At 43.2% G+C, this 144,179-nt stretch overlaps 1 protein-coding gene across 2 annotated transcripts; it reads right to left on the bottom strand.

Annotated features, from left to right (window-relative positions):
• Nucleotides 1-18,402: 18,402 nt before the first annotated feature.
• fez1 (fasciculation and elongation protein zeta 1 (zygin I)) lies at nt 18,403-88,803 on the bottom strand. 2 transcript variants are annotated; one of them, XM_069894469.1, is made up of 9 exons: nt 88,381-88,799; nt 70,156-70,255; nt 45,404-45,505; nt 43,617-43,767; nt 35,467-35,738; nt 31,627-31,707; nt 27,749-27,824; nt 24,314-24,379; nt 18,403-19,295 (listed from the first exon to the last, which is right to left on the bottom strand). In XM_069894469.1, the coding sequence occupies exons 1-9, from the start codon at nt 88,791-88,793 to the stop codon at nt 19,279-19,281; spliced, it is 1,278 nt and encodes a 425-aa protein (XP_069750570.1). In that variant the 5' UTR covers nt 88,794-88,799; the 3' UTR covers nt 18,403-19,278. The 2 variants fall into 2 exon arrangements, with proteins under 2 accessions (XP_069750570.1, XP_069750569.1); XM_069894468.1 differs by lacking the exon at nt 18,403-19,295 and adding an exon at nt 20,991-22,367 and having other exon boundaries at nt 88,381-88,803.
• Between the last annotated feature and the right edge of the window lie 55,376 nt (nt 88,804-144,179).

The following is a 144,179-nucleotide window of genomic DNA, read 5'->3' on the forward strand; positions in this document are numbered from 1 at the left end:
TGGGGTGTTCTCCCCGTTTCTGGTGTCCTGTGCAAATCCGCTGCTTCCTGGAGTCTGCAACCCCCTCACGACTGCTGCTGAGCACCGGTGCTGCCATTCTTGGTCACAGACCCCAGAATTGCAGGATTAAAATGAAAAACACCATCAGGTCCTTTAGCAGGCTGCTTAAAGCCTGTATGGAGCCACCAATATTAGGACTAGGCCGTTGAACCCTATAGAGCAGTGCTGTGTCTCCAGTCTTTCGGGTCTGCACCAGCGGCAGCACTGCTGCTACTCCAGCCCCATCATTTTGTTTTTTCTGTTCCATCGACTTATCTAACAGTCTCTTAAATGATCCTAATGTACCTGCTTCCACCACTTGTAGCACAGACCATACACCCATCAATTTCTGCACTTCCTAATTCTTCTAATGCTGTGTTAAAATTTGAAAGATACTGTGTTTGGGGGTAGACTCCAGTGATCCTCTCTGCCACTCTTACGGTCCTGTGGATTGACCTCCAATCTACTTCTCCACACACTGTCATGCAGCTGGCCAGGGTGGCCAGGTCCTGATGAATGGAGAAGATGGGGCTGTCACTGTTCATTAATAGGGACTCGTTGTTACTTCCTGAACTCAGCGATCCACCAAAATCATTCCCTTTTTATCAAATCAGAATGATTGGGTCAGGAATCAGAATGATTGGGTCAGGAATCAGAATGATTGGGTCAGGAATCAGAATGATTGGGTCAGGAATCAGAATGATTGGGTCAGGAATCAGAATGATTGGGTCAGGAATCAGAATGATTGGGTCAGGAATCAGAATGATTGGGTCAGGAATCAGAATGATTGGGTCAGGAATCAGAATGATTGGGTCAGGAATCAGAATGATTGGGTCAGGAATCAGAATGATTGGGTCAGGGATCCTCTCAGTATTTGCATCTGCCCTTCAACATTGTGTCTGTATTATTGGCAGTTTTTTTCACAATTGTATAATGCATAAATGAGGGCAAAACACAGGAATAAAGTATTTGCATGAAAAATGCATCAATGATTGAGAAAACCGGAATCGCCAGTATTCTTTCCATGCAAAATCAACTGTCTTAGATCAACCAAACACACTTACCTTGCCTACTGTCATCCAACAAATGTATTGCTTCCCTGATCTTCTGCTTTGGTTGAGAGATCATTAGTACTCGTGGTTCCCATGAACTTGTTGAATGGAGTTGATGCTTCGTCCATTTAAACATAAGCAGTCATATGACAACAAATATTTTCAAGCTAATCAGGCAGCATTTGTAGAAAGAGAAACAATTTGGGACTCTGTATTAGAACTGGAGGAAACCATACAACCATATACAGCACAGAACAGGCCAGTTTGGCCCTACTAGTCCATGCCGGAAAGGTTTTTAATGAAGGGTCATGGACTTGAGGTGCAGACTGTTTCTTTTTCCACGGATGCTGTCTAACCTGGTGAGCATTTCCAGCAATTTCAGGGTTTTTTTAAAATTTCCGATATCCAGCATTTCCAGTTTCCTGATTTTCATTTTCCCCTTGTGTGGGGTGGCACCAGACATCACCTGTTCCCAGCCAATATTGTACTAAAAGTATATGTAAATAAACTGACTTCAAAGCAAATACAGTAAAACCCCTGTAATCTCAAAGTTGAGCAATTGTGAAAAATAAACTTGAGGAAAATAAATTTTTTAAAATTAGAATAAATATGTAAAAATGAGTAAGTTTAAAATTGTATAAGTAAATGTTCTCTGAAGTAACACATAACCCTTAGATGAAGATAGGAGCAGCCAGCGGAGTGCTTTGGTCGTGCTTTGCTCACAGCAGCTGAATAAAGTTGTGTTTGAATAAAATGGCATCGCACAGGATGGAGAGCTGGTTGATGCCTCTTACCGATGGGGTGAGTCTCTGAAAGTGTCTCCTTATCCCTGCTTAGTAAGAGTATTTATCTTTATTAGTATATTAGTAAAGCTTTATCTGTAAATGTGGGTAAGGGGGTGTTAATTATGATATTATTGTTAGTCTTTTGGACAGGTCTGTGAAGGGGTAGGAACCTCCATATGGTTAAATGTTTTCAAAGAATGTGACTGAAAATAAAGTAAAATGCTTTAAGGTTTACAGTATATATTCATGGAAGTGAAGTTTGTTCAAAATAAGTACATTATAGTATTTTGTCTTTTAAACTGTTTATTCTTAATGCAGGTGTACTAGTTGCGTATTGTAAGCGTGAGTCTCAAGGAACCGGAAAACTCACTTATCCAGCATCTACCAATCCTCGTAGATGCTGGATACAAGGGTTTTACTGCACGTGTAAACCCTAAGCTATATTTTTGCAGTGTTGTTACTGATTTCAGTTATTTTCTAATAATTGACGTTATGGCTGCCTTCTAAAGAAATGTATTAATTGTTTATGTACAATATAATGAAAACCTCGTTAGAAAATAATAATTAAGCAAGTGGAATATCAATAAATCCATCTTCCTGTGTGTGCCCTTCCAGACAGTAGAAATCTTCCTCATCCTTAATTTGGTCAGGTGATCTTCTTTTAGGTTTGACCCTCTGGGCCAACTGATGGAATTGTCTTCTGAACTTTTTTGTGACCCCCATACTCCAGCTCTCTAATCGATTGATCAGTTTTGATTGAGATTTGTCGTTCTCGTTGGACAGCTGCTGAAGATATTCTGGGTTGGCAGTTAGTTTTCTGAGGGGACCTGGTTCTGAAGGAGGGTTCCACAGGGTTGACCAAAGGGACAAGTCCTGATCAACAGAGAAGATAGGGCTGTCATTGGTTGCTGAAAGGGACTCGTTGTCACTCCCTGAACTCAGCGATCCATCAAAATCATCTGCTTTTTGGCAAATCAGAATGATTGGGTCAGAGATCCCCTCAGCACTTGCAGCGGCCCTGCAAATTTGTGTCTGTATATTGCCAGTAGTTTTCACAAGTGTATAAGCTTCAGACTCATCGCCATTTAATTCCATCTCTGTTTCTTCCTGATAAATGCTCATCGCCAAGTCTTCCCTCATCTCATTTACCTTTAGACCCTCATGACTTGCTGTCAGCTTCTGGCCATGTCCTATTTGCAGCTTGTATACCTGCATCCCGTTTGAAGCCCCTGGAATTTCCTTGATATTTACCAATGCGTCATAACACTTCACAATGTTTAGAGATCCACAAGATGTTAAGTTACTAAAATCCTCTCCATTTTGAGACACCAAAATGTCTTCCTCTGGGGCACGTACAAGTCCTTGGCTTGAAGTTAGTTGTACTTGTTTATTCCCTGGTTCTACCATCTTATCTCCAAATTTTCCCAAGACTCATAGGACTCATTCCAACGCATCTCCTCTTATCCCTTTCCAGCTATTCAAACAATGCCAAAATAGATAAAACTGAACAGATCATAATTTTACCAGGATATCTGCCAGTTGATTAAAATACTTGCCCTGAATAAACGACTTTTGGTCTTTGTGATGTTGGTACCAATGTGATGGGTGACAAGTTGATGTAACAGAGTAGTTCAACATCACTCACCGCACTTAGCTGGATCAGTGTTGAATATCTACAGTACTTACCAATAATTTGCAAAGTTATCTCAGGTAAATAAAACATTCGCCTCCCTTCCTTCCAAAACTGTCTGCAATGGCTTTGTGACGGAACTCTTCACTGGCTGAAGATGTTGTGGGTTCAAGAACAGCCCAGAGACTTGAGCACGGCATCCAGACTGGCAGTTCATTGCAGAGCAGTGTTGGAGATGTCACCCCTTAGCATTAAACTGCAGGCATTTCTTTGTTCTCTGGTGGCTGTCACAGACTCCATGACCCTATTTTGATGGCAGGCAGTGGAATTCACTATGATGTTCAATATTATCAATTAGACACCGTACAATTGCCATCACACTGCAGTCCATGGAACCTTGTTTGTGAAAATTTGCTCTCGTGTTCACTGTGATAGTGGCAACAAAGTATTTAATTGGTTGCAAAGCATTAAATACATTTTAATGAGGGGGAGAAAATTAAAGACTAAGAACAGTGCAGGTATCTTTGGCTTGGCTTCGCGGACGAAGATTTATGGAGGGGGTAAATGTCCACGTCAGCTGCAGGCTCGTTTGTGGCTGACAAGTCCGATGCGGAACAGGCAGACACGGTTGCAGTGGTTGCAGGGGAAAATTGGTTGGTTGGATTTGGGTGTTGGGTTTTTCCTCCTTTGCCTTTTGTCAGTGAGGTGGGCTCTGCGGTCTTCTTCAAAGGAGGTTGCTGCCCGCCAAACAGTGAGGTGCCAAGATGCACGGTTTGAGGCGATATCAGCCCACTGGCAGTGGTCAATGTGGCAGGCACCAAGAGATTTCTTTAGGCAGTCCTTGTACCTTTTCTTTGGTGCACCTCTGTCATGGTGGCCAGTGGAGAGCTCGCCATATAACACGATCTTGGGAAGGCGATGGTCCTTCATTCTGGAGACGTGACCCACCCAGCGCAGCTGGATCTTCAGCAGCGTGGACTCGATGCTGTTGACCTCTGCCATCTCGAGTACTTCGACGTTAGGGATGAAAGCGCTCCAATGAATGTTGAGGATGGAGCGGAGACAACGCTAGTGGAAGCGTTCTAGGAGCCGTAGGTGATGCCGGTAGAGGACCCATGATTCGGAGCCGAACAGGAGTGTGGGTATGACAACGGCTCTGTATACGCTTATCTTTGTGAGGTTTTTCAGTTGGTTGATTTTCCAGACTCTTTTGTGTAGTCTTCCAAAGGCGCTATTTGCCTTGGCGAGTCTGTTGTCTATCTCGTTGTCGATCCTTGCATCTGATGAAATGGTGCAGCCGAGATAGGTAAACTGGTTGACCGTTTTGAGTTTTGTGTGCCCGCTGGAGATGTGGGGGGGGCTGGTAGTCATGGTGGGGAGCTGGCTGATGGAGAACCTCAGTTTTTTTCAGGCTGACTTCCAGGCCAAACATTTTGGCAGTTTCCGCAAAACAGGACGTCAAGCGCTGAAGAGCTGGCTCTGAATGGGCATCTAAAGCGGCATCATCTGCAAAGAGTAGTTCATGGACAAGTTTCTCTTGTGTCTTGGTGTGAGCTTGCAGGCGCCTCAGATTGAAGAGACTGCCATCCGTGCGGTACTGGATGTAAACAGCGTCTTCATTGTTGAGGTCTTTCATGGCTTGGTTCAGCGTCATGCTGAAGAAGATTGAAAAGAGGGTTGGTGCAAGAACACAGCCTTGCTTCACGCCATTGTTAATGGAGAAGGGTTCAGAGAGCTCGTTGCTGTATCTGACCCGACCTTGTTCGTTTTCGTGCAGTTGGATAATCATGTTTTATTTTTTTTTTAATTTTTTATTTTTCACACCATAAATCACAATAGCCATGATATACACTTTTTCTTTTTCACATATTTACAGTGACTTTTTCTCCCCCCCCACTCCTCCCAAGCCACCCCCTCACCCCCCCCCCCTCTCATCCATTTTAGGTATACAATCTAGGTTGCATTAATTCAGTCAGACAATGTTGTCATTCAACAAAAATACACCAGAAATTCTACTGAGTCCATTCTTTTTTTTTCTTCTCCTTCCATCAACTTAGGTAATGTTTGTTCCCGGTAGGTTTTCGCTATTGTATTTAATGTAAGGCTCCCATACTTGTTCGAATATTTCAATATTATTTCTTAAACTATATGTTATTTTTTCTAATGGAATACATTTATTCATTTCTATATACCATTGTTGTATTTTCAAATTATCTTCCAATTTCCAGGTTGACATAATACATTTTTTTGCTACGGCTAGGGCTATCTTAACAAATCTTTTTTGTGCATCTTCCAAGTCAATTCCAAATTCTTTATTTTTTATGTTACTTAGGAGAAAGATCTCTGGATTCTTTGGTATATTGTTTTCTGTTATTTTATTTAATATCTGATTGAGATCATCCCAAAATTTTTCTACTCTCTCACATGTCCAGATTGCATGAATTGTTGTTCCCCTTTCTTTTTTACATCGAAAACATCTATCAGATACTGTTGGGTCCCATTTATTTAACTTTTGCGGTGTAATGTATAGTCTGTGTAACCAATTATATTGTATCATACGCAGTCTCGTATTTATTGTATTTCTCATCGTTCCAGAACATAATTTCTCCTATATTTCCTTTTTTATCTTTATATTTAAATCTTGTTCCCATTTTTGTTTAGTTTTACCATTTGTTTCCTCATTCTCCTTTTCTTGCAGTTTAATATACATATTTGTTATAAATCTTTTGATTAACATTGTATCTGTAATCACATATTCAAGGTTACTTCCCTCTGGTAAACTCAAATTGCTTCCTAATTTATCTTTCAAGTAGGATCTCAGTTGGTAATATGCCAGCGCTGTATCTCCAGTTATATTGTACTTATCTCTCATTTGTTCAAAGGATAAGAATCTACTTCCTGAAAAACAATTTTCTATTCTTTTAATCCCTTTTTTTCCCATTTTCTAAAGGAAAGGTTGTCTATTGTAAAAGGGAGTAGCTTATTTTGCGTCAATATTAGTTTTGGTATTTGATAATTTGTTTTATTTCTTTCTACATGAATCTTCTTCCATATATTGAGGAGATGGTGTAATACTGGAGAAGTTCTATGTTGTACCAATTTTTCGTCCAATTTATATAATATGTGTTCAGGTATCTTTTCCCCTATTTTATCTAATTCTAATCTCGTCCAGTCTGGTTTTTCCCTTGTTTGATAAAACTCTGATAGGTACCTTAATTGTGCGGCTCTATAATAATTTTTGAAGTTTGGCAATTGTAAGCCTCCTTGTTTATACCATTCTGTTAATTTATCTTGTGCTATCCTCGGTTTCCCCCCTCTCCATAAAAATCTCCTTATTATTTTCTTTAACTCTTTGAAGAATTTTTCTGTCAGTTGTATTGGCAATGCCTGAAATAAGTATAGTATCCTTGGAAAAATGTTCATTTTAATACAGTTTATCCTTCCTATCAGTGTTAGTGGTAGCTCTTTCCAATGCTCTAAATCGTCCTGTAATTTTTTCATTAGTGGATTGTAATTGAGTTTATATAATTGGCCTAGATTTTTGTTTATTTGCACACCTAGGTATCTTATTGCCTGCATTTGCCATCTGAATGGGGATTCCTCCTTAAATTTTGAGAAATCCGCGTTATTCATAGGCATTGCTTCACTTTTATTTACGTTTATCTTGTATCCCGACACTTCTCCATATTCCTTCAATTTCTTATATAGTTCTTTTATTGATAGTTCTGGTTCTGTTAAGTACACTATCACATCATCCGCAAATAGACTGATTTTATATTCCCTGTCTTTTATTTTTATTCCTTTTACATTATTATCTATTCTTATCGATTCTGCTAGTGGTTCTATAGCTAGCGCAAATAATAATGGTGATAGTGGGCATCCCTGCCGCGTTGACCTGCTTAAGTTAAATTGCTTTGATACATGTCCATTTACTGTTACTTTCGCTAACGGTCCCTTATATAATGCTTTAATCCAATTAATATACTTCTCCGGTAAACTGAATTTTTGCAATACTTTGAACAAGTAATTCCATTCTACTCTGTCGAAGGCCTTCTCTGCGTCTAAAGCAACTGCTACTGCCGGTTCTTTATTTCCTTCTACTGCATGAATTAAGTTAATAAATTTACAAATATTGTCTGTTGTGCGTCTTTTTTTGATAAATCCAGTTTGGTCTAAATTTACCATTTTCGGTACCTGTTCTGCTAATCTGTTTGCTAATAGTTTAGCTATTATCTTATAATCTGTGTTTAACAGAGATATTGGTCTATATGACGCTGGTGAGAGTGGATCTTTCCCTTGTTTTAGTATCACTGTAATTATTGCTGTTTTACATGAATCTGGTAAGTTTTGTGTCTCATCAATCTGGTTGATTACATCCAGGAGGGGCAGTATTATTAGATCTTTAAATGTTTTGTAGAATTCTATTGGGAGTCCATCCTCTCCTGGTGTCTTATTATTTGGTAAATTTTTTATTATCTCTTGTATTTCTACTGTTCCAAATGGTTCTGTTAATTTATTTTGTTCCTCTATTTGTAGTTTTGGTAGTTCAATTTTAGTCAAAAATTCATCTATTTTCCCTTCTTTCCCTTCGTTTTCAGTTCGGTATAATTGTTCATAGAATTCTCTGAAGTTTTCCTTAATTTCTTTTGGATTATATGTAATTTGTTTGTCTTTTTTCCTTGTTGCCAATACCATTTTCTTAGTTTGCTCTGTCTTAAGCTGCCATGCTAAGATTTTGTGTGTTTTTTCACCTAGTTCATAATATTTCTGTTTTGTCTTCATTATATTCTTCTCCACCTTATATGTTTGTAATGTTTCATATTTTATTTTTTTATCCGCCAATTCTCTTCTTTTGGTTGTATCTTCCTTTATTGCTAATTTTTTTTCTATGTTTATTATTTCCCTTTCCAACTGCTCTGTTTCCTGATTATAGTCCTTCTTCATCTTGGTTGCATAACTTATTATATGTCCTCTAATGAATGCTTTCATTGCGTCCCATAGTATAAACTTATCTTCCACTGATTCCGTATTTACTTCAAAGTACATTTTTAATTGTTTTTCAATAAATTCTCTAAAATCCTGTCTTTTAAGTAGCATGGGGTTTAATCTCCATCTATACATTCTTGGAGGGATGTCCTCTAGCTTTACTGTCAGTATTAAGGGTGAATGGTCTGATAGCATTCTCGCTTTATATTCTGTTTTTCTTACTCTATCCTGCATACTAGCTGATAACAAAAATAGGTCTATTCTTGAGTATGTTTTATGTCTAGTCGAGTAGTATGAGTATTCCTTTTCTTTTGGGTTTTGTTTCCTCCATATGTCCACAAGTTTCATTTCTTGCATTGATTTAATTATAAATTTGGTTACTTTGTTCTTCCTGTTAATTTTTTTCCCCGTTTTATCCATATTTGGATCCAAATTCAGATTGAAATCCCCTCCTATTAGTATGTTCCCTTGCGTATTAGCTACCTTCAAAAAGATGTCTTGCATAAACTTTTGATCTTCTTCGTTAGGTGAATATATATTAAGTAGATTCCAAAGCTCCGAATATATCTGACATTTTATCATAACATATCTCCCTGCTGGATCTATTATTTCCTCTTCTATTTTAAATGGCACATTTTTGCTAATTAATATAGCCACTCCTCTTGCTTTTGAATTATACGATGCTGCTGTTACATGTCCTACCCAATCTCTCTTTAATTTCTTGTGTTCAGTTGGATAATCATGTTGAGGAACTTTGGGGGGCATCCGATGCGCTCTAGTATTTGCCAAAGCCCTTTCCTGCTCACGGTGTTGAAGGCTTTGGTGAGGTCAACAAAGGTGATGTAGAGTCCTTTGTTTTGTTCTCTGCACTTTTCTTGGAGCTGTCTGAGGGCAATGACCATGTCAGTAGTTCCTCTGTTTGCGCGAAAGCCGCACTGAGATTCTGGGAGAATATTCTCGGCGACACTAGGTATTATTCTATTTAGGAGAATCCTAGCGAAGATTTTGCCTGCAATGGAGAGCAGCGTGATTCCTCTGTAGTTTGAGCAGTCTGATTTCTCGCCTTTGTTTTTGTACAGGGTGATGATGGTGGCATCACGAAGGTCCTGAGGCAGTTTTCCTTGGTCCCAACAAAGCTTGAAAAACTCATGCAGTTTGACATGCAGAGTTTTGCCGCCAGCCTTCCAGACCTCTGGGGGGATTCCATCCATACCTGCTGCTTTGCCACTTTTCAGTTGTTCGATTGCCTTATATGTCTCATCCTGGGTGAGGACCTCATCCAGCTCTAGCCTTAGGGGCTGTTGAGGGAGCTGGAGCAGTAGAACTAGATCAGGTGGTGGTTAGGTAAAGTTAGAAAAATCCATGTTAGTTTTAAGGCTATCCAGGAGGAATTTGATGTTTTATTCTTCAAGCTTGCATTGATTTTCTGCCTGTGCAAATGATGAAGAGAATTGAAAGCTGTGGACAGTGTGTCGGTGTCAGGCGAAATGGTTGATCTATATGCGTTTGGTCTCACTGATGCGGAGGTGGCCACGTGAAGTACACTGATTAAATCGAATGATATGCATATAAAGCTCTGCGTCACTTGTAAGTTCTGGTTGTGGCCCTGGATGGAAGCAAGGAGGGAATTGTAGGGACAAGTTTTTCATTTTCTATGATTACAGCAGGAAGTGCCCAAGGGCGGAGAAGGGAAGAGCAAACCAGAGAGAGTGATCCCTGTGAAAAGCTGATTGGGGTGGGGACAGGAAGATTTGGTTGATAATGGGATTGCACTGGGGTTGGCAGAAGTGTGGGAGCATAATGCGGAGGCTGGTGGGTTGGAAAGTGAACACTAGATGGATTCTATTGTGATTCTGCCTGGGGAGAGGATGGAAGACTGAGAAGTGGAGGTGATATAGCTGCAGGCTTTATCATGACAGCTGGGGGGGAGTCCATGTTTATTGCAGAATGAGGACATTTCAGATACCCTGGAGTAGAAGATCTCATTGTGGGAGGTGCAAGAATTGGAGAAAAGGATGACAACCTTACAAGACGCTGTGTGGGAAGATGTAGGTGTGGGTGTCAGTGGTTTTGTAATAGATGTCGGTAGATGGTGTCCTGAGATGGAGAGAGAGGACTCAGAAACCGACAAGGTTCATTTTTAAAGGCAGGGTGGAAGTTGGCAGTGAAGTTAACAAAATCGTTGTGCTCTGCACTAGGTTTAAGAGGGAATGCCAATTCAGTGAGCGATGTGGCAGAGGAAGAGCTGAGGAACCGTAGCTGAGCACCATTGGAAGAGGGACAGTTTCTCTTAAAGACAGGCTTAGCTGGGGCCCCTGCATGTGCTCATGGCTACACCCTGGATATAGAGAAAATGAGAGGAATCAAAGGAGAACTTGTTCAGGGTAAGGACAAGTGGATTCTCCTCTACTGCCTCCGCAGGTTAAGCAGCATCTGTAGAAAGAGAAACAGTCAGTCTTTTGGCTCTGCAACCTTTTGTCAGAACTGGGAGAGAGATGACAGCATTCAGTGGGAGAGAAAATGGGGGAGGTATCTGTAAAAGGAATAACTAATTGGGCACGGACATCTGTCAGCTTAAGTTTCTAGGTTTGTTAGATTAATTATTATTGGTAAGGTATTTGGGGCATTCACAGCAGGCAAGACCTATGTAGGTAAGGGAAAAAAAAACAGTAAACGGAAAATGTTGGAAAAACAACTGATAGCATCCACGGAAAGAGAAATAGTTAAAGTTTCGGAGTAGGGACCCATCCTCAAATTATGGGAGAGCAAAATAGGCTAGTCAAGGCATAACATAGCATCCCACCTCATCTGCCACATCTGTTCACTTTATCGGTGAAATTCTATTTGTTTCCCATAGCCATTATTAGCCACAGCAAGGAGGCCATGCCAAACATTAATTTTGCCAGAACTGAGTTCCGAGTACAGTTCTGGGTCATCACACCACAGGAAAGATTTCAGATTTATTGGAAGAGTACATACACGACATCACATACAATCCTGAGATTTTTTTTTCCTGCAGGCGAGGCAGAATCACCACTTATTGGTAGTGCAAAGAAAACTCTACTCAATGTACACATGTAAACGAATAAAGAACTGTGAAAGATAACGAATGTAAACAAACTGCAATAGAGAGAGAGAGAGAAAAAAAATCAATAAAGTGCACAAGTAAGAGTCCTTAAATTGAGTTTGTGGTTGAGGAGTCTGATGGTGGAGGGGGAGCAGCTGTTCCTGAACCTGGTGATGGTGTCAGAATAATATTATAGAATATGACATTAAAAAGCCAGGTAAAACTGATATCGGTTGGAATCAGGGGAAAATACTCCAGTAACTGGAAGCATAAGTAATGGAGAAACTCAGCAGGACACACTGCTCATAGAAAGCAGATATATAACCAATGTTTTGGGCACCCTTCATCAAGGTATGATCAAAAAGCAGACAGGTGTCTTAGTGTATTAAACTGCAACTGAGAGGCGTGACTAGGGTTGGTGCCACCCAGTTCCGTAACTCATGGTGTTACCTCCCATACCCGACCAGAAATCCTGTAGATCACTCTGTTTGTGAGATAAACATCTAGCAAAATTAAAATTACACCTTGAAATTACAATATCATACGCACAGCCGACATGTATTAACATGTACATAGCTTCATAGGGTTAAAATAAAAATTATTTTCCTATAATTACTACTTTATTCTCAAAATAGTTATTGGTTCACAAATACTAATTCAAATATTATAGCTAAAACACAGAAAATTTGACAAAAGCAGCGACTATAAAAATGCCAGTAGCAACGAAGCAGCAGTGTATGGTTGTAGCGCGGGCAGACGAAACATGATTCGAAGTGTCGCTGTAATTGGGTCATAATGACAGCTCTGACTGGAGCAGCATTAGAAGGTTCAAAAAAGGAAATGAGCATCGAGCTTTAGCCTTGTAGGTATATTGATACATGTAAGCTGGGCTTGCAATGTTTGTTGTTAAAACTAATAACAGGGATATTTTTATAAAAAGTATTACATTTCTGCCGAAACACTGCGCAAAAATTTTATAGTCATTTTGGTGTCACCTGTTGTGTTCTGCACCCACCTAGTGCTGCAATGAGAGCGTCTGCAGACTTTCGTGTTTATGGGTTCCATTGACTCTTTCCCTATGTCTCTTCTCCTCCAGCTCCCTACCCCCCTCTTCTCTCCATTCAGAGAGCTCATCCTCCCCCTATCACTTCTCTGCTTTTTTTCTTTTCTGGCCTCCCACCTGTGTTCCTCCCCCTGTCCCTCCTCTTCCCTGACCTTTTTATTTCAGGTGCCTGCCTGCTTTTTACTCCATCCTTGACAAAAGGCTCATGTCCAAAACATTGGTTATATATCCATGCTTCCTTTGAACGCTGCTGTTTTTCCAGCGCTTTTGTGTATTAAATCATAGTGTTTGCGGACTTCCTTGTTTAACTTCATATAGAAAGATGATGATTTGTTGGAAGCCAATTTTCCAATGTCCAGGACAATTCTGTTGAGTAGAATCCAAACCCAAGCAACTTATTATAGGGTTATCATTGACCTTGTATCATAAGGCCAAAGGTGGGACATCAATGTTCAATTAATTCCTTAGTATGTGAAGCAGTTGATGCCTGCTGATAGCAAGGCCAAGTTGAAAGGCCTTGCTATCAGTACTCAACTATGGTGTTCATAATGGTTTAACAATCCAGATATCTGGAAGGGATCCTTTTGGAGGAAATGTGACAGCAAATCCAGATCATATGTATAAGAATTTTCAACCTAATATTGATTCAATTATTGAGCCACAGATCTACAGATTAAAGCTAGAATTATCCTAGGAAATGTGCTAGTAGATTGGATAAATAGCAACAAGGCATATCTAAATGTTAAATTTTAATTTTAAAAAAAATTAAATTTAGATAGTCCATGCTGCCTGATTTACACCCAATTAACACACCACTGATATGTTTTGAATGGTGGGAGGAAACCGGTGTCGCTGAAGGAAACCCACAGTCTTGGGGAGAATGTACAAACTTCTTACAGACGGCGTGGGGTTTGAACAATGGTCCCGATCGCTGGCCTGCTGTAAAGGCGTTGTGCTAACCATTATGCCAACCTGTGCTGCCCCAAATGCTTTCTTGATTCATGCAAAAGATATTAACACAAAACCTGACCCCAGGTGGAAAGGAACCTGGTGCTAACCTACATTGACTCGGGGCCTGTTTTAGGGCTTGCGGCTACGTTCTTCTGAAGCTTAAAAACCAATATGAGGTGATGTAATTGTGCAGAGTTAATCAATGAATAATTGTAGAATTCCATGTATATAAAACATTGCAAACCTTTATTGTCAATCATTTTAGCATTTTCAGTTGCAATTTCATTCTTTGCAATAAATTGACGCACATTAGTTATAGAACAATATTTTAAAGAGACAGACTTTTTTTCTTGTTGAACTGCAAAGATGGGTTTAAAACTGTCTAAGTGTTAAGGTTTTTCTAAGTTTTAGTTTTGGTATTCTGGATAACACCAATCAGCAGTGCTCAAATCCATCAGCTCTCACCATGGTAGCCCCAGGTATTTTTCATTCATTTCTGATGCTGGTACCTTTCATTCCCCACAAAATGAAGATACCTACTGTTCTTATCCAAAGGAAGGGTAAGAAACATGGTAGAAAAAATGCAACTTTAAAATAAACAGACACATAATTTATCTACAATGCCATGACAAAATATTGGAAAGAACACTTCCAATAATTTAACAGGTCTACTTGTCCACGTCTCAGTACATTGAGCCTGCTACTCTGGGCATTGAATACTGTTGGTCATTGGCCAGACCTGGATTGGAAAGGTGAAGGATAGATAAGAGATGACCAGCTCATACTGACTAATCTTATAGTAGTTGCGAGGGAAGGGGGATGTGGCAGAAGTGTCTTGGTAACCAAATGGCTAACAAAAGAGAGACAGACAGAGGGAGAGAGAGAAAGGGGGGGGGGGGGGGAGAAGCAAGAGAGAGCACAGAGGGAGAGAGACAGAAAAAAGAGGGAGAGAAGAGTCAGATAGGGGAGAGAGAGAGAGAGAGGGGGACAGGGACAGGGAGAGACGAGAGAGAGAGACAGAGAGGGAGAGGAGAGTCCAAATGGATAAGCAAACCAAAGGACAAAAATATTGAACAGGTATTGTTCCTTTAAACTACAGTAGTTGCATCGTGTTGCAGGAAGACAAAGGTGTACATTTATTCCATTCTCTCACTATGTTTATTAAAAGAACATTGATCAATATTAGTGTTTGTTCATTATCAAAGAAATAGAAGCATTTAATAGCCAATTTAGATTATGTTTTCTGGCTACTTATTCACACAAGGTTGAATTGTGGCCCTGCTTCACTAATAACAACCAACTATCTATGAGGAATAAAATTATAAAATGACAGTAGTGACATAACGAGGTGGCCAGAATCTGTGAAGATGAGTTATAAGGTACAGACTCTTGATCTGGTCAGAGGATACTACCAGGGAGAGCTGACATTCAAAGTGTTGACTTCATTTGTCTTCTTCGAACTCACTGCATTTCCGTTGATTTCTTGCATGGATTACATATTGATCATTTCTGCAGTTTAATTTGCAGTAATTGGATCCCATCGTTGCAGATCAGATCATTTTTAGCACTGTTCCTTGTTCTTTCCATTCTACAAACAGACATCCTTTTCAAATGATGAGTCTTTTAAAATTAGATAAGTGGTAAGTAAGATGCTGTTTATGGGCTTGAGGTTTGGCACAAGATTTTATAACTATTAATTTCTGTCTCTGTATGAATTTTATTTCATCCCATTTTTCAATGTTGGAGAAGTGCTTTTTTTAAACTTTTGTACCCTGGCCAGACTTGGGTCTGGGACAACTTGAGTTACAAGTGTAATAAAGCTCTTTTACACTTCCAAAACAACAATTGCATTGGGAAACATTGTGACACACCTGCAACTCTTCACCAAAAATGTATCCTTCAGCAAACCTGTCCTCTCTTCCTAACATTTCAAATTCCTGAAACGCAATCTTGCAATTTCTGCCAGAGGTGCTGAATCAGGGCAAAATTTTGCCCACTACGTTTGCTGGTTCATACAATGTCATTTTATGTATGTGCCACCTCACTGACAAAAGGCAAAGGAGGAAAAACCCAACACCCAACCCCAACCAACCAATTTTCCCTTGCAACCGCTGCAATCGTGTCTGCCTGTCCCGCATCGGACTGGTCAGCCACAAACGAGCCTGCAGCTGACGTGGACTTTTTACCCCCTCCATAAATCTTCGTCCGCGAAGCCAAGCCAAAGTATATGTACCCAATGCTTGTAGTTGTCAAAACAGGGAGATGCTGTATAATTCCACGTTAGACACCTATTCCACTCAGGCAGTTCAAGAAACTCTCTGAAGCAGGTTGCGGACAGAGAATCAAAATGATCCCCTTATTGTTAACAAGATCTGAATTCTTAGCTGCCACTATCAACCACACTGTTTAAAGTTTCCCTTGCGGCAATGTTTGTCCAAGCCTTTAGAATGTTTATCTCTGCTTAAGGACAGGAATGAGCACGGAAAATGATGATTTTTCCCTGTCACAGAGGTACTCTTCTCAATCACAGTTCAGGTATAGCAACTGAGATCTTGGTTGAGTGGTTCGCACAATCGCGGCATGAAACAGAGCATCCTACGTTCATGTGAACATTGTAGTTGAATAATTTTAAATGACTAATTTGTTTCTTAATTTAATCTCTCTATCTTTGTTTATAACCTCAAACCCTTATCTTAACAAAACCAAAAATCGATGCTAGTTTATAAATCTAACCTCACTACCTCGGGCAGAGTGAACTCTAGATTTCCATATGTCTCGACATGTCTTCCACAAGACACCTTAAGTCTTTTAAGGTTATTTAGGTAATTTGAAGAAATATCACACTAAAGTAGGGATTGAACAGGAATGAATGATGCAGGTTGCAAGGCTGGACCTTTCAAAGGCTCGTATGCTGTAAATTTACTGTCTGAGCTCTGCCTCCTCTTTAATGTCAGCAACATTCATTTTGGAAATAAATACATAAATGATTAGGGCACCTTTGAGCAACGTGTAAGTTCAGGGTACAAAGCTCTCTTCAGAAGCACATAACATTAGCGTAGCGGTTAGTGCAACGCTATTACAGCGCCAGCGATCCAGGTTCGAACCCACCGCTGTAAGCAATTTGTACGCTCTCCCCGTGGATGTGTGGGTTTCCTCCGGGTGCTCCGGTTTCCTCCCACCATTCAAAACCATACGGGGTTAGTAGGTTAATTGGTCACATTGGTGTGTTTGGACGGCGTGAGCTCATGGGCTGGAAGGCCCTTTTACTGTGCTGCATCTCTAAATTAAATATGAAAAAAGATGATATTTACATAATGTGCTGAACAATCTACCTCCACCATTCAGGTATAGATGAGAAATAAGACATGTCAAAAAGGAATTTTGCTTTCTTAGGCAAGAAGGTGACTAATAGGAGTTAAATTTTAAGGATGTTTCCCAGGGTAGGGGAGTCTAGGACAAGAGGGCACAACTTCAGGATAAAAGGGGGTCAATTTAAAACCGAGATACAGAAACATTTCTTTAGTCAGAGGGCTGTCAGTCTGTGGAACTTGATGCCACAGGTGGCTGTGGAAGCAAGCTTGCTGGGTGTTACTAAGGCAGAGATTGACAGGTATTTGATTAGTCAGAGCATCAAGGGTTACGGGGAAAAAGCAGAGAGTGGGGCTGAGTGGGAGGATGGATCAGCTCATGATTAGAATGGTGGAGCAGACTCAATGGGCCAACTTCCACTCCTATATCGTGTGATCTTGTGACAATACTGAGGAGCCAGGAATGGCAGTCAGAAAGTAGCACCTCCTTCTGATGGAATTCGTTTGAATGGAAATTAATTTGGGTTCACTGATAACCCTCTTCCCACTCTCCCACTTGCCCCAGTCCCAGAATCTTGTGCCGTGTGATTCGTCCCAAGTGTACGTCATCAGTATTGCGGTGTCATCTCATCCTTGTGCAAAATAATATCTAGCGAGATAGGAATTAGGTTGCTATAAATCTGACTCCTTTCCATTCCTCCTCCCTGGCAGCCAATGGTCCTGCAGTTTTGATGCGGGGACAACACTGACTTGGGTATGTGCAGGGGTTCTTGTTAGAATTAGACACCCATGGTCAAAGTATTCTGCCTGTGCCTTGCTCTCCAGTGAAATCAAAGCAGTGCATTAAGATCACTTGAAATGAGATAGGCTGTGATGTAGTAGTGAAATTAAGGGGGGGGGGGGTGAGTTGCCTCAGGAATTCTCCCATAGTAAGGCCACTTCCTCTAGAGTTTCCTCTGGGTGCGAATCTTGGATAGGCTCATGTTGTTGAACTTGAATTAAGGGGCTTAAACCAGTCAAGGGACTGAAGGAGTTCAGCTGATCCTCCTTTGCTTAGTGCTGATCCTATTTCAAATCAAATTGATTAACTGAGGGTGACGAGAAAAGCGGAGAACTTCCAGCTTAAGGAAAGCAACTTACAAAGTGCCTGATTAGAGAAAGGCCACTTCATAGAGGGAGGCTATCACAGAGGAGGCATCCTCATGGCACCAAGAGAGAGAAGACAGGCGAGAAAGTGCTCTTTAAAAATATGGCATCTTACAGGAAGGAGAAAATACCTAATGGCTGTTAAAGAATAGACAAGCTTAGAAACCATATTTTTCCTTGGCTTAACCAGCAAGGAATGGCCATTGACTGCAGTGTAACAGGGACGTTGTTGAGGACAATATTGACAAAGGAGGCACCTGGACTGTATTCTGTGTTGCAGTTGGATCTCTTGTAATTGGTGTGGCTCACTGGGGATGATTCCATTCACTCCCTTGGTTAAGGACTGCATAAATACTGAATGATGTACACTTGTCATTGTGAGTTAGCCGCACCTGCCATTTTAATTAGTCAGCCAGCCATCGGCGATCACGTTCCTGAAATTGTGAGCAACTTCATTGATCATTGTTAGATAGCAATGCATGATCGATCAGGTACAAATGTCGTCAACAACAGCCGTGTATCAATAAAGACTACATTTCAAATAAATCTTTTCCCTCTATCTTCACAAACATGCCTTTGCCCTTTAAAGAGGGGAAATGACAGTTACCAGAAGTTAACAAATATTATTTGGCTTGTCGATCCTTATTGGGATGTTGCTCTCTGGTAAAGACCAAATTTCAAATTAATTAATTGAGGAATTTATTTACTACTTTAGGACTGCAAAACATTGTAAAAAGCTAGAAATGGTGGCCCAGTGCTTTTTGCACAGCTACTAATGATCATTTCTCCTTCCAGTCTGCCTATTCCACCGAGGAAGTGGTGGGCCCTCAGCATGGATGGAATGGCAGCAATTCTGACTGGAAATCTACCGAACCAAGAACAAACTAAGGACCTCAGCATTTAAATAAAAACAGGCCAGGGTTTCCATTACTCCAGCCACAGAGCATATCAATGATGAAGCCATGACAGGTTAAGTGCAGCTAAATTGTCCTGGTTAGTTTCCATTTCCTTTGTGGATGATATTGGCTTACTGATGCCAACTCCAATGTCAGTTGACTCTTAGAAATAAATTATTTACAAAATCTTCCCCAAAGCTTTCTTTTCATTGGCCACGCCCACTCTTCTGGTTGATGGAGACAATTTCATGTGGTTAGCAATATCTGGACATTATTTTGGCCTTGAGATGCAGTCTGCAAAGCGGGAACCTCGCAGCCCAGCCAATCCTGTCTTCCATGGGAACAATGTATTGCTTTATGTTGGGCACAAAACTGGAAAGGAAAAGACACATCAAGACATAGTAGAGCTGTGAAAGGCAGGCATCACATGAACTATGAATGAGAATATTGCACGCGGACCTGAGAATAGCCTTTAAATCTCTATATATCTTCTGAGCCCAGAAGAATATGACTTTTTTTTTTAAACATTAACGTTAACTTCCAGTTTCAGCTGTTGTATTTATTATTCTGCCTTGGGGTGGTGGGGTGGAAGGGGGCGGGGGGGGATGTGACGTGCCTGTAATTTGCTTGTCAATCCTGGCAGAATTACTACAATGCTATATGTAACTATGGACCTTCATTCACAGCCTATCCTCTTCTAGAGCCTTAACTGGAATGAGACTCAATATTGTAATCAGTTTTGGCTTGTTGTTAACATTCATATCGCTGATTCAGACTGCTGTGGGTTCAAGGCCTACTTCAGGAACTTTTCCAAATCTTGTCCATATGTCAAAATATGAACATAGAAATTCGTCCATTTTTGGTGTGCTGAATGGGGGCCGTGTGAAGCTGTTAAATTTAATTTTTAAAAAAATTTAGACATGTAGCATGGTAACTGGCCATTTCGGCCCACAAGTCTGTGCCACCCAATTTACACCCAATTAATCTACACCGTTTTGAACAGAGGAAACGGGAGCCCCCAGGGAAATCCCACACAGACATAGGTAGAACGTACAAACTCCTTACAGACAGCGCGGGATTCGAACCCTGGTCCTGATCGCTGCCGCTGTAAAGACTTTGTGCTAACCGCTATGCCAACTGTGCTGCCTCAGTAAGAGATGGGTCCAATCACAGTACAGTGTTCAAATAGGCTGCCACACTGAATTGCAGTCTCATCACACCCCACTTTGCTATTCCACCTTTATCTTCCCCAATTTCCCCCTTTACCAGTGTGGCTGTCACCGAAGCTCGTTTCACACTGGCACCTTATCCAAGTAATTAACGGCCAGAGTGAACGCTTGTAAATCAGTATGCAGGCATCAAATCCACCCAGGGATATTAGCGATTTGGTGACCAAATGAAACTGAATTCCTCTCTGATTTGAGGATCTTTGCTTGATTAGGCCCCACGTCATAATTAGGTATTTGCCCCAGTGATCTTCAGAGCCACAGTGGCTGTGAACTTCATGTAAAGGACAGCACTTGTAAATCAACGGATGGAACAGTGCTTATGGAAGTGGTGTCCCTTTGGGGACCTGCTAAACCACTTTCTGTGTGAATTGTTCCTTCTTTAATTGCAGTTAAAGACTGAGGTTGTACACCGCCATCTTCCATCCAATTTCCCCCACTAAAACTCTCTGCTGTACACACAGGCCATGTCATAATGCGTGAAATATGAAAGGTGAAATCTACAGTAGAATGAATCAAAATGGGGAATATTCTTTCAACTTTGACTTAATTATTCCTTATTTTAAATTTTAGACATAGGTAACGGGCTCTTTTGGCCCACGAGCCCATTGCTCTCAATTAGACCAATTAACCTACACTCCGGTACATTTTTGAACAGTGGGAGGAAGCTGGTGCCCCCAGGGAAAACCCACAGAGAGAACATGCAAGCTCCTTACAGACAGCGCAGAATTCTAATCCCAGTCCCGATCGCTTGTGCTGTAAGAGCATTGCGCTAACCGCTATGCTAACCTGTGGGCATAAACACTTCAAAACCTGCACAAAAACACATTTACCCATTAAAAATGTGGAAACAATTTACTTCTGATCTATTTTTACAAGAGATACCTAAAAATATGAAGAATGCTTAATGAGGACCAGGTAAAAAATAGTACTGCATTTAAATTTGAGTTATTTGAGGGGGATGGAATTGTACTTTGCTACAGAAGATCATCTTTGTTCCCTTGCTGTTTGTAAGATTCTGCATTGCACAATGGTTTCTAAATGCAGAGGGCCAGGCAATATTCTGGTAAGTGACTCATCAATGCCCTTTGCAAGTTGTATGGTAAAGTAGAACAGATTCAGAGCTGCAAATAGGCCTGATGTCAAAACCTTGTCGAATTCCTATCTGCATTTATTTTTTTTATATGGCTGACCTCCCTGCCATGAAGCTGGACAAAATAAAAGTGCATTTGGATCCTCTCTCCACATAGGACTGTACTCAAAGTTAATGTGCAGGTACAATACTTATTGCAAAAAGATTTTATTTCAGGAGTTAAAACCTTGTTCTGAATTTATAAATGTCCCTGGTGACACCATTAGAATATATGATACAGGTCTGGTCACCCAACCCAGCAAAGGATAGACAAGGCATGTGATCAGGCTCGCCAGGATGATTTCTGCTTGGGTAAGGGGATACAGGTTATGTGGTGTGGGTTGGCTCATGAAGAAACATAATTAAATTAGGGTATACCCTCAAGAGTTTAGAAGAACGAGTCTTGATCTCACTGAAACATAAAAAAATCAAATCTCCCGATAGGGGTAGATGCAACGTTGATGTTCAGAACAATGAGTCAAATTTTAAAAAAATAAAGGGCTATCCATTCAAGACTGTGCTAGGAATATGTTTGTTCACCCAGGGCACAGTGAATCTTTGGAGTTCTCTACCCAAGTAGATGTGGAGGTTCAAGTCAGGCGGATAGGTTTTTTGGATAAGGGAATTGAGGGATATGGGTTAGTGTAGGAAAGTAGAACTGAGGTTAAATGTCAGTCTTATTGAATGGTAGAACAAGGCTAAGGGGCTGAATGGCCTTGCCCTGTTTCTACTGATGGTCAGAACTTCCCTCTAGAGCAAGGGTAGCCAACCTTTTAATTTCTAATTTAGACATACAGCAGAGTAACAGGCCATTTTGGCCCACTAGTAGGCATGTAGGTTTATAATGGAGGATTTAAACCATGCTTTTACTTATGCAAGGCTGAGTATCAGTAACCTGCTTTGAAAATAATGTATGCATAATCTAAATTCCACCATGGGGCCCAGGGATCCAGTTGAATCAGAAGACGTAATCTAATTTACACCATGAGGCCCAGAGATGCATATGAATCAGTAGACATAATCCAATTTCCACCATGAGGCCCAGAGATGCAGTTGTCTTTTGTTGGTCGCAGACTGTCAGGAGACCTTGAAGATAAGTAAATCATTTATTCAAAGAGATAAGCTATGAGTAAACAATTTTTGAGTAATATAAGCCATAGTCCCACTGCTGAAATTTGAGACTCTCTGAGGGGTAGAAACGTCTCTCTGCAAGAAGAACAACTTCTAGAGTCCAACCAACGTCCCGGTCGGGGGAGGTGGAGAAGCTGCTACCAGCATCCCGACAACCTACTACAAGTGTGCGGTCGTTGCCTTGCTTTGGCAGTTGGGACCAGTCCAGGTGTTGATAAGATTAATTGGGAAGGGCTTGCATATTGTAGTTTGAAATCAGCTTTAGATTTAGTAATAAAGATTTGTATAAACTGAAGTGCTCTCGGTGTGTGTGTCTGTTTTCTTTTGGTAGCTCGAATGGCCTTGCCCTGTTTCTATTGATGGTCAGAGCTTCCCTCTAGAGCAGGGGTGGCCAACCTTTTAATTTTTAATTTCTAATTTAGACATACAGCATGGTAACAGGCCATTTCAGCCCACTAGTAGGTAATGGGGTTGTAGGTTAACTGGGTGGCACGGACTTGTGGGCTGAAATGGCCTGTTACCATGCTGTACAGTGAAACCCTGTTATAACACGATCGTTGTGTCAATAAGATCTCATCACAACAAAAGTGGGATCGTGTTAAATCGGGGGTTTTACTGTATTTCCCTTTTGAATTTGCATACTTACATCATTTCCATTTCTCCTTTATTTGGAACATTCCAGTTATTCTGTGTGCATTTTAAATCAATCCAGGAGCCCAACATCTCCACTCCTGCCGAGAGCCCGATGTCTCCAATCCTGCCGGGAGCCCAACACCCCCGCTGCTGCCTGGGAGTCCAATGTTCTCACTTCTCCCTAGGAGTCCAATGGCCCCACTCCTGCCGGGAGCCCAATGCCCGAGTCCAATGACTCATTGCATTATATGCAAATTTGCATTAAATTGGGGCTTCTCAGTAGGTCTAAATTAAAAATTAAAAGGTTGGCCACCCCTGCTCTAGAGCAATTATATCTGGCCAAACATTCCATGCTCTTGAATGGTTAGTCAATAAATTGTGAAAAATCAATTCTTAACTACCATCCATCACATTCAAGAGAGGTTTCTTCACCTCTCCCCATCTTATAATGTCAAATGGTCAAAAGATGTCATAGCAAAAAGAGGGAAACAAGATTCGAAGTGTATCGCTGACTGAGCTGCATTGTGTTTTGATCACTCAGTTTGTGTTGTTGTCCTGGTAACCCTATGCGTTGTGCAACAAATTGATCAGGTATTAATCAACGCTAATGATCTTTCAAGACATCAAGCAGTCACCATCCCCAAAGGATCAGCACGACAGCTGGACACTTTCCCAGGATGAGAAAGATCAAATCATCCCAGGTTTTCTTCGTTCACTCTGTCAGACCTTTGCTCGGCATGTCACCCATGGAAAGGGAAAGCTGTCAGTGCTAGCACAAGAGCATCTGAAACAGGAGAAGGCATCTCTTTGGCCCTTTGAGTCTGCACTGCTGTTCCACATGAACCTGACCACCCATTTACCTCACAACCATCCCATTATCCATAAACTCCCTACATATCTAAGAATGAAAAGCAGCAGTCCACTGTCCATTTAGTAGGCAGATTTCTGCCCACGTCCATGTGCACACACAGACATACACACATGCAGACACACACTTATACTGTATATACATATAAAATGGATATATTTTATTCACAAAAAGCACATTTAGCATGGCGATTATGCCAGTGATGTGTTTGGACCTGGTGCTGTCTTTAAGGAGTTTGCACCTTCTCCCTGTGACCACGGGGGTATATTCTGGATGCTCCATTTTCTTCCACCCTCTAAAAACATGTGGAGTTTGTAAGTTAATTGATGTATTTGGGCTCGTGAGCTGGAAGGGCCTGTTACTGCGCTGTATCTCTAATTTAAAAATTAAAAACAATTACCTTTTAAAATGTAGTCAGTCAGTAATACTGGAACCTTCTCGCTGTCCTCCTTCATAGCCAGAAGAACTGTGAAAAAACACAGATTGATTAGTAAATTCAAACACTGTACCTTCTGAAACAGTGTTTGCCATTTTTTTTTCCCTGCAGCCTAGTTGTTTGATGTTCCATTTTTAAATTTGCTGATCTCCCCTCCTGACAGTACAAGTCCTGGGCTGCCCTTTCAATGGGCATCTGAGTGACCTATTCTCTGTTGGAGGGTTACAGGTGGTATTCCTCAAGGGATCAGTGTTGGGGCCGCTTCATTTTACTTTGTATATAAATGATTTGGATTATGGAATTGATGGTTTTGTAGCTAAATTTGCAGGTGATATGAAATTAGGGTGGTAGGGTGGGTAGTGATGAGGATACCGAAAGGCTGTAGAGAGACTTGGATAGATTGGGAGAATGGGCAAAGAGGTGTCAGATGAATTACAATGGTGGAAAGTGTACAGACGTCCTCTTTGGTAGAAGAAACACGCAGGCAGACTATTATTTAGATGGAGAGAAAACTCAAAATGAGTCGGTGGTGAAGAAGGCAAATGCAATATTGGCATTTATTTATAGAAGAATTTTAAATTTAAAATAAATTTAAAAATTTAGATATATAGCATGCTAACAGGTCATTTCAGTCCACACCGCCCAATTTACACTCTATTAACCTACATCTTTTTTGTGTGTTTTGAGTTTTGTGTGCCCGTATATTTTTGAACAGTGGAAGGAAACTGGAGACCCCGGGAAAAACCCACATACACACGGGGAAAACAGACAAACTCATACAGACAGCATGGGATTCGAACCCACATCCCAGTCACTAGCATTGTAAAGGGGTTGCACTAACTGCTTCGCCAACTGCGAATAGCTTACAAGAGCAGGGATGTAATGTTTAGACCCAAAAAGCACTGGTGAGACCTCATTTGGAGTACTGTGTATAGTTTTGGGCACTGTTTTGAGAAAAGATGTGCTGTTGCTGGAGAGGATTCAGAGAAGATTTACTAGAATGATACCAGAAAGGGTTCAGAAGGAAATGAACCAAATGCAGGTAAATGGCACAAGCCGCGGAATCCTACATGATCATTATGGATCTTGAGCTAAAAGCCCTGCTCTGTCCTGTACAACAATGACTCCATGTGCAGAAGTAGAGGGACCTGCATATACACTTGAAAGTGGAAGGGCATGTTTATTAAAGCAATGTATATGAGATCCTGGTATTCCTATGAGCACCAAGTTACATTGAAACTGCTCAAAGCTCTGACTAGGCCACAGCATATGAGGAATGTTTGTCGGCTCTTGGATTGTACTTGTTGAAGTACATAAGGATGAGGGGAGACCTCATAGAGGCATTTTGAATACTGAAAGGGGCGGACAGAGAAGACCTGCATATACAGTTGAAAGTAGAAGGGCATATTTATCAAAGCAATGTATATGAGATCTTGGTATTCCTAACTAGAATCACAAGAGCACCAAGTTGCATTGAAACTGCCCAAAGCTCTGAGTAGGCCACAGCTGCATACTGAATTATGTAAAGGTGCTTGAAGGTACAGAAAAATATCTTGAGGCAATATGGTTTGACTGTAGAAGCTGAGGTTTTTCTATTTGGAACAAAGACAATTAAGAAATTCATGGAGGTGTACATGATGATGACTGGTTTAAGGAATAGAAAGGAAACTCTTCACACTTAAAGATAGCTTAAAGAGGAGGAGGAGACACAGATTTAAAACGCTGGCCAAAAATAAAATGGGGGCGCTCCAGTAATCAGGACCTGGAATTCGAATCCCATGCTGTCTGTAAGGAGTTTGTACGTTCTCCACATGTCTGTGTGGGTTTTCCCTGGGGGATCTGGTTTCCTCCCTCTGTTCAAAATATACTGGGGGTGTAAATTTCATTGTTGGAAATTGGGCGGCACGGGCTCATGGCCAGAAATGGTCTGTTACCGTGCTGATGTCTAAATTTAAAAAAAATTTTTTTTGACTGCCTTTAAGTACTGTATAGCGTAAGCAGAATCAAGGAAATCAGATATGTTCTTGAGAGAGAATAATCTGCATAGCCATGAGAAAACAGGAGGGGAACAGGACTGCTGTATTAATATCCAGAATAAAATGGCCTTTCATGTTAAAACGATTCTATAATGACTGAAACCGATGAGTTAATTAATAATACTTTCTGTTTGTAGGCATTTGATAGGTGCTGAAACTCTTGCACTTTAAATAGATTTGGTGGTTGCTGGGGAGCTAATTGAATGATTGTGTGCCATCTGAAAAATTACAGTACGGAACTGGAAGATGACATTCACAGAATGAGACGTGACTGTGCCAATTCTTTAGTCTTTCTTTGGCTTGGCTTCGCAGACGAAGATTAATGGAGGGGTATGTCCATATCTGCTGCAGGCTCGTTGGTGACTGACAAGTCCGATGCGGGACAGGCAGGCATGGTTGCAGTGGTTGCAAGGGAAAATTGGTTGGTTGGGGTTGGGTGTTGAGTTTTTCCTCCTTTGTCTTTTGTCAGTGAGATGGGCTCTGCGGTCTTCTTCAAAGGAGGTTGCTGCCCGCCGAACTGTGAGGTGCCAAGATGCACGGTTGGAGGCGATATCAGCCCACTGGCGGTGGTCATTGTGGCTGGCACCAAGAGATTTCTTTAAGCAGTCCTTGTACCTCTTCTTTGGTGCACCTCTGTCTCGGTGGCCAGTGGAGAGCTCGCCATAGAACACGATCTTGGGAATGCGATGGTCACAACTAATAGCTCACAGAGGTATTTATCATAGAAATTTATGCTATTGAAGATGGACATTCAGGGCATCATATCCACGGGTGAAGAAAATAGACTTTAGGGATGAGACATCGCCCTGCAGGTTTGATTCTAACAGCCCAGTAACATTTCCCCTCCTCCATGATTCTATTTTGAATATAACTACGGAATGTACCTGTTCAACTTTGAACAGTGGACTCCAAATCACCACAAATCACCTCTGGATGTGCCAGTTACCTTGAATCCACATCATTCATTTACTGATCTCTCCACCATTGCAAGTAATGCATTACTGTTTTATTATTATTCAAATGATTTGTTATTTAGAACAAGCCCATAATATTGCTTCTTCTGAATCTTTGCCACATGAAGGTGAACCATTTCTCCAGGTAACTAAATGCTCTCAACCCTGCCACTTTTCCAATGAGTTTCTCCTGCATCTTCTCCAATAGCCAGAAACCACGAGGCAAACAGGAAGGGACATTAAACGTCAGTGGTGCCCACGTTTGTATGTGAATTTTTTAAATGATCGAAAGATGGAAAATTTTACTTTTACTTTGTACATTTACCCTTTCAAGACCTTTAGATACAACATCCACCAACCCCCCGCCCCCTCAAAGAAAAAAAGTATCAGGCTATTTTTGAGTCACTCACTTGTGGTTAGTATTTGAAGATCTTCAACAGTTGGGGGAGAGCTCTTTTTTTCATAAGGAATCACAGTAGTTAGGTACTAGATACAGGAAATTTGCATAATTAGTTCAGTAAAATTAATTTCATTGCTTTTCCTTCATCTGATCACTAGTTTCAGATGTTTTAAGCTTAAATTCCTGACTACGGGATCACCCAAACTGGGGTTAGACTTCCAGTGCAACTTAAAGATCATCACCATGGTGTATGATGGGCCCCACCCTCCCCTCATGGTTTGTAACGAGCAATTTTTAAACCACCGTCCCCCCACCCCATTGCCGAGCAGCAGCCCCAAACTCGATCACCACATCTAACATGTGGCCTCTCCATGCTCTGGATCTCTCCCCCACCCCTCTTCACCAATCACCCCTGACTGTAAGCCTGTCACCACGAAAAGTCGGTGGTATAGCGCCGGGAACAGGACATTTATTAAATCAGAGGTGAGATGCGTCCTCGCTGAGGAGCCCCTGGAGAGCCCAGGTAGTGGTGGTGAAGAGTGGGGAGAAACACCAGATGGTCATCGATTACTCCTATAACTCAATAGGTTCACCCAGCTGGATACATACTCCCTGCCCTGCATAGCCACCATGCTGAACCAGATTTCATAATACAGGGTGTTCTCCACCATAGACCTTATGTCTTCAAACCACCAGCTAGCTCCCCATTCGCCCCGAAGACCGCCAGTATAGCACCTTCGAGGCGGATGGCCGGCTTTACCATTTCTTGAGGGTCCCTTTTGGGATCATGAATGGGATGTCCATCTTTCGAAGGGAGATGGATTGGATGCTGGACGAACACGTGCTGTGGGCCACTTTCCCTTACCTCGACAATGTCACAATCTGCAGCCATATCAGCAGGGCCATGATAGGAACCTCCAGAAATTCCTCCACACGGTGAAATTCCTCAACTTGACATATAACACAGTGAAATGTGTCTTCAGCACATGTCACCTGGATATACTAGGCTGCATTGTGGAAAATGGAGTCATCAGCTCCAACCCCGATCGCATGCAGCCCTTGTTAGAACTTCCACTCCCCCACTGCTTCAAGGCCCTGAAAAGGTGCCTGGGGTTCTGCTCTTATTACGCTTAGTGGGTGCCCAGTTATGCGGAAAAGGCCTGAACCCCCCCATCAGGGCCACCAACTTCCCCCTGTGAGCAGAAGCCCGCAAGGTATTTGACTGTATTAAACCTGACATTGCAAAAGCCATGATGCACGCAGTGAATGAATCCATCCTGTTCCGGGTGGAGAGCGATATGATGGACTTTGCACTGGCCACCAGACTTAACCAGGCGGGCAAGCCCGTGGCGTTTTTCTCATGCACCTTGCAGGGCCCCAAGATCTGGCACTCCTCCATTGAGAAAGAGGCCCAGGTGCGGCACTGGAGACATTATCTCACCAGTAAGCATTTTATGGTGCTGACTGACCAACGGGCAATCGCTTTCATGTTTAACAATCAGCAGCGGGGTAAAATCAAAAATGATAAAATTCTGAGGTGGAAAAAGAGCTCTCTACCTACAATAATAACATACTGTACTGGCCTGGAAAGCTCAACGAGCCCTCGGATGCCCTGTCTCGGGCGAGTTGCGCCAGTGCACAGACGGACCGATTACAGGAAGTGCATGACAGCCTCTGCCACCCAGGGATCACCAGTTTTTTTCATTTTATCTCCCCTACTCCATCGAGGACATAAGGTCGCTGACCAAAAATTGCAGGGTCTGCATGGAAAGCAAACCGCATTTTTACCAGCCTTACCAGTCATACCTGATCAAGGCCACTCGCCCCTTGAACGTCTGAGTAAGGACTTCAAAGGACCCCTACCCTCCACGAACCGCAACATCATTGATGAGTACACGTGGTTTCTCCTTTGCCATACCCTGCCTGGACATGTCTGCAGCTACTGTCACAAAGGCTCTGAACAATATGTTCACAATTTTTGAATACCTCTGCCACGTCCACAGTAATAGGGGTTCATCCTTCATTAGTGACAAGCTGCGTCAATATTTGCTGTCAAAGGGCGTCGCCTCTAGCTGGACCACCAGCTATAACCCCAAAAGGAATGGCCAGGTGGAGTGGGAGAACAGCATGGTCTGGAAGGCAGTACTACTGGCCTTGGACTTCAAGGTCCAGCTAGAGGGACTGGATAGTGTGGAGCACCTCTGGGAGGACCTCTTGCCAGTGGAAGACAGGGAAGCCCTTGGACTTCAAGAGGTCCTCCCAGAGGTGCTCCACACTATCCAGTCCCTCCTGTGTACGGCCACCAATGAGACACCTCAACAGAAACTGTTTACATTCCTCAGGAGATAGGCGTTGGGAACCACCTTGCCTACCTGGCTGACGTTGCCCAGGCCAGTCCTATTCTGCAAGTACATGAGGACCCATAAGTCTGATCCTCTGATCGAGAGGGTGCAGCTGTTCCGCACGAACCCACAGTTTGCCTATGTGGCATTCCTGGACAGACGCGAGGACAGAGTATCCATCTGGGACCTGCCGCACATGGGAGCATCTAGAACCCCCCCCCCAACCAGCTGACAGGTATGCCCCCCCCCCCCCACCCCAGCTCTCCAGGGCCTCACTTCCCAATCCCCACCATCTCTGCCAACCTGACAGTCGACACACACAGCCCCCCCCCCCCCACCCAGCCTAGCCAAATACTCCCACCTAACTAACTCAGCTAGAACTGATGGAAACCATCGAGAACCCCGGATGGGGTCGCACCGGTCACAATACCAATGGAGACCGCTGGACAGACTGAACTTATGAGGTCGCCTGACCACGCCACACACCCCCCCCACCCTGGGACTTTTCTTTTAAAAGAGGGGGTGAATGTGTTGAAACCACTATTGTACTTATTTGTAAATGTAAATGTCACGACCTTTCCTGGTTGACTCTGCTCCTGCTGGCTGGTTCATGACTCCTCCCCTTTCCGCCCCCCATAAAGGCTGTCATGCCATAAGCCTGCCCCCAGTTCAAGTCCAGATCAGTGTGAGCCAACGACACAAGGGATGTTGTCCATCTTTTGCTAATCAAAGCCTTCAATCCTGATTACTTCAGTCTTTGTCCAATTGATTGTGCATCAATTATATTCTTTGGAAATGACCAGTATATTGTAACACAGCTGACTGAAGGGACTCTTGTTTGCTTCTCTTTCTCTTGCACTGTAAGGGACACCAGACAATACTAATGGCGACTCTTTCTCCACCTTACGGCAGGCAAACTTAATGTATTATTATGTGACAATAAAACGAATCTTGGAACCTATTTCAACAATGTTGCAACCAGTTAGAACCATTAAGCCAGTGTGAAAGGTATTGTTTACTGCTGTCATTTCAGTTAATCCAGGTCATTTTCCTTTCTCATCAGTGTTGCCTTAGTATCGGGATGATAACACTTGTGGGACAACTCCTCGATATTGCATCATGTGCCTTGCCACCTTCAAACAGCCAGAGAAACACACAATATACTGGAGAAACTCAGTGGATCAGGCAGCATCAATGGAAGGCAGTAGATTTTGGCAGGAAAGATCAGGAAGCATTCCTTATGATATCCCAAAACTTCAACTATCTATCGCCTTCTAAGGATGCCATCTGCCCCGCTGAGCTCCCCCAGTACTTTGTATTTCTCCAGCATTCTATTCAAACAGCCATTTCCCCATCCCCATTAACAACTAATCACCAAAAGATCTTAAGAAAAAGGAAAATGATAGTGCACTTCTTGTACGATTTTTCTTCTGAATTGTTGAGGAAATTGATCTTTCATTCTTGAGGCTTCAGAACAGCTTTACAGGGTTCATAGGTTCTTTGTGTACTTCAACTAATACACCAGGAAGTAAAGGCAGCTAGCTACCTGCTTATCGTTGCCTGAGCTTCCAAAGGTCTGTCGAATGCCACTTTGGATGACACTGGAGATCCCTTCCATGCTGAAGCGCTGAGAGAGGAATGGAAGTAAAGAGGAGAAGTTAAAGGTGCAGCAAGGTGGCAAACAGAAATATCAATGGGAATGTAAAATACCTTGGGAACTATAGAGCCATAGAACACTACAGCACAGAAACAGGACCTTCGGCCCTTCTAGTCCATGCCGAACTATTATTCTACCTGGTCCCACTAACCTGCACCGTCCATATCCCTCCATACCTCTCCAATCCATGTACCTGTCCAAATTCTTCTTAAATGTTAAAAGTAAGCTCGCATTCACTGCTTCAGCTGGAAGCTCATTCCACAGTCCCACCACTCTCTGTGAAGACGTTCCCCCTAATGTTCCCTCTAAACCTTTCCCCTTTCACTCTTAATCCACGTCCTCTAGTTTGTATCTCACCTCCCCTCAGTGGAAAAAACCTATCTACATTTACTCTGTCTATCCCCCTCATAATTATAAATATCAAATCTCCACTTATTCTTCTACGGTCCAGGGAATAAAGTTCTAACCTATTTAAACTTTCCCTGATGCTCAGTTCCTGAAGTCCAGGCAACATTCTAATAAATCTTCTCTGTGCTCTTTCAATCTTTTTGATATCCTTCCTGTAGTTAGGTGACCAAAACTGCATACAATACTCCAAAGTTTCCCCCACCAATGTCTTATACAACTTTATCATAACTTCCCAACTCCAGTATTCAATATTTTGATTTTTGAAGGCCAATATGCCAGAAGATTTTTTTTTACAACCCTATCTACCACTTTCAGGGAACTATGTTTCTGTATTCCCAAATCCCTCTGTTCTACCACACTCCTCAGTGCTCTGCCATTTACCATGCATGTCCTTTCTTGGTTTGTCCTTCCAAAATGCAACACCTCATACTTGTCTGCATTAAATTCCACCTGCTATTTTTAGCCCATTTTCCCCTCTGCAAGCTTTGAAAGCCTTCTTCGCTGTCCACAACACCTCCAATCTTAGAGTCATCTGCAAACTTGCTGATCCAATTTACCACATTTTCATCCAGATCATTGATATAGACGACAAACATCAATGGTCCCAGCACCGCTCTCTCAGGCACACCACCAGTCACAGGCCCCTTTGAAACTGAGCCACACAAGGGGATTTAAATTGGAAGCTCAAAAGATTGTTCAAGGCGCTTGGTTTTAAGAGCATAAAAGAAAAAGGCATAGCATGGAGCTTGAAGGGAGTTCTTCCAAAATTGTTGGCCTTGTTGACCAAAGTCACACCATGAATGGTGGATCAGTAAAAGTGAGGATGAGTAATTTAGGACATGAACCCATGTCTGATTTCCCACATTGTACTTTAATGCTATTAATTTGTATGACTAGTAATTTTTTTTTAGAAAACTTACTGTGATTACCTGTTATCTAGTCACAGCATGGAGTTAGTTATATGATGTCACAGCTACCTCAATAACATGAAATGCTCAAGTTTAAAAAAAAATTCTAATTGAACCAGGAACTCAGAATTTGAATATTGGCTTCTAAAGATTGTTGCTTTGTTATGCTTAATGATGGGCAATCAAAAGTTTGTTGTATATTAATTAGGGAACAGTTTATAAACAGGCTGAAAATATTTTAGAGGTGAAGGAAAAGTTTGATCCCTTAAGTAAATTATTGGTCTCTGTGGTGTAGATCTATTGAGGTCAATAAATACATAGTGATAGAATATGATGATAAGATGCGTGATGGCAGTGAATGCAATACAGTCTAATGTCGCAGGCTGCTTTCTCCAACCACTGCCGTTTCATCAGTAAATGATTTAATTATGCAATCTGTTCTTTCTTGTAAACAAGTTTGTTGGTTCCCGTGAAGAAATTGATAAACATAAGGCTTAGTGCATTCCCAATTCAGTGCCAAGACTCGTAATTCTTCTCATTGTTCACTGTCAGATCAAGACTGCTGATCTTCACATCTAGAAAACATCTCAAAGTAATGTACAGTAAAACCCCTGGTATGCAGAATACAAGCAAATAGAAAAAAAAAATCAAGGAAAATAAATTTTAAAAATTAAAATAATAGGTAAAAAAATAATAAGTTTAAAATTGTAAATGTTCTCTGAAGTAACACATTTGGTGAAGATGGGAGTAAATACTCTGCCAGTGGAGTATTGGTTGTGCTTTGCTTCTTGTAGTTGTTTGAATAAAGTTTGTGTTTGAATAAAATGGCATCATCCAGGATGAAGAGATGGTTGGTGCCACTTGTCATTGGGGCCTTATCTGTAAACTTGCGGGGAAGGGGGCATAATTATCTATAATTATAATTCATCTTTATTAAAGTATATTTGGGCGGCATGGTTGGCATAGCGGTTAGTCCCATGAATTTACGATTGGAACCGGGGTTCGAATCCCACGCTGTCTTGTAAAGAGTTCTCCCTGTGTCTGTGTGAGTTTTCCCTGGGGGTTCCGGCTTCCTCCCATCTTTCAAAATGTTCTGGGAGTGTAGGTTAATGGGGTGTAAATTGGGCGTCAAGGGCTCATGGGCTGAAATGGCCAGTTACCATGCTGTATGTCTACGTGTAAAAATTTTAATCATTTATCTTTCAGGCGGCTCCATGGAGTGGGGGGTGGGGGGTGGGGGTGGGGAGGGGAACCTGCAGATGCAGAGACAGTTCAACGTTTTCAAAGAATGTGACTCAAAATAAAGTAAAATCATTTAAGATTTATACATTCAGGCAAGTGAAGTTTGTTCAGTGTAAGTATAACCATACAGCAATTACAATATGGAAACAGGCCATCTAGTCCCCACCAATTTAAGTGAACTCCACTAGTCCCACCTACCTGCTCCCTGTCCATAACAGTCCAATCCCTTCACATCCATGTACTCATCCAACCTTCTTTGAATGACAAAACTAACCTTGCTGCAACCACCTCTTCCAGAAGGTCATTCCACTTAGCCACCACTCTTTGAGTGAAGAAGCTTCTTCTCACGTTACTTCTAAACTTTTGCCCCCTAACCCTCGTTCCATCTCACCTATCCTCAAGGGGAAGAGCCTATTTACATCTACTCTGTCTATCCCCCTCATCATCTTAAGTACCTCTATCAAATCTCCCCTCAACCTTCTACGCTCCAATGAATAAAGACTCAGTCTACTCAATCTTTCTTTGTATTCTAAATACTGCAATCCAGGCAACATTTTAGTAAATCTTCTCTGAACCCTCTCTACATTATTGGTATCCTTCCTATAATTTGGGGACCAGAACTGCACACAGTATTCCAAATTTAACCTCACCAATGCCTTGAACAGTCTCAACATCACCTCCCAGCTCTTATATTCTATGCTTTAATTTATAAAGGCCTAGTATTTTTGTCTTTTAAACTGTTTAATCTTAATGCAGGCATATTAGTTAAGCATTGTAAGAGTGAGTTTCAAGCAACTGGAAAATACTCTTATCTGGCACATACCAATCCCCACAGGTGCTGGATACAAGGGGTTTTACTGTATTACTTTTGGGGGTTTCATAAAACAGAACATCTGAGAGATAAGGTGCAATGGTGATGTATTTCAAATGTTTTTTCCTTCCTTAAGCTGACCTTCAAGAACTCTCAGGGAGAAAGAGGCAAATTTTCTCTTGTGGGACATTGATAATGGTATGGAAGCAGCTGGGGCCAGAGAATGATGGCCTCACTCTCTTCTATGGTATCCCACAGCAGCAGAGCAAGCAAGGACATCAATGACCTGCCTCAACAATACTGAGAGGGCAATGAAGAGCATCATCGTTCCCATAATCATATAACGACCCAAGGCCCCACCTTCACAGGCATGCGGTTTGCTTTGTCCTGCCGGATGTTTGGCGGAGTCCCGCCCTTTTCCTTCTTTTTCTTCTTCATTGATTCCCGGTGTTCCTTCTGTTTGTTCTGCACCTCGATGAGAATGGAGATGAAGCTGTTTTTCACTTCTTTCTCAAACTCTAGCTCATCACGCAATGCCAGTTGCTGGATCAGCTCCTCCGAATAATCTTTGGTGGCTGATTCGATCTGAACCAGCAGTTCACCCACTTCTCCGTCCGTCATCAGCTTCATATCTGCACATGGAGAACACAATAAAAACGTGTTCGGTCAACACCACCTAACAACTCCTCCTTTTCGGTTTTTTTTTCCCTGTTAATTTATAATCATTTCTGATTATATGTGTTTTAAATTTACAGATACAGCACGGTAACAGGCCCATGCGCCTGCACTGCCCAAATCCACCCATGTGACCAATTAACCTATGCCTTTAGAATAAGGGGCAAAACCCACGCAGATGCGGGGAGAATGTACAAACAGCACCCAATTCAAACACGGGTCACTGGTGCTGTAATAGCGTTGTGCGAATCACTACACTCACCGGACCAAGCAACTCCCCCATCCCTATTTTAATATTATTAATGTCTATTTTTTAAATCTGGAGGATGAATCAACTTTCCTCAGTACCCTGTTCCACTTGCTCTGGTTTCAATGCATCCTCTCCCCACCCCACAGCCCTCCCCCACCGCCAACCCCTCCACTACATCTCTTTCCTTTCATTTCACAAATGACATATGTGACATCAATCAACTGAGCCCCATGAAATTTAACTCCACCACCTTGTCCTCCTTTCACTAACCAGTTCTTTTCATTGACCTACCCTGTAATTTTCAAAGGGACATACACTCCTATGGCCAACCAAGCCCTCACTAACCATCAAGCACCCATTTAAACGAATCTTCCACACTCATCCCATTTTATTCTTCTTGCCTTCTATCCAATTCCTTCCAAATTCTACCACTTACCTACATACTGAGGATAATTAACTGTGGCCAGTTAACCTATCAACATGCATGTCCTTGGAATGTTGAGGCGGCACGGTCGGTGTAGCGGTTAGCACAATGCTATTGCAGCACCAGCGATTGGGTTCGAATCCCGAACTGTCCGTAAGGAGTTTGTACGTTCTCCCCATGTCTGCGTGGGGTTTCCTCAGGGACTCCGGTTTCCTCCCACCGTTCGAAATGTACAGGGGGTTGTAGGTTAATTGGGCAACACAGACTCGTGGGCCGAAATGGCCCGTAACTGTGCTCTATGTCTAATTTTTTTTTAAAACTGCAGCTCCTGGAAGATACCCACATGGTTGCAGGGAGGACATTAAAAATGCAAAAGAACACATTTTTTCCAGGTCTTTGCCAGCGAGGTGAAAGTTGATAGTTAATTGCCAATAGCGTGCAGTTGAAAGGTGATGTCAACCATCTCTTGCATACATTCAAATTCTGCAGTAACCAGGAAATACTGGAGTACGTACACCATTATATGACTGCATTTATTTCCATCTGCCTTGGAGCTAAGAACTCTTAATGTTTTTCAATCTGCAAAATTTCCTCTGTAAGGAATTTGTACATTCTATCTGTATCTGCATGGCTTTCTTCTGGGTGCACCAGTTTCCTCCCACCCTTCAAAATATCAGGGGTTGAGGGGAGGGGGGTGGTTGTAGGCTAATTGGGGTATTTGGTGGCATGAGCTCATGGGCCAGAAGGGTCTGTTATCATGCCGTATGTCTATGTTAAAATAAATGGTTTCTACATTTGTTTAACTTTAATAATAGTCATTTCCAGAGACACATTTTAGCGTAGCAACATGATAATTGAAAAGCAAAGCAAAAACTGCAGAGCCCAGCAACTCTGAAATAAAATCAGAAATGCTTATCAGATCAGGCACCATCTGTGGAGAAGAGAAACAGTATTAATGCTTCACATTGGTAAACAGCACCCTTGTGAAATGTTAATTCTGTTTTTCTCTCTCCTCATGTCATCTGACCTTGAGGTAGGGAGTAAGAACAGAGAGGAAAACGGCAGGGAACCTCTGCAAAACTAGTCAGAGCAACTTTTAATTGGCTTTGGCCTCAAGAGATGAGCTGAAGTGAGCATGTGTCTTGTTACCAATGTAGAAACCATCCTGTAAACTCCAGGGAAACTATACTTAAAAGTTAAAAGTGGAACTTTGCTTGGCTTACGCTACGTGTGTTATATTATTAAGAAGCATGACTCATAAGCCCTTTTTAATATGCAGCACCTGGGTCGCCCTTCTGGGATTTGGATGCCATTATTGGGGTAAAAGTGCTGGAAGCAACTCTTAAATTCAACATCACGTTCCGCCAGATGTTTGGATGCTGGCTGCCCGGTTACGCACAAACGCAAGCGCTGACGTCACCGGAATAAGCAGGTCAGCCATTTTCCTGTTCAAATCGCCTGTGGATGGGACCTAGGGCAAGTTTAACTGGGTTCCCTGATTACCTCTGAGGTATGTCAGGGGACCCGGTTGGGTTCGATGTGGTTGATCAGGTCAGACCATTTCTAACTGCCGCGTAACTGGGGCGCTAACCGGGCATATTGCCTGGTTAACCCCATTTTACACTGCAGCTTGAAACGGCCTATAGTCTTCTACTGGGAAAGCAAAGCATGTCAGTATATGTAGAACGCAGCTGGAAACTCCTTCACAAAATATGATAGAGATAAAGGGATAACAGAATGTAGAACACTAATGAAAAACAAGAGCAGATAGCATTTGTCCTGTCGATGCCAGGACACATTGGTAAACAGCACCCTTGTGAAATGTTAATTCTGTTTTTCTCTCTCCTCATGTCATCTGACCTTGAGGTAGGGAGTAAGAACAGAGAGGAAAACGGCAGGGAACCTCTGCAAAACTAGTCAGAGCAACTTTTAATTGGCTTTGGCCTCAAAGAGATGTGCTGAAGTGAGCATGTGTCTTGTTACCAATGTAGAAACCATCCTGTAAACTCCAGGGAAACTATACTTAAAAGTTAAAAGTGGAACTTTGCTTGGATTCTAGTGAATTCTTCCATCCATAGACCTACTGAATATTTGCAGCATTCTCTGCTTTTATAATGGAACAGATGGTATATGGGTTCATACGCATAGATGTGGGAAAGTCTCCTAAAACTGGAAAGAGGTGTAAATGAAAGAGGTGTGAAAGCAGAAGGGATGACATTTTCCCAAGAACAATAAATTCCTCACAATCGGTACTTGAGTTCATTCGCTGACTTGAAAACACTGTTCTAGTCAAACCAGATGATGTTCTTATGACTTTGACAGCATTCAGGCATCTCCTATATCCTCTCCTGCCTCTCTCTGGTGATTTCCAGATCATGGGGCAGAGCGTATGGTCAGGAAATTAAAAGGGTGCTTTGACTGAGCTGTTCAAAACCACCCAGCCAAGCCATACTCTCATTATAATTAGAGAGGAGCACTTGTCACATTTAAGAAGTAACTGAATAACCTACTGGGTGATGGTCCAAGAACCTGGAAGTTGGCTTCACCTAGAGTCTACTTTAACCAATGTGGACACAATGTGGAAACAATCTGCTTCTGATCTTTTTAATTATAGGACACAGTACAATAACAGGCACTTCTGGCCCATAAGCCAGCATTGCCCAAATACACCTATGCGACCAATTAACCCCCGTATCAGAGGCTGTGATAGCTCAGTGGTTAGAGCACTGGGGTCGCGAGTTGGTTCCTCACTAGGGTCTCATTTCTGTGAGCCCAAATACACCTATGCGACCAATTAACCCCCGTATCAGAGGCTGTGATAGCTCAGTGGTTAGAGCACTGGGGTCGCGAGTTGGTTCCTCACTAGGGACTCATTTCTGTGAGCCCAAATACACCTATGCAACCAATTAACCCCCGTATCAGAGGCTGTGATAGCTCAGTGGTTAGAGCACTGGTCTTGTCGCAAGTTGGTTCCTCACTAGGGACTCATTTCTGTGAGCCCAAATACACCTATGCGACCAATAAACCCCCATATCAGAGGCTGTGATAGCTCAGTGGTTAGAGCACTGGTCTTGTCAACCAGGGGTCGCAAGTTGGTTCCACACTAGGGACTCATTTCTGTGAGGGGCGCTGGACAAAGTGGCAACTCTCAGACTTCCTTACAGTAGACAAAGATAAAAAATTTCATGTACATTACATCCTAAATGCAATATTACTTGACAATATTGGACCCTTTATCTTTGGAATGTGGGAAGAAACCGGAGCACTCAGACAAAACTCACTCAGACAGGGAGAGAGGAGCCCTTGTCCTGTCAGACATCAATAATGAGAAGAACATCATAGAAAATCGAGGAACTCTTGTAACAACATCCTGGGACTAACAAGTGGCGTCCAACAGTGCATTAGATGCAACTTCCACCAGTGGAACGTTTCTTTTTTTTTAACTCCGATGGACTTCATTTTACAAACCTTTTTACATATCCCATGCATATGGGGGTTGCTGGAAAGTGCAGTGGGGTGGATCTAAAATCAGGGGTATAGGTTCAAGGTGAGAGGGATAAAGGGGATCTGTGATGCAATTTTTTTTCTTCACAAGAGGGTGTAGGCAATGAGCAGCCAGAATGCGTGGTATAGGCAGGTAAAATTACAATGTTTAAAAGATATTTGGACAGGTGCATGGATAGAAAAGGTTTGGAGGTATTGGGAGCAAATGTAGGTAAATAGAACTAGGTCAGGAAGACACTTTGGCAGCATGGAAGAGTTTGTACTTGTATTGTTGGTTCTGCTTTTATAATCCAGAACTACTCATGATTTAGCTTAATCTATTGTCTATAGTTTACCTCTTTTACTGTTGTTTCAAAATATTATTATGATTCTAATCAATCTTTCAACATTTTTGTTGAAAAAATAACAATAAATCTTTGTTTTTCTATTGATTCTGGGTGGAAGGCATCGCAATGTTGGTGTTTATTGCAAGTCTTGTTCCAGCTCTATAATGATTTGGTGAGACCACGCCTGGAGTGTTGGCTGCCTCATTTAATTAAGTATATATCTGTTAGAAGCAATATAGAGAAGATTCATGATTCCTAAGTTGAATGAGTTGATGAGGGAAGATTGAGTAGACAAGGTCCCAACTCTGTAGAATTTAGATGTGATTTCATCAATATGTAAAAGATCCTGAGGGTGGGGGAGAGGGGAAGCCTGACAGAATAGATGTGAGAAGATTTCTCCAGTGGTAATTTATAAAGCAGGAGGCCCTAATCTCAAGTTACATGTTTACAACTGAGGTGCAGAAGATTTTTTTTCACTGGAGCTGGCAGGTGATAGGTGAATACGGGCGAAAGGTGAAGGTGGATGGGGGAGGGGGGAATGGAAAAAAAAGCAGTAAGCTAGGAGGAAGCGGGCCGACGAAAGTGCATTCTGATGGAGAGGGCAGTAGATCATGGAATTAAGGGAAGGAGGGAGGGGCCTAGAAAAAGGTGTGTGTAACAGGCTAATGGAGTGGGCAGGGGAGGGGAAAGACAAAGAAAAGAACAAGAGAAAGGGGGCAGAGGGATCAGGGAAAGCAAGGGTGGGGGTAGAAAACAAGGGGGGGGGGTGGTTACTAGAAATTAGCGACATGAATGTTGATGCTGTATGGTTGGATATAGCATATCTATCCTCTTTGGCTTGGCTTCGCGGACGAAGATTTATGGAGGGGGTAAAAAGTCCACGTCAGCTGCAGGCTCGTTTGTGGCTGACCAGTCCGATGCGGGACAGGCAGACACGATTGCAGCGGTTGCAAGGGAAAATTGGTTGGTTGGGGTTGGGTGTTGGGTTTTTCCTCCTTTGCCTTTTGTCAGTGAGGTGTGCTCTGCGGTCTTCTTCAAAGGAGGCTGCTGCCCGCCAAACTGTGAGGCGCCAAGATGCACGGTTTGAGGCGTTATCAGCCCACTGGCGGTGGTCAATGTGGCAGGCACCAAGAGATTTCTTTAGGCAGTCCTTGTACCTTTTCTTTGGTGCACCTCTGTCACGGTGGCCAGTGGAGAGCTCGCCATATAATACGATCTTGGGAAGGCGATGGTCCTCCATTCTGGAGACGTGACCCATCCAGCGCATATCTATATATGCTATCTATATAGCATATATAGATAGCATATATATATGGATGATGGGTTAAGTGGAGACCTTATAGCAGCTTATTAGTGGGGAGCTTGTGCCCGGATTGGGGCCGCCGCCTCCTTCTTTCTGCCCGGACCGGGGCCTCCGCCTGCTTTGCTCTGCCGAGGCCAGGGCCACCGCCTCCCCCTCGCTTCTGCCCGGACTGGGGCCTCCGCCTGCCTCACTCTACCGAGGCCGGGGCCACCTCCTCCCCCTCGCTTTTGCCCGGATTGGGACCGCCGCCGCCTTCCCAGTGCCCAGACTGGGGCCGCCGCCTTCCCTGTGCCCAGACTGGGGCCGCCGCCTCCTTCTTTCTGCCCGGACCGGGGCCTCTGCCTGCTTTGCTCTGCCGAGGCCGGGGCCACCGCCTCCCCCTCGCTTCTGCCCGGACTGGGGCCTCCGCCTGCCTCACTCTACCGAGGCCGGTGCCACCTGCTCCCCCTCGCTTTTGCTCAGATTGGGGCCGCCGCCGCCTACCTTCTGCTCGGACTGGGGCTGGGGCCGCCGCCGCCTACCCTCTGCCCGGACCGGGGCCGCACAATGAGGCAACATAGCTACTAGACAAATCACTACTAGACAAATAATGATATATATAGTGTTATAAATTATGCACGGCCTCTGCGCGCCGATCCTCCTAGGCCTTGACTTTCAGTCAGTTTAGGAGCGTGATTATGGCGTTCGGAGGCCCCAATCACCATTGACGGGTTGGATTGCGACCAGGTATGGTCCGACCTAGGAGGGAAGGCAGGCCCCTCCAGCCCGGGTAAGAAACCTGCATAGGAGAAGGCCACTCCGATATAAAACTTACGACCCAAGGACCTCGCTCCCAGCTTGCTTGGCCACGGCACACGAACCATGGGTGTAAAGGGTGGGGCCAGTACTGTGCACACTGCACTCCACCTAAAAGCTCCTTTGCGCAGGCCCGAGGACATGTCCACGTCCTCCCCCTCAAAGGATGCTCACAAACTCAAGCTAGCATGCTGGAACATCAGAACCATGCTAGACAAGGCTGACAGACGCCGACCTGAATGTTGGTCTGCCCTCATCGCACATGAACTCCTCAGACTTGACATCGACATAGCCGCTCTCAGTGAAGTCCACCTTGCAGATATAGGCAGCCTCCAAGAACACGGCGTGGGCTGCACACTCTACTGGTCTGGCAAGCCTATGGATGAACAACGCCTATCTGGTGTAGGCTTCATGGTCAAGAACTCCATTGCCTCCAAACTCGTAAACCTCCCGACAGGCCACTCGGACCGGATCATGTCCATGCGACTCCCCCTTCAAAACATGTGTCGCATCACCCTCATCAGTGTCTATGCTCCAACCCTCCAGGCGGAACCAGCAGAAAAGGACAAGTTCTACACTGATCTGCGCAACCTCATTCAACGCACCCCTACAGCCGACAAGGTTGTCATCCTTGGCGACTTCAACGCTCGCGTCGGCAAAGACTCAGAAACCTGGCCAGGAATCCTGGGCAAGCATGGTGTCGGCAAGTGCGACGACAACGGGCGCCTCCTGTTGGAGCTCTGCGCAGAACAGTGGCTTGTCATTACAAACACCCTTTTTCAGCAGAGGGACAGCCTGAAGACCACCTGGATGGTTGGAGATGATTGAGACAGAATATTGAGACACTGTTCTTCTAATTTGCATATGGCCCCAAATTGGATGCAATTTACTTTTAGGTGTAATTTAAAAGGAACCTGGAATTGTGAGTTATGAACATCTGGGCTACTCTTAATCCATCAAACTGGACAATTTTCAAACAACCGCAGTGCCAGCGATTGGGACCAGGGTTCAAATCCCGCGCTGTCTGCAAGGAGTTTGTACATTTTCCATGGGGGCTCCAGTTTCCTCCCATCATCCAAAATGTACCAAGTATGGGTTAATTGGGTGTAAAGTGGGTGGCAATGACTCGTGGGCCAAAATGGCCTGTTACAGTGCTCTATGTCTAAATTTTTTTTAAAACTGATGCAAGCAAACTTCCAGATCCCATGTGACATCAACTTCACGATACCTTACCTTCTGCCAGAATGTTATTGTTACTGCTGCTGGACGGTTTCAATACTTGTATCTCCAGTGAGAGAACAGAGAGCTTGTCAGACTGTGCTGGAGTCTCCTCAACCTCTGGGTCAGGAGAATTCTGCATCATTTCTTCAATCTCCTCAATTACCTGTTGGAAGATCAGAAGATGCTAAGTCCACGCGCTCTGTTACCTTTGATTCTTTTCAATGGTCATCCCCAACCCCATCTCCAAAGAACTCTGTGATCTTATGCAGGGTTAATGAATAGATGTATTGAGAAGAAGTCTGCAGACACCCGTGATTGAAGGGAAAGCACAATGCTGGAGAAACTCAGCAGGTCAAAATAGTGTACTTTATATAGTACATAACCAACGTTTTGGGTAAGGGTATGAGCAAAATATCAGCAGATGCCTGAACAAAATGATGGGGGGGAGGTGTGGGGGGTGCTGTGCTGCAGTCCCCCAGGCAGGAGGAAATAGGTGGATAAGGAAGGGAGAGTGCAAACAAACAGGAGGGGGGTGGGGGGGCGGGTGGCTCTGTGACTGAAGAGGGAAGGGGATAGACCACTGGAGGAAAGACCCCCAATAGGTTTTGAACGATGGTAGGAAACCAGAGCCCCTGGAGGATGCCCACGCAGACAAGAGGTGAAGGTTCAAACTCCTTACAAACAGCTCAGGATTCGAAGCCCAGCCCTGATTGCTGGTGCTGTAATGGCGTTGCACTAAACGCTTTGCCAACGGTGCTGTCCTTCATCTCATTAGGGCTCTGTGAACCACAGTTTCCCTCTTAGCCCACTAAATACCAGTTCCCATTCGTTCATGCCAGCTTGCATAAAAATGGTTTCTACTTCTTAGTTTATAGTTTCAAGTTCTTCCATTGCGTCGCCAGCCCCAGAGGCTCCAACAGCTTAGTGGTTAGAGGACTGGTCTTGTAAACCAAGGGTCACAAGTTTGTTCCTAGCTAGGGCCTCATTTTTGTGAGGGGCATTGGACAAAGTAGTGACTCTCTGTCTTCCTTATGGTAGACAAGTTAAATGCAGTTTTATGTGACAATAATGGAACCTTTATCTTTACCAAAACCAGCATCTCAGAAAAACCAACAATATGAACAATGGTCTCTCAGCAGAATCGAATTAGATATCTCTGTCCCGTGCCCAGCTTTTAGATGTTTTGCGAGGCTTTGGCTAAATTATAAATTATTTATTCACTGCTATCAAGCTCAGCATTTTAATCCACCCCTAATTTGTTGAACTTAGAGGCTTGTGAGGCCATATCAGCTAATGTTACATAGGTTATGTAGTCAGGGCAAGGAAGAGCAGCCAATTCTCTTCTCTTCTGAATATTGAGCAACCACTTTGGCCTTTACAATAATTCACAAGTTTTCTCATCACCCGGACTTCTCCTGCAATTATAAATTATTTAATTAGTTGAGTTTAGATGTTCACATGGTGTGGTGAGATTCAAAATACCTCGGGATAATTTGTCCAGGCCCTTGTATTATGAGCTGAGTTGCATATGTCACCAACAATGCCACCGACTCAGATAGATGGCAGAATGAAACATCAACTTATGGTGATTTACTCTCTATTTTCAGCACGGAGGGGCACATTGCAATGAGTGATGTAGTTACTTGGCAACATTAAGTCAGGATATCTGGTGGCACTATTGAACTTGAAATTGGTTTTGATGAGAATGGTCTCTCATGAAAGTGATGCTAACTCTCGGTTTCTCTTTCATTTTATTTCCGCAGATGTGCATGCATTTTTAACTGACTTTGAAGATCTACCTGCTCAGCTGTGAAGAGAGGCTCCTCGCTTGTGGAAGACACGATGATGTCCAACTTCTCAATTAATTCCCCGTCCTCGGTGATGCCATCTTTGTCACTTGCCTGAATGAGGCACCAGAGAAGGAAGGTAAAAGTAGAACCATTTACTTTATTCATTCAACCTAAATTTTCTTCATCCCATGTGCTAAAAGATCAAACCAGCAACCACAAAGAAGGCAAATCACACAGGGGTAAAGATGAACAATTACTTTATTAACAAAAATTCACCTTCAAACTTTAATTCAAAAATTCCCCCCTTTTTTTAACAATGCTCATTAGTTACTATGTAAATCTCTATAACAGTGTAAAACTAATCAATTCCCCAGCCTAAATATAACATATGTAATTAAAGTCTGTTATATTTCCAACCAGCCCACAGAAAAACTTAGACACAAAACAAACACAAAATACACAAGACTCACAAAACTTCGATCTCAACCAAAGCAAAGATCATAAACAAAATTCAGTTTGTTTGGTAAACTGAAGCCAAAAGAGAGAGAGAGAGAGAAAGAGAGACAGAAGCCAAAAGAGAGAGAGAGAGAGAGAGAGAGAGAGAGAGAGCACAAAATTTGAAGTCGTCTTCTTGTGTTGCTTGCAGAGAGAGGAACCACTGGCTTGGTCCGGATCCTTCTGGCTGCCTTCGGAATGTTCATCCCTTTTTGAAATCCCAACATTCTAAACTGTCCTCCAGACCATGACTCATGCTCTGGGCCTTCTTCCACTCCACAGCACCCCCAGTGGTGGTTTATCGTCCAAGTCCAGAAATTTTTAGATCATTTTCTGCACATGCTCAGTCCATCTCCCACTCTCTCAGCAGTCCACCTTCACCTCGACACTCTAAGGCAAACTGTCACTTTTTAACATAAAACCACACAACACGTAGGACAATACACAACACAGAACTCTGTAACACATGAATCATATATTCTTTGATCTTGCTACTCAATCATTTGTAGCTCTATATACGTAATCAACTGTCAGTCTCTCTTCCAGATATTAATAACACATTGCAGTATAAAATGTCTTTGTAACAAAATGAATAATAATAGAAGCGGCAATGGAAAACCCGAGCCAGCATCCTGGAATTTTTGGCATTCTCTGTGACTTTCCAGCCTTTGACATAGCTCACTATATCATTTAACCCCTCATCTCTCCACTTCAGCTCAGTGGAATGTCCAATCCTTATGCAAAAATTTGTAGCTTCAGAGCTTCACCAACAAATGTCTTCTCCTTCCATCACCTCCCCCTCCAAATCAATATGGACTTGCAGTTATAAACCTGTCAGTGCCATCACCTCCTGAATGAGAAGATAGAATCATGGAATCATTCCCCCACTCTTGGTGTTGCAATGTTTATATTGTCATTAGAATTGTACACGATAACATCACTAAATCACACAAAAGCATGCATTGGTACGTGTCATGGTGCTCGTCTGGTTTGCCTCAAACTTTCTCCACTCAAGCTGCCAGTTAATGATTTTTCAGTACCAGCTTTCCAAAGGCAAAGCATTAATCAATTAAAGTCATATGGCTCTTTCAGATGGCCAGAATATCCCAATTTAAAGTCACATATTCTACCCTGATGCGGCTCTCGCGGTGCCCACCTGAAAGAGCAAGAGGTGCCTTCGAGGCACACTTTCTAACCCTCCTCTGGGAGGGATAATTGCCGGAGCACTGAAGTCCCCCTAGGCACATGAATGCAGCCACCTGAAAGCGGCTGCTAAGGGGCGGGCTGATGACGTCGCAGTGATGCTTGGCGCGAATTTGGAAACACAGTGAGAAAGGGCGAAACCATCATCAGTATTTCTCTTGCCTGCTCCGGGTCTGCCATAATCCTGTATTCTCACTGCTTCTCCTTCATCGTGCTTCAAATGACATCATGTCAGTGGGCAGGAGTACAGCTACAGTGGACAGGAGCCAGAGAGAATGAAAATTGATAGGGAGGAAGGAAAGAGAGCTGAGGATGTAACTCCTGGGGAGAGGTTTTTGCCTAGTAAAGAGGTAAATCTAGTGCCTCCTTTTAATGAGAGAGATATAGATACCTATTTTCAGTTTTTTGAAAAGGTTGCTGAGAGCTCAAAATAGCCAAAAGAAAAATGGACTTTGATGCTTTAAAGTGTATTAAAAGGAAAAGCACAAATTGCATACTCTAGCTTGACTGCACAAGTGGCTAATTATGATTATAGTTAAAGAAGCTGTTTTGAAAGCTTATGAGTTGGTTCCTGAAGTTTGATAAAAACATGGAATCAATCTTATATGGATTTTGCTTTGAAAAAATCTGTATGGTTTGACCGTTGGTGCACTTCCAAAGGAATAAATAATGATTTTAAAAGATTGAGAGAATTGATTTTGATTAAGAAATTAAAAGGTGTGTTCCGAAGGAGATTAAATTATACCTGGATGAGAAAGATTTGGCTATGTGGCAGGATGCAGCTAGATTCACAGATCAGTTTGCTTTAATTCATAAAAATACATCTCAAAATGGGAGACATTTTCAAAAAGTTAATGTGGAACAGAGTAATAAACCTGTTCAGGGGATTAATGTGGAGCAGGATAGTAAGCCTGAAATTAAGTCTGGAGAGAAGGTTATAAAGGACAGAACTTCTGGATTTATATGTCATTTTTGTAAAAGACCTGGTCATGTTATTGCAAATTGTCTAGTATTGAAAAACAAAATAGAAAAGGTTTTACCAGAAGCATGTATTCAAACAGTTGAATTTAGGCAGAGCAAAGATAAATTTGATTAGGGTATCATTTTTTTTTTAAAGGTGATTTGTTAATGAGGAAATGGAGTCCTCTTGATATTCCTGCTCACACCTGTCTGCATTAAATTCCATCTGCCATTTTTCAGCCAATTTTTCATGTTTGTACTGACATTAAATTTGAAATCTATTGACTGGTATTCTTATTAGTATCCAAACAACACTTGTACATGTTATGTGGTTGAACAATAAATCTTCCAGTGAATCCTGTGAGTTTAAAGGGAGAAGGAAAGAGGCACGGGCATTGGATCCCAGCTCCAGTTGCAAACCTGCCTATATTCCTGATTGCTTATGTTCTGGACCCCAACCCTGACACGGACCCACAGTCTGGACCATGATGCCCAGCTCACACTCCAAACTCATGAATGAGCACAGGTGCAAAACCTTTGAACCATTGTATGCTGGATTATTGGAATTTTACTTCATTTTGATGGCTGCATATTACTCCCAGTGTGACCAGTGGATAGGAGAGTATGGTGTGTGAGTGAGAATAGATTAGCATAAAAATGGGTGGTCAGTGCATACTGAGGGGGCTGAAGAGCCTCCTCTTTGTCTCAGTAGCCGCTTTCAGGTGCATTCTCTGCCAAGAATGCACCTGCAGATGCGGATGCAGAGCTTTGGAATTGTCATTCAGGTGGCAGCCCTGAAAGCACTGCACTGTCCGCCTGAAAGGTTAAACAGGTCAGAATTTATTCCCTGGAGCATAGAAAAGAATGAGGGAAGATTTGATAGAGGCATTTAAAATTATGATGGGGAGATAGACAGAGTAAATGTAGATAGACTTTTTTCCATTGAGGATAGGTGAGATACAAACCAGAGTACATAGATTAAGAGTGAAAGAGAGAAAAGTTTAGGGGGAACATGAGGGGGGGGAAACTTCACACTGAGAGTATGGAACAAGTTGCCAGCTGAAGTAATGAATGCAGGCTCAATTTTAACATTTTAGAGGAATTTGGACAGGTACATGGATGGGAGAGGTATGAAGGGCTATGCACTGGGTTCGGCACAGACTAGAAGGGCCGAAGTGGTCTGTTGCTGTGCTGTAATATTCTATGACTAAATGAACAACCCTGTGGCAGAAAGGAACTGACCTAAGGTGTGATGTATGCTTTAAAAACAGAGATGCTGGAAGAATTCATTGGGTCTCACAACATCCATGGGAAGGGCTTGAGTCCTTCTTCAAGGTATGTGTAGAGGAAGGAGAGATGAGCGTCTTTATTCAAAGGCTGGGGAAAGGGTGGAAGAATGGAAGGGGGAGGAGTGCAGACTGCAGACATGGGGTGTTGACTGGATGTGATGTGAGGGCAGGTGTGGGGACAGGTGGGACTTGATTTTCGCTCTATGAGGTGGGGGGGGGGGAAATTAAGAGAAAAGGGAAGAGAGAGAGCTAGAGGAGAGGAGACATGGGGCAGGATGGAGGGAAGAGGGTCTGATGGAGGCCAGAGAGGTCAATGTTGATACCATCTAGTTGGAGGCTGCCCAGATGGAATACAATGAACCTATGATCAGATCAGCCATGATCTCATTGAATGGCGAAGCAGGCTTGATGGGCCCTATTTCTCATGTTCTTATTATATAGCCAGGATAATGTGAACTATTTTGCAACCACGTAAGAATATAACCTTTTCACTGTAGTAACTATAGTGCACCACTATTTGGCGTATGTATATGTGAGTGTGTGAACAGTTTCCTTAGATGGTGGAAAACATCAGTGGTTATTTGAATCTTGCATCTCTAAGCTATTTAAGAAGCCTCCCAAGTAACACAGAGACATAACATGGTGGCAGCGGTATAAGAGAACAAGAATAAAGCTATACAATTGATTGTAAATCACTGAAATACAAAGGGGAAGAAGAGAAAAAACATTATTGGAAATAAATGGACCGGGAGGCTGAAGATATTGTTGAATCATTTAAAAAGTTTCAGAAGTGCAATTTAGCATTTAAAAGCTATTTTAAAAATGCAACAGCAGAGGAGAAGGTCAGTTATATACTTCTCTGGACAGGGGAGTGAGGTCTTGACTTATTTAATAGCTGAGAGTTTACAGAGGTGGAGAAAAATGATCCCGAGCAGATATTTGCAAAGTTTGCTTCTCACCTTGAACCCAAGTCTAATCATAGAATTAAACACTATGAATTTCAAGGTTTTATGAAGGAGGCTGATGAAACTGTTGATAACTTCCTCACTAGACTAAAAATTGTTGCTGCAAAATGCAGATTTAAGGATATAGAGGAAAGATTAGTTGAGTGCCCATCCCGAAGTGCAGAAGTCTCTTATAGGGAAGGATAGCTTGATGCTGGCTCAGCCAGAGCCTTCAATCAGAAAAGTGCAAACCCCTCCCCCCCCCTGCCCAAGACCTGCAGGAAGTGCGGCAGACATCATCCCTTAGATGACCAAAACAAACGCCCTGAATACAGTTCTGAATGTAGAGCCTGTGGTAAAGCAAACCACTGGGTGAAGATGTGCAAGTTTGGTATGAAGAAAACAGAAATACCAGTGAAGAAAAAGGACAAGAAGAGGATCCACCACATAAAAGGGAACAACAATGAGGATTCCAATACTTCCCTCCTTCCACTCAGACTCTATTGCTAGATGTTCCCAGAGCATAATGAAAGGGTATCCAAAACATGGGGCATTGGAAACTGCAAATGTCACATTAATGGCCTATGCTGACCCATGATCAAGCAGCTAAGGAGAGCTAAGATCAATGGCTGTCATAAGGGAAAGAACATCCACTGTACGTTCTACTTGGTAGACACAGACAGACCAGAAATTCTAGGTCTGGATAGCTGCTGGGAGTTGCAATTGATCTTTGTCAATTATGAGATCCAGATGAAAAAGATTATCCAAAAGGATCAACAGAGACACACAGAAAAAGTGGAAATTATTTCCACAGAAGTACCTGCCAGATCATGGCATACAGTGGGAGCAGACTTGTTCACGAAGAATCGCGAGTGGTATTTAATAATAGCCTGTTACTACTCTATGTTTCCATTTATCAAAAGGGTTAAAGACCTGAGAGCATCAACTATCACCTCAGAAATGAGAGCGCTCCTTGCTGAACAAAGAATACCCGAGCAAGTAATATGTGACAATGGAACACAGATCACGTCACAAGAATTCAGAAAGCTGAACTGCAGAGTATGGGTTTGTTATCACTACCTCATCCCCATACTACCCCAAAGATCAGGGGTTCATTGAAAGAAAAGTGCAAACTGTGAAATCCACATTAGTTAAAGTGTCGCAAAACAAAAGAAGACCCATCCCTCGCTCTTCTATCACTACGAGCAACACCTTTAAGGGCTGACATGAAGTCCCTGGCAGAACTTCTAAATGGAAGGAGATTTAAAACAACTCTGCTAAGCAAAATAAACCCTCCAGAAGACCAGGAGAAAACCAGAAGAAGACTGGCTGACACGCAAGAAGAAGGATGCCAGCATTACAACAAACATGCACAAACATTGCCAGAACTCTTCAGAGGGCACCATGTGCATATTCAAGAGCCGATGTTGAAAACATGGACCCCAGCAAAGGTCATCAAAGAAGCTGAGACACCAAGATCATACATTGTTGAGACAGACTCTGGCAATCAGCTGAGGAGGAACAGAATTCACATCCGGCCGACACAAGATATGATGAAGCAGAAAGCTTTAATACCAGCAAGACTTGCAACACCAATCTAACCACTAATACCAAAACATCAACACAGCAGTTGTCAGGTGAAGCACAATGAGTTCCATCACTTACAGGTGTACCAGCAACACAGAGCCCAACGGTTGCAGACAATTCCACAAGATGGCAAAGCAACATACTGTCGCCAGTGTGATATCGATAAGAACTATTTAAATAAATTAGTGTTTAAGTTCAATTATTTATGATGCACTGGAAAGAAAGCAATAAAGAACACTAAATTTTTCTTTATCTTTAGAAGGAGGGATGTTATAGTCAGGATAATGTGAACTATTTTGTAACCATGAAAGAATATACCCTTCTCACTGTAGTAACTGTAGTGCACCACAATGGGGTGCATATGTGTGTGTGTGTGAACAGTTTCCTGAGATGGTGGAAGACATCAGTAAGTAAAGTCTCTTCTGTTATTTGAACCCTACATCTCTAAGTGATTTAAGAAGCCTCCCAAGTGACTCCAGAGACATAACAGTTCTTGCCTTCTTAACGCTGAGATTTTTTTACCTAAGGGTGGTGCAGAAAAAACTGTATACAACGTACACATGTAAACAAATAATGAAATGTAAACAAACTGTGCAATACAGAGAGAGAAAAAATTAATAAAGTGCAAAAGCAAGAGTCCTTGAGTTTGTTGTTGAGGACTCTGATGATAGAGGGGTAGCAGCTATTCCTGAATAAAATAATGCATAAGATCTGTCAGTCTGGAATCACAACATCTTAAGGACATTGGATGAACGAAAATTTGTTGTCATGTAAAAATCAACATGTGGGAGGAAATCAAGAAGAACTGGAGGAAACTCACAAGGCCACAGGTAGTGTGTGCACACTTCACATAGGCTACAACAGTCAAAATTGAACTGGGTCACTGGAACGAACCTGCAGCGCCACTGTGATCTCACAACCAATGGATCTGTTCCAGTTATGCCTGGTTGTGAACGGTGATTGGAGATACAGAAGGAGGAGATTCCAAGAATATTTCATCTTCAGCGATGGGGAGGCTGAGCTCAGTTGTGCTGAAGGTGGGGCTGAAACATTCACATCTATGTCCAGTCTGAGTGAGAAGGGATCAAGAGGAAGCATTTGAATGGTGGAGCAGGGTCGATGGGCCAAATTCTGCTCTCCTGGTCTAAGTGCCTTTTGGCCACCTCCTGACATTTCGACCATTCAGGAGTTCAGCCAATCTGATTCAGTCCACATGATATCAAATAGTTGGATACTCCAAAACATTGGGGCTAGACAACATCCTGGCTGTAGTACTGCAGACATGTGTCCTGAAATGGGCCTGTCTCCAGCCTGGCATTCCAGATAACCTGCTGTGCACTTATTTAGAAACCCCAATGGTTTGGCACCTGGCTCATCATATAATGTGCGCCGCACTTCCCTTGGCAGTCGTCAGTTCTCCCAGCCCCTTCCCACTGATGGGGCTGTAGTTCGCATGCTCCCTTGTGACTCACCAGGGCGCCGATCTTCTGCTTCTAGTTCTTCCCTTCAATTTTGCCCTTTCAGTCATTCTAACAATTTTTCCCAAGATTCAGCTTTGATTGTGGCAAATAAACACAGGAGACCAGTGAATTCCAGATTCATTGGAGTCCCATTTGTCTGTTCTCTTTGTCCTTTTTGATGGTGGAGTTCATACATTCCTTAGATGCTGCCAGAGTAACCAGGCAAGCAATTTCAACTTATTGAGTCGTTAGTGCCCACAATTACCCTTTTACGTTCATTTTCAATGTTAATGAAATATCTCGATCCCTCAACTGAATTGTCTCTTACAATTATTTCTTTCTTTCTTTTCTTTGGCTTGGCTTCGCGGACGAAGATTTATGGAGGGGGTAAATGTCCACGTCAGCTGCAGGCTCGTTTGTGGCTGACAAGTCCGATGCGGGACAGGCAGACACGGTTGCAGCGGAAAATTGGTTGGTTGGGGTTATTTAACTTTATATCAAAAGCCCATCCAATGAGCAGAATATTGATTACTACCAAGACATTATAGAACCTGCCAATAAATATTTCAATCCCAATTATTGGAGCAGCCAATATAAGGTAAATAAGTAGAATTACTTAAATATTTATTTTGATATTAAAATAAATGTGCATTCATTTTTGTGTCAAAATCTTCACTTTGACTGCTGCCAGTAAGACAAATTTATTTTCAACTCTTATTTATTTATTTACAGCAGTGATATTCAACTCTTTGGGAGTGAAACCAGACTGACAAGCTGAAACATATAGAACATAGAGCATTATACCATACTACAGGCCCTTCAGTCCTCTGTGTTGTGCTGACCCATATATCCCCAAAAAAGTACTAAACCCTCCCTATCCCATAACCCTCTATTTTCCCTTCATCCATACACCTGTCTAGAGTCTCTTAAATGCCCCTAATGTTTCAGCCTCCACCACCACCCCAGGCATTCTTTGTGTAAGAAACTTACTCCTGATATCTCCCCTAAACCTACCTCCCCTAACTTTGTACAGATGTCACCTGGTGTTTGCCATTCCTGCGCTGGGAATCAGACCCTGGCCGTCCACTCCATCGATGCCTCCCGTAATCTTGTAGACCAGTGGTTCTCAACCTTTTTCTTTCCATTCACATACTAATTTAAGTAATCCCTATGTCATTGGTGCTCTGTGATTAGTAAGGGATTGCTTAAGGTGATGTGTGAGTAGGAAGGGAAGTTGAGAATCACTGCTCTAGACCCAATTGTTACTGAAATATTTTGCTTGAGAAAAATTGTCATTAGCCCATTTCCTGTGGAGTTATGAAACCGTGCACATAAGTTAATAAGGTTCGATTAGAACAATGGTTTTCAAACTTTTTCTTTCCACCACATACCACCTTAAGCAATCCTTTACTAATCACAGACCACCAATGGCATAGGGAATACTTAAAGTGGTATGTGAGTGGAAAGAAAAAGGTTGAGAACCACTGTTGTAGACCTCTACACGCCAAAGAGAAAAGTCCCAGTTCTAAACTACCCTCATAAGACTCGTTTCCCAATCTTGATAAATCTCCTCTGCACCCTCTCCATGGCTTCCAAGTCTTTCCAATAATGAACACAATATTCCATGCGTGGTCTCACCAGAGATTTGTAGAGTTGCAACCTGACCTCTAAACTCCTGAACTCAGTCCCCCTATTAATGAAGCCCTGGGTCCTGAGCTTCTTGAGAACTTCTCTATCCTCAAAGAACCCCCCCCCCCCCCCCACCACCACCACCACCACCACCCAGGCCATGCCCTCTTCACTCTACTACCATCGGGAAAAAGGTACAATAGCCTAAAATCGAGCACTCAGAGGTATCAGATTCCTGAATGATCAATGAATCAGAGACACTATTATTTTTTTTATAATAATGTTGTAAGATGGTTATAATATGTATGTTTGCTCTATGATGCTGCCGCATAACAGCGAATTTCATGACTTGTTCTTGACAATAAATCCTGATTCTGAATTCCTTGTTGCTCTCAATTCAACAGCTTCTTGCCAGTTACACTACAGGTCTAGATGTTCATTGAGACCAAATGTTTTGAACAACAGATTTAAGGGATGTGGCCATTGTTGGGAGCTAATCCTCATTTGGCTTTGGTGGTGAGTTATCTGCTTGATCTTTCCCTCTGACTGGCCTCAGCCAACCTTCTGCTTCTGTCCATCGGGCTTCACTTCTTCCTGATTCACCAATCCCACATGCTCCTGTCCTGGTCCTTCCACTCTGTCCTCATTGCACTGACCTCTCTCTCTCTCTTCACTTCCAAGCTCGATGACGGGAGATGGTCTGAAACAACGACAATTCTATTTTTTCCCACTGATGTTGCTCAAGCTGCTGAGTTCTTCCTGCAGATTGCGTTTATCTCAGAAAATAAACAGCTCACATCAGCAAAATAGCAAGTCCAAGAATACAGAGCCAAATGGAACTATCTCAAACTTACACCAAACAAAATATTACCTGGTCATCCATCATAAGTAACAATTAACATTCAGCTACAAAAGTGCTAGGTAAATGACCATTGCTGACAACAGACCGTCTAACCACCTAGTGCTGATCTACAATGGCATTACCATCACTGGGTTGTCCAATATTCACAACTTCAGCTAGAAATATAACTGGGCCATCCACATTAGCATGTTGGCGATAAGATTCAAAGCAAGGAATCTTGCATTGAATGTCTCAGCTCTTGGTAGCCTTTCCATGAATTACAATCCCTAGTATTACATACATTTGTCTCCTCCACTATCACCCACTACCATCTGCAGCATGTATTGTAGACTGCACCAACAGGACCTCCTCTCCGTTGACCCTGTCCTCCCCTCCATTCATAACTCCTACCATCTCAGGAAAACTGCCAACGTGCTAATCAATCCATCTCAGTCCACTCATACCCTCTTCTTCCACCCCCCCTCCCCCTGCTAACTTTTGTTGGGCAGAAGATACATGAGCTTGAAAACACGAACATCCAGATTCAAGGATGGTTTCTTTCCAGTTCTTATCAGCCCCTCATTGGTAAAAGATGATCCCCTTGCACCCTGCAATTCATTTTGTAGCCCTCTTTGACTTACTGCAACTCTAAACCCTACCATTTGTTTTATTATTGCATGACAAGTTGAACTCGTTCATGGGTTGACTTGCTTGAATAGCATGTAAAGCAAAGTTTTCCACTATATCTTGGTATACGTGACAATAAATTCAATTCAGTTAAAATTGATATCATCATTTTCACATAGCTGCTTGTTGAACCTCCGCACAATCTGGCTGTACTGTAAAATTACTTCATCGGCTATGCAGCAAATAACAGGGTTGTGGACTATGCATTGGAAGTGCAAATCTTCCTTTAACTCTTGACCACTGCTGTAGGTCACTCCCACTCACCCAATTCATTGAGATGTTTTCACAATGAGCATGGCGTATACTGTATTTTTCAATTTCAATCTTGCACATATTGGCTTGAGCACAATTAAAATTAAAAAGGTCGCTTATTCACCATTGAAAGAAGTGGAAACATGCACCTTTTATTTCAGTCAGTGGGCATAATGGAATTCAAGTTCTCAAGTTCAAGATTTTTTTTAGATGTACAGCATGGTAACAGGCCCTTCTAGCCCATGCCACCCAAATACCCTAAGTAATCTCCAGGCCCTGTACATTTTGAAAGGTAGGAGGAAACCCATGCAGACACTGGGAGAGCGTATAAACTCCTTACAGACAGATTTGAACCCAGGTCACTGGTGCTGTAATAGCATTGCACTATCCGCTAAGCTAACCATACCGCCCATCATACTGTACATATACAACCAGTTTACACATATACACACATAATTAATAATTACATAAATATGCAAAAGATATTGTGATGTTTCTTTTACTGTAATAAAGAAATTTGGGTTATTTTAAAACAACCATACTTTATTAACTAAATAACTGACTCAGGACCTTGAATTGCCAAGCTACCACAGCTCAGGTTCTGACTCCCCTAGTGGTCAGGATTAGCACTTGCATTCTATCAGTACACCCCCTTTCCTGGAGATGTTTAATCTAACAACCTGACCCACTAATACAGTATTCATTTCAATTTAAACTTCAACACAAACATAAACACAACATCAACAGCACATACTTTTTAAGTGTGCAGTTCTTTTTCTTTTAGAGATTCAGTCTGTCAGGTGCTTTGACAACTCACGTGGATCTTCTTCACACAGGGCCTTGTGTCGGCCCTGCTGGTCCACTACTGTCTGGCACTGGTAGTGTTTCCTCTGTTGCTGTGCAGGCTGGATCTTCTGCATTTGTCTGTTCCTGTAGTGTCTCTTGCATTTTCAGAAGGCTTCTTCTCAGTATTTGACCTTCCTCTGTTCTGAGAATGTAGGATCTTTGATTTACTTCCTCTAGAACAGTAGACTTTTTGTCCCCAGTGTTGGAATCTCAGAGTCTTACAGAGTCACGTTGTGTCAGTGGCCCCAAGCTTCTTGCTGACTTGTCATAGTTTGCTTTTTGTCTTTATTGCAGAAGCTTTGTTTCCATTCAGCATCTTTCACCTCTGTTCTTGTTTGGATCTGCAGAGTAGGGAAGTGTGGTGTATAGTCTACGTCCCATCAGAAGCTCAGCGGGTGACATGCCATGTGCAAGTAGCAAAGCTCTGTAACTCAATAGAGCTAAGTACGAATCTGAGCCACTGTCTAGTGCTTTCTTGAGCAGCTGTTTAACTATGTGAACTCTTTCTTTGCTTTATCGTTTGACTGTGGATGCATGTGACTCAAAGTCACATGTCGAAAATCATACTCTTCTGCAAAGTTCTGTAATTCTCCATTGTCACTGCAGACAATTTGAGGAATGCCTTGTCTTGCAAAGATTGATGTCATATATTTGATCACACAAGCAGCATCATCTCCAGGTAGTTCAATAAATAATCAATAACCAGCAAGTAATTCTTTCCATCCATGTAGAAATGATTAGACCTAACTTTCTGCCATGGTTCTGCTGGAATATCAGTTATTATCATGGGATCCTTTGGCTGCTTTGCACGATGTTTCAAACAGGTCTCACAGCTGGAAACCATCTTGTCAATACCAGCATTTATCCCTGCCAATAAACAGTAGTTCTGGCCTTCCTCTTGCATTTTTCCATTCCACGTATCCCTTATGCACCCTTTTCAGCATCTCTTGTCACAGTGATTGAGGAATGATAAGTCTGTTTTGTCTGATGCTGTAGTATGGCTAATATTCAGCTCAAGACCATCCTTCATTCAGATTCTTGATGACCTTCTGCAGAACTGTGTACTTTTCTGTTTCAGCTGTGATCTGCTTGGATTTCATGTCAGATACAGGAAGTGATTCAGTGATCAGATTCACTTGGAGATTCACAGTTGTCTCTGTGGAACTCTCATTGCGTGCTTCACTCTGCATTGTTGCCCTGGATAATGCATCAACTAACATAATAATTTTCCCTGGTGTGTCCACCAATTCAAAGTCATAACGTTGTAGCCTCATCGTCAGTGACATTTCACTGAGATTTTTCTTGATTATGGTTATTAATGGCTTGTGCTCTGTCTCTGCTACAAATATTGGTCGACCACACACATAACAGTGAAATTTCTCAAGTCCATAGACCAGACCCAGACACTCTTTCTTGATCTGTGCTTATCGACATTCAGATGTTTTCATCTTCCTTGATGCTTATGCAACTGGCCTCCAATCTTCTCCCACAGCCTGAAGTAGTTTGGCACCTATTCCATCTTTTGAAGCATCCGTAGATATTTTCGTCCTTGTGGATATGTCAAAGAATAGGGACGATGGAAGACCTTTCAGAGCCAGTACTTTTGGTTAGAATGGTCTTCCATCGTCCCCATTCTTCCTCGTGGTTGTCTGTCCACTTGAATTCACGTTTGTCTTGTAACAACTTCCTCACGTACATAGTTTTGGACAACAAGTTTGGTTTGAATTTACCAATGAAATTGATCATTCCCAGCACTCTCAATATGCCTTTTTTGTCAGTAGCTTTGGGCATCTCTAGTGTTGCTTTCACCTTGCTCTTGTCTGTCTCCACACCTGCCTCTGACTGTTTATCTCCTAGAAAGGTGATTTCCTTCACAGCAAACTGACATTTTTCTGTTTAACTTTATTCCATGTTTCACGATGTGTTGTAGCAGTTGGATGAGCCTCTCATTGTGTTGCTCCTGTGTAGATCCCATAGGATCATGTCATCCATGTACCCCATTTATGTCTTTTATAATGTGCTCCATTGTCCCGTGGAACACGTCTGGAGCTGAGGAAATTCCAAAAGGCATCCTCAGACAGGAGCATCGGCCAAACGGTGTACAAAATGTTCAGTATTTTGTGCTATCTTCATGCAGTTTTATTTGCCAGAAGTCCTGGGATGCATCCAATTTGGTTAAAAAAAACTTTGCACCTGCCATTTCACTTGTAATTTCATCCCCGGTTAAAATCTGATATTGTTCTCTTTTTATATTGGCATTCAAGTCTGTTGACCCCTGGTGCAGTCACTCAGTTGAGTAACTGCATGAGCTTTTCTTTTAAAAAGAACCTGCCTCAGGGCATGCACGACTGGCTGTGCATCCACTTTTAATTGTACCTTATAGGTGAATGATAGAACTCCAAACCCCTCGAAGATGTCTGGAAATTGATCCAGTATTTCTTCTACGCGGTTCTGTGCAATGTCACTGTTAATGTGGTACGTCGTCTTGACTAGGCTTAAGTTTTCACATGCTTTGTCACCAACAATGATTCATGTCTATTTGGGATGACTGTTAACCTCAGGGGATGTTTACATGTTTCATGTTGATGATCTGTCCAATGTAGGCTTTGAGCTGTTCAGGATTTGCATGGATGTATGGTTTTATCTTTATTGCTCTGATGTTGTGCTTACAAATCAAATTGACCTTTGCCCCTATGTCCAGCTTGAAAGGAATATTTGTAATGACAGAGTCAACTTATCCTGCTCAATTCTGTTCATGCTTGGTTATTCATGTTTATGTCTGTTAAATTATAGTCTCTCTACACTACCATGCCATTGAAAAATGTATCACTGAAGCCAGTTTCTTCTGTAGTGTGTATCATAAAATAAATTCTGGTCCAACCCATGCACCACCCCCAACTCCGTTACATTCTTCCTCTCCCACTACTGCTGCTCAACCTGCTCAGTTTCTTTAGCAGATTGTGTTGTTCTTTCAGATTCCAGCACCTGCAGTCTCCTGCGTTTTTCTACCAACAGTGGAACCTGCGTTCAGTGATGGATGTGTGCTGGAGCCTTGTGCTCTGGAACCATTGCAGTGTGAAGGAATGAGATAAGTGACGACAATGCTGTGAAGTGCAAGGAGCCGTGGACTCAGTCATGCAAGTCTAGATTCTACACAGCCACAGATAGTTAGCGACAAAGGTGTTAGAAGTCAACAGTCTCTAAAAATCAAGCAGTACTGCATGTGATTGCTACATTTAGTTAAAAAACCCAGTTACTGAGGTTGAGACATGGCTAAAAGGAAAATCAACACAAACAGAACAGACAAAGAGATTGGCCCTGTTCCAAGTTCATTTTTAGCACATCCTTCACAATTGTATGCAAGATTTGCAGTGTTCGGACTTGCCTTAAAGCTGGGATCTCAAAGTCCAGTTCCTTGGTTACTCTTGTCCAGAATGTATGGGAATCTCTGTGTCTTCCTAGAGTCCACTCTCGAAGAAATTCGTGATGGAGGCACTCTGGAAAGCCTTGTGCTAACTTAATGCTAATTGGCATGGCTCTCGTACCATGTGCAGGGGCTGCACCGCTGTCCTTAAGTGAAGTTGGCAGCATCTGCCTATAGCCCTGTGTTCTGCTTTTCCTCATGGACAATGGATCCTTTCAAATGCCATTCCACTGCCATTATTTGGGAACTGATGATCTGATCTCATTTGCAATAGATCAAACGAAAGCTAAAAATAAATTGGCCTGCCTGTGAAATATTTAACATTCTCTGGATCTGCCATAGTACATACAGTTTGGGATTTTATAGCACAGGAACAGATTATTTTACCCAGTAAGTTTGTACTAGTGTTAATGTCCCAATCAAATCTTTTCTCAGTTTACTTCATCTCATCCTCACGTAACTCCCAATTTTTTTTCCAATCATTCAATCTATTCTGGGGAAAAATGGTGGAGCTTTTGATTATTAAACGTTGGGATCGGCTGTTGGTGATAAAAGGAAATGGCACTTTAAAAGTCCAAAAATACGGATCCAGAAATTTGGATCAACTGAGAATCCAGGCTTCTTGAAAACTCTCAGCTTTCGTGCCCATGCATGATGTGCGTGCATGATGTGTGTGCATGCAACTCGTGCATGCAATACGCACAAGCATGCATCACAGATGTACTGCCCAAGAATCCAGAAAATCCAAAAATCTTGACCGACACGTTTCCTGAGCAAACCGGATTTTAGGACTTCTACTGCATTAACGATATAATTTCCCTTGTCTCTCAAGGTCAACTGGTAACTCTTTAAGACCCAATGCTTGAGAGCCTATCTCTGCATAGTATTGAATGAGTGTTACATTGCCAGAGCTGCCAACAGTTAAATCAGATCATAAAATAAGGCAACATTAAAGAATATTGAAAGATCATCAAAGTAACATTTATTTTCAATTCCTAAACTCTGCAAATTTCTCAATTTTCAGAATGCACCCAATTCCTTTTTCAAAACTATTGCTGAAACGGTTTCCATCACCTTATCAAAGATTGCATGAAAAATCTCATCTTTATAAAGGCTCTAAACTCTGATATAATTCAAGTGAATCTTTTCTGCATCCCCTCCAAGATATTTTTGAAAGGCATTACCCAGATTGGTAGACAATAGTGCAGTGGGAGTGGGGCCCCATATTTTATAGAGAATTACATAAATTCCATGCTTCTATTTATAATAACAAGTATCACATATGTTTCCTTGGAGACACATTTGAAAGGGCTCCAGCCCAAAACGTCGACCATCCTTATTCTCCCACAGATGCTGCTTGACCTGCAAAGTTCCTCCAGCAGGTTCTTAGCATGGCAGCTTAAGACAGAGCAAACTAAGAAAATGGTATTGGCAACAAGGAAAAAAGACAAACAAATTACATATAATCCAAAAGAAATTAAGGAAAACTTCAGAGAATTCTATGAACAATTATACCGAACCGAAAACGAAGGGAAAGAAGGGAAAATAGATGAATTTTTGACTAAAATTGAACTACCAAAACTACAAATAGAGGAACAAAATAAATTAACAGAACCATTTGGAACAGTAGAAATACAAGAGATAATAAAAAATTTACCAAATAATAAGACACCAGGAGAGGATGGACTCCCAATAGAATTCTACAAAACATTTAAAGACCTAATAATACCGCCCCTCCTGGATGTAATCAACCAGATTGATGAGACACAAAACTTACCAGATTCATGTAAAACAGCAATAATTACAATGATACTAAAACAAGGGAAAGATCCACTCTCACCAGCGTCATATAGACCAATATCTCTGCTAAACACAGATTATAAGATAATAGCTAAACTATTAGCAAACAGATTAGCAGAACAGGTACCGAAAATGGTAAATTTAGACCAAACTGGATTTATCAAAAAAAGACGCACAACAGACAATATTTGTAAATTTATTAACTTAATTCATGCAGTAGAAGGAAATAAAGCACCGGCAGTAGCAGTTGCTTTAGACGCAGAGAAGGCCTTCGACAGAGTAGAATGGAATTACTTGTTCAAAGTATTGCAAAAATTCAGTTTACCGGAGAAGTTTATTAATTGGATTAAAGCATTATATGAGGGACCGTTAGCGAAAGTGACAGTAAATGGACATGTATCAAAGCAATTTAACTTAAGCAGGTCAACGCGGCAGGGATGCCCACTATCACCATTATTGTTTGCGCTAGCTATAGAACCACCAGCAGAATCGATAAGAGATAATAATATAAAAGGAATAAAAATAAAAGACAGGGAATATAAAATCAGTCTGTTTGCGGATGATGTGATAGTGTACTTAACAGAACCAGAACTATCAATAAAAGAACTATATAAGAAATTGAAGGAATATGGAGAAGCGTCGGGATACAAGATAAACGTAAATAAAAGTGAAGCAATGCCTATGAATAACGCGGATTTCTCAAAATTTAAGGAGGAATCCCCATTCAGATGGCAAACGCAGGCAATAAGATACCTAGGTGTGCAAATAAACAAAAATCTAGGCCAATTATATAAACTCAATTACAATCCACTAATGAAAAAATTACAGGACGATTTAGAGCATTGGAAAGAGCTACCACTAACACTGATAGGAAGGATAAACTGTATTAAAATGAACATTTTTCCAAGGATACTATACTTATTTCAGGCATTGCCAATACAACTGACAGAAAAATTCTTCAAAGAGTTAAAGAAAATAATAAGGAGATTTTTATGGAGAGGGGGGAAACCGAGGATAGCACTAGATAAATTAACAGAATGGTATAAACAAGGAGGCTTACAATTGCCAAACTTCAAAAATTATTATAGAGCCGCACAATTAAGGTACCTATCAGATTTTTATCAAACAAGGGAAAAACCAGACTGGACGAGACTAGAATTAGATAAAATAGGGGAAAAGATACCTGAACACATATTATATAAATGGGACGAAAAATTGGTACAACATAGAACTTCTCCAGTATTACACCATCTCCTCAATATATGGAAGAAGATTCATGTAGAAAGAAATAAAATAAATTACCAAATACCAAAACTAATATTGACGCAAAATAAGCTACTCCCTTTTACAATAGACAACCTTGCCTTTAAAAAATGGGAAAAAAAAGGGATTAAAAGAATAGAAAATTGTTTTTCAGGAAGTAGATTCTTATCCTTTGAACAAATGAGAGATAAGTACAATATAACTGGAGATACAGCGCTGGCATATTACCAACTGAGATCCTACTTGAAAGATAAATTAGGAAGCAACTTGAGTTTACCAGAGGGAAGTAACCTTGAATATGTGATTACAGATACAATGTTAATCAAAAGATTTTTAAAAAATATGTATATTAAACTGCAAGAAAAGGAGAATGAGGAAACAAATGGTAAAACTAAACAAAAATGGGAACAAGATTTAAATATAAAGATAAAAAAGGAAACATGGGAGAAGTTATGCTCTGGAACGATGAGAAATACAATAAATACGAGGCTGCGTATGATACAATATAATTGGTTACACAGACTATACATTACACCGCAAAAGTTAAATAAATGGGACCCAACAGTATCTGATAGATGTTTTCGATGTAAAAAAGAAAGGGGAACAACAATTCATGCAATCTGGACATGTGAGAGAGTAGAAAAATTTTGGGATGATCTCAATCAGATATTAAATAAAATAACAGAAAACAATATACCAAAGAATCCAGAGATCTTTCTCCTAAGTAACATAAAAAATAAAGAATTTGGAATTGACTTGGAAGATGCACAAAAAAGATTTGTCAAGATAGCCCTAGCCGTAGCAAAAAAATGTATTATGTCAACCTGGAAATTGGAAGATAATTTGAAAATACAACAATGGTATATAGAAATGAATAAATGTATTCCATTAGAAAAAATAACATATAGTTTAAGAAATAATATTGAAATATTCGAACAAGTATGGGAGCCTTACATTAAATACAATAGCGAAAACCTACCGGGAACAAACATTACCTAAGTTGATGGAAGGAGAAGAAAAGAAAAGAATGGACTCAGTAGAATTTCTGGTGTATTTTTGTTGAATGACAACATTGTCTAACTGAATTAATGCAACCTAGATTGTATACCTAAAATGGATGAGAGGGGGGGGGTGGGGGGGTGGCTTGGGAGGAGGGAGGGGGGAGGGAGAAAAAGTCACTGTAAATGTGTGGAAAAGAAAAAGTGTATAGCATGGCTATTGTGATTTATGGTGTGAAAAATAAAAAATTTTTAAAAAAAAGTTCCTCCAGCAGGTTGTGTTTTGCTACTTTTGTTAACTCCTATGGGCATCTGGTTCTCTTTCCATTGGTGCTGTCTGACCTGCTGAAGTTTTCCTGCACTTTTTGATTTTAGTGCCAGATTTTCAGAATCTGCACATTTGTTTGATTTCCAAATAAGATATACCAGGTATCAAAAGCAAAACAAAGGTATGGAGTAAAAATTCATCAGTAGTCAAATGCATTTATGTTGAATACAGTTGTAGTTTGCTATTGTTATCAGCCAGCATGGTTAATGTTACAGCACAATGCTATTATAGCAATCCAGCTTTGAATCCAGTGGTCTATAAGGAGTTTGTATGTTCTCCCTGTGTCTGCATGGATTCCAACCAGGTGCTCCTGCTTCCTCCCACCCTTTAGAAACCGTACAGGATCATTGGTGTACTGGTACATGATCCTTTATCTGGACATCTAAAATCTGTGGGGAGAGAGGCAGCCGGCGCTCGTGGGAGGCAGCCAGAGCTTAGGGGAGGCGGCTGAGGGACCTGCGCTTGGGGGAGGCGGCCAAGCAGCCAAGGAACCGCAGCTTGGGGGAGACGGCCGGGTGACTAGAAGGGGGTGGGGGTGGATACGGCAGCACAATTTGTGTGGACTTCCCAAAATCTGGAAAAATCAGAAATTCGGATAGGGTTCCGGATAAAGGATCGTGTACCTGTATTTGGGTGGCACGGGCTCCTGGGCCAGAAGGGCCTGTTATTGTGTTGTATGTCTAAAATCTACATATCATTTAAATCAGCTTCCCAAATTTGACGGTACTGAAATCTCAGTGGTAAGTACAACCTGGCAGCTATTGTGTTGTACATGGAGCACAAAGCAGCAAGGTTGAGAGGTTAAGTAGGTCGAGCAAAACCTGCGTTTCAACAGGATTCTTGCAATCACTTCCAATTACTAAGAACTCCATTTCAACATCCATGCAGCAGGAGGTATTCGAATCACAATGTGCCTAGAGGGGGAGTCCATAAACTACCCAGAAATGGAATTAAATTTCAGGCAGCTGCATTTCTCTACAACGACTGGATTTATATAGTGGGAACCCATGAGGGGCTACAAATACTGGAATCTGGAACACCAAAGATTGATGAAGAGATCCTGCCCATTAACCATCCAGAATCAGAATCCATTGGTCAGGTGCATGTTACAAAATTCATTGTTTTGCAGCAGCATATATCACAGTGCAAACTATCATATAAACCACTTTTCAAAATAAAATACTGCAAGAATAGAAAAAGACTAAGTGAGGTCGTATCTGTGGTTCATTGATCATTCACGAATCTGATGGGAGTGGGGAAGAAACTGTCCTTGTGCTGCTGAGTGCCATTTTCAGGCTCTTGCACCTTTCCCCCGATGGTGGCATGTCTGGGTGGTGGGGGTCCTTGAGGATAGAGGCCGCTTTTTTTTTAAAGACGTAGATGTGTTCAATGGAGTGAAGACTGGTGCCCATAATGTTGCAGGCTGAGTTAACAACCCTTTGGAGTTTTTTGCTGTCCTTAGCGTTAGCACCTCTGTACCAGACAGTGATGCAACCAGTCAAAATACTCTCCATTGTACACCTGTCGGCGTTTTCGAGAGTCTTCAGTGACATACTGCATCGCTTCAAGCTCTTCACCAAGTATAGCAGCTGGCAAGCCTTCTTCATGATCGCATTGACATGGAGGCTCAAGGACAGATCTTTGGAGATTGACACCCAGGAATTTGAAGTTCTTCAATCTCTCCTTTACTTAGTCCTCGATGAAGACTGGTTGTGTTCTGATTTGTTCCTGACGTCCACAATTATCTCCTTGGTTTTGCTAATATTGAGTGTGTGGTGCGACCACTACTACTAACACCCCTGAACATGTGACTCCTCCCTCCCAGATGCCCCTATAAAGACTGTTATGCCCAAACCCCTCCCTCAGAGCCCACCTTGGAACCAGGCCAGCAACATGTAAGATGTGCTGACATCTAAAGGTGATTAAAGCCTATTAATCACAGATCCTTGTCTAGTGTGGTTGAGTGATAGTACAATTTAATCATTAAGTTTTGGGCCATGGACAAGATAATAGGAGTAGACAAACTTGACACCGACCCTAAGGATCTGGAAGCCTCGGTCAAGTTCGACCTGTGGGAGCACTACCTCAATGTTTATGCGGCACAACCACATCCGAAGCGAAGACGACAAACGGGATCTGCTCTTCGCTCAGGTTGGCCACCGGGTCGTTCAAACAATAAGAGACTGTCCTACTTACATCCTGCTGTGATGGACTTTTTGCGGAACAGTACCAGGACCTGTCATCTACATCCGATATCTCCTGGGCATTCATAAACAAGCACCCGGTGAGTCTGTTGACGAATACATGCGGGCGCTGTAGGAGCTGAGGTGATCCTGCGACTGCCAAGGAGTCTCAGCAACTGCCCTCCTCGAAGGCCTGATACGCAATGTACACGAGGCTGGATTCAGGTCTGATTACATCAGACAGAGACTGCTTGAAAAGGGCGATCGAGGTCGTGGAATTGGCGAAATTTTTCAAGACGGAGTAACGGAATGCCGAAGTGTTCTTCTCGGGGAATGTGGTATGTGGTCACCACGTGGGGAAGCAGGGTCCCAGGTCACCGCCGCCATTATAGAGCACGCGAAGTGCTACTTTTGTAGGCAGGGGAAATATCCCCGGAAGAGCCACCTGGCCCGAAACGTGACGTGCTCTGCCTGCGGGAAGAAGGGACACTACGCCAAAGTATGCAAGTCCTAACCTTCCGCCAGCATGCCAGCCCCACCATCTTGGGCCACACCACTTCCGGCGTCACTTCCAGTTGCTGGAAACAGCTCACGGGAAACAGCTCAACAGGGCATTCTCACCGCTCCTTGGGAAAATAAGTTTCATCTATAATTCTCTGTTGGTTTTCAAGACGATGATTGTACTTCAAGGGCCTTAAATCACGTATTACCCCAAATCTCTCCTGTGGTCACTCAAAAACATTCATTATTTAAAGTTGTCTCTCCGTAATTTAGAAATGAGGTGAGAAGGAATTAACTTCTTTTGGAATAATCTTCCTCAGAGAGTTGTGAATGCTCTATTGTTGAGTACGTTCAAGGTTGAAATCAGTAGATTTTTGGATGCTAAGAGATATGTGGGGTTATCTGGGAATGTGAACAAGGTACATACGACTGGGCAACAATTTTTCTTTCAAAAGGTTTGCATCCTGAAAAAAAATTGGGGATTATGATAGACAACTTCAAGCTGAACACACAGATTTTCTGTATCATGTAAAAGTTGGAGAAACATTAAATTAACTTTTATTGAATTTAGCATATTTTATGACATAATGATGCTGTTACATTGCATTAGTTCAACTGACCTAAAATGTTTTGCTACTGATTTTTATTTGTATTCAGCTTCTGATGCCTCTCATGTCAGTGTCCAACAATAGTCGTCGGCCCAGCATTGATGGGTTGCAGTTACCCTGATATCACTTTTTCATGGTCACAGTGTCCTGCGGAAACTTTTCACTACGTTCAGCACTGACTGCACCAAGATCAGCAAGAAGTCCAAGTGCAAATGCAGAAAATGAATTTCAATGACATTTTTGTATGCTTGAAGCATGTGTGTACGTGAGCTGCTTTTCTAGCCTCTCTGCATTTATCTATGTATCTATTCATGCCAGGCCTAAGACAACATTTGCATATACTAGTTATAACAGCATCCTTTGTGGGCAATATACCAGCAGACTTGAAATATCACAGGAAATCACAGATGTATATCAAATCTAAAAATGGTTCACGGCTGAAAAATGTTATAAAGTGATTTTTATGGTCAACGGTCATCCATGGAATACACTCCAAAATGTTCAAGAAGCAAAATCCTCATCTGAGTGACTGGCAGGGCAGCTTCAAGGTCAATACAGTCTTCCGATCTTAAGTTTTTAGAAAGAAAGATTTTGAGCTGCATACTTAGCTTTAATAAAACAATATCCATGGAATGTCAATGCTTGTGGAGCTCGCTCCCAAGTGGAGTTGATGTGCATGGGACCTATGGCCCAGGAGAGTTATTGTATATGATGCCTATACTCTAGAGTGAGTTTGGAATGTAGGGATTCTATCCGGCGAAATCAATACATGTTGGATACATAATCCAGCAATAGTTAGCTCTGTCTGTAGGGAGTTTGTACATTCTCCCTGTGTCTGCATGGGCTCTAGTTTCCTCCCACCATTCAAAACATACCTGGAGGTACAGGTTAATTGGGAGTAAATTGGGTGGCATGGGCTCATGGGCCGAAATGACTTGTTACCATGATGTATGTCTAAATTTTTTTTTTAATTTAAATAGTTATGTAGGATTTTTTTGGCCCTGGATTGGGTCAGCTCTGCCAAATCCAGAAATGTTTCTGGTAACTAGCTCAATGTCGGTCACTGGTCTCCGAGATGACAGTCAGGACTTTGGTCTTTCACGTCACATAAAATCAGGCAGTCATGAGTGTGCAGCCCTGCTACAGAAATGCCCAGCTCAGCTTTCAGGTTAACACTTGAAACAATTTCTTTCGAGCTCCAAAACAAAGGTCTAATGTTGAATGCAGGCTATTTTCCTTCAAACTTTGTTGTAGACTAAAGGGCTAGTTCAGGTGTTTTCATTCTGTATATTTTATGCACAAGGGAACTCTGATAACAGAGCACCCAGGAGGGATATGGTACATAAAATAAAACCCAAGATAACCTTCAATATAAAAATAACTCTCATACTTTTGAAACAATGTGTTGCACTGTTGGATGGTTGGTAATGTAAATGATGCCTCTCCTGAGGGTTCAAAATTACCTCCATATTGGAGAGGTTCATGTTGAGTTCCTGAAGGCGTACTGTCCTCCAATCTTCAGCTGTATTTCTTACGTAGTTGTCAGTCAGAGCATCCCAAATCCTGGAATAAGAAAGGCCATTGTTAGCAGTCAGCTGCACACAGCCCACCAGCCAATGGCCAGCCTCATGGCGAGAGAGCAAGAGCCCGTTGCCACTCCACAGAGGAGTTGCATCTGACCAACAAGCTTCTACTCTTAAAAATCAACACACTCAATGATTAACCAGTTGATTGTCAGGAACCTTAGGTAAAATAATCAGGAGAAAAGAGTGCATATAATCTCAAATCAATTTAACAAATGTTTCCCTTCTGCTCAACTGTCACTAATCAGCTGTGCTCTCCAGCTCAATATTCTACATCTTCTGGTACCATCCGTACCAGTTCCTCTCTCCCAACTCTGCCCAAAATCTCTTCTACTCCCCAAATTTCCCCACCACGAACACAGTTCTAATACTGCTCTTGCAAACTCACTTAATCAGGTAATAAATCCTACTGAGGCAGAGATCTCACTTTGTTCATAACCTGCGAGTTTCAAATTGACAGACATCCTGTGGATGGGAAGGATTATTTAGATCTCTCAGGAACACAATGCCTGATTCCCTTCTACCATCACCCTATGTTCCCACATTATCTATTGTTCAGGTTTATTGTCACAGGGATAAAAATTGCAGAGATTGAAGTTGTTTTGTGAGCAGACTAGTCAACATCTCATACATAGTACAACAAACATTTACAACAGTATTTCTCTACATAATACATTTAAGATACATTGTCTGATTATTTTAGCTGGCCTTTTGCTAGAAACTTCTTTTATATCAGAATAACAGACTGACATTCCTTGGTTTTACTTGCCACAAAACCTCAGAAAAATACTAAATTAAACATGGTCACATAATCAATAAATCATCTGCCTCAGATCCCATTTGTGACTTCAACAAAGAAATCTCTTGTTAAGAGTTTTTTTTTAAAAACAAATTCTGTTTTTTTAAAAACAAATTCCATCCAAGGGGTTAATTGCACAGATCCTAGCAATTGTTGGAATACTTTTTGAAATGGTCCCTGGGCATTTTCAACTCTGCAATAAGAAAAATCATCAGGCTGCTCTGCAGGTTTCCCTTGTCAAGACATATTCCCATTTCAGAAGGCAAGATCTCTTTGAAAACAAATCATTAAAATGTGTGAGGTTAAGCACATTGATTCTCTCATTTGGGTTCCATGCAATTCTGCAATTAACATGAAGAACAGATTACTGTCAGAGAATCCTGCAAATATGACAGTATTATTAACAATGGTTTCAAATTTTGCTCTGCATTTATCTATTTATTTAATAAGGAATTTATTTAGACATACAGCACAGAAACAGCCCATTTTGGTCCATGAATCTGTGCCGCCCAATTTACACCAACCCCCAGCCCCAATTTACATTTTGAACAGTGGCCAGGGGAAAGCCCATGGGGAGAACATATCAACTCCTTACAGAAAGCACGGGATTCGAACCCTAGTCCCGATCGCTGGTGTTGTAACAGCGTTGTGCTAACCGTACCAACCTTGTAGATTATGAACTAAATCATATGAGTGGAGCAGACTGCAATAACTAACCTGATGTCTACATTAATTAGCTTCTCGAAAGTACTTTGTCAGCAAGATCTAGTCACTTGTGCTCTTGAACACGTTCAACTGGTTTTCCAGTGCTGAGGGTGGTGACTCATTTCAAGGCAAGTTCTCAACCATCAAACCCAAGGCAACCACCAAAGTCTGACTGAGAAACACACAGAGGGGGGGCGTGGCAAGATGGTGTAAGGAACAGATGTGCCTTCCAGTCCTCTCCTGACTCTTTGTTATTGTTTTGTCTATAATTGCCCGTTGAAACTTTCTAAAAAGTTTATAAGTAGTTAGAGGTGTTACACTAGCTTCTAATGGTACAATTGCTAAAAAAAAGTAAAAGAAAACGGCAACAGATCGCTAGTTGGGCAAAGATAGAAATGGCAGTTATTTTAGAAAAATTTCCACAAGAGTTTTTGTTTCAATGGAATAAAAATTTATTACGAACTTATGATGTACCAATATTGAAACATTTATTGAATTTATGGACAAGTAAACTTAATAAATTGGGGCTTAAAAATAAATGGTCTGGGCGATTGCCATTATATAATAATCAACTTGTTCCTTTTACAGTCTCAAATATTACTTTGAAACAATGGGAAAGGAGAGGAATAAAAAAATTTATCAGATTGTTTTTTTGAAGGATTTTTTGTTCCTTTGAGGAATTACAAAGGAAATTTGGTATTAGTGGAAATTCTATATTTGTATATTATCAGTTAAGATCATTTGTAAAGCCGACATATGATTTTATTGCCTGAAACTAGTTTTGAGAAATATGTACTTTCCATACCAAAAAAGGGGTATATATCTGATTTGTATTGTATTTTACAAGAAAATGAAAACAAGACAGATTGGGATAAAGATAAGTTGAAATGGGGAAAAGATTTAGGTTCTATAATAGCTGAAGAGGCCTGGATGGAAATTTGTCAGAATAGTATTCGGAAATTGATTAATGCTAGATTAGCGATGATTAATTATAATTTTATACATCAATTATATTTAACACCAGAGAAATTAAAAAAGTTTGGTCTTAGTAAGGTAGATTGTTGTTTTCGTTGTGATCAGACGGCTAATACTTTTTTTACATACAGTTTGGTTTTGTGATCAATTGCAACAGTTTTGGAAAGGTATTCAATCAATATTTAATAGTTTATATAATCTCTATGTTGTATTAGATCCTGATATATTTTTATTAGGGAATATGCAATCATTAATTGACTTAGGCTTAAATGATTATCAGATTTCTTTTATCTATTTAGCCTTAGCGGTGGCTAAGAAATGTATAGCGCTTACTTGGAAAGATAGAAATATACTAACCTTAGATAGGTGGAATTTAGAGATGAAGTCTTGTTTAATTATGGAAAAGATATCTTTTTCAATTCAAGATAAGATGTCTTTTTATAAGCTGAAGTGGACTCCATTTGTTAAGTACATGCAATTAAGTTTGATTTAAATGTTTTATGTGTGATATTTTAGATTTGATAACTTTTTTTAATTAATATTTTTACTTGTTATTTTTTTTGTTTGTGGGTGTTTTTTTTTATAATATTACTAACTTTATTAATTCTTCACTCTTTATTTTGGAGGGGGAAGGGTGGTTTTTTTTTATATATATAGTTTTTTTTTTAAGTGGCCATATATATGGGGGGGGTTAGACTGACTTAAGTTATGTTATTAATGCTGTGTTGTAATAAGTACTTTATTTCTATTTTTCTTTAAATGTAATTTCTTTGTTTTATTCATGTGATAAAATCTTTAAATAAAGTTTCAAAAAAAAAAAGAAACACACAGAGAAAAAGGTGCAAATCCTCTGCAGCGTTCAATGTCTGTGGAGGGTAACCGATTTAACTTGTTTTACACAGAAGTGCTAGAGGAGCTCAGCAGTCATGCAACATCTAGAGATCGTATAACTAATGGTTCACGTCTGAGCCCTTCATCAAGATATCTAGTGTGTCAATAAAAGGCTTGGGGAGGAGGAAGGAAAGGTCAGGGGAAGGAGCACAGGCTTGAAGGTAAAAGGAAATAATTAGACATGGGTGGGAGAGCATGAGAGAAAAGGTGAGCATTGACCAGGGGAGGGATCTACCTTGATATTTACTTGAGCGAGATTTACTAGAGCAAGTTAGGTGGAGCCTCACCATGGATGGAGCCTCACAATGGGTGGAACCTCTTCAGTGAGGATGCATTTTCAGCAGATTTACTATCTGGGAAGTCAGCCTCTTTAAAAGGCCTGGAGCTCCCTGTGACACAGGATGGTGAATGGGGAGCAGGCAGGGTAGTAAGGGCAAAGATCAGGTGGGGAGGTAGATGGATTTTTTTTCCAAACTTTATTTATAGAATTTGAAATACATACAAAAAATAAAACTAATTGCTTACTAAATACTAAATATTAGTACCATTTCTAATCCCCCCTCCCACCCTTCACCCTACATTCCACCCCAAACTACCCCTATACAAGAGCCAAAAGCATATATCAATTAATTATCTGTTACTGTGGAGTGTGCCAACCCTTAACATCTTTAAAAAAACATTTAGGATATATCCAAACCCATACATTTCAAATATGGAGTCCACATTTTAACAAAAAAATAATTATTCCGTAAATTATATATTATCTTTTCTAATACAAGATCTCAATTCATTATGCCATCTATGTACATGCAATTCAATATTATTCTTACATGAAATTGCAATACATTTCCTAGCTACAGCCAACGCCAGACGGATAAACATAATTTGACATTTGTCCAATCTTAAACCCGTTGTTAATGTTATAGTATAACCCATTAAAAATTGTAATGGATCAAGTATTATTTCAATCTTATATAAATCTTCCAAACACTTCATAATTCTTTCCCAAAAGGGTTTAACTTTTTCACAACTCCAAACTGAATGTAAAAACGTATTTCACAACAAAAACACAAGTCTGAAGAACTAAAACCTTATCTTTTTAACCTCTAAGGAGTTAAATAGAACTGATGCAAAAAATTATGTGACTAAATTATATCTCACATTAATTAATTTAGTTACACTATCTTCACACATAGTCATCCACTCCTCCTGAGATAATAAATGTCTTTCTCCCACTTATTATTCATTTTATATAAATCTATCTTCTCGTAGCAAGGCATACATTTCAGAAATAAACCCTTTTTTCCCACCATCAACAATTAAAATCTCAAATTTAGTTTGCCTAGGCAATGTTAAGACCCGTCAAAATGTTCCATTAATAAAGCACGCAGTTGATGGATTTTTGATGGGAAAGTATGGCTGGGATGGATGGATGGCGATCCCATGGTTAAAGATCACAGGTGATTGAGAAGAGAATAGAGAGCAGTGGGGATTGGAGGGAGAGATTGAGATTTGGATATCAGAACTGAGAAGATGATGAACAGTAAGTAGACAATGTGGGGGATCAGTAGTTGCCAGTGGGGGATCAGTAGTTGCCAGTGGGGGATCAGTAGTTGCCAGTGGGAGGAGGAGGGGGGTCATCTTTGGTTTTGGATGTGTTGGGGTAAAGATGGTGGGGATGGGAGAAAGATTATTGAGCTGCGGAATACTGTCCTACCCCTCCTGATCTCCATGTAGTATTAGACTGGCTCTTCTTATTTCTTCTTAGCTTCCCGTACCTCAGAACTAGGGTACTGTGGCCTACAGAGAATAAATCATTCCCCCCCCCCTCCCTTTTCTGCTAGAATAGGAAATCGCTGATGGGTTGAGATCATGTTTCAGAATGTTTAATGATTTAGTAACCTCTTAAAACCCACTCATTTTGGAGATCAAACTTACCCCAACATTTCTAGTAAATGGCCTGCTATCAAAATAGAAAAAAAAATGTAAAAGCCTTAAACAAGTGCTGAGGTTTGGCTAGAAAATTTAAAATCTCCCAAAGCCAATTGTAAACAATACTTCTCAATCCAAGATGAAGTGGTGATAAACCTTTCCAAATCTGGACTGACCCAACTGAACCATTAATAGAAATACCAATATTTTTAAGTATGGCCCAACTCCATCCAAACCTGAATATTCAATAAAAATATACATCTAAGCCACACCAACTTTGACGCATAAATTTGTCTGATTTTTCATCAAGGAAGAGAGGAGGATTGCATTTCACATGGACTCGAATCTCTGCAGAGCATCGATTTCTATGGAGAGGAGAGATGGGCCATATCTTCACCCATCCTGCACCCTTGCACAGATGTCTATGACCTAGTGGAAACACCCAGAATGTACCAATTTGTACCTATTGCTATCAGGAATTGAAAATGCAGAAGCATTAATGGAGCCACAGAGAGGAATTCTGGATCTCGTAGTGAATGAACCTTGAGTTCAGTACATTGATGTCAGGCTGAACTGGTTTAAAACTGGTTAGTTGGCCATCACAGCTTCTGGCTGTGGCTTAGACTATCATCACTCTCTCTAGGGGGTCAGATGAATAAACAGAAGGTCTGAGAAATCAGGAGTTTGTGCAAGGAGCAGTGAAGGAACAACCAAGATACTTCCCAGCAAGGGTGGAGACAATAGAGTGAAAGAAAATGGAATTTCCCCACCAGAGAGCAACCAGAGCAGCTCGGAACACAGGAAGCTAGAAAGCTGAGAACAGGAGTCAGCCAACGGGTTTGCCATTCAACCAGCCACAAGAGGATCTGCAACTGAACTCTATTCATCTGTCATCCACCAATTTAAATTTACAAATTTTAACATGTAGACATACAACACCATAAGAGGTCCTTCTGGCCCACAAGCCTGTGCCGTCCAAATACCCCAATTAACCTACAACCCCTGTATGTTTTGAAGGGTGGAAGGAAACCCACACAGGCACGGGAAGAATGTTCCAACTCCCTACGTAGCGCTGGACTTGAACCCAGGTCGTTGGCGCCATAATGGTGTTGCACTAACTGCTACGCTAATCATGCTGCCCCCAACTACTATTTCTTTATCCAACAGAAATTGGTCTCATTCCAGTTTTCTTGCTACTTAAACCTTTCTGAATGATCTAGAAATTGGTCTGTTACAATGCAGAATATCTGGGAGGAGTTGATAAAAATGTGAAAGAATAAAGAGGATTAATTTGGATGGATGGTTGATAGATGGTGTGGGTCTGTTTCTATGGTGTATCTCTTTCTGACTTTTCATATTTTGAAAGGTTTAGGTAGGGTGGATGCGGGTAAGAGGTTTCCCTTGGTGGGTGAATCAAGGACAAAGGGCCATAGTCTGAAAGTTAGAGGTTATCCATATAAAACAGAGATTAGGAAGTACTCCTTTAGCCAGAGGGCCATGGATCTGTGGAGCTCACTGCCGCATACAGCAGTCGAAGCCAGATCACTGGGAGTGTTTAGAGAAGAAATAGACAAGTATCTCATTAGTGAAGGCATCAAGGGATATGGGGAAAAGGCCAGAAATTGGAACTAGTGTAGAGTAGCTTAGTGTAGATTTACGGAACAGAATCAATGGGCCTAGTAGCCTGCTTTTGTTCCTTTGTCTTGTGATCTTGTGACTGTCTTCTAAATGGCTCAGCTCTAATTTTGAGATTGTATTTATTCATTGATGAATTTCTCCATCAGATATTTAGTGGCACTTAGGCTCTCAAATCCTTCGAATTGGTTCACCCATGCTGTTCTGCAGGGAATAGCATGCAAGTTACTTACTTAGGAATGGCTATAATTTGGAAAAGTTATCTGGAGGCCATAGGAACAGTGAGTCAGCAAATACTGAAGGATTTGAAATGCTGCTTTTGAAGGTTAGCCCTTTCTGCATTCATTTGCTGACCATCTATCTGCAGATCTAATGGAGATAGTAACGCTTTTAATCTATCCATTAAAATAATGGCCAATAGATTTTCACGCATTAGCATTTTGTCACTAATCTTTGCATAGTTCAATCTCAAGGCTTGATGTCCATTAGATCCATTAAAGCACTATATTATTCTTTTGTTCACAACAAAGTGCCTTATTAACTGGGATTATTACATTTACAGGAAAATTATAAATACAGAAGTGAATGAGAGTTCCTTTTCCTTGAATTGGGTACAATACATAGAGAATCCAGATGGGTTCCATTACAGATATGAGATCCAACAAATTTGATACTGAGTGATACTCCCATCTGCCTCAACATGCCTTGTTGTCATTGCTAATAGCCTAGAGCATCATGTCAACAGCATTTATGTTGAAGACATTAATTGCTAATTTTCCCTGAACTTCTAATGTTAATTTTGATCCACATGCTAGCAATAGAGTGAGAATGATGTTGAAACATCTGAGGAATATATTAGGACATGATCTGATTTTGTTATCGACTTCAAGCATTCATTCAGGATGGAGGATAAGTTGTGTACACTCCAGCGGTGAGGAGCAGAAGATGCAGGTGCGTTATTTTATTGTAGGTGGCTGTCGCACATCAGGTAGCACAGGTGTGTGTAATGTATATTTAAAATTAGAAAAGTTCTTTGGATCACAGTCCAATCTCACTGGTTGCAGGCAATTCTTGTACTGTGCACAGAAGTTAACATTGATAAAGTTCACCAATCTTTGCTGTTTAACAGGCAAATGGTTACCACTCAGGAGTGTTCTTGCTGGTTTTCAGAGAGATTCCTTTTCAATCAGTTTTGCTGATGAAACTTGCCCCCTTCAGGGTTCTCCAGATGATCCTCTTTCTTTCAGATCACCTTTCAGTCCGCCAGTCTTCTCCTTCGACCAGGCAGCCTTCCAAAGTTTGCCAGCTTGTCCCTCTGGAACAGATTTCTGTGACTCCTCTCTCTGTTTCACACCCTCCCTCTCTGAGAGCCAAAGCTGTTCTGTCCCTTCCTGCAAAGATCACATGCTCTCCCAGGCCAGCTGTATGCTGCAACTTGGTTGTTCTTTCTGCAAAAAGCACCCTGAAAAAATTCTGTGTTTTAAAATGTGTTTGTGTGCGCAAGCTGCTCTAGCAATTCCTCCCAAACCACCTTTAAATACTCTGTCATAAAGGAGATGGCTGAAACGGAAGGGATGCTCCAGGTTCAGACTGAGAGAATTGAATGGGAACTTGTCCTATCATTTTCCACCCATTAAACTATGATTAAACATTAAGCTTTGTGAGGTTGTAGATCAAACCTGACATTTAGTGCAGAACTGCAGTATTGGAGTTGGCATTTGCCTTCTAGAAAGAGCATGAAAGATTCCAAAGCACTATTTTGAAATAAAAAGCAGAACCCTCAATTAACATCACTAAAACAGGGTCAATGGTACTTCAGAGTATGTGAAAATTGCTGTGTATGCATTGGTTACCATACGTTTACATGACCACAGCTAAAACAATGATTTGAGGCCATGAAAGGCACTTCAACAATGTGAGTTTTCTTTTGAATCCTGTGCTGTCTGCGTGGAGTTTGTATGTTCATTCTGCAACTTGAGTGTGTTTCCTCCATGTGCTTTAGTTTCCACAAGTCCAAAAGATACAGGACAGAAGTAGGCCATTCAGCCCATCAAGTCCACTCCACCATTCCATCATGAGCTGGTCCATTCTCCCACTCAGCCCCACTCCCCGGCCTTCCTCCCATAATTTGACTATTCAGATACCTATCAATCTCTGATTTAAATACAACCAATGACTCAGCCTTCACAGCCGTCCTTGATCCCCTGATGGCACGGTCCCTCTCACGGGGTTGACCGGATCCCTGATGGCACGGTCCCTCTCACGGGGTTGACCGGATCCCTGATGGCACGGTCCCTCTCACGGGGTTGACCGGATCCCTGATGGCACGGTCCCTCTCACGGGGTTGACCGGATCCCTGATGGCACGGTCCCTCTCACGGGGTTGACCGGATCCCTGATGGCACGGTCCCTCTCACGGGGTTGACCGGATCCCTGATGGCACGGTCCCTCTCACGGGGTTGACCGGATCCCTGATGGCACGGTCCCTCTCACGGGGTTGACCGGATCCCTGATGGCACGGTCCCTCTCACGGGGTTGACCGGATCCCTGATGGCACGGTCCCTCTCACGGGGTTGACCGGATCCCTGATGGCACGGTCCCTCTCACGGGGTTGACCGGATCCCTGATGGCACGGTCCCTCTCACGGGGTTGACCGGATCCCTGATGGCACGGTCCCTCTCACGGGGTTGACCGGATCCCTGATGGCACGGTCCCTCTCACGGGGTTGACCGGATCCCTGATGGCACGGTCCCTCTCACGGGGTTGACCGGATCCCTGATGGCACGGTCCCTCTCACGGGGTTGACCGGATCCCTGATGGCACGGTCCCTCTCACGGGGTTGACCGGATCCCTGATGGCACGGTCCCTCTCACGGGGTTGACCGGATCCCTGATGGCACGGTCCCTCTCACGGGGTTGACCGGATCCCTGATGGCACGGTCCCTCTCACGGGGTTGACCGGATCCCTGATGGCACGGTCCCTCTCACGGGGTTGACCGGATCCCTGATGGCACGGTCCCTCTCACGGGGTTGACCGGATCCCTGATGGCACGGTCCCTCTCACGGGGTTGACCGGATCCCTGATGGCACGGTCCCTCTCACGGGGTTGACCGGATCCCTGATGGCACGGTCCCTCTCACGGGGTTCACCGGATCCCTGATGGCACGGTCCCTCTCACGGGGTTGACCGGATCCCTGATGGCACGGTCCCTCTCACGGGGTTGACCGGATCCCTGATGGCACGGTCCCTCTTACGGGGTTGACCGGATTTCCTTCATGATATCAGAGCTCAGGCTTGAAGCAGGAAGAGGATCGAACAGGATGAGGTTAGTGACTTCTTATTGAAGAATGTATGTGTTAATTGGGCGAGAACATGAACTTGGTAAATGAGAGATAATTGGTCAGTGAGTTCGGAGCATTAGGTAAATTGTAATAACAAGTGTGGGCAGTCTTTGGATAAAGAGGTTCTCCCCTTGCAGATAATGTGCAATGAGAATCTGGGTACAGAGTAAAAGATAAGATGTTTGGGCAAAGTAGCATGGCTCATGGGGGGAGAGGGTACATGGGATTTAGGAGCATGTGAACAAGCCATGGAAACAACATTGAAAAAGATAGTGGTGCCAAGAGAAAAAACTGGAAAGATAAAAGCACAGGAAAAAAAGGATCAGCCCAATCGCAGGAAAAATCATTCTGGGATCTCAACTCCATATCTGAATTACTGACCTATACAGAGTTCTGGTTTTGCTCTACTATTACCTCCTGGTACTCATCCAGCAGAAGACAGCAGTGAACCCATTCCCTCTTCGATTTAGTGAGAGCCTTTGACTTTCAGGGACCTCTCTGTCAGGGACATATGAAAGTAGCAGATTGTACTGCACTAGGTTGCTGCAAGACCTGAATTGAATAGGTGGGAAATGAATTTCCTCCCTAACCCTCTCCTCAACTCCTCCCTTCTCTTGTACAACGCGTGCATGTGAGAGAGAGTGCGTGCATGGATATATGCATAGCTCTCTCTCCCTCCAGATGATTTCTCAAAACCAATCTGAGCCTCTAGTTCTCTCTTTCTCCTCCGATAGAGAAAGAAGTCCAATCCTATCTGATTTTTTTGTTACTATCTTAAAGGAATAATGCAAATACCAGCTGTGAAGGTGAAATTCCTAAAATTTGCTGCCGGTAGAGACATGAATGAACAATAATTAAAGACTGGCTCACATTATTTCAGGATGTTCATATTGATTCCCGAAAGCACGGTTACATTCCTTCCAGATATTATTTTGCTTCATGGGGAAATTTAACAACTCTGCCTGCCATCATGCAAAATGCAGAGATGGGAAAATTAGGAAGCCATTTCCAACTCATTCATCAGTCTTCATTCACATTACTGAATTCATTCTTACATTCCTGCTGCAGAAAACAGAAAGTAAAGGTACAGATGCAATCTGGGGACAGAGATGAAATAGCATCATAAATGACAGGGGCAAAGCTTAAGTGATCGGTCAACATAACACAAACACCAAGGGAATTATGTCCTTGAAACAATCTATATTCTCTGTTATTCCAACTATAGGTAGCCTCTGCAGTGACAGTTTCCTTTCTCTCTTTGGAGGAAGCAAACATATTTGCATTTATACAGCCCCTTTCATCATCTTAGACCACACATGTCAAACTCAGGCCTGCGGGCCAAATTTGGCCCGTGATATAATTATATTTGGCCCGCAAGATCATATCAAATATGTATTAGAGCTGGCCCACTGGCCGCCACGCCAGTATAGCGCATGCACAGCTAATACTACAAATCCCAGAATGCTTTGCAATTGCGTGGCGCCAGCCCGTCAGCCCGCTAATCGCCCCCACCTCCTCTCTTTACTTTCATTAGTATCTGCGACCTGTCGCCTAACTCACATGTAATAAACCCCTTACGAAAAATGGCCAAACCAAAGACAGAAAACAGGACCTTTCAAGACAGGTGGGAGGCAAACTCTGACCCCAGAGTTTGATGAACTTGCATCTAAGAAGAGATGCCAAGTATCTGGTTTAGACCCAGGTGCATCAGAGTAAATCACAGTGGAGCAAGCTAAGCTTGGATTAGTATTTTCTTTGGTTAACTTTGGACTCTTCATAGTTGAAAGATTGGATTTTCATTAAAGCAAGTTGTTTTTTTTTGACTTGTTGGTTTGTGAAAAAAAATACATTTAAAAGGAGCTTAAAGGCTATAGAGAATTATTATTTATTGAATATTTTATTTCTCATTTGTTAATGCTTCTTCTGGAAAGAGTTTAAAGCAAAACTATTATTAAACATTTATTTTAATAAGAAAAAGTTTAACATTACATATGTTGAAAGAAGAGAAAACATGCAGATGTTGTTGAAAATTTTCAATAAATATTTAGTTTGGCCCACGACTTAGTCCAAGTTTTTAATTTTGGCCCTCCGTGAATTTGAGTTTGACACCCCTGTTCTAGACCCTTCAAAGCATTTTAGAGCCAATGAAACACGTTTCCTCATCCTCAAATCATTCTGATCAATCTTCCCTGCACCCTCTTGAGTACCTTCATAGTTTGACACAATTTTTGAATTGTATCTAGAACAAATGATTTGAAAGATTTCACATCATCTGCTTGTTTTTATACTCTAGGCTAGTTTTAGGAAGCTCAGGGTCCAACTTTATTATCAGTGCATTTCTCACATTTTTGGAGGGCTGCAGATGTACTGCAGAACAGTTTGATGACTAATAGCCATGGAGAAAATAGTTCAAATCCATGTGTGCAGTGGAAACGGTACACAAAACCGTGTTAGAATCAATTATAGCTTCATTTTAGGATGTTTTGGAAAGTGATCTGTGAACTTATTTCCTGCATTCAAATTCAGAACAATCGATAATGCTGATGACATGAAATTTCCTGGCAGCGCAATAGTCCAAAGCTTCCTGAATTAATCAAGCATTAACATCACTTAAAATAAAATTCTATGCAATTATCTTTGTCCCATCTAGTATGAATTGGCTTGGGTCAGTTAGCAGTTTAATTTCCTTAAGTCTGAATTTCACGTCAGATTTTGCTGTTCAACGCATAGTGTGATGGGGTCAGAGAAGGTGTCCAAACAGACAGGCCAGTGGTTCAGTAAGCACCCCAAACTACTTTATAAAGAACTATTCTTATCAGGTCTCAAGGTAGAAAGTTTGTAGAATTTGGCAGCATTACGACACTCCAAAATTAACTCATGATATTAAAATGAGAACTCCCAATGCAAAAAGTAACAACACAGTTGGTTTCTTTGTTAGTCAATGTTTTCCTGTTTGCTTTCTTTAAACATGATAATGGTAGCTAAAGTGGAGTAAGTTGGTCCACATCGTTCATCATTCAGACATTCATGGGGAAATTTAAACGGGATCACGTGGATAGCTGATTCTTCACAAGATTTATGTTGAATATAGTTAGATCAATATTGACCAAATTATGTGGATCTAAAACTGGTGCTCTACTCGTTCCTATAGGTTACCTTCATCCTACATGAGGTTTAAATACCCCATCAAACAATTCAGTGTGCTTTGGAGAAATGCAGATTGACAAGTCCTGAGTACAATTTCAGGTAATTTCAATGAGTGAACCAGTGAGGGTGGACCATCAGAGATGCCAGAGGAGGATGACACGGTCAACTGTTTAAACTGAATGACTTCTTGCTCGCTTAAGTGATGGTAAAATGAGCCGTGAATAAATTTTGAAGAAGAATTGCTTGTTGACTCATCATTTCCTCTCATTCAACAGGCAGAAACCAATGATCCGGGGAATATCACAGATCTACACAGTGTCTATCCATGTGCCCCTTGCACTACCAAATGCAAATTTGAAGAACCAACTGGGCACTCTTCACGCAGACAGCATTAACATTGACCTCCATACTCCGTTAATGAGCAAATTCCACGGAATCAAAGGAAGGTCTTTATGATACAGCGGGATTTTATCCTACATGCGCCCATTAAGTTGGAGGTTCCCAGCCTACTCTCATTTTTCAAGAACAAATCCAAGTGTTATTTTTAATAGGTTTTTGCCTCTTGCACCATTCTCAGCAGCAAGTTCCAGACTGAAACGAGCTGAAAGTGCCTTTCCTCATCTCCTCGGTAATCCTTCTGCCAATTACTTTGAGTCAGTATTTCCCTGGATTTTAACACTTCCACTTAAGAAAATATCACTTATGTTTTGTAGGATCCTATAATTTTTTTTATTTATTTTTTTTAAATACACACTTTCATCAACAGCTGCTTGTCCAGCCTCATGTTTTCCAATCTTTCCTCAAAGCTCTACCTTTCAAATCCTGGCAATGTTCTACACCCACAAATTCAGAATCAGAATTTACTGTCATGAACAAGTCATCAAATTCAGTGTTTTGCAGCGGCATCTTAGTGCAAACATTCATATTATAACCATGTTATGACATTATTATATTTTTTTTTTAAAAAAAGCACACAAAAAGTAAGGCAGTGTCCTTGGTTCATCAGGAATCTGATGGCAGCAGGGAATAAGCTGCCCTTGTGCCACTGAGGGCTTGTCTTTAGGCTCCTGTACCTTTTCCCCAATGGTAGCAGAGTGAAGAAGGCATGGCCTGGGTGGCAGTGCAGGGTCTTTGAGGATAGAGGCAGTTTGTTTTATATATATCTATCTATATAAAAATAGAGAGAGAGAGAGAGAGAGAGAGAGAGAGAGAGATAAATAAATAAAGGCACCACCTCATGTAGATGTCCTCAATGGAGTGAATTCTGGTGCCTGTGATGTCGCAGGCAGAGTTAACAACCCTCTGGAGTCTATTCTTGTCCTGAGAATTTGCACCTCCATACCAGGCAGTGATGCAACCAGCCAGAATGCTCTCCATGTCGAAGTTTACTATAGTTTTCAGTGACATACAAAATCTCCTCAGACATCTCACAAAGTATGGCCACAGGAGAGCCTTCTATGTGATTGGATAAACATTGGAGGCTCCAAGACAGATTCTTGGAGATGTTGACACCCAGGAAATTGAATTTCTTGACCCTCTGCACTAGGGTCGTATTCCCCTGACTTCCTCTTGAAGTTCACAATCTCCTTGGTTTTGCTAACATTGAGTGCAAGGTCATGGTCGTTACACCATTCAATGAGCTGATCTGTCTCCCTCCTTTAGATTTCCTCATTGCCATTGGGATTCTGCTGACAATTGTGGTGTCATCGGCAAACTTGTAGATAGCTTTGGAATTGTGCCGGGCCCCACAATCGTGGGTGGATAATGAGTAGAGCAGTGCATCCTCGGGGTGTGCCTGTGTTGATAATCAGTGAGGAGGAGACATTGTTTCCAATTCGTACTGACTGTGGGCTTCCGATGATAAATTTGGTAAAGGCAAAGTTAAGAGATGGAGAGAGAGAGAGAAAAAAGCAAAAGCGATAGAAAAAGACTGTTCCTATTAGCAGAAGACTGAAGATGACAGATTTAGAAGACTAGCAAGAGAACCAGGGGTGAAGTGAGAATAAATATTTGCTTTTAACACAGCAAATAATTAGTGTGTACTGAACATGTGGTAGACGCTGAAATTATTGTGACTTTGAATGGGAACAGAGTACATGACGACAGAGAAAGAACAGAGGAATGGGAGTGAGAGTATGGCACTGATTTGATGGGCGAAATGGCTTTCATGAGTTAACAGATCTATAGCTTAATGGCTGTGAGTGATATCAAAGTTGAACCCATCTTTGTCTTGATTTGTCACAGAGTAGACATGAGGTGTCTGTGCTCACAATCATGTGTCTGCATACACATTCACAAGCACACATCCCCACAGGTTTCTGTGTTTATCAAAGGAAGCTTCACTTTAAACTGTGAGTAGCCATGACAACTTGAGTCCAGCATCAGGTAAAACCTGCCAATTCCACATGTGAATGGAACCATGTAGTTTCTGGATGAGATTCAGTAATGTGTTTGCTCAATGAACCATTAAGGCAACAATAGTTCTCACCATTCCCACTAATTGCAGACATCTGAATAGGACTATAAATGAAGGACATACTGCAGCATGCCTCCCAGTCAATGTGAATATAGGGCACAGTCAGCATTATGGATTAGCTGTGCGCTGGCTTCATGTCATATCATCGCACTTTCATTGAGGAAACCCACCCCACGACTCTGCTCTGATTTGCAGAATTTGCCCCATGACCAACATAGAAGCTAAACACAGATATCCAGAGTGTTGTCGGTCAATAATGAGGTGATGGTCCTCTGTTACAGTATTTTTTAAACACTTGCAGGACAAAATTTGGGGTTTAGGCTTTGCCATTATAACAGTCTAGTGTAGTAAAAACCCCTCCCCCATCTCCCCCCCAAAACTGGCCCCCTCTCTCCTCCCCCCCAAAACTGCCCCCCTCTCTCCTCCCCCCCAAAACTGCCCCCCTCTCTCCTCCCCCCCAAAACTGCCCCCCTCTCTCCTCCCCCCCAAAACTGCCCCCCTCTCTCCTCCCCACCAAAACTGCCCCCCTCTCTCCTCCCCCCCAAAACTGCCCCCCTCTCTCCTCCCCCCCAAAACTGCCCCCCTCTCTCCTCCCCCCCAAAACTGCCCCCTCTCTCCTCCCCCCCAAAACTGGCCCCCTCTCTCCTCCCCCCCAAAACTGGCCCCCTCTCTCCTCCCCCCAAAACTGGCCCCCTCTCTCCTCCCCCCCAAAACTGCCCCCCTCTCTCCTCCCCCCCAAAACTGCCCCCTCTCTCCTCCCCCCCAAAACTGGCCCCCTCTCTCCTCCCCCCCAAAACTGGCCCCCTCTCTCCTCCCCCCCAAAACTGGCCCCCTCTCTCCTCCCCCCCAAAACTGGCCCCCTCTCTCCTCCCCCCCAAAACTGGCCCCCTCTCTCCTCCCCCCCAAAACTGGCCCCCTCTCTCCTCCCCCCCAAAACTGGCCCCCTCTCTCCTCCCCCCCAAAACTGGCCCCCTCTCTCCTCCCCCCCAAAACTGGCCCCCTCTCTCCTCCCCCCCAAAACTGGCCCCCTCTCTCCTCCCCCCCAAAACTGGCCCCCTCTCTCCTCCCCCCCAAAACTGGCCCCCTCTCTCCTCCCCCCCAAAACTGGCCCCCTCTCTCCTCCCCCCCAAAACTGGCCCCCTCTCTCCTCCCCCCCAAAACTGGCCCCCTCTCTCCTCCCCCCCAAAACTGGCCCCCTCTCTCCTCCCCCCCAAAACTGGCCCCCTCTCTCCTCCCCCCCAAAACTGGCCCCCTCTCTCCTCCCCCCCAAAACTGGCCCCCTCTCTCCTCCCCCCCAAAACTGGCCCCCTCTCTCCTCCCCCCCAAAACTGGCCCCCTCTCTCCTCCCCCCCCAAACTGGCCCCCTCTCTCCTCCCCCCCCAAACTGGCCCCCTCTCTCCTCCCCCCCCAAACTGGCCCCCTCTCTCCTCCCCCCCCAAACTGGCCCCCTCTCTCCTCCCCCCCCAAACTGGCCCCCTCTCTCCTCCCCCCCAAAACTGGCCCCCTCTCTCCTCCCCCCCCAAACTGGCCCCCTCTCTCCTCCCCCCCCAAACTGCCCCCTCTCTCCTCCCCCCCCAAACTGCCCCCTCTCTCCTCCCCCCCCAAACTGCCCCCCTCTCTCCTCCCCCCCAAACTGCCCCCTCTCTCCTCCCCCCCAAACTGCCCCCCTCTCTCCTCCCCCCCCCAAACTGCCCCCCTCTCTCCTCCCCCCCCAAACTCTCTCTCCTCCTTCCTCCTTCCCCCCCCCCCCCACCTCCACTCACTCCGAACCCCTTTGGGCTTTCCCTGCACCGTGCATCGCAGCCCTTCTGGTTTCCAGTCCTTCCTCCCAGCTATTTCGTTTTAAAAACCTCTTCGGCATTTTGGCCACCCACAGGAAGATGGAAATCGCCCCAATACCGTGATGAAACCACCCCCCCCGGCTCAGTGCATCTGGCCCACCACCAGGACTGGGTTCACTTGTGCAATCCGGTGGCTCTCTGTCAGCCCCCGTCCCCCGCGACCCCGGGGCTTTGTGCTCCGTGTTCGGCAGGTGATGCGCGGCCACTGCGAAGACATCCTTGGCGTGGAAATGGATTGAACTCCCCCAACCCGGGGGCATCAACAAATTAAAACCAAGGCGGTGTGAAGCCTCCGCCGCGACCCGAGCCGGTTGCCGATGAATGGGAGGGAGCTCGGTCCCGGGGAGACGTGCCCAGACACTTACTCGTCATCCCGGATCAATTCTTCCTCGTCTGCCGCCGTCTGCCGTCTCACCGGGGCCAGGCTCTCCGTCTTCTCGTTGTAATTTCGGAAGCACACGTTGAGCTTCTCGTCGAAGTCGTTCACCAGGTCCTCCATGGACTGGAAGCTCATCATCTCGGTGGAGAAATTGTCCAGCTCGCTCAGCTCCTCCAGGTGCGGGAGCCCCGCCGAGCCCAGCTCGTTCAGGTTCTCTTCCAGCGGCGGCCCCGGGACCCCGGCGCGGCGCTCGGGCTTCGACTCGTCGAAATCCTGCCATTCCTCGTCCAGGGTGACGAGCGGAGCAGCCATCGCGCCGGAGAAGCGAGCGCACGGAGCCGGTGGGGGGAGTGGGGGGGACTGCGGAGAGACTGCGCATTTGTGCAAAGGTGAGCTCATCCACTCGAGCGCGGGCGATCGCGTCTCTCCGGCGGCGGGAGCGCGCAGTCGGAGGCCTTTCGGCCCCTCGACTGCATGCCAGCACCCGCTTGGAAGTCCCTGGCTCTTCGGCCCATCCAGTCTGTCCACACCGTACAACAATGGTGGGATACACTAGGACCTTTCCCCTCTGCGATCGACGACTTGAACTGGACATTGACATTAAATACAGCCCACCGAATAGGATGGTCCAAATCAAACTAGAACCTTGCTGCTGGCACCTGATAGATAGTCCTCCATCCCCGTTAAATTATTATTGCTTATTCCTTGAAGAGGGAGGCCTCTTCATCACAGGCCCTGAAACGTCAGCCAAATATTTGTGTCTCCTGGAGACACTGAAAGACCAGCTGAGATTCCCCCAACATTTCCGTGTGTGTGTGTGTTTTTTTAAACTATAATCTCATTGCCTATTTCACCCATATTCCTGGGTCAACTGGAAGCCTCTTAAACAAGAGTATTGCACCTGCAACCACCAGGACTCCTAGCAGCCTGTTCCAGGTACCCACCTCTCTCTGTTCAATATTGGCCCAGCAGTTCTTCCTGGAACTTTCTCCCCCTCACCTTAAATGCATGTCCTCCAATGTGACATTTTTACCTTGAGAGTCCACCCTACCAATGCCATTAATGCAGAACAGTTGGCATATTGGTAAGTGCAACACCTTTACAGCAGCAGGATTCAAATCCCACGCTGTCTATAAGGAGTTTGTATGCTCTCCCAGTGTCTGTGTGGGTTTTCCCTGGGAGGGGAGTCTGGTTTTTCTCCCACTGGTCAAAACATACTGGTTTATTGGGTGTAAATTGGGCAGCAGACTCATGGACCAACATGGCCTGTTACCATGCCAGGTCCTGGTAAACCTCACCTTTCCAAAGCCTTCAAACTCCTTCCAACAATGGGGTGACTAGAATTGCAGGCAGCATTACAAGAGCAGCCCGATGTGGTTTCTTCCATAATTCTCCCCTACCAACCTCATGAAAACAAAAAATATTTTATGATTTCCACCCCCTGCTCCTACCTCTGCCATCATGCTCCGCCCCCTGCACAAAACCATGTGGACTACTCTTAATCAGTCCCTGTCTATCCAAACTCTCCATTAATTTACCTACCACCTACATCAGACTCACTGGCCTACTCCAGTTTACTTGTAGAGCTTTTTTTTAAAGTGGAAAAAACATAAGCTACCCTCCAATCCTCCGGCACCTCTCCCGTGGCTAATGACATTTTAAATATTTATGTCAGATCCCCCGCAATTTCTACACTAACCTCCCTCAAGGTCCTAGGGAATATCTTGTCAGGATCCAGAGATTTATCCACCTTTAGCCTCTAAAATTGCCCCTACTACCTCCTCATTAATCTGTATATTTTCCATGACCTCACCTGACTCTATATTCCTTTCCTTCATGAATACTGAAGAAAAAAATCATTTAAAATTTCCCCCATCTCTTCTGACTCTTCACATAACCTACTCCTCTGATCCTCAAGGGCTCAAAATTATCCCTCACTATTCTTTTACTTTTAATATACCTGTCGAAACCCTTTGGATTTATTGTTCCCTTGCCTTCCATATCTCCTTTTAGCCTTTCTAATTTCCTTCTCAATATATTTTTTTTTTGCACTCTTTATATTCCTCAAGCACTTCATTATTCCTACTGTCTATACCTGTTGTAGACATCTCTTCCTGAGCCAAATTCCCAATATTCCTTGAAAATGAAGACTATATTTTCTAACCTTTCCTTTAATCCTCACAGGGACAGACCGACTCTGTTCCCCTTTGAATATCCTCCATTTATCTGTAGCATCCTTCCCAGAAAATAAATGATCCCTATCCACACCTTCCAAATCCTTTTGCATCTCTTTGAAATTAGCCTTGTTCAAATCAAGAATCTCAACCTTAGGCCCAGCCCTATCCTTCTCCATAATTAACCTAAAACTTATAGTATTGTGATCACTAGATCCAAAGTGTTTCCCAATACAAACCTGTCACCTGACCTATCTCATTCTCCAATAGAGCCCCCTCTCTAGTCAGTTGTATTGATTTCAAAAACTTTCCTGAGCACATTTGACAAACTCCAACCCATTCAGCCCTTTTGCAGGATAGGTGTCCCAGTCAATATGTGGAAAGTTAAAATCTCCTACAGTCACCACCTTATGTTTACTACACATATATGCTACCTCCTTACAAATTTTCTCCTCTAATTCCCTCTGTCCATTAAGGGGTCTATAATACACCCCCATTAGTGTTTTAATGCCTTTCCCATTCCTCACATCCAAGCAAATAGTCTCACGGTGCAAGCCCTCCAAACATTCCTGCTATACCACCACTATAATGTTTTCCCTAAGAAGCAATGTGAATCCTCTACCTTTTATCCCCTGTCCTCTCATGCCTAAAGCAACCAAATCCTGGAGCATTCGACTCCGAATCATGCACCTCCTGCAACCAAGTTTCACTGATGGCTACAATATGTGTCAATCCATGCTCTAAGCTCATCCATCCTACTTGAAATATATACACTTGAGAGAATGTGTTCCAAATTCCAGCAGATTACCATCTGCTTCATTACCCCTCTCCATTAATTTTTTAAACAATCAGATTCCTTTCTCCTGTCATATCTAGTTGTCCTTCTACCCCAATCTCCATATTCTTATTCAGATTGCCACACCCCTGCCAAATGAGTTTAAACCCTCCCCAACAGATCTAGCAAACCTGCCCACCAGGATATTGGTTCAGTTCAGGTGCAGCCCATCCTTTTTGCAGAGATCAGAACTTTCACAGAAGAGTTCCCAATGATCCACAAATCTGAACCCCTGGCCCAACTCTTCAGCCACACATTCATCCTCCACATCTTCCCATTCCTACCCTCTGTAGCACATGGCACAGGCAGCAATCCCAAGATTGCCACCCTTGAGGTTTTGCTTTATAACTTCTTCCCTAACTCCCTATATTCTTCCTTCAGGACCTCATCCCCACTTTTATCTATGTCATTTGTCCCCATGTGGACCACAACATCTGGCTGCTCACCCTCCCCTTCCAGAAGGTTGTGTACTATAGGGGTGACCAACTCCCTGACACTACTATCTGCCACTACCTCTGCCTCTGCCTCACTCAAGATCCACAGTTCATCCAACTCCTGCTCCAGTTCCCTAACTCAGGTTGTAAGAAGCTGCAACTGGATGCATCTTCTGCAGGTGTAGACATCAGGGACAAGTACACCATCCTAGATTTCCCACAACCAGAACAACCCACTGCCCTAGCTGATGCCATTATCTAACTTTAATTAAAGGAAGAAAAAAAACTACCTTACCTCTATTTCTCAGCCTTTGAGAACTGAAATCTCTTAAATCAAAGTTCCATTCCTACACCAGCTGCTCCTTTTATTGGTCCCTGCCAATTAACTCAATAACCCAATTACTCACTCCCACAAATCAAATCTTAATTGGCATAACTCTTTGCCCTCCATGCCCTTTTTAAACCATCCAAATCACTGGTACTCACCAATCATTCACCCCATCTCCAACTTGACTGCAAATGAAATGAGAAGCCCAGAGTCCCACCACGTGCCAGTTTTAAACTGTCCAAGTCACTGGTACTCACCAATCACAGAAAGAGAATATTGGGGGAAAAAAAGAAAATTCAGATGGTGCATAAAGTTATATTTTTGTATTTGTGGGAGGGGGAGAGGGAAAAAGGGAGGGGGATTTGTTTTGTTTTGTAAACATCTAATATATTTGAGGTGTATAAAAGTTTAAAGATTATATTTTTGAAAATGACAAAATAAAATATATTTTTTTAAATGGTATTAGTTTCATTTGCCATCATGATGGGCCAAAGGGACTTTTCCTGTGCTGTACATTTTTATGTTCTATGTTTTTGATATTTAAGGTGCAATGACTCTTCCACATATCAGGCAGTGCAAGGGGAGGTACTTGTACAGATCCACAGAAACTGGTCCAATCCCACAGTCAGTGTACTAACAATATTTTCTTTAAAGTTAGTCATACAGAATGGTAACAGGCCATTTCACGAGTCCATCCCGCCCAATATACACCACATTTAACCTAAACCCCCCCCCCCCCCCCCCCACCCCCGGTATGTTTCTAATGACAGGAGGAAACCAGTCCCCGGGGAAAACCCAGACAGACTCAAGGAAAACATACAAACTCCTTACAGACAGCGCGGGATTTGAACCCCAGTCCCGATCGATGGCACTGGAAAGGAGTTGCGCTAATCGCTATTCCAACCGTGGTGAATCTGAGGATAAGGATAATTAATGCTAGGGCACTGAGAACGGGAACCCGCCCAGGGCGCTGATAATCAAAATGATACCCAGTCTGTAAGAGTTATATTCTGAAGAGAGATTGCCCAAACTGATGTTTTCTAAGATTAAAGGAAAATTTGATTGAAGATATGGAGCTGCAAGTTTGGAGAAAGCAAAACAGGTTCTCTTAAATCTTGGGCTGGGAGAATGACCTAAAAATTGGAGCTAAGCAATGAGGAGATAAAGAGGGAAAAAACCCACAAAAGCTGCATTATAGAACATTAATTGTTAAGTTAATATTGACATAGAAGCATTGAATATTACAGCACAGAAAACAAGCCCTTCATCCCTTCTAGTCTATGCTGAACTATTATCCCACCTCGTCCCACTGACCTGCAGTTAGTCCATAGCCCCCCATTCCTCTCTCATCCATGTATCTGTCCAAATTTTTCTTAAATATTAAAATTGAGCTTGCATTCACCACTTCAGCTGGCAGCTTGTTCCACACTCCTCTTAATGTTCCCCCTAAATTTTTCCCCTTTCACCTTCAACCCATGTCTTCTGGTTCGTATCCCCAACCATCACTCCTCAAGGCACTCTCCCATGCAACAACAGGTGATGAAACCGTTGTCTTTCTTTAATCTTCCTACCATCTACGAAGTCATTTCATTAGAAACTAACTTCATCAATTCATAAAATAGGCATAACCAAAGCATCTTTTCTTCAAACTTAAGATTTTCCATGTTAAAGAAGACCTGAATGTTTTTTTGTTAACCAAAGGAATTCACAGTAATGGGGAAAAATGAAGGTATTGTGGCGGGACACATCCTCCTGGGGAACTGGCCCTGCTTGTATCACCACATGGCGGGGCAGCCATGGGGAAATGGCACCGTCAGAGGTTTCTCTCTGACTCCAGCATCCCTTCCAGCCCCCACCCTGCGCAGCGATTATGATGTCACAATGCACCAGGTGACTGAGCTCATGCTGCCCTTAAAGGGGGCACTGAAATTGAATAAAAATTGTCACTAACGACCCTCAATGTGGTGGCCGTGTTTCTTCCACTGCTCACACCGCCACAGTGGTGACCCTGACGAGCCCAGACATCTTTCTGGACTCAAAACACCATGGATTCAGCAGAGGTTAACGCTATCTCCATCAAGCTTATCCCCTTTTGGACCCATTGACCGAGAACGTGGTTCAGGCAGGCGGAAGCACAATTTCAACTCCACAACATCTCCTCAGATACCACGATGTTCTATCATGTCGTGATACGGCAGCGAGGGTGGACGACATCATCCACCATCCCCCAGCTACGGGCAAGTACACCGCCCTCAAAGACCTGCTGCTTGGAACTTTCGGGCTAACTCCCCAGCAACGGGCTTCCAGGCTCCTTCACCTAGATGAGCTTGGGGACCGTAATCCATCGGCGCTGATGGACGAAATGCTGGCCCTGGCGGAAGACCACAAGCCTTGTTTTCTCTTCCACCAGATATTCCTGGAATAGATGCCGGAGGACATCCAGCTGCTCCTCACAGATGAAGACTTCTGGAACCCGAGGAGAGCAGCAGCCCATGCAGATGCCCTCTGGTGCACGAAGATGCCCTCTGGTGCCCTCAACCAGATGGCACGACCAGGAGCCAGTTGACCGCAAGCCACTCCCAAGACCAAGCCAGAGGAGGGCAAGTTGACCTGGTGTTTCTACCACCAGTGCTGGGGAGCGCAAGCCTTTAAGTGCCGCCAGCCCTGCAGGTTTCAGGGAAATGACCAGGCCAGCCGCCGTTGATGGCTCCGACAGCTGGCCACACAAACAGCCTCCTTCTTGTGATGGACAGATCCACTGGCTACCAATTCCTGGTGGACACAGGCTGAGCTCAGTGTCCTTCCCCCCACAGCTCACACCTGATCTCTCGGTCCAACCATGAGGACGGCCAACGGCTCCACCATCAGGACCTACAGCGCCCGCAGGGCACAGATCCAGATCGGGAAGGAGAAGTTCCACTGGAGGTTCGTCCTAGCCGCCATGGGCACCACGCTGTTAGGGGCTGACCTCCTCAGAGCTCACAGCCTACTGGTTGACATGAAGGGCAAAAGGCTGTTCAATGCCTGAATGTTCTACTCCACCCGACTGGACATAGCAGAAGCCTGCAGGCCTGAAATCGCCGCCATAGCCACCGCCAGGGAATAGTTTGACGAGATCCTTCACAAATTCCCCACCATCTTAGAGCCATGGTTCAACGCCACCCTGCCCCAGCATGGGGTCTTTCACCACATCACCACACAGGACCCCCAGCTGCACGCTAGACCTAGACAGCTGCCACCCGAGAAACTCCAGAAGGCAAAGGAGGAGTTCTCCAGGCTCCAGGAACTGGAATAATCTGGCGCTCAGACAGCGCCTGGGCATCGCCGCTTCATATGGTCCAGAAATTGTCCAGGGGCTGGAGATCTTGTGGGGACGACTGTCGGTTGAATGACTCAACCACCCCCGACAGGTACTTGGTGCCCCACATACAGGACTTCTCCGCCAAACTCCACGGCGCACGGGTCTTCTCCAAAGTGGACCTCGTGCAGGGATACCATCAGATCCCAGTGCATCCAGACGGCGTGGCCATTATCACCCATTTCGGCCTCTTCGAGTTCCTGTATATGCCCTTCGGTCTAAAGAATGCGGCCCAAACGTTCCAGCGCCTCATGGACGTGGGTGGAAAAGACCTGGACTTTGTGTTCATTTACCTGGACGATATTCTCATTGCCAGTCACAACCGTGATGAACTCAAAACCCACCTCCGCACACACCTTGCCCGACTGCCGGATTTCAGCCTCAAGGTCAACACGGACAAATGCCAGTTCGGCAAGGAGTCCCTCCAGTTCTTGGGACACACAATTTTGACATCTGGTGCCGCGCCAGCGCTGGAGAAGGTAGCGGCTGTTCAACGATTCCCCAAACCCTCCACCCTGAAAGGTCTCCAAGAGTTCGCAGGGAGGGTGAACTTTACCATTGTTTCATCCCCGGAGCCGCATGCACCATGCGTCCATTGTTCGCAACCATGGCCACCAAAGAAAAGACTTTATCATGGTCAGAGGATGTGGACAGGGCTTTCATCGTGACAAAGGAGGCTCTAGCCAGCGCCACACTGCTGGTGCACCCGCGGCCGGAGGCACACACGGCGGGGGGGGGCGGTTCTGGAACAGTGGCTTGATGGACAATGGCACCTGCTGGCCTTTTTCAGGAAGCAGCTGTGCCCCGCCAGAGCTCAAATACAGTGCCTTTGACCAGGAGTTCCTGGCGCTGAATGTGGCCATCTGCCATTTCTGCTACTTCCTCGAGGACAGGCCGTTCACAGCCTTCACAGATCACAAGCTCCTCATTCAAACATTGATGATGACCAAGGATCCGTGGTCTGCCAGACAGCAGCACTACCTCTCGTACGTGTCTGAGTTCACAACCGACGTCTGACACAGGGCTGTCAAGGACAATGTAATGGCGGATGCGCTCTCCTGTCCAGCCATCAAGACTCTCGCGCCTGGCCTGGATTACAAGCAACTGGCTCAGGCACAGAGGAACAATGTGGAGATGTAGGCCTTGCAGACCGCCATCTCGGGCCTCCAACTCAAGGATGTCCAGGTGCCCAGCAGCCCGGGCACATTGGTCTGCAATGTCTCAACAGGCACGCCGTGCCCGGAGGTCCCGCCGCACTGGAACGCGAAGGTCTTCAGTCTGATCCACGACCTCACTCACCCAGTGGTAAAGACAACAGTGGGGATGGTCGCAGAGCGGTTTGTAAAGAAGGAGGTGTCGGAACTGGCCAGGAACTGTACCAGGTGCCAGATTTCCAAGGTCCAGCGACACATGTGAGGCCCCATCCAGAACTTTGACCTGGCGGTTCGCACGTCAGGTCGTTACCTCCTCACGGTGGTGGATCGGGCCACAAGGTGGCCGGAGGACATCCCGATTAAGGAGGCCTCTACGGAGATGTGCACTAGGACTCTGGTCAGCCAATGGATCGCCATTTTGGAGTCCCAGCTCACATCACTAGCGACAGAAGTGTGCACTTCACATCTGCCTTGTGGGCTCAGATGCCGAAGCTCCTGGGGGTCAAGTTCCACCACACCACAGCATACCACCCGCAGTCTAACGGGTTGGTGGAGAGGTTCCACAGGCACCTGAAGGCATCACTTATGACCAGGCTCTCTGGACCAGACTGGGCGGGCGAACCTCCTTGGGTCCTCCTCGGAATTAGGACGGCACCCAAGGAGGACCTGCAGGCTTCAGCAGAGATGGTCTATGGCACACCGCTTTCCCTGCCAGGTGAGCTTTTCGGCGCAGACCCTGACACCACAGCCACCGACAAAAACCTGCTGGCGGAACTACGCAGTTGACTGGCCTCCCTAGCTCTCCCACCTCTGGCACACCAAGGCACCCGGCCATTTCATCTCTCCAAAGACCTCAACTCGGCCCAGTTCGTTTTCGTGCGGAGGGAACCACAAGGTGCACCACTACAGCGACCATACAAGAGGCCATACAGTCTTGTACCGATCCGGTGAAACCTTCACCCTGGACATTGGAGGGGGAGAGAGGAACTTTTTATGGTGGACCACCTGAAGGCAGCCCATCTGGACATCACAGCCGGTGCAGATGGCCGTGCCCAACCGCCGGGGCCAGCCTCCAAGGCGACAGGACGGATAGCCGGTTCTGAGGAGGAGGGTGGTTATGTGGCGGCGCACATCCTCATGATGAACTAGCCCCGCTTGTATCACCACGTGGCGGAGCAGCCATGGGGAAATGGCGTCGTCAGAGGTTTCTCTCCGACTCCAGCATCCCTTCCAGCCCCCATCCTGGGCAGCAATTATGACGTCACAATGCACCAAGTGACTGAGCTCATGCTGCCCTTAAAGGGGCGTGCTGAATTTGAATAAAAATTATCATTAATGACCCTCAACGTGGTGGCTGTGTTTCTTCCACTGCTCACACCGCCACAATATTGAGTTATCATCAGTCAGGCAGAACCTCACTGAACGGTTGTTATGTTGGATTACCCTGGAACATAGTCGGAAACACTCTTGTCAACAGCCGTTAGTACGCCCTCTGATGTGTTGACATGACCTAGCTGGTGTGAAACACGAATTCTCCCAGGCACATCAGAGTTTAGTGATTGGTAATGCAAGGTGTGATACTAATTTGTTTAGTAATGGAGACAGTTACAATACATGGAATTACATGGTCCGCTTCCATCTTAATTTTGAGCAGTGATTCTATGACACATTTGTCTGGCTGTGCTTCTGCAAAACACTCTGATTTGTTTTTATTATTTAAAAGATACACATTTGCACGCTGCTAGATGAAGGAGACATGCTGGATTATGCATTCAATTTTTAACATGGGCATGTCAAATGATAGTCTTATGCATAAAAATGACAGTCAGTGCGTAACATTTCATCTAATACACAGTGTATGCTCACTTGTGCCCCACCATTGCTGCGTAGTTATTGCAACAGAGAGCTGAAGAACTGATTAACTCAATGTTACATGACACATATTTTTCAAATTGTGTCATTGAATATGGGCATTTCTCACAAGGTCAGCATTTCATTTCCCCTGAGAAGATGCTAATGAGCTGCCCTCTTGAACCTCTGGAATTCTTTGTACTCCCATGCGTTCTTGAGAAACGTTCTAAGATATGATCCAGTGGTAATTATGAATATATTTCTAGGTCAGGGTGGAGCAAGAACTGTAGGAGAACTTGCAGTTGGTATTATTCCCATGTGTCATTGACTCTTGTCAAACTTAGCCATAGGTCATGGGCCTCAGGGGCACTGTTGAAGGAGGATTGGCAAGTTCTTGGAGAGAACACACAGTACATCAAACTTGTAGAATTGGACAGGATAGCTGCCAAGTTTCTGCTTCCCTCAGCTAACGGTATCTAGAACTAGGTGAAGAAATTGCTAAACCCAGTCAGAAGTACATTTTTGTCAACCCAAAAGGCTGTGGAGACTCAGTGTATTAACCGTTTGGACTCAATGTCCCAGTTTTCAGGGACTACCAACAAGTGCATGCTGATGCACCTTCCTGACAAGATAGATCACCAGTTAAGTGAACTCCAAGGAACTTGGTGCTCTCCACTCTCTCTACTACAGAGTTGTTGATGTGTAGTGGAGGGTGGTCATTCCTTGTCCTCCTGAAGTCATCTGCTTCATCTTGTCCTAGTTGAGACTCAGGTTGTTACTCTTGCACCATATCACGAAGTTTTAAATCTCTTCTATGTAGTGTGACTCTTTATTGTGTCATCTGCATACTTGATGAGACTGTTGGAGCAGGTTCTGATGATGCAGTCGTGGGTCAGTGATGTAGTAGCATGAACAGGAGTGGACTGAGCACAAAGCCATGAGGTGCACCAGTGCTCAGCGTGACGGTGCTCGATGTTCTGCTACCAGCTCAGACAGACTGCACTATTTCTGTTCTACTTTATTAACCCAGAATTATTTCAACTAGGAAACATTACAGGAATAAGACCCAAATTGAAAATGTCCAAATATCAAATAGATTTTGTTAAAATTGCATTGGCAGTGGCCAGAAAGTCTCGTTCACATCTTGGTATGGCACATTGGAATGCAGAGATATATAATTGTATTCCCCTGGAGAAGATTACCTACAACAATTTGGCAACCACATTTATAAAATTCAGGTGTAAATCTTCAGATGACTTTCTTCCCAACACTCAAGACCAGCGCTGAGCTTCTTCAAAGAAAACTAAATAGATTATGAATTTGTGATCCATGCAGTGTGTGGCACTTTTTAGCGATCCAATCTGTTTTCCTTTTCTTTCTTTACCTTATCTATTTCTTGCTCTTCTATACTTTCATTCCTTTTTCTTCTTTGGGTTTCTTTTGTGGTGGTGGGGGTTGTGGGGACTGGGTTAATACCATCATGAAGTAACTATTGAATATACTTTTATACTTGTATTTTTAACTTTGTCATTGGCTTCATGTTTGGTTAAAAAAAATAAACTCTTTTGTTAAAGTTTATTAATATCTGACTGTACATACACGCCTAGATGAAACGATGTTTCTCTGCTGTCGAAACCTTCACCACCTCTGCACAATTGTTCCACTGCAGCTCTTCCACTTCCACTATTCACACATGACCAAGCATTTACTGACCAAGACTCCTTCACCTATCATCTGTGCGCTCCTTCATCTACACTAGGTCTTGGTTAAATACACCTTGATTATAAAACCACCATCCCCATTTTTAAATCCCTCCATGAATCCATCAGCCCTGTTGCTGTAATCTATCTCTGATCTGCTCTAGTTTTTCCTCTTATGCCTTACTGATTCGTCATTACTCCCCAGTAGTGGTGATGGCTTCAGTTCAACAGCCATGACCTTGAGCTTTTGTGTTCTTTTTTAATCCTCCCTCTTTCTATCCACCTTCCATGAAACCTACTTCTTTGACCATGGGCCCTGATACCTCAGTGTCAGATTCACTTGAGAATGTGCCTGTGTCTATATTTTGTAAAGGGGCTTTAAAAATGGAAATATAATTATATCAATTTTGCATTTATATCTTTATCAATTCTTGGCCCCTGTGCATTTAAACCTGCAATCTAGCCTGTTATCAGGGGCACACCATGAAAGCTGTGTATTCAAGAGAGGAATCATGGGTATCTATAGTCATGATAATCGTACATTTTAGTGAAGATGTACACCATCTCTTCTACATTTCAGGATGAACGATCTGCTGCCAGAAATCTCTGCAGTTCTCAGACATAAACAGAACTTTTTGGAAACATTCAACAGGCCAGGCAGGATCTGTGGAAAGAGAAACAGAAGCTGCTTCCAGGTGACCAGAATGCCTGACTGTAAAGCCACCTATTCTACCCCAATGCGGCTATCAGGTGGCCATCTGAAAGTGGAGAACCCAGCCAGGAGGAGCACATACCTAACCCTCCTCCTGTAGGAATATTCTCCAGCTCGAAGAATGCCCCGTTGAACCTGAAAGCAGCAGTGGGACTACGGCCACAGTCCACAGGAGCCAGCATTCGCTCGGACGGGGCTCTCCTTCAGCTGGCACGTTCAAGTGACAGAAAGGTGTCTTCTCTGCCGCCACCTGAACGTCCCAACTGCACTTCCCAGCCATGTCTGCCAGCGCATTACTGCATCTGAGCACCTGAAAGTGCCTAGAGATGACAAAGTCCGATAAAGGGTGTGTGCAACCTGAAACGTAATCTGTGTTCCTTTTTCCATGGATACCACCTGTCTTGTTCAAAGTTCAGAGGTATTGACGGAGTACACACATGACATCACATACAACCCATAGATTCTTCTTCCTGCGGGTCAGGTAGAATTTCTACTTATCACTAGTGTAAGCCATATTCAAAATAAAAAGATACATACACATAAAGAAAAATGTAAACAAAAAAAAGAAACGTGAACTAACTGACTGCGCAATGCAGAATAAACAAATTGAACCATAAAACCCTACAGAACAGGAAACAGGCCATTTGGCCCTTCTAGTTTGTGCCAAAAGATCATTTTCAGTAAAACATCATATTCAGTAATAAATCATGTGCAAATAAGTATCATTAAATGAGACTCCGATTGAGTTTGTTATTGACCTGCTGAATGTTTCTAGCATTTTCTGCCTTTCAGGTTTCCAGCATCCAGTTTTATGTTGATTCTTACCTCCAGTAAATGGAGAAGAGGACAAGTTCTGCTTCATTTTACAGTCACAATCTGTCCCTACATCCATCCTGCCTCGGATCAAATCCTGGCAGAGTAGGAATTCGCCAGTACATTCTCATGTTCAACTTCTCGTTTACCTTGAACATAAAAAAAGAGAAAATGTAATGTTGAACATGTTACGAGCCCAAAGGATCCCAAAACCCAGCAGCAATAGACATTCACAAAGAAAAGTGGCTTTCAAAACAAAAGTTATTTTTAATCAACTTCAAACATGAAAATAGAATCAAACATTAACTTAACTCTATACTTAACTAAACCAAATTAACCCCCTTCTAATTCTAAGCGCACGTGTATGCAATGTGTGTGTAAATTCAAGAAAAGTTATTTGGTTCACAGTTTAATCTCACTTCTTCCAAGTTCTCTCGTTGCAAGCAATCACTGTAGTATGCACAGATTTAACATGTATAAAGTTCACCAGGCTTGGTGCTTGAAAGGTAAATGTTTACCGCTCAGGAAGGTTCTTGTAAGATTTGCAGAGAGATATTTGTTGCTCCAGGATTTCCACAACTGAGGTACCACCACTAGTCACCTCAGGGTCTCGCTGATGAAACTTGCCCCATCAGGGTCTTCTAGATGGTAACCTCTTTCTTCAAGCTACCAGAGTTCCATTCCTTCCTCTATTTCAAGAGAAACATCAGACAGATAGCACTTCCAGCCATCTACTGCTCTGGAACTTGCTTTCATCAGTTTCAAACAGTTTTTCCTGGATTGCAGTTTTCAGTTACTTGTCAGTGTCCCACACACTGACTGACTGACTGAGCTGTTAACTCAACTCTCTTTTCCAACTGAAACGCCAAAGAGAGCATGTGATTCATGTCTTGCAAAACCCCCACCTTCCTGAGCAAAACAACAGGAGTTCTTTCTTCTGCTCCCATCTGTTAGATGAACAAAATCCAGGGGTGACCTTCCTGTGAACACTTTGCAGAAGGTACTGATAGACAGCATGACTCCGGCAAGACAATGGTCAAACATTATGAAGGGTCAGTTCAATTAATACCTACTTGTGAAAGGTGCTTACATTCTCCAGACTACAATATGAATTCTTCAGTCTTTCAAATAAGAATGTTTTAAAATGTGTGAATTGTATGTGACCTACTCTAAATCTTATAAATTCTCCCCAAATATTAATATTGTTACAAACATGACAGAGAGAATAGGTCACAATTGAAGTATTATGTTTATGCAGGTACTCTATTCTTAGAAGTACACTGGCATTACAAAAAAATACAGAAAAGATATATTAGAATGTGATTTCGTTCTTTTAATTGGAGGGTTGGGGATACAATTGAGGTTGTCAAAATCATGAAGTGATTTTCATAATTGTTCAGCACTGGGGAGGAAGTAATGAAATGCTGAAAGAATGATCTCTGTTCCAGAGTTATAATGAATAAATTGACCACAGTCAGAGATGGTAAAGTAAGATACAACTGTTTCCATTTGAATAGCACATTTTTTTAAAAATCCCAAGGCATTTTCAGGACAATCAAAATTAAAATGCAACAAAAAGGTCACAGAGACATGTGAAGCTAGTGACTGAGGTTGGTATTTAAATTAGAATATTAAAAAAATAAAAAGCTTAGAGGAAAGGACAGTGACATGGGATTAAAGTAAATAACCCTACAAGAACCAGCACCATTTCCCTGAAAAATCTAGTTTTATAAAACACTCGATGATAGAACACACAGTGGGAAAACATGGGAATATTGCAGAAATGGTCATTGTTTGTATTTTAAGCAAAATACATTACCTGTGGACTTCAGTGATCTCAATCAGTAATCAATTCTTACACTTTCTCTCTTCCTCTTTTCTATTGTGGCATTTGATTTTTTCTCTCTAGGCAGGGAGAGAGTGAGAAAACCTGGGTTTTTTGTTCCTTAATGAGAATTATTAACCCCTATTGAATATAAGATGCAAATGCAGCAGGATGTTTCCTTTCCTCTTCCCATTCATTGTTTTCCTTCTTATGTATTGTGTTATTATGTGCCTGGGTGGCTGCAGCAAGTAGGATTTCCATTGTATCTGTGTGTGACAATAAACTTGAAATGCTGCCATTGTTCCTTTCACAATCTTTTAAACAGTGGTTCTCCTTCTCAATCTTTTTCTTTCCAATCACATCCCTCTTTAAGTAATCCCTATGCCATCGGTACTCTGTGATCAGTAAGGGATTGCTTGAGGTGGGATGTGAGTGGGGAAGGGAAGGTTGAGAATCCCTGTTCTAGACCTAATTGTTACTGAAATATTTTGCCTGAGAAAATTTGTCATTGGCCCATTTCCTTTGGAGTGATGACAGTGTGCACATAACGATTAGGTACGATTAGAACAGTAGTTTTCAAACATTTTCTTTCCACCCACATACCACCTTAAGCAATCCCTTACTGGAGTCACGTGATGGAGTAGTGGCCGGTAGGGGAATACCAGCCCTCTCCAGAAAAGAAGAAATAAAATACAAAGTTCAAGAAATACAAAACATAACAAATAAAAGATAAAGTTGTAGAGAAAAAAAAGAAAATGGCACCCAAGAAGGAAAAAGTAAAAACAACAGGAAAAAAAGAAGAAAAGACGACAGATGAGAAAGGAGAAGGCCTTACCTGCATGAAGAAACAGGGAGCCGTCGTGGAGAAGAGAGCCCATTCTCCGAGGTTAGTGACGACCCCGCAGAGTCACGACCCCCTGACCGCTGGACTGCAAAAATGGCTCTCTGAGCCAAACAAAAGTGCGCTTACTAAGGAGAAGGAGAACACCGATGGGAGGGGGGCTCAGCCGAAGAGTGAGCAAACACAACGCGACCAGCTGAGGGATGCCCAACACCAGGGCTCTCAGCTGGAAGAAGAGGAAAGCGACAGGAAAGAAGAGCAGCAGCAGGAGGCCCAACAGATGAGTAGCCCAGAAGAAGAGGACCAACAGCAAGAAGCCAAGCAAGAAGAAGCCCAGCAAAGTGAAACAAGCAACTCATCAGGAAAGTCAGAAGAGACACAGATACAAGGAAGAGAAGAAGAAGATACAAACACAACTACAGACACAGAAGAAGAGGAAGAAGAAGACCAAGATCTGCACAGAGAAATAGAAGGTAAAACAGATGGACTGAATATAGTTTTTTTTCAAGAACTAATGAAAGCATTAAAAGAATGCTTGACATTAGAATTTAGTGAAAAAAGAAAAATGAAAAGTACAGAAGAAAAAGTGAATAGATTAGAGCTGGTCATGACAGAAATAGGGAAAAGACTAGAAAATGTGGATGAATGAGAAATGGCTGTAGAAATGGAAGTGAATGACTTAAGAAGAAAATTGGAAGAAAGTGATAAAAAAGTTAAAGAGTCACAAGAGTTGTTAGCTCAGAAGATGGATATAATGGAAAACTATAGTAGGCGAAAAGACCATGTCAGTGGTTCCTCTGTTTGCGCGAAAGCCGCACTGATTCTGGGAGAATATTCTCAGCGACACTAGGTATTATTCTATTTAGTAGAATCCTAGCGAAGATTTTGCCTGCAATGGAGAGCAACGTGATTCCCCTGTAGTTTGAGCAGTCTGATTTCTCGCCTTTGTTTTTGTACAGGGTGATGATGGTGGCATCACGAAGATCCTGAGGCAGTTTACCTTGTTCCCAACAAAGCTTGAAAAACTCATGCAGTTTGGCATGCAGAGTTTTGCCGCCAGCCTTCCAGACTTCTGGGGGGATTCCATCCATACCTGCTGCTTTGCCACTTTTCAGTTGTTCGATTGCCTTATATGTCTCATCCAGGGTGGGAACCTCATCCAGCTCTAGCCTTAGGGGCTGTTGAGGGAGCTGGAGCAGGGCGGAATCTTGGACTGAGCGGTTGGCACTGAAAAGAGATTGGAAGTGTTCTGACCATCGGTTGAGGATGGAGATCTTGTCGCTGAGGAGGACTTTGCCGTCTGAGCTGCGCAGCGGGCTTTGGACTTGGGGTGAGGGGCCGTACACAGCCTTTAGAGCCTCGTAGAAACCCCTGAAGTCGCCAATGTCCGCGCTGAGCTGTGTTCGTTTGGCGAGGCTAGTCCACCACTCATTTTGGATCTCCCGGAGTTTGCGCTGAAGATGGCTGCATGCGCGACGGAAGGCTTGTTTCTTCTCTGGACAGGACGGCTTTGTAAGGTGAGCCTGGTGGGCAGCTCGCTTCTTTGCCAGCAGCTCCTGGATTTCCTGGCTGTTTTCGTCAAACCAGTCCTTGTTTTTCCTGGAGGAGAAGCCCAGTACCTCTTCAGTGGATTGCAGTATGGTAGTCTTCAACTGATCCCAGAGGGTTTCAGGGGACGGGTCCGTGAGGCGGGTTGCAACGTCGAGCTTTGCTTTGAGGTTTGCCTGGAAGTTTCCTCTCGCTTCGTCTGACTGCAGGTTTCCAACATTGAACCTCTTTCTGGGGGCTTTATTGTTCCTGGGCTTTGGCTTGAAGTGAAGGTTGAGCTTGCAGCGAACCAGCCGGTGGTCTTTGCCCTCAGACAGCTCCAAGAAAAGTGCAGAGAACAAAACAAAGGACTCTACATCACCTTTGTTGACCTCACCAAAGCCTTCGACACCGTGAGCAGGAAAGGGCTTTGGCAAATACTAGAGCGCATCGGATGTCCCCCAAAGTTCCTCAACATGATTATCCAACTGCACGAAAACCAACAAGGTCGGGTCAGATACAGCAATGAGCTCTCTGAACCCTTCTCCATTAACAATGGCGTGAAGCAAGGCTGTGTTCTCGCACCAACCCTCTTTTCAATCTTCTTCAGCATGATGCTGAACCAAGCCATGAAAGACCCCAACAATGAAGACGCTGTTTACATCCGGTACCGCACGGATGGCAGTCTCTTCAATCTGAGGCGCCTGCAAGCTCACACCAAGACACAAGAGAAACTTGTCCGTGAACTACTCTTTGCAGATGATGCCGCTTTAGTTGCCCATTCAGAGCCAGCTCTTCAGCGCTTGACGTCCTGCTTTGCGGAAACTGCCAAAATGTTTGGCCTGGAAGTCAGCCTGAAGAAAACTGAGGTCCTCCATCAGCCAGCTCCCTACCATGACTACCAGCCCCCCCACATCTCCATCGGGCACACAAAACTCAAAACGGTCAACCAGTTTACCTATCTCGGCTGCACCATTTCATCAGATGCAAGGATCGACAATGAGATAGACAACAGACTCGCCAAGGCAAATAGCGCCTTTGGAAGACTACACAAAAGAGTCTGGAAAAACAACCAACTGAAAAACCTCACAAAGATAAGCGTATACAGAGCCGTTGTCATACCCACACTCCTGTTCGGCTCCGAATCATGGGTCATCTACCGGCACCACCAGCGTTGTCTCCGCTCCATCCTCAACATCCATTGGAGCGCTTACACCCCTAACGTCGAAGTACTCGAGATGGCAGAGGTCGACAGCATCGAGTCCACGCTGCTGAAGATCCAGCTGCGCTGGATGGGTCACGTCTCCAGAATGGAGGACCATCGCCTTCCCAAGATCCTGTTATATGGCGAGCTCTCCACTGGCCACCGTGACAGAGGTGCACCAAAGAAAAGGTACAAGGACTGCCTAAAGAAATCTCTTGGTGCCTGCCACATTGACCACCGCCAGTGGGCTGATAACGCCTCAAACCGTGCATCTTGGTGCCTCACAGTTTGGCGGGCAGCAACCTCCTTTGAAGAAGACCGCAGAGCCCACCTCACGAACAAAAGGCAAAGGAGGAAAAACCCAACACCCAACCCCAACCAACCAATTTTCCCTTGCAACCGCTGCAATCGTGTCTGCCTGTCCCGCATCGGACTTGTCAGCCACAAACGAGCCTGCAGCTGACGTGGACTTTTTACCCCCTCCATAAATCTTCGTCCGCGAAGCCAAGCCAAAGAAGATAGTAGGCGAAACAACATAAAAATAGTGGGCCTAAAGGAAGATGAAGGCACAGATATGAAGGAATTTATAAAAGAATGGATCCCAAAGGTCCTGAGAATGACAGAAATACAGGAAGGAATGGAAATAGAAAGGGCACACAGAACACTAGCTCCGAAACCACAGACACATCAAAAACCAAGATCCATTTTAGTAAAATTTTTGAGATATACAACAAGAGAAAATATACTGGAGCGGGCAAGGAATAAAATTAGAGAAGGCAATAAACCATTGGAATACAAGGGTCAAAAAATATTTTTTTACCCCCAGGCATAAGTAAACTCTTAAAGAAAAGGTTTAATACAGCAAAATTGATCCTATGGAAAAAGGTTATAAATTTATGTTGAGACATCCACTGTGCTTAAAATATTTATCCCTGGGGAGCAAAACAGACTGTTCTCGGATCCGGAGGAAGCACAAGAATTTGCAGAATGCCTGCAGGACAGAAGGAGAGATGAAGAGATGTAACAAGAATGAAGAACGGCGATAAAATATATATAAAGATGTAAAAATAATGTATATGTAAGAACTAAAGAAGGGAAAGAGAAGGGAAGAAAGGAAGTAAGGGGGAAAAAAGAGAGTGAGCTTTGTTATATGTGTAAAAAAAGTATTTTCTGGAGAGGTTAGGTGGGAGAGAATAACCGTCACTGTGAAATCAGTTGACACTTGCGAGCAAGTTTGCAATCAAATGGAGAGGAGAGTTGTGGTTGCCCGGCAAGGGATAAGGGGCAACTCAGAGAGGGGAGGGGTGGACATTTGGGGCTAAGGGAATATTGGATGTGGGAGTTGTTGAAGTATTTTATGTTTCAACTGTGTTGTCATACATTGAGTTTAAAAAGGGAAAACTGAACAGATGAAAATAGGCAAAAGGGGGATGGTGGTGGTATTTATCAGATTTTTAACAGACAAGGGAAAAACCAGATTGGACTAAGATAGAGCTAGATAAAATAGGGGAGAAGGTATCGGAACATATACTTTATAAGTGGGATGAAAAGTTGGTATGATATAAAAGTTCACCAGTATTGCATCATTTACTCAATATCTAGAAGATTCACTTTGAAAGGAAAAAAACAAATTACCAAATATCAAAATTATTATTGATGCAAAATCAGCTAATCCCTTTTACAATAGATAACCTTTCCTTTAGAGAATGGGAGAGAAAAGGAATTAAAAGAATAGAGAATTGTTTTTTGGGAAATAATTTATTATCATTTGAACAAATGAAGTACAAATATGGAATAACTCATGGTACAGTGTTTGCATACCATCAACTGAAAGCCGACTTAAAGGATAAATTTGGAAACAGACTGAGATTACCAGAAGGAAGCAGCTTTAAATATGTGATTACAGACACAATGATAATTAAAAGATTTATAACAAACATGTACATCAAGCTGAAAGATAAGGAAAATGATGAAATAAGCTATAAACCCAAACAAAAGGATTTAAACATAAAAGATAAAAAATGAAACATGGGAAAAGTTACATTCTGGAGCTATGAAGAATATAATAAACACAAGGTTACGCATGATACAGTATAATTGGTTACACAGGCTATATATCACGCCCCAAAAGTTAAATAAATGGGATCCAACATTAACAGATAGATGTTTTTGCTGTAAGAAGGAAATGGGAACAACAGTACATGCAATTTGGACATTTGAGAAAGTGAAAAAGTTTTGTGAAGATCTAAATCAGATATTAAATAAAATCACAAAAAGCAACATACCAAAAAATCCAGAGATCTTTCTTCTAAGTTATATAAGAAGTAAATTAGGCCTCAAACTGGATGAAGCGCAAAAATGATTTATTATAATAGCCTTAGCTGCAACAAAAAATGTATAATGTCAATTTGGAAATCAGAAGAGAGCCTGAGAATACAGCAATGGTACATGGAAATGAATAAATGTATTCCATTGGAAAAAATAACATATAATTTAAAAAATAAAATCACATTATTTGAACAAATTTGGGAGCCGTACATGGAACATAACAGAGGGCTTGCCTTGGACCTCCACCCCCTAAAATGATAAAAAGACAAAATGACTTGACCCAGTGTGTAAAAGTAGATGACACAATTTTCTTGTTTATTTTTCATTGTTTAATGGTTTTATTGTATTGTATATGTTGAATGTTTATTGGTTTTGGAGGGGGGAGGGAAGGTAAGGGTGAAAAAGGGGAGAAAATGGCACTGTGCATATTTAAGAGGAAAATGTTGATATGGTTCACAGTGTGAAAAATAATTTATTTTTTAAACAAAAGCAATCCCTTACTAATCACAGAGCACCAAGATTACTTCAAGTGGTATGTGAGGGGAAAGAAAATGGTTAAGAACCACTGCTTTAAAATATACAATAATAACAAGATGAACGAAGAATGTTTGGCTTTCATGGAAACAGGTTTTTTTAATTAAAAATGTAAAATTAAAAAAATTTTTAGACATACAGCACGGTAACAGGTCATTATGTCCCATGAGCCCATGTCGCCCAATTACATCCTGATTGACCTACACCCCTAGTATGTTTTTGAACAATGGGAGGAAACCAGAGCCTCCAGGAAAACCCCTTGCAAACGTACAAACTACCAGCAGACAGTGTGATATTCAAACCTTGGTCCCAATAGCTGGCACTGCAAGTGTGTTCTACTGACCACTACACCAACTAAAGAGATCTAAAAATACAATGTTTAAAAATGCTTTATAATTACTTCTGAACTGCAATTTAAATAGATGCTTATAGTTTAACAAGATCTTTGAAACTGGACTTTAAAATTGTCTTTTTCAGAATCAAGCTTAAACTGTAATGGTTTTGGACTTTAACATACACACACAAATTTACATTTGGGGTTAAATGTAGAGTTAAGTTTAGTGATAAGTAAAAAATGTTATATTGTTAATAGTTCAATAAATTATTATTTTGAATTTACCAATGTCTGGCAAATCTTCCATTGCTGTTCCTTTGTTTGTACTAATAAGATTTTATTAATTCATAACAGTATAGATATATCTCTTTTTCTTCTTTGGCTTGGCTTCGCGGACGAAGATTTATGGAGGGGGTAAATGTCCACGTCAGCTGCAGGCTCGATTGTGGCTGACAAGCCCGATGCGGGACAGGCAGACACGGTTGCAGCGGTTGCAGGGGAAAATTGGTTGGTTGGGGTTGGGTGTCCTTTGTCTTTTGTCAGTGAGGTGGGTTCTGCGGTCTTCTTCAAAGGAGGTTGCTGCCCGCCGAACTGTGAGGCGCCAAGATGCACGGTTTGAGGTGATATCAGCCCACTGGCGGTGGTCAATGTGGCAGGCACCAAGAGATTTCTTTAGGCAGTCCTTGTACCTCTTCTTTGGAGCACCTCTGTCACGGTGGCCAGTGGAGAGCTCGCCATATACCACGATCTTGGGAAGGCGATGGTCCTCCATTCTGGAGACATGACCCACCCAGCGCAGCTGGATCTTCAGCAGCGTGGACTCGATGCTGTCGGCCTCTGCCATCTCGAGTACTTCGATGTTAGGGATGAAGTCGCTCCAATGAATGTTGAGGATGGAGCGGAGACAACACTGGTGAAAGCGTTCTAGGAGCCGTAGGTGGTGCCGGTAGAGGACCCATGATTCGGAGCCGAACAGGAATGTGGGTATGACAATGGCTCTGTATACGCTTATCTTTGTGAGGTTTTTCAGTTGGTTGTTTTTCCAGACTCTTTTGTGTAGTCTTCCAAAGGCGCTATTTGCCTTGGCGAGTCTGTTGTCTATCTCGTTATCGATCCTTGCATCTGATGAAATGGTGCAGCCGAGATAGGTAAACTGGTTGACCGTTTTGAGTTTTGTGTGCCCGATGGAGATGTGGGGGGGCTGGTAGTCATGGTGGGGAGCTGGCTGATGGAGGACCTCCGTTTTACACCCACAAACTCCACACTCACACACTCAACGTACATACTCTCTCCTTCTTCTTTCTTTGGCTTGGCTTCGCGGACGAAGATTTATGGAGGGGTGTGTCCATGTCTGATGCAGGCTCGTTGGTGACTGACAAGTCCGATGCGGGACGGGCAGACACGGTTGCAGCGGTTGCAAGGGAAAATTGGTGGGTTGGGATTGGGTGTTGGGTTTTTCCTCCTTTGTCTTTTGTCAGTGAGGTGGGCTCTGCGGTCTTCTTCAAAGGAGGTTGCTGCCCGCCGAACTGTGAGGCGCCAAGATGCACGGTTTGAGGTGATATCAGCCCACTGGCGGTGGTCAATGTGGCAGGCACCAAGAGATTTCTTTAGGCAGTCCTTGTACCTCTTCTTTGGTGCACCTCTGTCACGGTGGCCAGTGGAGAGCTCGCCATAGAACACGATCTTGGGAAGGCGATGGTCCTCCATTCTGGAGACGTGACCACACACACACACACACACACACACACACACACACACACACACACACACACACACACACACACACACACACACACACAAAACACACACACTCCTCACACACACACACATTCTCTCCACACACACACACACTCCACTCGCACACAAAACACACCCTCTCCACATACACACTCTCTCCACACAACGCACACATGCATTCTTCCTACGCATGTACTCTACACTCACACACACACACACACACACACACACACACACACACACACACACACACACACACACACACACACACACACACACACACACACACACACAGGTTCGTGTGCGTCCCACAGGTTAAGAACCAGACCGAGGTGGAGGGTACAAAATGAACTTTTATTTCGGGAATAAAAGAGGAAGCAGTGGGGTTGGTTTATCAAGTAGACCTTTAAACACACACACAGTACGCAGGGGGGAAAATATACACTTCGGAGCAACGAGAAATAACCGGCAAAGCTAACAAGAGTTACAGTAACAGACACATTCAACACACACTCTAGGCAATCGTGCCCCCACCCCTTGGACAGTATGGGCACAGCTTTTGCTACCCTCGGGACTCACCTCAACCCAGTATGTAAGGTGATGGTCACGATCCACGAGGAGTCCAAAGAGACAGAACAAAGGAACACGTGGTCCTTTTATGGTTCTGGGGGCAAAGCTGGGGGGGGGGGGGGTGGGGGAAGCAATCATACGGCTAGTATAGGCCCCGTTGGTGGCTGCGTCCAATGGCTCAAGGCAAAGTGCAGGGGCTCAGCAGGGGTGTACCGAGCTGATTCACCTGGGCCAATCATGAGGGTCACCTTGATGGCTTGGGGTGAGTTTCTGACCTTGATTGGCAGGTAATGTGTCCTCCAAATAGAAGTGCAGCAGCGCCGCCCAGTGGTGGACACTGCCTCTCCATTACAGTAGTTAACCCCCACAAGCCCCCAAGTTTACAGTTAAAAGCCTATGATCAGGGCAACTCTTACTATCCAGGAATAAAGGGACACTTTAAGGGAGGCAACCCAACAGCAAGCGGCATCAATCAGTTCTTCGTCCTGCACCATGCCATTTTACTCAAACACGATTTTATTCAAACAGCTGCTACGAGCAAAACACAACCAATAATTAAAGAAAGTATAAATACGTTAAAATAAATTGGTTTTTTTTTTCCGATGTGTTACTGCTTGTTTTTGGAAAATTTGAAAAATAACATTTTTTTTTAAATAAAGGCCCTCTGCTGGCTGAATATTTGCTCTTATTTTCACCGGAGGTTTATGTGTTACTTCAGAGAATATTAAATTTTACAATTTTAAACTACGTATTTTTTAACCTATTATTTTATTCTTATCTATCTTATTTTTAAAATTTTCCGTGATTTTCCCCCTTCACCAAAAAAATAGTTCATTGGTACAGTGGGTTAAAATTAACCTTAAATGGGTTCACTTGGGAGGAGTCACGTGATGGAGTAGTGGCCGGTCGGTGAACTCCAGCCCTCTCCAGAAAAGTCGGGAAAAACAAAGGAAAACACAAAGGCACAGAAATAAAAGTTACAGAAAAGTGAGTATAAAGGTGGAAAGAAGATGGCGACAAAAAAAGAAAAATCGAAAGCAACGGTAAGAAGAGAGGAAGAGAAGACAAAGGAGGAAAAAGGTGAAGGCCTTACCTGTCCGAAGAGGCCCGCTGCGGAGAGAGAAACCCGCTCCCTCAGGTCGGTAAATAATGGACTTCAAAAATGGCTCGTTGAGCCGAGTAAAAGTGCGCAACCGCGCATGAAAAAAAACACACCGACGGGAGGGGGGACCAGCTGGGGAGTCGATCTCCACAGCCGGCAACGACAGCTGCAGAACACCTGCAGCAAGAAGAGACCACAGAAGACAATAGAAACAAGAAAGAAGAGGAGGAAAGGGCACCAAAGAAACAACAGATGGCCAACCCAGAGGAAGAAGAAGAGGAAGAGGAAGAGTACAGGGAAATAGAAGAAGAAAAGAAAGGCAAGATAAAGGATATACTTGCTCTTATTAAAGGATACATGGAGTCATTTAAAGAATGGCAAACAAAGGAATTTAAGGATTTAAGAAAAAGAATAAACAACACAGAAGAGAAAATAAATAAAATGGAGATGACCTTAACAGAAATGGGAAAGAAAATGGACAAGATGGAAGAGCGGGCAGTAGCAGCAGAAATGGAGGTAGAAGACTTAAAAAAGAAATTGGAGAAATCTAATAAAAAAACTAAAGAGACACAAGAACTACTAGCTCAAAAAATAGATACAATGGAAAACCATAACAGAAGAAATAACATAAAGATAGTGGGCCTTAAGAAAGATGAAGAAGGCAAGAATATGAGGGAGTTTATAAAAGAGTGGATCCCTAAGACCCTAGGATATCCAGAACTACAGCAAGAAATGGAAATAGAAAGGGCACATAGAGTATTGGCCTCTAAACCACAACCACAACAAAAACCAAGATCTATTGTAGTAAAATTCCTAAGATATACTACAAGAGAAAAGGTACTGGAGAAGACAATGGAAAAAGTAAGAGAGGGCAACAAACCACTGGAGTATAAAGGGCAAAAAATCTTCATTTATCCAGATATAAGTTTTGAACTCCTAAAGAAGAGAAAAGAGTTCAATACAGCAAAGGCGATTTTATGGAAGAAAGGGTATAAATTTATACTAAAGCATCCAGCGGTATTGAAAATATTTATTCCAGGACAACAAAACAGACTATTCTCGGATCCAGAAGAAGCACGAAAATTTGCAGAACAATTACAAAAATAGACTGAGGGAGGAAGACGGGTAATGAGAGTTAAAATGATCACGATTGATATGTATGTGGGTAAAGACAAAAATAGACTGAGGGATGAAGACGGGTTCTTTGGCTTGGCTTCGCGGACGAAGATTTATGGAGGGGGTAAAAAGTCCACGTCAGCTGCAGGCTCGTTTGTGGCTGACCAGTCCGATGCGGGACAGGCAGACACGATTGCAGCGGTTGCAAGGGAAAATTGGTTGGTTGGGGTTGGGTGTTGGGTTTTTCCTCCTTTGCCTTTTGTCAGTGAGGTGGGCTCTGCGGTCTTCTTCAAAGGAGGCTGCTGCCCGCCAAACTGTGAGGCGCCAAGATGCACGGTTTGAGGCGTTATCAGCCCACTGGCGGTGGTCAATGTGGCAGGCACCAAGAGATTTCTTTAGGCAGTCCTTGTACCTTTTCTTTGGTGCACCTCTGTCACGGTGGCCAGTGGAGAGCTCGCCATATAATACGATCTTGGGAAGGCGATGGTCCTCCATTCTGGAGACGTGACCCATCCAGCGCAGCTGGATCTTCAGCAGCGTGGACTCGATGCTGTCGACCTCTGCCATCTCGAGTACCTCGACGTTAGGGGTGTGAGCGCTCCAATGGATGTTGAGGATGGAGCGGAGACAACGCTGGTGGAAGCGTTCTAGGAGCCGTAGGTGGTGCCGGTAGAGGACCCATGATTCGGAGCCGAACAGGAGTGTGGGTATGACAACGGCTCTGTATACGCTTATCTTTGTGAGGTTTTTCAGTTGGTTGTTTTTCCAGACTCTTTTGTGTAGTCTTCCAAAGGCGCTATTTGCCTTGGCGAGTCTGTTGTCTATCTCATTGTCGATCCTTGCATCTGATGAAATGGTGCAGCCGAGATAGGTAAACTGGTTGACCGTTTTGAGTTTTGTGTGCCCGATGGAGATGTGGGGGGGCTGGTAGTCATGGTGGGGAGCTGGCTGATGGAGGACCTCAGTTTTCTTCAGGCTGACTTCCAGGCCAAACATTTTGGCAGTTTCCGCAAAGCAGGACGTCAAGCGCTGAAGAGCTGGCTCTGAATGGGCAACTAAAGCGGCATCATCTGCAAAGAGTAGTTCACGGACAAGTTTCTCTTGTGTCTTGGTGTGAGCTTGCAGGCGCCTCAGATTGAAGAGACTGCCATCCGTGCGGTACCGGATGTAAACAGCGTCTTCATTGTTGGGGTCTTTCATGGCTTGGTTCAGCATCATGCTGAAGAAGATTGAAAAGAGGGTTGGTGCGAGAACACAGCCTTGCTTCACGCCATTGTTAATGGAGAAGGGTTCAGAGAGCTCATTGCTGTATCTGACCCGACCTTGTTGGTTTTCGTGCAGTTGGATAATCATGTTGAGGAACTTTGGGGGACATCCGATGCGCTCTAGTATTTGCCAAAGCCCTTTCCTGCTCACGGTGTCGAAGGCTTTGGTGAGGTCAACAAAGGTGATGTAGAGTCCTTTGTTTTGTTCTCTACACTTTTCTTGGAGCTGTCTGAGGGCAAAGACCATGTCAGTGGTTCCTCTGTTAGCGCGAAAGCCGCACTGTGATTCTGGGAGAATATTCTCAGCGACACTAGGTATTATTCTATTTAGTAGAATCCTAGCGAAGATTTTGCCTGCAATGGAGAGCAACGTGATTCCCCTGTGAGAGCAGGGAGAGCAGCGGCGGCCCCGGCCCCGGTCCGGGCGAAGGGTAGACGGCGGCGGCCCCGATACGGGCAGGAGCAAGGGGGAGGCGGCGGCCCCAGTCCGGGCACAGGGAGAGCAGCGGCGGCCCCGGCCCCGGTCCGGGCGAAGGGTAGACGGCGGCGGCCCCGATACGGGCAGGAGCAAGGGGGAGACGGCGGCCCCGGCCTCGGTCGAGTGAGGCAGACGGAGGCCCCGGTCCGGACAGGGAGTGGGAGGCGGCGGCCCCAGTCCGGGCACAGGGAGAGCAGCAGCGGCCCCGGCCCCGGTCCGGGCGAAGGGTAGACGGCGGCGGCCCCGATACGGGCAGGAGCAAGGGGGAGACGGCGGCCCCGGCCTCGGTCGAGTGAGGCAGACGGAGGCCCCGGTCCGGGCAGTATGGACCGACCTAGGAGGGGAGGCAGGCCCCTCCAGCCCGGGTAAGAAACCTGCATAGGAGAAGGCCACTCCGATATAAAACCTACGACCCAAGGACCTCGCTGCCACGTCCCAGCTTGCTTGGCCACGGCACACGAACCATGGGTGTAAAGGGTGGGGCCAGTACTGCGCGCACTGCACTCCACCTAAAAGCTCCTTTGCGCAGGCCCGAGGACAGGTCCACGTCCTCCCCCTCCACGTCCTCCCCCTCCACGTCCTCCCCCTCAAAAGATGCTCACAAACTCAAGCTAGCATGCTGGAACATCAGAACCATGCTAGATAAGACTGACAGCCATCGACCTGAACGTCGGTCTGCCCTCATTGCACATGAACTCCTCAGACTTGACATCGACATAGCCGCTCTCAGTGAAGTCCGCCTGGCAGATGTAGGCAGCTTCCAAGAACGCGGCGCGGGCTACACACTCTACTGGTCTGGCAAGCCTTCGGATGAACGACGCCTATCTGGTGTAGGCTTCATGGTCAAGAGCTTCATTGCCTCCAAACTCGAAAACCTTCCGACAGGCCTCTCGGACCGAATCATGTCCATGAGACTCCCACTTCAAAACAAGCGTCACATCACCCTCATCAGTGTCTATGCTCCAACCCTCCAGGCGGAACCAGCAGATGAAGACGGGTAATGAGAGTAAAAATGATCACGATTGATATTTATGCGGGTAAAGAGGTATAAGAGTGAATAGAGACAATGTGCATATGTGAATGTATCTGTACTTAGAGGAAAATATAGATAGTATAGACAAGAATTAATAAGGGAAGGTAATGGAATAGAGAGAATAAGGAGGGAATTAAAAGAGTGACCTTTGTGACATATGAAAAGTGAAATCTTTTCTGGGGGGGGGCGGGGTGAGGGGAAATAGCGGTCACTGCAAAATCAGTTGACGCTTGCGAGTGGATTCGCAAATCCAAATGGAGAGGGGAGATGTGGTTGTCCGACAAGGGATAAAGGACAACTCAGGAGGGGAAGGGGAGATTGGGGATAAATAAGATAGAAATAGGAGAATAAGGAAAATGTTGGATGTTGTAGGAATGTTGTCTTATAAAGAGTTGAAAATAAGAAAACAGAAATGGAAAAGGAGGAAAGGTAATGATGGAAAAACGGAAAGAGAAGATAAACAAAATATAAAAGGGCTACGCTGAACTATATGACTTTAAATATTAATGGAATACATAACCAAATTAAAAGGAAGAAACTACTAAATTTAAATGAATAAATGTATTCCATTAGAAAAAATAACATATAGGTTAAGAAATAATATTGAAATATTCGAACAAGTATAGGAGCCTTACATTAAATACAATAGCGAAAACCTACCGGGGACAAACATTACCTAAGTTGATGGAAGGAGAACGAAAGAAAAGAATGGACTCAGTAGAATTTCTGGTGTATTTTTGTTGAATGACAACATTGTCTGACTGGCTTAATGCAACCTAGATTGTATACCTAAAATGGATGAGGGGGGGGTGGGGGGGTGGCTTGGGAGGAGGGGGGGGGGGAGAAAAAGTCACTGTATATGTGTGAAAAAGAAATAGTGTATATCATGGCTAATGTGATTTATGGTGTGAAAAATAAAAAATTAAAAAAAAAAAAATGGGTTCACTTGGGTCGCCAGCTGCTTCTTGATGTAGTAGTGGACGCTAATAATTTGCACTAGGAACTATGATGCAAGAATGTGGTCATAGGTGTGGTTGAAGCAACAATTCTCCATGAATTAGATATAATTACACAGATGCCATTAAATCATTCAGACAATTTAAAAGTGATTAACAAAACTAATACAGTTTGGAATGTGCTCAGTGCAAAGGTAAGGTTATATTTTGAAATCAATCTTGCATTGTAATTATATCATCACCTGTCATCTCTTGCCACATTCCCTCCTGAAAGAGGTGTCAGGCCCAGCCTGAGATCTGAGCCGCCTGCAAAACCCTGATGTAAAATTAGTTCAGGATGAGGTCATCTTTAAACTGCCAAACTTTACAAAAATAACTATTATATTTTTAATCTCCAGTTGCCTGAGGCTTTGGACACTGGAATTAGCGAAAAGACCCTGATGTTCAAATCCTTACCAGTAGCTCTCTCAGTTTAGGCAACCAATTTTTTTTTTGTGTGTTAAGTTTAATTTGGTGTTGGGGAATGACAAATATGATGATATCCAAGTGATATGGCAGCAGGCCAACACCTACTGGAGACTGCCTCGAACTGGCTGGAGGGGCACCAGGTATCCGATCCAGGATGTGAGGAGGTGCCGAGGGCACTGAGAGGTCCCTGACCGTGTCGGAGGTTTGGATCTGGAGCTCGGGTTGCCAATGGTTTGGACTGGATTCTGTGTGGCTGCGGAGGCTGCAGATGTGCTGGAGGTGAATCTACAGACACTTGGTGATGCTGGGGGGCCCTCTTTTGCTTCTCTCTCTCTGACTGTAAGAGGCGCTTAAGCAATTCCTGCCAGTGGCTAATCTGTCTGCCTTACAGCAGGGAAAAAGAAATTTCAGGTGATATTCCCGATGAGGAAACAGAAGCAATTTATTACTATGGATCTTGAATCATTAGTAGGTGACTACAATGGATACATTAAGGGAAATTGCATGAACACATATAGTGGAAGGGAAGATATTGATAAGGTTAGATAAAGTAGGGTGACCAGGTTTCCCAATACTCCTAGGAATGTCTTTTTCTGAGCAGCTGCTCTTGGAATATTGTTTATCTCAGTTTGTATGGTGATATGAAACTCAGCAGCAGTATATTTTATTGCTACATACAATCCAGAGCTACCCCAACTTTTCTCTCCTGATCCATGGTTTCTTCGCTTTTGGGCTGTGCTCCTTCCCCTGCCCCTTTCCTTCCTCCTCCTCCCCCCTCCTTTTTATTCGGGCACCTGTCTGCTTTTCACTAATACCTTGATGAAGGGATCAGGCCTGAACCACTGGTTATATACCTTTGCCTGCTATGGACTCTGCAGAACCTGCTGAGTTTGTCCACCAGTTTTACAACAAGTACAGCATCTGCAGACTTTTTTGTTCCATTGTACTTGTTGTTGGTGTGCACCATGCAAATGAATTTTTGTGGCTAATCTGTGTCCATGTCCCTCAGGTTAGCTAACACCATTGATGCCATCTTGCCTGCATCTGTGCATGCACACACATAGCCCCTGACAACCTTGGGCTTTGATGGCTGATGTCATTGTCAAATGCAGTCATGATAAAGGTTAGACCAACATTGCTGACACCGAACACAGTGGGAAAAGAATGAATGAATGAATCCAGTTTACAAATTGTGTGAAGAATTTGGAATCAATATGAAAGTTCTCTATGCCAGGACCAAGTAAAGGTAGGGTGACCATGTACTCAAACAAGCGATGGCTTCTCCAAAGCAGGAAGGCAGACAGAACACCCAAGCCATCCCTCATCCACCATGAATCTGAATCAGGGAAATTCTAACAAGATAGAGAAATGAAACAAAAATCTTCCATCCAGTCAAGCCGGTGAAAAGAGAAAAGAAAGAATTATCATAACATTAAAAAAAAACGAATGACTGGCAATGCTTAACATTAAGCTGGATCTGTAGAGCAATGGGTTACCACATTCTTCTGAAGCAATTTTTCAATTCAGGTCATATTTCAACTGCTTAGATGGCTGTGTAGTCAACATCAGAAAGTACCCATACAAACAAAATAGGCTCCACTATGGAGAGGGGGGAATGGTGAGTTTTTAGGTAACTTAAGTGTTAAAAATCTTTGTTCAGCATGGCCTCTGTTGCCAAGTAGGTACAACATGCACTCAAGTTCTTTTGCCAAATTGAAGTATTTCATGTATTGCTCCTCATAAGTTTTGACTTCTTTTCAGCGCAGACATAATCCCGGAGAGAACCACACAAATTGCAGAAACTGAAATCTTAACCAAACCATCAGAAGCCAAAGGGGACACAACAGGTCAGGTAGGGACTGCAGATGGAAATGGTTAGTCAACATTTCAGGTTGGGACCTTTTAGTGTGACCTTGAGTGATCATTTCTACCCATGGATGCTGCCTGACCTGCTGAGTTGTTTGCTCATAATTCGGGAGATTATTGGTTTTGTGTTTGTTTCTTTAATGAGGAGTTAATTCTTGACCATTAAACTTTGGGTGGCAGTTCTTGCTTGGAAGATGGTAAGTTTGCTTTGAACATTATCCTGCTCTAACACACTTCTCAACAAGGTACTCAAAGATCCAAGTAACTCAGAGAAAAAAGACACATCTTGCTTACACTTGGATTTCATCTTCATTAACATCCCCAAACACAGTAAGGGTATCTTTGTCTTGAGAAAAAATTGGGACACCTAGATTGTAGCTTAACTGTAGGATGGGCCCACTAGGACATATTGTCACATTTTGTAAATCAGGCAAAATGCAGATGTTGCCCACGCTTCTCTTAAACAAACCTTGTGAAGCATCAGCTGCATAAATTACTGCTACGGGGGAGGGGGCGTGGCAAGATGGCGTAGGGAGTAGACGTGTAGTTCCACCTCTCCCCAGCTGAATAATCAATACCCAAAATTTAAAGAGTGTTCAATTTTTAAAATTATTTTAGACAAGGTTTTAAGGAGTTTGGAAAGCTACAATAAGAGGTAATAAAGCTCAAACTTCAGAAAAAGCACTGTTTAAAAGAGCAGAAAGTGCGGAAGAATTGAGGGCTACCTTGTTGAAGGATCCACAGAACTTGATTTTGGAGCAGCTGAAGATGCAGAGGATGATTATCTCCGATTTAGGCGAAGATAATGGTGACCCCGGTGCCTGGCTTGTGTTCTGCGATGCAAGATAGCGTCGCTATATCCAGCTGCCCAATGGAGACGGTGAGTTGTGCTCCTGATGCAGATTATGTGCTTGGGGATGCAGGACCTTGCGGAGGTGAGAGCCCTGCTTCTGAAAGTGGTCGCGAGCACGTCAGCCATGTTGCTGACGGCCAAGGCAAAGGGCCTTCGCTACGGAGCACTTGCCGAACTGGGCATGTGTGACTCCCGATCGGGCCCAGGCTACCAGTCGACCCTCTCCCGGCAGCCCAATCATGGTGGGCCTACATGGGAGGGGATGTTGACCCGGAGTCAAGGGGCCCGGGCTGAAGCTCTGGTCCGGGAGCTGGAAGAAGAGGAATTAATGGAAAAACCCGATGAGGAAATCTTAAGAGCAGCTAAAATTCTTCAAGGTAGGGCTCAAAAATTTTTTAAAAATCTCTAGAGTTAAATCTCCTACCCTGCAGACGTTCCAAACAGTGTAAATGGAAGAAGAAACTATCTGTTTCTGAAGAATTTATGTGGTGCATGAATAATATGGCTGTTCAGGTTACTCAGGGTTTTAGAGTAAGTAAGCTTCAATTTACTGAATTGAGAAGAGAGCTGGTGTCAATTAAGCAGGATGTGGTTAAACATTTGAGAGCAGTAGATGTAGTTCAAGATGAATTTAAAGATATTAAACAGGCATTTCGTGATTGTACGGATACTGTGGATCGGTATACTGAGGGAATAGATTACTTGGAAAATTGTCTTATGGATTTGAATGTTCAGAAGCCATAATTTTTGAAGAAGATTAATTCATTGGAAAATCAAAGTAGACGTAATAATGCTAAAATAGTAGGTTAGCCTGAAGATTTTGAAGGTACTGATCCAGTGAAGTTTTTCTGGAAATGGATACCAGAGGTATTGGGAAAGGATGCTTTTCCAAAGGGATTGGAACTGGATAGAGCATATAGAGCAATATTAAGAAAATCTTTCCCTGACCAGCCTCCACGAGCGGTCCTTATTCGTTGTTTAAGGTACCAAGATCGGGAGGTAATTTTGCGGCTTGCTGTTCAAAAGGCTCGGCAGAATCAGGGCCTTATGATGATTCAAGGTAATAGGATTTTCTTTTATGCAGATTTAAGTCAAGATGTGATACGACAACAGAAAGAGTTTAATCCAGCTAAGGCTGTGTAATGGAGGAAGGGTTACCGGTTTGCCTTTAGATATCCTACTGTGCTGAAGGTGTTTTATGGAATTTTTCAGGCTCAGTTTTTTGATGACGAGACTGAGGCCTTGTCTTTCTCTAATTCTTTGCCGAATAATCCAAATAGTTCTGAGTTACAGAGACAAGCGAAATCGCAAAGCTCTCCAAAGCAGAATGGGAATGGGAATGGAAATGACAGGAAGAATGTTGAAGAGCAGCATTCGACCTGGAGGGGAGATGGCAATTAGTCTGCTGATTTTGTTGGTGCTGTTGGTGTTCAAGACCAACCGGTTGGAATCATGCATGTTGTAGATTGAATTATCAATATTATTTAGGAGATATGTGAATGTCAGCTGTGGGGGGGTGGGGGGGTGGAGTGGATGACACAGCATGTTCTGAAGTCCTCTGCCATTAGTGGTTTAGACCACACCTGGTCTATAGAGGGGGATACCACATAGGTGTATTTTTCTTTTTAAATTTTTTTTTATATAAAGGGTTTAGGGGGGGAGGGATTTTTTAAAGTTTTATGTAAGAGAGGGAGGGGTTTTTTTGGAGCTTAAATTTGTGTGTGGGTTGGTTGTGTTGGGCTTTGTTTGTTAAGATACAATGAGTAAATTGAATTTTGCAACATTTAATGATAAAGGGATGAATCATCTGATAAAGAGGAAACGTGTGTTGGACGTTCATCTTAAGAAGATGAAGGTGGACATTGCTTTTTTGCAGGAGACACATTTGACAGAGAAGGAACATTTGAAATTGAAGCGAGATTGGGTTGGACATGTCTTGGTATCTTCTTTTAATTCTAAAGCCAGGGGAGTGGCAATTCTGATACATAAAAAGGTGCCTTTTGTTTTCGAATCTTTTTCTGAGAATGCTGGAAGGGTTTAGAAAGTTAATTGTAAATTGTTTTCAGAAGCTTGGACTTTATTGAATTTGTATGCACCAAACGAAGACGATGTACAATTTGTTACAGATGCTTTTTGGCATTTGAATCAATCAAATGAGAATGTAATGTTGGGAGGAGATTTTAACTGTTGTTTGGATCCACTGCTGGATAAATCTCCAAAAATTGTTAAGAAAACCAAGATGGCAAAAAGGGTAATTGAACTGATGGAAGACTTGAACTTAGTCAAAATATGATGACGAATTCAACCGACTGAGAAAGATTATTCTTTTTATTCCATTCACCATGAGTCTTTTTCCAGAATAGATCTTTATTTGGTGTCAGCTCATTTACAAGGTAGAGTTGATAGTGCAGAGTATAAGAGTAGAACTTTGTCAGATCATTCTTTGTTATTGATTTCTCGTGTGGTTGTTGAGAAGGTGCAAATATCCTATTGTTGGAGGTTGAATGAGATCTTGTTAAAAATACCTGAATTTATTCTATATTTGAGAAATCAGGTTAAATTTTTCTTCGAGGCGTTGTGGGATGCTTTGAAAGCATATTTGCGAGGTCAAATTATTAGTTTTACAGCTAAAGTGAAGAAGCAATATAAAGCAGAGCTTTTGGAGTTAGAAAAAAGAAATTGCAACTTTAGAGAAAAAGTTTCAGAAAAATGCAGCGGAAGAGAATAAGATACAGTTTTCTAATTTGAAACTTCGTTATAATACGAAGCAAACTTATAACTATGAGAGATTGATTTTGAGATCAAAACAGCATTATTATGAGTGAGGGGAAAGTGCACATAAATTATTGGTATGGGAGTTGAAGACCGAACAAATTTCTAGAACAATTAATGCAATACAAGGAAATTCAGGAGTTACTTATAAACCACAAGAGATTAATGAGGAATTTCTAGCCTTTTATCAGGATTTGTATGCATCTGAAGGGACTGTAGATATTGAACAGATTGATTCATTTCCGTTAAAGTTAAATGTACCTTTACTGGATGAGAATGATATAAAATTATTGGATAATCCATTTATGGATTTGAACTTAAACAATCTATGTTGAATGAAAAATCACCTAGGGAGGATGGGTTTATAACAGAGTTTTATAAAGAATTTGATGATTTGTTGTTTCCGGTGTATATGGATGTACTGTCAGTATGCCTATGTTCCCTGAGTCATTTTCAAGAGCAATGATAACAGTTATACCAAAAAAAGACAGAGATCCATTAAAGGTTGCGTCATACAGACCTATATTTTTATTGAATGTGGATTATAAAATTGTAGCAGAAGTTTTAACAAATAAATTGGCTAATATTCTACCAAAATTGGTACATATAGATCAGGCAGGGTTTATTGAGAATAGATATTCAGCAGATAATATTACTAAATTGATTACAATAATCAATGCATCAAGACCACAACCCAACCAGCCAATGGTACTTGCGCTAGATGCTGAAAAGGCCTTTGATCGTGTTGAGTGGAAATTTTTATTAGAAGTGCTGGAGAGATTTAAATTTGGCCCACTCTTTATTGGTTGGGTTAAGGCATTATATAATCCTTCTTTTGTTAATATCAACTTGACAGGGCTGCCCATTGTCACCAGCCTTATTTGCATTGGTTATAGAACCATTAGCTCAGGCAATTAGACGAAATGTAAATATTAAAGGAATTATGATAGGGCAACGAGAGTATAAAATTAATTTATTTGCTGATATATCTGTCTCAACCTAAAAATTCTTTAGAACCTTTACAAGATTTATTAAAATTCTATGGATCAATGTCGGGTTATGAGATAAATTCGGATAAGAGTGAGATATTACCAATATCTGATGGGGATTATTTGGATTGTAGGCAAATTACTAAATTTAAGTGGTCAGATAAAATTAAGTATTTGAGTGTCATTGTGGATAAGGAATATCAAAATTTGTATGGTTTAAATTATTTGCCATTGTTAAATAAAATTAAGTCTGATTTAAATAGATGGAAAGATTTACCATTAACATTGATTGGTCAGGTAAATTGCATTAAAATGAATGTATATCCTCATATTCAGTATTTGTTTCAATCAATTCCTAGTCCCATACCAAGAAGATTTTTAAAGGAGTTAAATAAAACGATAGGTTCTTTTTTGTGGAAATGCAAATGATCTCGAGTATTGATGGAGAAATTGACATGGAAGTATGATTTGGGAGGCCTTCAACTGCCACACTTTCAAAATTATTATTATCGGCAGCACAAGTGAAATTTATTAATAGATTGTTTGATATTGATAGGTATTTGCTTTGACGAGGGTGGTCGAGCTTACAGAGACACTGGAGGTGGCCCTCCAGAACTCCGATGATGACTCAGTCACTTAGTCACCGCGGGCACTGCTATCCTGGGACGGGGCATCATCCCACCCCATGAGTGATTGTTCTCATACACCGACCCACTTCTCTCATGAACTGACCTTGGCCGCCATCGTGGGAAATCTTTCCAATTGTTACTTTTGCAGGCGGGCATGCACGCCAGGATACCTTGCCCTACTCCCAATGCTGGAAGAAGGGGCATTATGCCAAATTCCATGGCCATCCATAGGACCTGCATGGTGACCCTGACTGTTGAAGGCGTAGTGTACGAACATTTCAGATTGGTTGTCATGCCTCGGCTCATTGCCTCCTTGTTACTGGGGCTGGACTTCCAGTGCCAACTGCAGAGGGTCATCTTGCAAATCAACAGACCTTCCCCTCTCCCTTTACCGTCTGTGACGAACAGATCTTGGGCAGCCCCCCGCAGGCGACATGCAGCCTCTCAAGCCTCAAGGTTGACCTCCCCCCCCACCACTGTTTGCCAACCTCACCCCCGATTGCAAGTCGGTAGCTACCAGGAAAAGATGGTACTGTGCTGGTGACAGGGCGTTTATCAAGTCGGAGGTCCAGTGGTTATTGGGCGAGGGCATCATCGAGGCCAGTAATTTTCCTTGGAGGACCTAGGTTGTCGTGGTCAAGAACGGGGAAAAGAATAGGAGGGTCATTGACTACACCAGACTATCAACGGTAGACACAGCTCGATGTGTACTCTCTTCCCCCCTATATCCAATATGGTCAACCAGATCGCACAGTATCAGGTGCTTTCTCTGATCAAATTGAAGATGGCCAATGACCAGCTCCCGATCCGCCCAGAGGATCAACAGTGTATGGCATTTGAGGAGGACAGCTGTCTCTATCACTTCCTCCGAGTCCCTTTTGGGATCACAAATGGGGTCTCCGTTTTCCAATGAGAAATAGACCGCATGGCCACTTTCCCTTACCTCGATAATGTTACCATTTGCGGCCACGATCTGCAGGACCATGATGCTAATCTACGAAACGGTATGAAATGCATGAACCTGATTTATTACACCGACAAATGTGTCCTCTGGACAGCACAACTGGCCATCCTTGGCTGTGTTGTCGAGAACGGGATCATTGGCCCCAACCCTGACCGCATGAGTCTGTTGATGGAGCTGCCCCTCCCACATACCCTAAAAGCACTAAAGAGATTACTTGGGTTCTTCTCTTATTACGCTCAATGGGTTCCCAACTATGTGGATGATATTCAGCCACTGGTCAAAGCCACATTTCCCCTGACAAGAAAAGCCCAGGAGACATTTGAACAGGTCAAAGATGACATTGCCAAGGCAACCATGCATGCCATAGATGAGTCAAAACCATTAAAAGTGGAGAGTGATGTATCTGACTTTGCTCTGGTGGCCACATTCACCACTCGTTCATCAAGAAGGAGGCCCAGGCTATCGTAGAGGCACCACCTCACTGGGAAAAAGTTCACTCGTCTCTCAGAGCAGCGAGTGGTCGCATTCATGTTTAATAATAAACAAAGGGGCAAAATCAAAAGTGATAAAGTCCTCAGGTGGAGAATCGAACTGTGTACTTACAACTATGATATCGTCTACAGACCTGGCAAACTTAACGAGCCCCTAGATGCCCTATGCTTTGGAACATGTGCTTGTCTTCAAATGGACAAACTACATACTCTTCTCAACAACCTCTGTCATCCTGGAGTTACCAGGTTTTTCCATTTTGTCAAATCTTGGTATCTACCTTACTCCATCAAGGAGGTCCAGACTAGAAACTAGAAACTGCCAGGTCTGTGCCGAATTTAAACTGCAGTTCTACCAGCCAGATAAGGCGCATCTCATCAGGGCTATGCACCCCTTCAAGCACCTCAACATTGACTTCATGGGTCCCCTCCCCTCCTCCAACTGAAATGCCTATTTCCTTACTGTTATTGATGAATATTCCTGTTTCCCCTTCGCCATCCTATGCCCTGACATTACCATGGTCACTGTTATCAAGTCTCTCTATAGCATCTTCTCTCTCTTTGGGTACCCCAGCTTTACCACAGCGACTGGGGTACATCATTCATGAGCGATGACCTGTTGGTCAGTGGCATCGCCACGAGCAGGATCACCAGCTACAACCCTGGGGGTAATGGGCGTGAAAAGGGAGAAAGCCATGGACTGGAAGACCATCCACCTGGCAATGAGGTCACAGGGTCTCCATGTCTCCCATTGGCAAGAAGTCCTCCCAGATGCACTTCACTCCATTTGGTCACTTTTATGCAAGGCCACCAAGAGCACGCCTCACGAATGGATGTTTGCCTTCCCTCGCAAGTCTGCTTCAGGGACTACGCTGCCCGGCTGGTTTACCTCGCCAGGACCTGTCCTGCTCCACAAGCATGTCAGTCTAAGACTGGCTCACTGGTTGAGAGGGTCCACCTCCGCCATGCCAGTCTCCAGCATGCCTATGGTACCTTCCCCGATGGGCGAGAAGACACAGTCTCAATCCAAGACCTGGCACTGTCAGGTTCGCCCCCACCCCCCGCCCCCCACCGACCACCACTGACTTTCTACAGATACTCTCCCCCACTCCAGCCTTAGCGATGCCCACCCCTTACCCCAGACTACTGTTGCTGCCAATGAGGTACAAGTGCCACACTCCCCTACACCCCCGCCTATATCCACCCCTCAGCGATCTGTTAACAGGCCAGCCCCTCAATCTGATCATGATGTTACGGCAGCGCGACCCCCCCATCCTCTGCCACCCCGCTTGCTGCGACAGAGGAGACCCCCTGATAGACTTAATCTGTAACTGTGTAGTTGTTTCAATCACTTTTTTTCACCCTGCAGGTATCTTCCTAAAAAGGAGTGAATGTGGTACATCACTGTTGTGAGAGATAAGTAAAACTGATATAAAAATATGAAGATGAGGAAACTAGTATGGATATATGTGTAATGAAGAAAGCCTGAATAGGATAAGGATAGATAATAGATAATAGAATGTAGGAAGTAAAGTTAAATAAGATAAGGGTCTTCTAGTCTTAAACAGAATTAGCAAGTTCTGCATATAAGAAGGTAGCCCTGAGAGTCGGGAAGGTGTGAATTAGAACAAAGGCAGGTTTGTGAATAAGGACAATGACATGATGGGACACCTACAGGATACCCCCTGCTCCTCCAAGTTCACAGAAACAGCACGTAGGCAGACAGGCTAATGCCAAACTCATCCAGGAGGCAGAAGAATGTAAGGGGGAGGGTACTTCTATACTGAAATCAACTGTATAAAAAGTTGGGTGAGCCCCAGTGTATGTGTGTATTCCCAGGGTAAGGGGAAGCACCCAACTTTGCATTGTTGTATAATAAATGTTCTTTGTTCTCCATTTTTGTCTCGAGCAAATTCTGTGAAGGTATTCCTGTGTCTCACAAATGGGGGCTCATCCGGGATCCCACTCCCTCCACTGACAGAGTGCCCGACGACGGGGGTAGGTGCACCCTGGCTGATTCAGCTGGACTCACGGACGGCGGGTGACTGGTCAGTGGATGAAGCGAGTGATATCCAAGAAGAGGCATTGAGAACAAATGATGGGAGGACGTTAAGGAAGCGCGCTAGGAATAGCTACTGGATCCCAGTAAGAGGAATTTTACTTACCTGTTAGTATGGGAGGTGTGAATAGCAAGGGAAATAGTCCTAAGGAAGGATGGGACAATCAGATAACTAAGCAAAGTCCGTTAGGATTAATGCTGTCTGATTGGGGTGCGGGGAAAACCCGTGGGAAAGACAAACAGACCATGGTCAGGTATTGCTATCTGGAATGGGTTAAAAGTCCGATAAAAGGGAGTTCGGTATATTGGCCAAAGCTCAGATACGAGGATGACTGGATGTGTCAGGCATTGAACATCTGGCTCTATCAAAACCAAAGAGATAATATTGAGAGCAGGGAATATGCAGCCTGCTGGCTCAGTGGATCGGTTGATCAACTGGTTTTGAATGAAAAGGAATGCAAGGACAAGAATGAGGAACCTTTTGTCCCTGAAACACAAGGATGGGATGTGTTACATTCCCTTCCTCCACCTTATGCTCCTCCTATGCCGGCTCCTATCTTTCCCCTTTCTCCTATGCTCTACCCTTCTGCACCTTCCCCTCCTCCCCCACAGCTAAAGAAAGGAGAAGAAAGTAGGGGTGGTATGATGCAACCACTGCAACCGTGTCTGCCTGTCCCGCATCGGACTTGTCAGCCACAAACGAGCCTGCAGCTGACGTGGACATTTACCCCCTCCATAAATCTTTGTCCGCGAAGCCAAGCCAAAGAAGAAGACTACCACCCTATTGACAAGAGAGGGAGGAGACTTTGATTCAAAACAGTGTGAGACCCTCCGGGAGGGAAGGGCAGAACCCTTTGATTCATTTCCCGGAGAGCAGGAATCTAGACATTATAAAGGAGAGGATACGCCAGAAATTAACTGGATGAGACCTTTACGGGAAGTTCCCATGGGAGGGGGTCTCGGTTTTGTAAATGTGCCCCTGACTAATACAGAAGTGCGTAATTTTAAGAGAGAATGCCCAATAAACAGAAAGGAAAGGCTAAGATTTTGATGCAGGCAGTCAAGGAAGTCGTGGAGGGACAGCAAGGAAAGGGTAGGGGCTGTGTGCCAGCTCCTGGAAATTGGGAGGAGCTCCGGGAGTGGGAGAGTAGAGACCAGAGCAGGGGCAAGGGTAGAGGGGAATTCCGGGGACGACGAATGTTCGCAGGACCTCGTGGTAATCCCAGTAGGAATTGGGAAACAGGAGCATTAGTTTGCTACCATTGTAAAAGGAGGGACATTTTAAGAGAGAATGCCCAATGCGAGCCAGGGAGACGCGACCTTACGCACTGATGTGTTGGAATATAGGGGTTAATTAATCATAGAAAATATGTAGAATATATGCTTATGTACTATTCAGTTTGTATACATGAATCCAGTACTATGTAACAATTTAATATTTACCTCATGGTGAAGGGAAAGAGTAATGTAAGTAAGGGGCAGCCACAGTATGTAGCAAAGTTGACTGATTACAGTAGATTTAGAATTGCCTGCTCCCCAAATACAAGAGAGAGGATATGTATGAAACAATTTAGTAGGAATGTTAAGGCAAAAGGAGGTGTTGATTAGCACAAACAAAAAGAATCTGATAGAGACTGTCAGAAACAAAGAGAATGGAATCAGTAAGATTAAGACAGAAGGAGGGTGTAGGGTAAAGCCAGAGTCCGACTGATGGAAGCAGATTATGAATAGGGGGGTCACGGTTCTCAGTCAATACACACCGTGGGGCTGCACGGAGAACCATTGGTAAATTTAAGCATAGGACCCCACAGTGACAAGATGACCTTTTTAGTAGATTCTGGGGCAGCCCGGTCTAGTATTTTACAACCACCCGAGGGTGTTAAGATAGAGGGGACAGTGATGATTTCGGGAGTAGGAGGAAGAGATTTTACGGTCCCTGTATTAAGGGATGTAAGAATACAAATGGGAGAAAAGATAATAACAGAGGATATTTTACTAGTTCCCCAAGCTGGAGTTTGTTTGTTAGGATGAGATTTACAGGACCAATTGGCTATCGGCACCAGACCACAGGAATCGGGTATCGGGGTTCAATTGTATGTATTAAGTGAGGAAGATCGGGAACTAATAAATCCTGGAGTATGGGCAGAAAGAGGCAATAGAGGAGTGTTAGATATTCCTCCCCTGCAAGTTACTCTAAAAGATCCTGAGCAATTAGACGAAAGCAGTATCCAATTCCGATGGCTGGCCGAAAGGGGCTGCAGCCAGTAATTGACCAGTTGGTGAAAGATGGTATACTGGAACCTTGTATTTCACCTTTTAATACCCCAATTTTACCTGTCCAAAAACCAGACGGTACCTATCGATTAGTGCAGGACTTGAGGGAGCTGAACAAAATTATTCTCACCCATCACCCGGTTGTACCTAATCCCTATACGATAATGGGTAAAATCGATCCCCATCATAAATGGTTTAGTGTAATTGACCTCAAAGATGCTTTTTGGACCTCTCCGTTAGCAACGGAGAGCAGAGACATGTTTGCCTTTGAATGGGAAAATCCTTTTACTGGACGCAAGAATCAATACCGGTGGACGGTCCTTCCCCAGGGCTTTACAGAATCACCAAATTTATTCGGCCAGGTCTTAGAACAAATACTAGATGAGGCTCCTCGGAGAGACAATTGCCAGTTGATACAATACGTTGATGATTTGTTAATTACGGGAAAAGTGTACGAATTAGTTAAACAGTATACTGTTGAACTTTTGAATTTTCTGGAGAATAAGGGTCTCAGGGTGAGCGAATCCAAATTACAATTTCTTCAATCAGAAGTTAAATACTTAGGTCATCTGGTAAGTCAGGGAACTAGGAAAATAAGTCCAGAGAGGATATGTGGTATTCTACAGATTCCACCTCCCAAGAATGCCCAAAAATTTAGGAAATTCCTTGGTTTGGTGGGATACTGTAGAATCTGGATTGAAAATTATTCTAGCCTGGTCAGATTTCTCTATGATAAACTCACGATTCTAGGGGGCGAAGCTGTTGTCTGGACAGAGGAAGAGATTAAAGATTTTAACTTGGTGAAACAGCGCCTTATTAGTGCCCCAGTATTGGCTTTAGCCGACCTAAATAAGCCATTTGACCTATATACCAATGCAAAAGGAGGTGTAGCCACCGGAGTACTAACACAAGAGAGGGCAGGCTGTAGACAGCTAGTTGCTTTTCTGTCAAAAGTTTTAGACTCTGTCGTGGTTGGCCAGAATGTGTGCAAGCCATCGCAGCCACCACTATTTTAGTTGAGGAAGGACGAAAGATTACGTTGAGGAAGGACGAAAGATTACGAAAGCCCCGATGATAGTTCACACCCCTCACACAGACCGCAATATTCTCTTACAACGTGCTGGAAGATGGCTCACAGACTCTAGAATTTTAAAATATGAAGCGATCCTAATGGATAGGGATGATTTGACCCTGATTACGAATAAAGAACACAATCCAGCAGCTTTCTTGGTTTCTCCAAATTCTGACAATACCATAAATGAGTTAGAGCATGTATGTTTAGAGGTAATAGATTTACAGACCAAAATTAGAGAGGATTTAAGCAATGAGCCTTTACAGGAGGGTGAAGGGTGGTTTATTGATGGATCTTCCCGTTGCATTGATGGCACTCGCTATAACGGGTATAGTGTAGTGGATGGGAAAGGAGTGGTGATTGAAGCCGGTCGCCTTCCCGGTCATTGGTCAGCACAATCTTGTGAATTGTATGCCCTCTGTAGAGCTCTCCAGGGTCTAGAGAACAAGGTGGGCACGATCTACACAGACTCAAAGTACGCTTTTGGTGAAGTGCACACCTTTGGGAAGATCTGGAAAGAGCGGGGAATGATAACTGGAAAAGGACACAAGTTGATCCATGAAAACTTAATTGTCCAATCTCTAGATGCTCTTACATTACCTGAGGAAATAGCTGTAGTTCATGTACGAAGCCATCAAAGTGGTGACAGTCCTGAAGCACAGGGGAACAGACAGGCAGATGCAGCTGCCAAACAGGCTGCACTCACAGAGAAAATAGACATGCAGCTGTTACTGCCCACCCCTGGAGTATCCTATTCATTCTATTAAACCTGGTGATTGGGTATATGTAAAAGCATGGCAAGATCACCAACTAAAACCTGTCTGGGATGGCCCCTATTGTGTACTTTTGATTACAGACACTGCCGTGCGAATGAAAGGGATGGAGCCACATCCAACGAATTAAACGAGCTGCTGAACCACAGACTAACGACATTGATAATCTACCCTCCACCTGGCATGCAGTCCTTCATCCTTCTGATCTGAAAGTTACACTATGCTGGGAAAAAGTGCTGTAATGTTGTTTTTACCATTTGCTGTTTTGTTTACTTGTTGGTTCCAAATTTTTGGGAAATCACCAAATAGCTCACAGTGTATTAAGTTCTCCTGGAATAGGGGCAGCAGAGGTGACAATTATTTACCTTTAGAATGCAGACAGGGCGCAGGTATAGAGTATAGTCATAGTGGGGTACTTTATTTAGTATGAGTTAATATAGATCCCAACATGGACCAGGGGAACAGAACGGCCCTAGGGGAGTAGACTTGGTTTGTATTCCGGCCTCTACAGATATTAAAAAAAGGAGCTTTAAAGGGATAGCACAAAGAAGATGGTGGGACAATGACAGACAGAATGTTAGTTAGGATTGTACATGTAACAGAGATAGAGTGAGTACATATGCTAATGTTCACAGACAGGCTGCAACTCACAGGGTTCAGTGATACTTATGCTAATATTCGCAGACAAGCTACAATTCACAGGTTAAGTGACAAGGACCCCTCCCCAACTTGGTCTCCTGTAAAGCATCCTTTGGGTCACACAGACATTCGGAATGTTAAAAAAACCACCACTGTAAGGGGAGTTCCAGCTGTAAACGAAGTAAGCTGCTCCAGAATACTAAAGCTGCTTGGCATTTAAATCGTTTAATCAGACACCAGGCAGCCTTGGAGATCATCACCGAACAGACAGTGATGGCCCTGAATTTATGGGCTGAAGAAAGACGACAGATACGAGCCACAGTTCAACAAAACCGCCTGGCTCTCGATTACTCGTTGGCTGCTGAAGGCAGCGTTTATGAAAGACTAGTTAATGACAATGCTCACAACGGTCAGGCGGTTAAAGACACTTCTTCAGGAGTTCGAAAATCTTCCCATGCCCAGGTTCAGACTTGGCAACCTTGGTCCGGTGTGGGATGGACTAGACTTTTTATTGGTAACTGGAGTCTGATACCCACAGCCCTTATAGCAGCTGGACTCGCTATTCTGCCCATTATGGTGCTCCCCTGCCTAAAGACTTGTGTGCATTATTTAATTCAACGGACCCCTCATCAGATCACTATAACCCAAAGGATGTATTTCTGTCCGATGATGCTGAGACTGCAGTTCGTTTACTGACCAGCTGGGAAAAAGACCAAGTTTACAAGTAATACATTCCAGTTGAGAAGTCACGAAGCGTAGCTAAAAGAAAAGTGAGGATTGTGAGAGATGAGTAAAACTGATATAAAAATATGAAGATGAGGAAACTAGTATAGATATATGGGTAAATGAATAAAGCCTGAATAGGATAAGTATAGATAATAGATAATAGAATGTAGGATAAAGTTAAATAAGATAAGGGTCTTCTAGTCTTAAACAGAATTAGCAAATTCTGCATATAAGAAGGTAGCCCTGAGAGTCGGGAAGGTGTGAATTAGAACAAAGGCAGGTTTGTGAATAAGGACAATGACATGATGGGACACCGACAGGATACCCCCTGGTCCTCCAAGTTCACAGAAACAGCACGTAGGCAGACAGGCTAATGCCAAACTCATCCAGGACGCAGAAGAATGTAAGGGGGAGGTACTTCTATACTGAAATCAACTGTATAGAAGTTGGGTGAGCCCCAGTGTATGTGTGTATTCCCAGGGTAAGGGGAAGCACCCAACTTTGCATTGTTGTATAATAAATGTTCTTTGTTCTCCATTTTTGTCTCGAGCAAATTCTGTGAAGGTATTCCTGTTTCTCACACTGTTATACTTTGATTGGCTGCTACCAACTGGACTTGCCTCCTGAGACCGATCCTACCCAGAGCCCCTTGCTGGCTACCCCTTTCCTTTTGCTCTGATGAGTCGAGGCGGTGGATGGTTGTTCGATAGTATTCCAGTCTTTAGCTATTAAAAGCCTGATTGTTTCACTCTTTAGCCTTTTGTGAATTATTAATAGTACGTGGTACGTCAGACTTGAACCTCAAACTAGATTGTCTTTGTAAACACAAAAATCTACAGACACTGTGATGGAAGTACAAACTCAATGCTGGAGAAATCCAGCAGGTCAAACAAGGTATGACAAATATAGACAGGTACCCTTTGGCAGCCGCACTTGCACCCACACCTCATCCCTCACCACCATTCTGGGCCCCAAACAGTCCTCCTAAATGAAGCAACACTTCCCTTGTGAATCTGCAGGGGTCATCTACTGTATCTGGTGCTCCTGCTGTAATCTATCCTACGTAGGAGAGGCTGGAGACAGACTGGGAGATCACTTTGTTGAGCACCTTGGCTCTGTTCACCAAAATAGGGTGGATCTCCCAGTGGCTGCCCATTTAAATTCCCCATCCCACTCCCTTGATGACATGTCTGTCCATGGTCTCATGCACTGCCAGACTGAGACCACCCGCAAATTGGAGGAACAACAACTTATCTTCTGACTGGGCACTGTCCAACCGGGTGACATTATTATTGACTTCTCTGGCTTTCGTTAAACACCACCCCCCCCCCACCCCTCCCAACTCTCCCTTCTTCCCCTGTCATTTCTCCTTTCACACAGAACATGATAAATTCTTCCTCGTCCCTTATCACATCCAATTAACACCTTTTGTTGGTTTGTCTCCTCCATTGTTTGAATTCTGAGACTTCCTGCTTCTGGGTTTTCTGATTTTCCCTTGAAGGGCTCAGGCCCGAAACGTCGGCAATATATCTTTGTCTCCTATAGATGCTGAAAAGACCGGCTGAGTTCCTCCAGAATTATGTGTTTTTACTACAATCAGAGCATCTGCAGCCTATCCTGTTTGACCCTTTGGTGGAGGCACATACAGAGAAAGGCAACATGGTGGTGGAAGTGAATCTGCATGAAAATATAACCATATAACAATTACAGTATGGAAATAGGCCACATCGGCCCCTCTAGTCTGCACTGATTTAAGTGAACTCCACTAGTTCCACCTACCTGCTCCCTGCCATAATCCTCCAACCCCCTCACATCCATCCACTCATCCAACCTCCTCTTGAATGACAAAAATGACCCTGTTGCAACCACCTCTTCCAGAAGGTCATTCCACTCAGCCACCACTCTCTGAGTGAAGAAGCTTTCTCTTATGTTACTTCTAAAGTTTTGCCCCCTCACCCTTAACTTAAGACCCCTCATTCCAGTTTCTCCTACCCTCAAGGGGAAGAGCCTATACATGATCATGAAGCTGGGAGTGCAGCAGGGATGGCACCTGCCTACATTTGGTCCAGACTTTGATGAGGGCTCAAGCCCAAAATGTTGGTTATGTATCTTTGCTATATAAAGGACACTGCTTGGCCTGCTGAATTTCTCCAGCAGAGTGTTTTCAGATTCTCAAGCATTGACATGAAATTGGTTGGGTATCAGAAACTAAAAAAAATTTAAAAAAAAAGGAAATATTTTATCCACTAATTGCACAGCACACTTAGAACTTGCTATAATGAAACTCACAAGCAAAGGTGGATGATGAGGGAGGGCAGTAGATGTTGTCCATGTGACTTTAGAAAGGCATTTGACAAGGTCCCTCATGATAGCCTGATCATGGTGCATTTATAGTTTGGATTCAGGAATGGATGGTCCATAGAAGACAGAGGGTAGTGGAAGGGTATTATTCTAGCTGGAGTTTCATGACCAATGTAATTCACAGGGACTGGTGCTGTTAGTTGTGATGTGAATAAATTAGTTGCATGAAAAAATAGATGGGTATGTTAGTAAATTTGAAAATAACAGAAAGTTTGGAGGAGCTGGGGACAGTGTTGGAGTTTCATCTGGAAAGAGTGAGGGGTTGCACTTTCGGAGTTAATGTCAGGCCTCTTAACAGCGTTGCTAAGCAGAGGGATCTAGGTCCATAGCTGCTTGAAAGAGGCCACACAAGTAGAAAGGCTGGGTAAGAAGATGTCTAGGATGCTTGGCTTCATTGGTTGGGCCATTATCAGAGTAGGGAAATATTATTGCATCTATAAAAATGTTAGTTAGGCTACACTTGGAGGATTGTGTGTATTTCTGGTTGACCCATGACAGGAAGGGTGTGAAGGGTCCAAAAGAAATTTACCAGAATGTCGCTGGTATTGGAGGAGAAAAGCTGGGGGGGAGGGGGTAGTTGTTCAAACTCTGCAGCATAGGAGGGTGAGGGGAAACCTGGTAAAAGTTTATCAATTGCCAGAGACTTTGATAAAGTGGACAGTCAGAATCTTTTCCCCAGGGTAAAAGTGTTACACAGTTGAGGATATATATTTTAGATGAAGGGGAGATGTTTAAAGGAGATGTGTGGGGTGTATTATTTTACACACAGAGTGGTAGGTACCTGGAATAGGCTGCCAGCAATAGTGGTGGATTAATGATAAGAGCATCAAACAGGTCTCTGGATCTGCATTTGCACAGGAATATGCAAGAATAGGGGAGATGGATCACATGCAAGAGGCTCAGTTTTAATTCAATTTGGGCATCATCTTCAGTGCAGATGTGTGGGTTGTACTGTTCTACATTCAGTGTTTGCCCTAAAGGTGGACACACACACTCGAAAAATTCTTTAAGATTGGTTAAACATGACTTTCCACACACAAAGTCGTGTTTAATCTCCCTAATCAGTCCCTGGCTATGCAAATACTTGTATTTCCAATCTCTTAGAACATCTTCTAATAATTTACCTACTGCTGGTGTCAGGCTCCCTGGCCTATCATTTTCAGGGTTACTTTTAGAGACTTTTTTAAACAATGGAACAACATGAGCTATCCTCCAATGCTCTGACACCACACCTATGGCTTAAGGGCATTTTAAATATTTCTGCAGAACCCCTTCAAGGGAATATTTTGTCAGGCCCTGGGGATTTCCCCCCCTTATTTGCTTTAAGACAGCAAACACTTCCTTCTTTTTAATCTGTATAGGTTCCATGACCTCACTGCTTATTTTCTTAACTTCCCTAGACTTTGGGCCAGTACCCTTAGTAAATACTGATGCAAAAAAAAACATTTTAGATCTCCCCCATCTGGCTCCATTCATAGCTGACCACTCTGATCTTCAAGGGAAGCAATTTTATCCCGACACTAACAACAGACTGTCTTGGAAACTCTCCCAGACTGAGAACTCCTTGCAATCCACAGGAAATAAATTGTTTTGAGTTTGAGATATTAAATGCTGTGTGTGTTAAACTGACCCTTTGGCTTGTTTGTTCCCAGTGAGTCACTTACAGATCCATTAAGCTAATGGGTGGCATGAGGGCAATGTTAAGTTAAGGGCTGCCCTGAGACTTGGGCTTCGTGTTGGTGGAGAAATCATCACAGCATAGCTGCGGGGTTAGTATTGCATTACAAGTGGCATCTAACATCCTGCATCCAGTTTTGCGATGAAGCAAAATTATTTCCAGCTTATTTATCCATCGTCCTGCATTTTCTATGTTTGACAATAATGGGTTCTGGCTTTCAATGCAGACTTAGATCAGATTGTGAAATGTGACTCAGCAGTAACCCTCTTATCCTTAAGTCAGAGAGCTCTGAGTACAAATCTCATTCTAGAGCTTTTTCTAACTAATGACTGGGCTAGGATAGAGTTAAGATCATCACCAAAAGTCTGCTGACAGATGGGGACATGGACACAACCATCACTGAAACAGGATTTGGACCCAAAACTTTGTCTATTTCATCTGCCGATGCTACCGATCCGCTGAGTTCCTCCAGCAGTTTGTTCATTGCTCTTGATTCCAGCCCCTCCAGTGTCTCGTGTCCTTCTTGATGGAGATGTGACTGTGCCCTGTCCAGCAGGTGTTGGTCACTCTGTATTGTTGACGGGGTTTTCTCTACTCTTGGCTCCCATTGAAGCAGTGAAATGGCACAATGTCCGTCGCAAAGACAATATGATTTCCTGGTCCTCGGATAATTGAAAATAAATTCACTCAATATTTTAAATTTAAGAAATGGAGAAATACATTTCCCAAAAATGAAGTAAAATATAAAAGAGATTTTGGATAAAACTTGCTGAGATCGATAATGCCATATATATTTTACAATGTATAAATGCTCTGAAATTCTTACTTGATGCAGCTGAATAGATACTTCATAAAAGGAAACTCAATTATATCATACGTACATTAAATTATGTTAAAAGAGATAATAATACAAAAGATAGATAGATAATAAATATTCATCTACCATTGTGAAAGAAAAATAATGTGTTGGAATAGTACAGACAGGCCTGTTGTGGTGTTGGAGTAATCTTTAACAAGGGGATGTTCAAGAGCCTGATAGCTGTTGAAAAGGAGTTGGTTTGCTTCCTAGAAATATCACTGAAAACATATCCAATCTGAGATGATTTGGGGACACTTTACCTTTACATAGCAGGTTTCTAGAAGGGGATCAGGTGAATTGAGGATTGTTTTGAGAAGGGGCAGCTCATGACATTCGAGCAATTAAAAAACAAATTCGATCTATAAAACAAGACCTTCTTCTGCTACCTTCAATTAAGATCTTTTTTGAGGGACAAATTAGGTCCATCTATGGTCCTGCCACTGTATAGTGCCGTGGAGGCTCTCATTCAAAGGGGGATCATGTAAATTTATTTCGGCTATACATCTCCTGCTCCAAAATGAGAGCCAGAAACCGGGTCTCCATAAAGCGAGGCAAAAATGGGAGTCAGATTTGGGAATTGATAAAGGCTCTGAGGAGGCCAATCACACCTGCATTTCGACGTGCCGCATGTATGGCTGCCACACCTCAATGTTTGTGCCATATCTCCCCCTTAAGTAATTTTCTCTAGGGGAACACAGCTCTGGGGAATACAATTCCTGAACGATGCTGGTCTGACCTGTGTCGGGACAGCATGAAGGCGGATATTGGTGAAATGCAACATTTTGAACCAGTTATACTTCATGCCACAAAAATTACATAAGGTCAAACCGGAAATCCCAGACTTATCTTTTGGATGCAGCGTTGAGACCGGAACTTTTGTGCATTTGACATGGCTGTGTGCCAAGGTGAGACCCTTTTGGGTAGAATTAGGGGACAATTTGAAAAAAAAATCATAGGGATGGAATATCCGCAGGATCCTGCCCTGTTCCTTCTGGGTGACATTACGGACTTGTGATCAAACTATCTAAACACCAAAATCATTTTGTGGTGGTCGCCTTGGTGGTGGCCAGGAAATGCATAATGGTTACCTGGAAATCTGACTCTAAGCTAAGCACAGCAAGATGGAACATGGAGATGCAGAGCTGTGTTCCCCTGGAGAAAATTACTTAAGGGGGAGATATAGCACAATCATTGAGGTGTGGCAGCCATACATGCGGCACGTCGAAATGCAGGTGTGATTGGCCTCCCCAGAGCCTTTATCAACAGGAATAGATGGACTTTGCAAGGCCTGAAACATTGGGAATGAAGAGACAACTTGGAAATCCTGCTGGCTTCCCTCTTTTTTTTCCTCTTCCCTTATATACCTGCATTATTATTTATAATGTGATATTTATGTTTTTGCCTGAGTTGAATGGGATGGAGGGTGAATGATGGGGAGGGGGGTAGGGATAGATGGGGGGGGAGGAAAAAGTAAGGACTTGATAAATAATGATCTGTAAAAGGGGACGATTGCTCCCCCTGTACCACTTGGTATAATACGAGTCTGTAAAATTATAAATAAAATTTTAACAAAAAAAAATGATTTGCCTGAAATGTTTGTGGAAAAATATCCAATCATAACTTCCTATAGGGAACTGGATAAATAGTTGATGGTGAACAGTGTGGAGTTAGGAAGGAGCAGGGACATTGGACTATACAGACAGATCTTTGAAAGAGCTAGACAGGGAAGATTGCAAACACTGTGATTGTAATGCAATACACAGGATGCTGGAGAAATTCAGCAGGTCACTCAGCATCCAAGAGAAGCAAAGTTCTCTAACCAATGTTTCATCAAGGTATAAGCAAAAAGCAGGCAGGGGCCTGAATAAAAGGTGGGGGGGGGGGGTGAAGAGGGAAAAAGGGACAGGGGGAGGAGCACAGGCCAACAGCCAAGAGGTCAATGGGTGAGAGTGGAAGAGAATAAAGCTGAGAAGTGATAGGAAAGGAGGAGTTCTCTGAATGAAGGGGGAAGGGGGGTGGGGGTGGGGAGCAGGATGAAACGAGACAGAGGGCTGTTGGAAGAGGGAAACAGGGGAGGAGCCTAACAAAAACTGGAGAAGTTGATGGTAACACTGTCTGGTTGGAGAGCACCCAGATGGAATATCAGGTGTTGCACCTCCAATTTGCAAGTGGCCTTGACTGGAAGAGAGCTGAGCTGATGTGGACAGGGTCAGTGAAGAGCCTGTCCTGGGCTGTGATACTTTGAGTAGACACTGACCTATGATAGCCAGCTACAGTGGAAAAACCTCAGCACTGAGAAAAGAAACATTTCAGCATTGCCACAATTCTATCCTCCTGTGGGTCTAAAAAATATCTCCCCCTTCTGCATTTTCATTTAAATGCTTATGTTTAAGATTTCGGAATTGTGCTGGCAAGGATGAGGGCTCTTCATTGGATTGCAACTGTCTGTTGTTTTCTCTGGTAGATAATCACAACTGCTCATCAACTGACGTTGCTAGGTGACAATCTAGGGGTTGCACTTTATCTTCCAGTGTTCCCCAACCACAATGAATAGATTATGCAGGCAGTTTTTCTTTTTACTGTCTAATTCTTTTCACTATCTCAATTTCCGTTTGCATTTTAAGTGCTCCATCAATTCAGTGAGTTGGGTCCCCGTGTTTACACTGCATTAACCTCACATCTGTCGAATAAGGAACATTTTTGTTAAAAAAAGAAAAAGATAAAGGTTCCATTACTACATTTAGAATGTAACACACATGTCTTTTTAGCTAATGGAATTTCCCCCGATATATCCCGTAGCTAACACAGCATGGTCACTGTGAACCCACAAATCCCCCAAATTTTAAAAAGGCAGTAAAATCTGCAATACGCAAATGAGCTGGAGAAATTCGGCAGGTCACCCAGCATCCATAGGAAGTAGAGGGTCACCAACGATTCAGGCTTGAGCCTTTTTTCAAGACATGAGCAAAAAAAAACAGACAGGCGTCTGAGGGAGGTAGGGAACAGGCGGACAAGTGGATAGAGGTGGGAGGGTAGAAGAGAAAAAGAAAGGTGATGGTGGAGAGTGGTGGAGAGACAAGCTCTCCGATGGGAGAGGGAAGGGGTGGTGAGCTGGTGGCAGGGATATGGAAAACAGGGGTGGGGTTTAAGGGAAGTTAGAGGTCAATGGTAATGTCGTCTGGTTGGAGAGTGCCCAAGGTGTGTTGGTTCCTTTAATTTGCAGGTAGCCTCCAACTGATAGTGCATGAGGCCATGGATGGACACTGTGTAGATCTGTGATATTCCCCAGATCATTGGTCTCTGCCTGTTGAATGTGAGGGAATGAGCCAACCCAAGCAATTCTTCTTCAAAATTTATTCATGGCACTTTTTGCCACCAAAATTGAGAGGGCAAGAAGTGATTTGGTTTAACAAGTTGACCTTGTCATCCTCCTCTGGCATCTCTGATGCTGTCATGATCACTGGTTCACTCATTGAGATCAACTGATGCCAAAGATGATAAATTAGACTCAGGACTTGCCCAATCTACATTTCTCCAAAGCACTCCAATTATTAACTGAATTAATTGACAGGGTATTTTAAGCCTCATTTAGGATGGAGATCACCTATAAGAACAGGTAGAGCACCAGGTTTAGATCCCCATAAATTGATCAACATTGATTTAATTTTAGACTCAGTATAAATCTTGTGCAGAATCGGCTATATGCATGGTCCTGTTAAAATTTCTCCCACAAATATCTGAATGATAAACAATGTGGATGAACTTATCATGTTGTTTAAAGAGAGGAGAAAAATGAACATTGACTAGAAAACAATGGAACCAAGTGCATTGTTACTGAGGGAGGAAGAGGCAGGGGGAGTAAGGGAGTGGAAGAAGGGGGGGGAGGCAGGTGAGGAAGAGAGGGAAAGAAGGGGAGGAGGAGATTGGGAGAAAGAGGTGCGGGGAGGAAGAGGTGGGGGAGGGAAGAGGCGAAGGGGAAGGAAGAAGGGGGAAAAGGCAGAGGTGTAAGAGGTGGGAGGAAGAGGTGGGGGTATAAGAGGCGGGGAGGAAGAGGTGGGAGTGTAAGAGACAGGGCTGTAAGAAGGGGAGGAAGAGGCGAGGTGAAG

This window comes from Narcine bancroftii, chromosome 8, assembly GCF_036971445.1.
Source record: "Narcine bancroftii isolate sNarBan1 chromosome 8, sNarBan1.hap1, whole genome shotgun sequence".
Lineage (NCBI taxonomy): Eukaryota > Metazoa > Chordata > Chondrichthyes > Torpediniformes > Narcinidae > Narcine > Narcine bancroftii.

Excerpts from the sequence above, each read along its gene's own strand:
- fez1 (XM_069894468.1), bottom strand. The coding sequence starts at position 88,793 with ATGAGCTCACCTTTGCACAAATGCGCAGTCTCTCCGCAGTCCCCCCCA. Across the intron at positions 31,708-35,466 it reads CAAACCGCATGCCTGTGAAG|CGCTTCAGCATGGAAGGGAT; the intron begins GTGGGGCCTTGG and ends TTCCTCTCTCAG. Across the intron at positions 27,825-31,626 it reads GCTCAGGCAACGATAAGCAG|TACCTAACTACTGTGATTCC; the intron begins GTAGCTAGCTGC and ends TCCTGTATCTAG.